At 51.3% G+C, this 138,608-nt stretch overlaps 7 protein-coding genes, 4 long non-coding RNA genes, 4 other non-coding genes and 1 pseudogene across 21 annotated transcripts; 5 read left to right on the forward strand and 11 right to left on the reverse strand.

Moving 5' to 3' along the window:
• Positions 1–6,920: 6,920 nt before the first annotated feature.
• On the forward strand, positions 6,921–7,861 carry GPR32 (G protein-coupled receptor 32). Its single transcript, XM_027080382.1, is given in 4 exon segments — positions 6,921–7,288; positions 7,290–7,423; positions 7,426–7,823; positions 7,826–7,861. Coding segments are annotated over 4 exon segments (936 nt in total).
• A 12,612-nt stretch (positions 7,862–20,473) lies between these two features.
• LOC113605682 (uncharacterized) lies at positions 20,474–22,044 on the reverse strand. Its single transcript, XR_003427301.1, has 3 exons — positions 21,980–22,044; positions 21,337–21,883; positions 20,474–20,824 (listed from the first exon to the last, which is right to left on the reverse strand). It is a non-coding gene; the product is annotated as an uncharacterized LOC113605682 (long non-coding RNA).
• A 4,717-nt stretch (positions 22,045–26,761) lies between these two features.
• Positions 26,762–31,340, forward strand: ACP4 (acid phosphatase 4). The gene is made up of 11 exons (XM_027080383.1): positions 26,762–26,863; positions 26,936–27,040; positions 27,114–27,200; positions 28,348–28,494; positions 28,799–28,897; positions 29,086–29,181; positions 29,876–30,008; positions 30,097–30,179; positions 30,608–30,732; positions 30,967–31,145; positions 31,225–31,340. The coding sequence occupies exons 1-11, from the start codon at positions 26,762–26,764 to the stop codon at positions 31,338–31,340; spliced, it is 1,272 nt and encodes a 423-aa protein (XP_026936184.1).
• A 1,894-nt stretch (positions 31,341–33,234) lies between these two features.
• Positions 33,235–39,238, reverse strand: LOC113605646 (uncharacterized; annotated as a pseudogene). The gene is made up of 3 exons (XR_003427288.1): positions 36,689–39,238; positions 35,895–35,924; positions 33,235–34,505 (listed from the first exon to the last, which is right to left on the reverse strand). The product of XR_003427288.1 is annotated as an uncharacterized LOC113605646 (transcript).
• On the reverse strand, positions 34,577–34,668 carry LOC113606305 (small nucleolar RNA SNORD88). The gene has a single exon (XR_003427492.1). It is a non-coding gene; the product is annotated as a small nucleolar RNA SNORD88 (small nucleolar RNA).
• On the reverse strand, positions 36,008–36,103 carry LOC113606306 (small nucleolar RNA SNORD88). Its single transcript, XR_003427493.1, has one exon. It is a non-coding gene; the product is annotated as a small nucleolar RNA SNORD88 (small nucleolar RNA).
• On the reverse strand, positions 37,461–37,551 carry LOC113606304 (small nucleolar RNA SNORD88). The gene has a single exon (XR_003427491.1). It is a non-coding gene; the product is annotated as a small nucleolar RNA SNORD88 (small nucleolar RNA).
• A 597-nt stretch (positions 39,239–39,835) lies between the features above and the next one.
• On the forward strand, positions 39,836–55,399 carry LOC113605681 (uncharacterized). The gene is made up of 3 exons (XR_003427300.1): positions 39,836–40,004; positions 40,166–40,221; positions 53,637–55,399. It is a non-coding gene; the product is annotated as an uncharacterized LOC113605681 (long non-coding RNA).
• Positions 49,342–53,144, reverse strand: LOC113605678 (uncharacterized). Its single transcript, XR_003427298.1, has 3 exons — positions 51,509–53,144; positions 50,100–50,478; positions 49,342–49,576 (listed from the first exon to the last, which is right to left on the reverse strand). It is a non-coding gene; the product is annotated as an uncharacterized LOC113605678 (long non-coding RNA).
• A 107-nt stretch (positions 55,400–55,506) lies between the features above and the next one.
• On the reverse strand, positions 55,507–60,143 carry KLK1 (kallikrein 1). The gene is made up of 5 exons (XM_027079175.1): positions 60,060–60,143; positions 58,128–58,287; positions 56,573–56,859; positions 56,290–56,426; positions 55,507–55,710 (listed from the first exon to the last, which is right to left on the reverse strand). The coding sequence occupies exons 1-5, from the start codon at positions 60,103–60,105 to the stop codon at positions 55,555–55,557; spliced, it is 786 nt and encodes a 261-aa protein (XP_026934976.1). The 5' UTR covers positions 60,106–60,143; the 3' UTR covers positions 55,507–55,554.
• Positions 60,144–72,117: 11,974 nt separating this feature from the next.
• LOC113605660 (kallikrein-4-like) lies at positions 72,118–75,978 on the reverse strand. Its single transcript, XM_027079179.1, has 5 exons — positions 75,918–75,978; positions 74,420–74,582; positions 73,747–73,997; positions 73,523–73,659; positions 72,118–72,908 (listed from the first exon to the last, which is right to left on the reverse strand). Exons 1-5 carry the CDS (start codon positions 75,976–75,978, stop codon positions 72,756–72,758), a joined length of 765 nt encoding a protein of 254 aa, XP_026934980.1. The 3' UTR covers positions 72,118–72,755.
• A 25,426-nt stretch (positions 75,979–101,404) lies between these two features.
• KLK5 (kallikrein related peptidase 5) lies at positions 101,405–110,559 on the reverse strand. Its single transcript, XM_027079133.1, is given in 5 exon segments — positions 101,405–101,888; positions 105,121–105,428; positions 105,431–105,609; positions 106,539–106,803; positions 110,409–110,559. Coding segments are annotated over 5 exon segments (957 nt in total). The 5' UTR covers positions 110,458–110,559; the 3' UTR covers positions 101,405–101,732.
• A 1,134-nt stretch (positions 110,560–111,693) lies between these two features.
• TRNAG-CCC (transfer RNA glycine (anticodon CCC)) lies at positions 111,694–111,766 on the forward strand. The gene has a single exon. It is a non-coding gene; the product is annotated as a tRNA-Gly (tRNA).
• A 2,258-nt stretch (positions 111,767–114,024) lies between these two features.
• Positions 114,025–122,051, reverse strand: LOC113605661 (kallikrein-6-like). Of its 6 annotated transcripts, none has more exons than XM_027079183.1 (6): positions 122,006–122,051; positions 120,500–120,547; positions 119,721–119,877; positions 116,679–116,926; positions 115,466–115,602; positions 114,025–114,674 (listed from the first exon to the last, which is right to left on the reverse strand). In XM_027079183.1, the coding sequence occupies exons 2-6, from the start codon at positions 120,543–120,545 to the stop codon at positions 114,522–114,524; spliced, it is 741 nt and encodes a 246-aa protein (XP_026934984.1). In that variant the 5' UTR covers positions 120,546–120,547; positions 122,006–122,051; the 3' UTR covers positions 114,025–114,521. The 6 variants fall into 6 exon arrangements, with proteins under 6 accessions (XP_026934984.1, XP_026934982.1, XP_026934983.1 ...); XM_027079181.1 differs by lacking the exon at positions 122,006–122,051 and adding an exon at positions 120,973–121,231; XM_027079182.1 differs by lacking the exon at positions 122,006–122,051 and adding an exon at positions 120,805–120,862.
• A 5,174-nt stretch (positions 122,052–127,225) lies between these two features.
• Positions 127,226–131,921, reverse strand: LOC113605659 (kallikrein-7-like). Its single transcript, XM_027079177.1, has 6 exons — positions 131,802–131,921; positions 131,373–131,499; positions 130,747–130,903; positions 130,285–130,526; positions 129,923–130,059; positions 127,226–128,049 (listed from the first exon to the last, which is right to left on the reverse strand). The coding sequence occupies exons 2-6, from the start codon at positions 131,443–131,445 to the stop codon at positions 127,894–127,896; spliced, it is 765 nt and encodes a 254-aa protein (XP_026934978.1). The 5' UTR covers positions 131,446–131,499; positions 131,802–131,921; the 3' UTR covers positions 127,226–127,893.
• A 4,975-nt stretch (positions 131,922–136,896) lies between these two features.
• LOC113605676 (uncharacterized) lies at positions 136,897–137,718 on the forward strand. Its single transcript, XR_003427296.1, has 2 exons — positions 136,897–137,277; positions 137,401–137,718. It is a non-coding gene; the product is annotated as an uncharacterized LOC113605676 (long non-coding RNA).
• Positions 137,719–138,608: the final 890 nt, after the last annotated feature.

Consider the following 138,608-nt stretch of genomic DNA (forward strand, 5'->3'; position numbering starts at 1 on the left):
CTACATAATGATCAAGGGATCAATCCAAGAAGCAGATATAACAATTATAAATATATATGCACCCAACATAGGAGCACCTCAATACATAAGGCAAATGCTAACAGCTATAAAAGAGGAAATCAACAGTAACACAATAATAGTGGGGGACTTTAACACCTCACTTACACCAATGGACAGATCATCCAAAATGAAAATAAATAAGGAAACAGAAGCTTTAAATGACACAATAGACCAGATAGATTTAACTAATATTTATAGGACATTCCATCCAAAACCAGCATGTTACACTTTCTTCTCAAGTGCGCACGGAACCTTCTCCAGGATAGATCACATCTTGGGTCACAAATCAAGCCTCAGTAAATTTAAATCATATCAAGCATCTTTTCTGACCATAACACTATGAGATTAGAAATGAATTACAGGGGAAAAAACACAAACACATGGAGGCTAAACAATACGTTACTAAATACCCAAGAGATCACTGAAGAAATCAAAGAGGAAATTAAAAAAATACCTAGAGACAAATGACAATGAAAACACGACGATCCAAAACCTATGGGATGCAGCAAAAGCAGTTCTAAGAGGGAAGTTTATAGCTATACAAGCCTACCTCAAGAAACAAGAAAAATCTCAAATAAACAACCTAACCTTACACCTAAAGGAACTAGAGAAAGAACAAACAAAACCCAAAGTTAGCAGAAGGAAAGAAACCATAAAGATCAGAGCAGAAATAAATGAAATAGAAACAAAGAAAACAATAGAAAAGATCAATAAAACTAAAGATATAAGCATTGCCAGATAAAATACAAGATGTCCAGCTAAATTTGAATTTCAAATAAACAACATTTTTTAAGCATAAGTATGTCCCATGAAGTCTTTTTTTTTTTTTTTAATATTTATTTATTTGGCTGTGCCAGGTCTTAGTTGCAGCATAAGGGATCTAGATCCCTGACCAGGGATTGAACCCGGGCTCCCTGCATTGGGAGCACAGAGTCTTAACCACTGGACCACCAGGGAAGTCCCCCATGAAATCGTTAAATAAATTATTTTTGTTTACCTGAAATTCAAATGTAACTAGACACCCTGTATTTTCATTTGCTAAATCTGGAAACCCTAAAAGGAGTACATATTGTCTGATTTCATTTACATGAAACCTAGAAAAAGGGAAACTAATCTATGATATCAGAAAACAGATTAGTGGCCACTTGGGGCCAGAGAGAACTTTGGGGAATAAAATTGCTCTGGACCTTAATTATAGTGCTGGTCCATGGATGTATACATTTAGAAGAAACCAAATGGATGTATGCTGAGAATGGGAAATTTTATTATATGTAAATTTAACCTCAACGCAATTGATTTTTTAGACTATTGGACCTTCCCAAAGCTGGCTTCTTGACTTCTGCATAGATGAAAACATCTCATGCTTCGTATTCTATTTGCTGGGAATCCCTTTCATATATTTCTTTCCCATATTGGTGTTTTGAGCCTTATAGGTCTGCTGTTTTATCTTACTTTCAAATGAGGCAATTTTGGTGCTTGGTTTAGGAAATTTCAGCTGTCCCAAACTGCTGGTAAAAGAAATCTCAGCAAGGTAAGAAGGAGAAAAAGCTGTGTCATCTCTGACAGCGATAGAAAAGTGGGTATGATCACCAGGGCCTTTGCAGATGCCATTTCCACTCTCTGGAACGTTGCTCCCTCCCTCTTTGCCTATTGAAAACACCTGTCAGACTTCAGATCTCATCCTGAGTGTCACTTCCTCAGCAAACCTCCAGCCATGACACCATTTCCTTTGTTGCAATACTCAGCAAGTGTTTCTTCAGAACACTTAGCCCCATTTTTAAATAAACACATTTATTGTCAGTGTATTTGTTTCATGTCTGTCTCTCTCAGTACTCAGTGTTTCCTGGAGGCAGGGACCGAGTTCATGTGTGTTTACCCTGTTCTCCCGAACATGCAGCCCAGTGTCTGGCACACAGCAGGTGTTTGACACATAGTCGGTGAAGGCTGAACCAAAGAGGCTGTTTCCCCTGTGTATCAGTCAGCTATTGCCACCAAACAAACCACCCCAAAACTTAGAGGCTTAAAACAACAACCATGTCTTCTGTCATGATTCTATGCGCAGTTCTGAAGGTTGGGCTGGGCTTTGCTACAACCCCTACTGACCCTGGGCATCTGGGGAACTACTCACACCTTAGAGCTTGGGTTTCTATGGGCCACCAACCCCACACACATACACACATGCATTGGGAGAATTAGTGGCGAGGACACATATTTTTTATGTTGGCTTATAAAAAGGAAAAACCTTACTCACTATTACATCCACCATCAGTTCCTAAGAAAAGGACAGTTGGAGCTCCCTAACGTAGGGAGGAGTAGGCTGAGTTCTCTTCCTGAGGTGGGGCAGGGGGCTGGGATACTAGAAAGGACAGATGAGGGGAATTGGAACGGTACAGCAAAATGATATCTCTGGAGCCCCTCTCTTCCTTAGCCCCCCCCCAAGCTCCCAGCCCCCAGGGTCTATCAGAACCCACATCTAATAACCCTTCATGGGCTCTGATATTGATCTCTGGGGCCACCACGGCTCTTGCTCAAGACTCCTTCCTTGACCTTATCTGCTCCAAACTCATTGGCCATATTCTGGCCATACGCCCCCTGACTCTAACATGGGCTCAAGGCTGGTGACTTCCCAGGACAGACAGAGGAGACAGACAGAGCTCTCTCAGCCTGACCCCTGCCCTCGGACACAGCAAACGGTGACACGGGACTGGGATTTGGAGGGAAGGGCCTCAGGGAGCGCAGAGGATGGGGGTTTGAGAGCAAGGACAGTTGACATGCAGCAGGGGTGTATGAAGAGGAGGAGGGGCAAAAGAGGTTAAGGTTCTGGAACACTTCCTCCGGGTGAAGAACTTTCTCATGCCTCTCATGTCTGTTCCACCAAGGAAGAGATAGTTGACTATTTTCATCACGGCTGCACCCCCAGGGCTTAGAGTGTGTGACATACACTATGGGCTCAATGCATATTAGCCAATCATTTGTCAGTTATTTATTGAGTGCTTGCTATGTGCTAGGGGCTTGATTCAACTCTATGGAGCTCAGAGTCTAGTGGAGGAGACAGATGAGAATCAGATAATCCAACAAACTCGGGTCTAATTGCTACTGATCGCTCTCTCTTAATAGATGAGAAGCTTCTGCAAGAGAGTCTGCTTCAGTCAAAGTGGTCAGGGAAGGCTTTGGGGGAGGGAGGGAAATTTTTGCTGAGAGCTAAAGAACGAGTAAACTTTTAAAAAGTAGAGGGAAAGGAAGGATGTTCCAGACAGAAGGAACAGTATGTACAAAGGCTTGGAGGTGGAAGGGAACACGGTGAGTTTCAGTAAGGGAAACAAGAGCAGGGAAGCTGCAATGTAGTGAGTGAGAGAGAATTCTGGAGGGGGTGGCAGGGGCCCCACCATGCATGCCTCAGAAGCTGTGTCAAAGACACTGGTCTTTATCCCAAGAGCGATGAGGACCCACGACAGTTTTTCAGTTGGACTTTTGAAGGATCATTCTGGCTTCAGTGTGACAAACGTCTTGTGGGAGTGAAAGTATAGGAGCAGGAAGATGAGTAGTAGGTGGGAGATGCTGGGCGCTTGGACGGAGGGGCTGGGGAGACAGGAAGAAGTGCACAAACACAAGAGGCTTTTTGGAGGCAAAATCAACTAGGCTTTGTGATGAATTGGAGGTGGGGGAAGAGAGAGAGGTGTTCAAGGATTCTATACCCCTATCTCAGGTGAGCAAACTGAGGCTCAGAGAAGGAAATTTCTTTGCCCAAGATCACACAGCCAGCATCTCAACTAGAATTTCAACCTGTGACTGTCCCATGTCTAAGCTCACATGCTTTCTCCAACACTAGATGTCTCTTCTCTCTTTACACTAACCCTTGGTGCTCACACTCAGGCTCAAGGCTGTAAATAACATTTAAATTCTAACGATGCCCACGTGTCTCTAGCTGGAAAATCTCTCCAGTAATCTCACTGCCAATATCTAACTGCCTATTTAGATGTCTAACAGGCAAACTCAAACTCAACGTGTCCAACACTCAACTCCTGGTCTTACCCCAAACCTGTCCTCCCCGCCACTGTCTTCCCCATCAGTTGATGGAGCTCCAACTTCCAGCTGTTCAACCATCTGTGGTCACCCCTTACTCTGCTATTCCTCTCACTCTGCACATCCAGCCCGTTAGCAAATCTGGTCAGCTCTGCCTTCAAGATGCATCCAGGATCTGTTTCTTACTACCTCCTCTGATATCTATTACCATGATCCCAGTCACCATCATTGTTCACCTGGATTTTTGCAGAAGCCTCCTCAACTGGCCTCCTGCTTCCATCCCAGCCCCCTTCAGCCTAGTTTCAACCCAGAAGCTGCTGTGATTGTTAAAATCTAAGTGAGAACCTGTCCCTCCTCTTGTCAAGAGTCTCTTATGGCTCTTACCTCATTCAGAGTAAAATCTGGGGGAATCCTCACTGTGGCCCACAAGATGCTGCATGAATGGACCCCACGCCCTGTCTCATCTCACCTCCAACCCCTCTCCCCATTGCTCACTGACCTTCTCACTGTTCCTTGGACATAGTAGGCATGGGCCTACCTTAGGGTCTTTGCACAGCTATTACTGCTATCTGCAATACTCTTCCTCCAGATATTCATATGACTTTCTCCTTCACCTCCTTCAAATCTTTGCTCAAATGTCACAGCATTGTTCTTCTGCATGTAATGTGTCATATTTCTCTGGCTGCTTTCAAGGCTGTCTGTTTTTGGATTTCAACAGTTTGATTATGGTGTGCCTGGGAGTGATTTTCTTTTATTTATTTTGCTTGGAGTTTATTGAAATTCTTGGATCTGTAAGTTAATGTCTTCCAGCAAATTTAGTAAATTGTCAGCCATCATTTCTGCAAATATGTTTCTGTCCCATTCTCTTTTGTTCTCCTTCTGAAACTCCACTTATTTGTAGGGCAGACTGACTGATACTATTTTACAGGTGTCTGAGGTTCTATTTACTTTTCTTTAATATTTTTTCTCTCTGTTCTTCAGGTTGGATAATTTCTATCAATCTATCTTCTAGTTCACTGATGTCATTTCCAATTTTTTTTTCTTTTTTTGGCCACACCATGTGGCATGCTGGATCTTAGTTCCCAGACCAGGATTGAACCCCTTGCATTGAGACCGCAGAGTCTTAACCACTGGACCACCAGGCAAGTCCTGTCATTTCCAATCTTTTGTGAAGTCCAGTCAGTAAAATTTTCATTTCAATTGTTATAGTTTTCAGTTCTAGAATTTCCATTTGACTCTTTTTTTTTTTTCCAGTTTCTCTTTCCTACTGTTTCCCCAACTGGTTATTAATTATGCATATCTTTTCCTTTAAGTCTTTGAATATTTGTATTAGGTGCTTTAATGTCTTTGCATATTGCAATATCCATGTTATCTCAGATTTGTTTTCTTTCTTTCCTTCTTTTTCTTTCTTTTCTTTCTTTCTTCCTTCCTTCCTTCCTTCCCTCCTTTCTTTCTTTTTTGCCATGCTGCATGGCTTGTGGGATCTCAGTTCCCTGACCAGAGATTGAACCCAGGTTATGGCAGTGAAAGCCTGGAACTCTAACCACTAGGCCACCAAGGAACTCTGTCAGATTTGTTTTCTATTGACTCCTTTCTTTATTGAATATGGCTCATGCTTTCCTGTTACTTCACACGTGTAGTGGTTTTTAATATTTATTTATTTATTTATTTGGCTGCTTTGGGTCTTCATTGTGGCTTCTCTCTAGTTGTGGTGCACAGGCTCCAGAGTGCGTGGGCTCAGTAGTTGCAGGACGCAGGCTTAGTTGTCCTGCAGGATGTGTGATCTTAGTCCCCCGACCAGGGATCGAATCTGCATCCCCTGCATTGGAAGGTGGATTTTTAACCATTGGACCACCAGGTGGTCCCTGTAGTTGTGTTTAATTGGATACTGGCATTATGCATGATATATCGTAGAGACTTTGCATTGTGTTTTGTTCCTCCGAAGAGTGATTCTTGTCCCAGCAGGCAATTAAGTTGGCTGGACTCAAACTCCAAACTCTAATCTCTGTGGTGGGCGACAACTGAAATCTTTGCTTAGTTCTTTCAACTTCCAGCTGTTGCTTTTTCACCAGGCATCCTGGGATCTCCCCTGAATATAAATAATTTAGTCAGTCAAGGATGTGGACAGATTTCATATGCAGATTTTGGAGCCCCTTCCCTGGGGCTCCCTTCCTTCCACAATTCCCTCCCTTCTCACTATTTTTCTGGCTGATGTACCAGCTCATAGCTCTCTCCTCTCACACCTGAAACCAATGAGGATGCAGCAGTTGCAAAATGCTCACACCCAAAAGATGCAAACCCACAACTATGACCTCATGCAGTTACCCTATCAAGGGTAGACTCTCCTCCAGTTTATGCTTGATTTTGATCACTCTCCAACGTCTTCAAACAGTGGATGATTTTTAAAGTTTCGTACAGATTTTATAACTTTTTTAATCTGCCAGACTGTCTCACAAAGCTACTCTGACATAATCGAAAGTCACTCTCTTTTATTTTGTATTACTTTTCTCCCACAGCACTTGTAATCTTCTAAAGTTGTACATCATGGATTTATTTATTATATGCACTGTGTTTCCCATCTGACATCCCCCATTAGGGTGCAAGTCCTATGAGGGCCTGTTTTGTTACATGACTCAGTTCCAGTACCTAGAGCAGTATCAGAGTGACATAATAAGCATTCAGTAAAAATATATTGAATGGAAAAATGAATGAAGGGGTCTCAGAGGGGGCCATGGGCTCTGAATAGCAGTGAAAGGTAACTTGTAGCTCTGATATGTGGTCCTTCCTCTTCTAGAAAGATGAATTCTACCTCTGCTCCCAAATGCCATCCTCAGGGGATGGAGTGCCTCCACCAGCTGACCACAGTTATCATGTCTGTGTCCTTTGTGGTTGGAGTAGTGGTGAATGGGCTGGCGCTCTGGATGACTGTTCTCCGAATGCCACGAACTTTTACTACCATCTGGTTCTTCAACCTGGCCCTTGCTGACTTCACTGTCTTACTGTCCCTGCTTATCACCATATAGAGTGTAGCAATTGGCCAGTGGCTCCTCAACAATGTGGCCTGCAAGCTTTACATGGTCTTCTTGGCCCTCAGCTTCTTTACCAGCATCTGCCTCTTGGTCCTCATCTCTCTGGACCATTGCCTCTCTTTCCTCTACCCCGTCTGGTCCTGAAACCACTGCACTGTGCAGCAAGCACGCTGGCTGGCTGGCTGCTGTCACTTGCTCTCCATACGTGATTTTCCAGACCACTGAAGAACAGAAAGGATGTGTCTACTGCTGCTTCAATATTGACATAGAGAATAAGGGGAAGGAGAATCCAGCTCCCAGGATAGGAAGTGAGTGGTTTTGAAGAGGAAAATGACTGTGACCATCATTCACTTCCTGCTGGGTTTCTTGGTGCCCTTGGTGATCATCAGTACCTGTGCCCACCTCACCTGCACCAGGTTCCAGCAGAAGGGCTGGGTCCATGCCAGCCAGCCAAAGAAGTTGCTGTTGGTGTTGGTGAGCGCCTTTTTCATTTCCTGGTTCCTGTTTAACATGGAGCTCTTGGTCCAATTGTAGCAACCGCAGAACGAACCTGACCCTAAGACACTGCTCATCCTCTGGTCTACCTTCTCCCTGGGCTGTTTCAACAACTGCCTCAACCCTTTCCTCTTCATTGGCAGAGATTGCCAAGAAAAGTTTTTCCAGTCTTTGCCTTTTGCCTTGGCCAGAGCATTTGGTGAGGAGGGGTTTTTCAGTCAGCCTGTCCCCGAGGTGAAGCCCCCAGGGTATGATGGAAACCTTCACGTACAAGCTGGAAATCCTCCTGCTTAGTTTGCAGCCCCTTCCCTAGGCTGACTTCCAAGACTCTGTCAAATCCTGCCTCTTCTTTCAGGAAGTCTTCCTGGCAATCTCTTATCTAAATCTTTTCATTATAAACATCTAGTTTTCCCCCAGTATCCATCCTATCCTTCCTTTATAGTAAGACCCCTACTTGTTTTAAACTATTTACGTGGTTAGCCAAGGGAAAAAGACTACATTTCCCAGTGTCCCTTGCAACTAGATATGGCCATGTGACTACTTTCTGGCCAGTAGTATGTGAGTGACAGTAATCAGTGTAATTTCCTTGAAGTGCCCTTAATGGAAGATGCCTGCTCTCCATTCCTTCATTTCCCCCTTTCCATTGTCTAGAATGCAGATGTATCAGTTAGCTTTGCAGTGTAACAAACGTCTCCAAACTTAGAGGCTTAAAATAATAACCTTTTATGATTTCTTTGGGTCATCAACTTGGGCTGGGCTCAGCTGAGCAGTTTTCTGTTTTGCCTGGGCTTCCTCAGGCATTTGTGGTCAGTTATGGGTCAGCTAAGTGACTCTGTTTCTGGGAGGGGTTGTTGACCTCAGCTAGGTTGTTGACCTCAGCTAACCTTCAGCTAGGATGATGGGATTGATCAAGCCATGTAGTTCCCATCGTCCTGCAGGCTGACTGGGGCTTTTTCACATGGTGGCTGGGGAGCGTTCCAAGGGCAACAGGGGAAGCATAAGACCTACACTTGACACTTTGCACAACGTGACTATTTTCAAGGGGTGGGGAAATAGATTCCACCTCTCAAAGGGAAAATTTGCAAAGTGACATTGCAAAGGAGCATAGATACAGGAAAGTGTGCAGAACTGGGGCCATTTTTGCAACCTGCCACAGCATTTGTGGTGGTGAACTATGTGGAAAGTGACTGTGTCCCCATACTAGGGCTGGAATACTTACATCCACGCTGTGAAGAGAGAGATTTCAATTTCTAGCTCATTGAAGCAACTGTTGTTTTTTTGTGTCTCTGTTATGGCAGCTGAATTAATACCTTAACTATTATGCTGCCAACCTCCGGAACTTGTGTGAGCAACATAATAAATATCCTTATTGTTGAAGCCATTTGGAGTCAGGTTTTCTGTTACTTGAAACCAACAGCAGACCTACTGATGCATATCATAAATACTCCTTTCTGGGAACAGAAATCCTGGTGGTCCTTGGTCACAGTGGAACATTCCCTTGGTTCTGGGTAGAGGCAAACATTTGTTTCATCCTAATCAAAAGCTCTCATCCAACTTGTACATAATCAGAAGAAGGCGCTCTGGTCCTACTCTGATTAGCCCTGAGAACTTCCCACCTGGAGCCTCAGTTCTCCCGACTCTGTAAAATAAGACCAAATGCCTTCATCTTTCATGGATAAGGAGAGGACAAAATGATACAATGACTGAGTTAGGAAATTAGTTTATCAAAAAATAAAACTTTAAGATAATGTGGGCACAGAGTAAAAAAGAAAATGATTCTGCCCTTCCTTCCAGCTCCTCCGTTCCAACTTTTTTTCACTAGAGACTGTTGTCAATTTCTTGTGTATCCTTCCAGATATCCTAGGTATGCATGCATAAGCATTTTCAAACAGAACATGTGTATACATTATCTAACATTGTGTGTGTGCATGTGTTTTATTAAAATTATGTCTTGGAGATGGTTGCATATAAATACATGAGGTCTGACATTATTTTTCAGTGCTGGTGGTCAAGTACTTCCTGGTCTGGATGTACAGTGCCCAAAGTTATTTCATCAACCCTCTACTGATGAGCATTTAGATTTCTTTGAATATGCTTCAGTGCTATTTTTGAAACTTAAAGTTATCCCATATAACCCACATTTTGAACAATACAAAAACAGAAGTGGAGGAATTGATTTATCATGAAGCGAATATCCATGCAAGTTTGCAGGTCATGGAATAGAGCACTGTCAGCCACCCTAGCACTCCTCTCCCTCCCCCTCCCAATGACTCCTCCATCTCCTTCAGAGATAACCTCTATCCTAACTTTTCTTGTAAATCTTTTTTTTTTTTTTGCCTTGCCTTGCCTTTTTCCTCTAAAATTTTTCATTGGAAACATCTCAAACCTACAGTTACCAGAATAATAAAATACACCTTTCAACTAAATTTATCAAATGTTAATATTTTCCCATTCCCATATATTCTCTTGCTCTCGCTCTCTCTCTCTCTTTCTCTACTTATCTGTGTACCTCTCTCTTTTTCTGTTTAAATATACACCTATCTATCTATCTATTCTCTCCATACACACACATACATACCATGGTACATCCACCATGATGAACAGACCCATAGGGAGATGTGAGTTCTGGGAGGCTGAAGGAAGGAGCCCTCAGCACAGTCGCTGTCCCTTGATGGACCCAGTGGTCAGAAGCACCTCTAGAAATTTTTGAACCTTTTGAAAATAGGTGAAGACCTCATGCTACTTCATCTGTAAATTCTTTAATCTGTGTCTCCTGAGAACAAGGCCATTTCTGTGCCACAACCATAATATCATTACCACCCTCAAGAACTTTAACATTGATATTATCTAATAAACAATCCAAATTCAAAATTTCCTAGTTGTGCCAATAATGAACTTTATAGCATTAAAAAAAAAATCAGAGTCCTGCAATGATATTCTCCCCACTTCCCAAGAATAGACTATGGGTCAGAAACACAGCACAGGTTGATTGCCAAAAGCAGAAATAATGCAGGCCAATTCAAAATTAGAAATTAATAACGAAGAATAACCACAGACACTCAGTTTGTTTTGCACATTTCAAAACACTCTCTAAGTAACTCTTGGGTTAAATGGAAGAATAAAACTGGAGTGCCATTCATTTAGAAATGAGCACACTACACAACAAAACTTGTGAGGTGGGGCCAAAGCTATACTCTGAGGAAGAGCTGTAGCTTCAGATGCTAATTCGGAAAAATGCTCACATGAAAGGAGATGAGCAAAACAATTCAAGAGTCTAGAAAAAGAACAATAATGTAAGTGCACTAAAATTTGAAAGAAAGCATGGATAGATTTTTTTTTAAAGGAAAGTACTTTTACTTTTTAAAAATTTATTTATTTTTGGCTGCATTGGGTATTCGTTGCTGAGCATAGATTTTCTTTAGCTGCGGCAAGCGGGAGGTACCCTTTGCCTTGCGATGCACAGGCTTCTCATGCAATGGCTTCTCTTGTTGTGGAGCACAGGCTCTAGGCACATGGGCTTCCATAGTTGTGGCATGCAGGCTCAGTAGTTGTGGCGCACAGGCTTAGTTACTCCACGGCATGTGGGATCTTCCCGGACCAGGGATCGAACCCCCGTCCCCTGCATTGGCAGGCAGATTCTAAACCACTGCACCACCAGGGAAGTCCGCATGGACAGATTTTAATGAGGAATTTAACAACAACAAAAAAAGTGGATAGTATAAAAAGCTGTTCTCTCTGCCTCTCCAACAATAGTATCCTTTTACATTTGTACCTGTGTACTTTGGTGAACACTCCAAGAAGGCAGAATGGCATGACAGCTGCTTATAGCTGGGTGACACCTGTCAAGTTGCTTTCACTCTCTATGCCTCAGTTTCCACCTAAGTGAAATGAGATATAACAGCACCTCCCTCAAAGAGTCACTGGGATGATTACGTGTATTGATGTGGATAAAGTGTTTAGTTCATACCTGGCACCTCGGAGGTGTGACGTATTTGCTATTATCAGTCTTGTCATCTGTTAGAATAGATCTTTCCTCGGGGACTGGCAGGGTCAGAGGGTGTGTTAGATGTTGCTAGACTCCTCCACAGGGAGCTCCGAAAGGCGGTTTCCCAGAGCTTCGCCAACGCAACGCAACCGCGATGTCAGACTCTTTGATCTCCGCCTTCTCAGAGGTGACTAGTGGGATCCCGGTGAGGTTTTTAATTTGCATTGATTTTCTAATGAATTTGGTTAAGCAGTCTTTTAAGGAGACTCTGTGGTTTTCACAGCCGCTTCAGGATTCTCCTGGGGAGATCCTAGTCTTTGATTGGGGAGAGTCTCGCATGGTTGGTGAGGTGGGTTTTGAGACCCAGAGAGACAGCAGCCTCTCCGCGTGGCCCAGCGCGGGAATCAGCATTTCCTCGATCAGCCTCTGTGAAGGGGATGGGGGGCGGGAGGTGGACGATGCCCTAAACCTCGGATTCTTACTCTACCAACTAGGGACTGAAAATCCTTCTCTAATAAGACTTCTATGAGAATCTAAGAAGGCGATTCACCCCTTCATTCATCCCATAAGGACAGCTCACAAGTATTGATCGTGTCCTGGGCACCAGGTCCTGTCCAGAGCTTTATAAACGTGTGAACTCCACATCTCGACCCTGTGAGGGCGGTAGTACGATTATGCCCACTGATGAGGAAACTTGAAGCTCAGAGAGGTAAAGTCACTTACCAAAGGTCACACAGCGAGTGAGTGGTAGTCAAGACTTGAGCGGTCTGACTGCACTAATCCATCGTTTATTGAGTGCCTGTCAGGTGAAGGGCGTGGTTCTAGTCGCTAAAGATAAAAGGTGAAGGAGACAAAGACCCACCACCTTGGAGGCACAGAAATTCCTTGGGCGGGGCCGACATTCCAGAGGACGGGGCCAACATTACGGGGGGAGGGGCTGACGTTCTCTAGCCTTCAGGGTCCACAGCCTCCACCTCCACGTCGTACTCTGTCCCTACATAGTACTGACGGAGCACATAGTAGGGATTCAAGCGTTCCTGACAAGAACACAGCCTCTGCCCTCACGCAGCTCACAGCCTAGGAAAGACAGTCCTGAACGGTAGGACCCTACAGAAAGGTATTTACCTCCCAGGCAGGAGGGAGGCAATTACGCGCTCTTAATCACTACCTCTGTTTGTCTCAGCAAGGAGAGAGGAAAGGCGGCGCCCCGAACCTGGCCTGGTTTGAGATGCTCCCAGCCGCGGGGGACAGACAGACTGTCATCAAATGTCGGAAAATAGCTGTCATGAGACGCCTCACCCCCTGACACCTGAAACCCTCCCCCTGCGACTGCAAAGTCATAGGTTCTACTCCGGTTGACTGAGCACCCGCACGCTTTCAAATTCTCACGCAGCCTTACTGGGGTAGAGACTTACTTACCCGGAGTCCCAGCCGGGGTCAAGGTGTCAGGATCCGGATTCAAACTCAGCACCTTGGATGTCACGGTGAGCTGTGCTTGGATCTCCCGGTCCCCATCCTTGTTTGTGTGGAATAAAATGAAGGGAAGGCAACGTGACAGCCTTACACCCTTGTCTGTGTCATTGTTTCTGGGTCCTCCATGCCTGGGACATGGACTGTAATGAATGATGTGCTGCCCTACACCCCTCAGACTCACGCTGACCAAGACCTGGGTTTCTAGAGTGTTAAATAATTCACTCGAAAGTGGGGACCCCCCACCACGTGCCTCCCCTGTGGTGGGTGATGCCGGGGACCCCGGAGGAGTAAGACCAGAACCCTGATCTCAAAGACGCTGCAGACTGGTGGCAGAGACGGACACAGACAGTGAGAACCAAGGTGGTCATGGCTGCGACAGAGCAGGGACCAGGTGTGTGGCGCCCAGAGCTTTAGGGTGAAGCCGTGGGAGGTGAAATAGAGAGAGGGCTCTGATGGGTGACCGTGGAACGCCAGGCTGAGGGGCTGGGTCTTAGTCCGGGGGCACTGGGGAGCCATGGGAGGTGTGTGAGCAGGGGAGGGATAGGGTTAACCCTGGGTGTAGAAAGAATCCTCTGGGGCTCCCGTGGGGGTGGACAGAGACCAGAAGAAGGCTGGGAGGGGGGAGGGGTCCAGGGAAAGAGGAGGAGGCCTGAGTAGGGACCAGGCGGTGGGTATGGAGAAGAGAGTGGGACAGACAGGGCTGGAGGGAGTGGAGGGAGGGAGAGGCTGGTGGTGGGCTCTAATGTGGGATCCCCTGCTACTCCTTCCGCCTCCCAGTCGTGGGTACTTTGAAGCCCACAGGAGCCACAAGATAAGCCTGGCAGAGCGGAGCACTCGCATCCCCTCTTTCCCCACAGCCAGCCCCATCCCTCCCACCACAGCCTGACTCCTCCCTCCATGCCTCTCCTTTGGCCATTCTGGGTCCAGATGCTCCTCTCTCTGAGACCTGTCCCCAACTTCCTACCGCCTCTTACTGAGGGGGCAAACTCAGCAATTGGGTGCCTGGCCTCAGAGAGCCTCCAAATGGCTGGTCTATAAAATGGGTGTATTATTTTCCTATGGTTGGCGTAACAAATTCCCACAAACTTAGTGTCTTCAAACAACACACATCTAGCTCATGATTCTGGAGGTCAGAGGTCCTAGATGGGTGTCACTAGGCTCTAGAGGAGAATCCTTTTCCTTTTCTTTCCCAGCTCCTAGAGGCTGTCCCCGCTTCACGGCTCATGGCTTTTGCCTCCATCTTCAAATCCCAAAGGTAGCATCTTCATTTATATATTTATTATTACGTTCCGGCCATGCCACGCGGCTTGCAGGATCTTAATTCCCTGACCAGAGATTGAACCCGGGCCATGGCAGTGAAAGCAAGGAGTCCTAACCACTGGACTGCCAGGGAATTGCCCTGCAGGTAGCATCTTCAAATCTCTCTCTGCCTCCCTTTTCCACGTATCAGAATCCCTATATTGTGACTATACTGGGCCCATCTGGAGAATCCAGGCTCCCCTCCCTATTTTAGAGTCATCTGACTAGAAGCCTTAACTCCATCTGAGACATTCATTCCCCTTTGCCATGTAAGGTAACATACCCACGGGTTCCGGAATGAGGACGTGGACATCTTTGGGGCCATTCATCTGCCTACTACAGTGAGCATGGGGTTCCCTACTCACATTTATTCATTCTTTTATTCAACAATATTTATTGAGCACCTACTATGTGCCAGGCACTGTTTTAGGATGAAAATCCCTACTCTTATGGAATTCCTTTGTTACAGCATTGGGGTGGGGTGCGGGGAGGGGTGCAGACAGACAATTAAACCATTACAATTTTAAAAACCAATGCATGACCATCAGTGCTATGGAGAGGAAAGCAGGAGGATTAAGGGGAGAGGGAGTGTTGAGGGGTTTAGACACTTGAAAGAGGCAACCGTTAGCAGAGACCTGAGTGATGTGAGGAAGAGGTGTGGGGAAGGGCGCTCCAGGCAAGGGGCACAGCGGGTGCAAAGGCCTAGAGGTGGGAGGAATGGGGGGTGGGGAGGGTGATGGGGAGCCCTTGGGAGGATCCAATATGGCAGTCTGCGATGTGCTCATTATTCACTACCCAATTTGTCCATGGACCCTTGTTCTCCAGCTGAGAAAACTGGAGCTCAGACATGAGGGATCTGGTCATACGAGGAGGTGGGTTGTCTCTGGACTCCTGGTATAGTGCTCACTCAGTCTGCTCTAGGTCCTGAAGCTCCAGCCATGTCTTTTCTGGAGGACCACCCTGAGGTTTTGCATGTCTTCCTCATCGTTGGGTTTTAGCCTCTTCTTCCTCCTGATCTGTCACCAGACCATGAGCTGTGCATGCAAATACGTCCTGAGGTCTCATGTGACCTGGTCCTGAGCTGGGAGATGTTGGGGACACAGATATGAATCAGCCCTCCAGGGGCTCCCAGGCTGGTATAGGAGATAAACAGGGCACAGACAGTTCCAGTCTGGAGGGGATCCGAGGGAGGAAGAGGGACTGTAGAAGGACTAGGCCTGGAAAAGTCAGGGAGGGCTTCCTGGAGGAGGGGGCATTTGCATTGGGAATTAATGTATGAGTAAAGTTTGCCAGGTAAAGATGGGAATACATTCATTCATTTTACAAACATGTCCTGAGGCATTGTGTGGGTTGGTTGTTCAAGGATGATTCATGCATTTATTCATTCAATACGTCTTTGTTGGGACTTCCTTGGCAGTCCAGTGGTTAAGATTTCACCTTCCAATGCAGGGGGTGCAGGTTCAATCCCTGGTCGGGGAGCTAAGATCCCACATGCCTCAGGGCCAAAAAACCAAAACATAAAGCAGAAGCAATATTGTAACAAATTCAATAAAAATGGTCCACATCAAAAAAAAAATTTTGTTTAGGCAAAATAATACAATGGTTAAGACTTCAGATTCTGGAGTCGGTCAACCTGGATTCTTTTCTGAGTTGTTTCATTTACTGAATGGCTCATTTATTTAAGTTTGCCTCAGCTTTCCCCCTTGATAAAATGAGGACAGCAATAGTATTGTCCTCACAGGGTTCTTGGAAGAATAAATTTAAATGATGCATGTGAAGGTCATAGCACGTTGCCCCATACGTAGTTGACATTTCATTCCTGCCCTTAGCTTAGCATGAACCTCTCAGAGACCCTACATGCAATGAAGGTGATACCTGACTTAGTCTGTCATAGTCAGAGAAGGGTTTCTGGGGAGGGTGGCACTCAGTCGGGTTCTGAAGCTTGAGTAGGAGTTTGTTGGCTGGAACAATAGGGTCAAGTCCAGAAAGAGGAAATGGCAAGGACAAAGGCTGGGTGTGTGCATGTGTGCATGAAACCATGTGGCTTGTTCTAGGAGCTCCAGAGCAGAAGGAAGGGAAGTGATGAGCTAGGCAACTGGTGATGTGGGTGGAGCCCCAAAAGCTAGGGCTGCAAATGTCAGGCTGAGGAGCTCAGACCTCATCCTGGGGGCAACGGGAAGACAGCGCCCAAGCAAACAAGCTGATCCTTCGGTTCACAGATGGGGAAACTGAGGCCCATGCTCAGACCCTGTGTGGTGGTCCCTCTGATTTCCAGCTCTCTGATTTCTAGCCACTTGTGAGCCTCCCCATCCTGGGTCCTCCAGGGGAGACCAGGCCTCCCGCTCCTGCTCAGACGCCCTGGAAGACGCCTGCCTCCCACCTGCTGGTGGGCTCAGGATAACGAGGAAACGGAGTGGGGAAACTGAGGCCCGCAAACAGATCAGGACCCCCGAGTTAACATCCCGGCCTCTGAGGTCACAGATACAGGTGCAAATCCAGGCTTGGTCTCTCTTTTGTCTGCTTTGATTTTGAGCAAGTGAGTCTCCTCCTCTGAGCCTCAGTTTCCCCATCTGAAAAGTGGAGCTGTGAGAGTAGCCACCTCGGGACTTCCCTGGCGGTCCAGTGGTTAAGACTCCACGCTCCCGATGCAGGGGGCATGGGTTCGATCCCTGGTCAGGGAACTAAGATCCTGCATGCCGCAAAGCACGGCCAAAAAATAATAATAATAAATAATAATAATAATTAAAAAAAATAAGAGTAGTCACTTCGTGGGGCTTGGCACAGCCAGGATCCTGCAGTCCTTGAAAGATACGGGCTTCCTGAGAGGTTGGAGAATACCAGGGGTGAAGTGCACAAGGCTGGAGCAAGCCTCTAGTTCTGGGAGTGGTTTGATGCGATGATGCATTAAGGACAGGAAAAGGGGTGCAGAGGAGGGGGGCTCAGACCTCCCAGGGTCTCCACTCTAGGCTGAGGGGCCGGGACTTTGGCCAGGGGTACTGGGGAGCCATGGGAGGCCTGTGAGCAGGGGAGGGGTAGGTCTGCTCTGCACTGGATGGGATAACTGGAGGCAGGGAGGGCTGGGAGGAGGCTGGGCTGAGGGTCCAGCCAGGTGAGATGAAGGCCTGCACGGGGCCAGGGCGACGGGGACGGGGCAGAGAGGATCAGAGCGAGACTGTGAGAGGTGAGGGGAAGCAAGGGAGAGAGGACAGCGCCCCGGGTCTGGGTGGATGGGGGGGCCGTCCCTGAGATGGAGGACACGGGGAAGTTGGTGGGGGGCGGGGTGTGGGACTTGCTAACGTGGAGGCCTGTGGTTCCCAAAAGCATCATCAAGCCCTTGGAGGACCCTCTGGAGACTTGGCAGCCGTCACCCGCTGGAGCCCTGTGCCCACCGGGGACGACCCTCTTCCTCCTCTACTCCCTGGCCGTCCTCATCTCCTACCTCCTGGTGATCCAAGGGGCAGGGCCCCCCTGCCTCCCCCTTTGTCCGCAGACTGGTTTGGCCACCAGGCCATGGCCGATGCCGCCTTCACTGTTCTCCTGCCCCTGCCCCTCACCTGGACGCTCCCCGGCTGGCCCCTGGGTGGCATCTTCTACCACCTGGACCCCGGCCTCGTCTTCCTGACATTCTACGCCAGTGGCGGCCCGCTGACCCATGCGGCCGCCGACCGCTGCACCTCTGCGCTCCAGCCCACCTGGGCACAGAACCATCGCACAGCCTGGAGGGCAGTTTTCTGGGCCGGGGGTTTTGGGCTCCTTCTTCTGGTCCTGGGCACATCAGCCCTGTGAACCCTGAGGGGCCAGGTGAACCGGGCCGACGCTTTTAACAAGACGCCTGTCGGGGAGCCTGCCCAGCCATCTTCATCCTCCAGCCCTGCACTGAGTCAGCGGGCGTTCAGCTTTGGGGTGCACTGGCGGTGCTGAGTGCCTTCCACAGCCTCCTGAAGGCCAGGCTGCAGCTGGCGAGGCTCACAGGGCGGCCCCGGCTGCTGGGGGTGCCACAGCCACGGGGGCCGTGCTGTTTCTCTGCTGGTTTCCCTTCCCCCTGCTGCTTCTGTTGATGCTGGTGGGGATGTGAGAGGACCAGGCGTTCAGGCAGCTCCTGTGCTGGGCGGGTCCTCTGGTGCCGCCAAGTGGGGTAGTCTGAGGGGGGACGGGTGGGGTCTGGCACTGGGGAGGGAGGCCCAGGTGTCCCGCGGGGACCGGGAGGGAAATTCCTGGGGGGCGGGGTTGGGGACATTTAGGGAGAGTGTAGGGGGGGGGTCTCCCACCTTATCAAACTCCAGAGAATGTGAGATGCTGAGAGAGACTGAAATTTAGAGATGGGGACAGGGACCCGGGGTGGGGCGCAGGGGCCCAGAGAATGGGGAAAAAGGATGCAAAGAGAAAGCAGGCCAAGTGAAGGAAGAGATGCAGAGAGGGAGAAACGGGCACCGACGCAGACGTGACAGCATCACACAGACGCGGTGGCAGACGGAGGCCAAGGCAGGGAAGGGACGCGAGAGACAGGTCAGGCTGCCGGGAGGGACCAAGTGGGAGACAAGACAGGAAAAGATACAGAGACAAAGACCCAGGAGGAGGTGGAAAGGAACTAGACTCTGACTGAAGGAGAGGAGAATGAGTGGGGAGAGAGACAGATGGACAGGGAGAGACAGACAGACATACAGACAGACATGGGCCTGGATCTAAAGACACGATTATAGACATGGGCTAGGAACCTGCAGCCAACCGTCCTGGTTATGCCGGGACTTAGCAATACAATATCTGGGCTATGGGGCTTTCGGAGCTAAAACCAGGAAAGTCTCATGCACGCTGGGATGCCGTGGTCCCTGCAGGTGGAACCGAGTAACACAGGACAGCCACCGGATGTTCTGGGTCTCCAGGACACTGGCTATCATTCGTCTTGTCTTGCTGCCTTTTGAAATACGCACGTGCCTCCTAACCATGCCCCCGCCCCTGGAAAAGGATGTTGTTGGTCATCTTTGGTTTTCAAACTCCCAAATGTTTCCCAACTAAAGGTTAATTTTTGCTCCACGTTCTGAGTTGTTTGATGTATCCGTGGCGCTACCTCAGACATGCACTAAGCTCCAAGGGGGAAAATCTATCTCTTCGGTCTTTGGAAAATGCATTATAGCAGATGCCTCTTGACCCTGTCTGCACATCAGGATCTCCGGAGGAGCTTTTAAACTCCAAATCAGTGCCCAGGGCCCATCCCCAGGTGTTGTGGTTTAAGTGGCCTAGGGTAGAGCTGGGCTCTGGGAGTTTCCAAAGCTTGCCAGGAAGTCCCACGGGCAGCGGGCTGAGCCCCACCCATCTCCAAGTGCCTGTGGCTCTGCAAATGCAACCTTGGTAGCTCCCAGGGGGTTGAGAAACCCAGCACTCAAGGGCTGAAAACCCTGGAGGTGGGAGTGGGGAGGAGGGACGCAAAGATCGATTTCTTTGTCAATATTTGTTTGTTTTCCAAACGTTGATAGCCAAGACCCAAGCTGGGGGTCCAGCAGAAGTCAGATTTATTCTGTGCACCCCCTGCCTTAGGCTCCCAGTCACAGCCAAGAAGGGTGGGGAGGAAGTGGCGGGGAGGCGAAGAGAGGCAGGGAGGCTGACTCTGATTGGGAGAGGTTTTTAGGAAGCCTTCCAGGTGGAGCTGACACACAATTGAGGAGGGAAAGGGCACTCCGGGCAGGGAGTACAGCATGTGCAAAGACCCTGGGGTGCGGCTTTTTTTCCTTTAAACCATCTGTGAGTTACATACGTTAAGATATACTACAGAGGGGGCGTAAGAGGTGGGTGCGATTAAAAAAAGAAAAAGACGGGAGGGCGTCAGGTCAAACACAGCTTCCAGGACTTCTCTGGTGGCACAGTTGTTAAGAATCCGCCTGCCAGTGCAGGGGACATGGGTTCGAGCCCCAGTCCGGGAAGATCCCACATGCTGCGGAGCAACTAAGCCTGTGTGCCACAATTACTGAGCCTGCGCTCTAGAGCCCGGGAGCCACAACTACTGAGCCCACGTGCCACAACTACTGAAGCCCGCGCGCCTGGAGCCCGTGCTCTGCAACAAGAGAAGCCACCGCAGTAAGAAGCCCGTGCACCACAATGAAGAGGAACCCCCCGCTTCCAGCAACTAGAGAAAGCCCACAGCCCACGTGCAGCAAAGAAGACACATCGCGGCCAAAAACAAACAAACAAACCCCAAAACACAGCTTCCTATGCCAGGCTGAGGGGCTGGGACTCTTGTCCCAGGGGTGCCGGGGAGCCAAGGGAAGGATAGGTCACCTCTGCTTGTAGAATGACCCCTGAGAAGACTGAAGGAGAGAGATAGGGGGCGCGGCTATGGTCCAGGGAGAGAGGAAGGCCCCTGGGAGAGGGGACTAAGCCTCAAGGACCGCTTACCCGGCTCAGGTCTCGGAATTCTTGTTTTGCGGAAATCGACTTCCCTGCTAGAGCGGGGCTGACCAACTTCTGGCTGGGAACATAGTACAACACCGCCCCTGTGTGGTTATTCTTAGCATTGTAACCAAGGTCTCCTATAAGTAAGACTGTCTTCTAAATCAGGACGCTTAGAAGAGTTAAAGAGGACACTATTACAAATTAAAATTACAGTGAAACTATAAATTCGTTTCTAATTGGAATTTTCTAGGCCTTTCCCAGGAAACCCAGGATGTTCAGTCACCCTACTCAGAAGCTGCCTTTTCAGATCTTGAGGTGAAATGAAATTGTTTGTCTGATGAGAAAAATGGATGAAACTTGACCAAAGGCTGGGGTGTCACCCATGGCATTCCACCTACTGGGGATGGAGACAGGGAGTGGGAAGGAGGCGGCTAGTGAGGGAGCTGGTAACTGACTGTATATCTGGAGGTCTGGACACTTTTATAAGTAAGGGGCATTTACAGTAGGTATTGAAGGCTGAATAGGAGTTTGCTAAGAAAAGAGAAAGATGTGTTGATACAATATAGCAATGAAGACATCACTACAGACCTTTGCAACTTGCAAATTCCATTCGCATCTTTGATCTCAGGCTGTCCTTGCCACGGCCTTCTGGGGCCCACTGGTCCAAGATTTTCACCTTTGTCTGACTGAGAAGAAAACCAAGACTCAGAGAGAAGGAATAAATCTGAAGTACACAGCAGTTTGTGTTGGTACCAGGTGGTGAGTCATCCCTGCTTCTTCTCCTATCTGTGTTTTTGCACTCAAAGTTGGAATGTCCTTCCCCCTCTCTAAACGCTCCTGACAGACTACTCCCCCTCAAAACACAGCTCAGTCTCTGGGCACCTAGCCTCAAACCTGATAGTCTATCCCCCTAGTCTTCACCTTCCCCAGACCCAGGAGTGCGGGCCTCCTGTCTCTGACCCAGAAGCCTGGCCCTCAGACAGAGTTGGCCCGAGGCTGTGTGCCTGCCGGGGTGGTGGGATAGAGCAGGGTGTGCTGATTCAGTCACATTTATTTGGTCTCAGAGGCCACAGTCACGGTCAGGGCAGAGGCAGGGCTCTTGGACTAGGGGTCCTGTGTCTTCTCATTGCTGAGCCTAAGAGAGGAAAAGAGACAGAGAGATACACGGAAACGTGGGACAGGAAGAGAGGCCCGAGATCTAGCCTGCTACCCCCGCCCTCTTCCCGCTCACCTTGTTGAAGAAGTAGATGGAGGTGAGGATGGTGAATACGGCTATGGCCAGGGTCGCATTCTGGGTGGAGGGGTCAGAGGTCAGGACCCATCCCTTCCCTTCCCTCTCCCCACCACTACCCCGGGCCTCCCTCCCCCTGCCGGACCCCTCCTCACTTCCTGAAAATTCATGGCCAGAGGTCTCAGCCGCAGGGTTGCTTGGCCTCTCTCTCCCTTTCCCGGGCCTGTAAGCCAGAGAGGGAGGTGGGCCAGCAGAGCCTGACAGAGGGTCATCTGGGAGACCAGAATGGTGGCCATGGTGACAAGAGAAGGGCATTCTGGGTAAGGGGACCTTGTGGCAGAGGCTTGGGGGAGAGGGGCATTTGGGTACAGAATGTCACATGGAGTATGTGAACTTGGAAGGGGGACATCTGAGATGGGAGAGTCCAGACCTGCAACCCTGGGCGCCAGAAGTATCTTGGAGAAAAAAAAAACAAAATGAAAAAAGAAGAAAAAAAAAAGAAGTATCTTGGAACAGGAAGAGACTGGAAGCCAGAGAGCAGATGAGGTGGCCCAGGCAAAGTTTCCTCCAATGGTATCTGTCAGTTGCAAGATTTAGAGACACAGCAGGGGGAGGACTGAGCCTCCCAGAGCCTGGTCACCAGTTTGGGGGCGGAAGCAGCAGTTATAATGGTAGGACTCGTGGCAGAGGCAGCAGCTTTCCCATCTCTGGGCCACGGGGACAGTGATGTGCCCGAGACTCCCGTGGCCCTCTGGCGTTCCTTGGCTTTTACTCCGCCAGCCCTCCCGGGAGTTTGTAGACCTAAATCTCTTTGGGTCCACCACACCTTTAGAACTAACTTTGGGGTCACCAGAAACACAGAGGACACCAGTGCAGTCAGCCCTCATTATCCGCGATTCCATCTCTGCCCCGAGTGGCTACAGGTTTGAGTCTGAGGACACGCACGTTCCTTTGTTGATCAAGGGGACAATCCTCTGCTCTCTTGTGTCAGCTCAAACAGAGAGCTGCCCAGAGGCCAGAGACAGGAGGGGGCAGTGCTGGGGAGGAGCTCCTGCTCTGGGGCCAGACGGATGGGTTTGGATCCCAGCTCTGGCACCTGTGAGTGGGGTGGCCTGGGGCAAATTTTCTAGTTTGTAAAAAACAAAAAGAAAAAAAGAAAAAGATCTACCAGGATGAGTAGTTTTTTGGATTTAAGATTATAATCTACGTGACACACACACACACATTTTCCCTAGAAGCAATGATTCAGTATTTGCTAATCCCGCGTTCCCGGTGACTTTATGCAACATAAATGCTGGAAATGACATGAATCAGCTGTGAAATGATACCTGAGCGCACCAGCCAGAAAACTCCAGAAGGCAAGACACTGAACAGGGCAACTGGCATGGTCTCTCCAAGTCCGTGTCCCCAAAAAAACCAAGGCAAATGGACTTGCTCTATTTAAACAAATCCATAAGGCAAATGGACTTGCTCTATTTAAACAAATCCATAAGAGACATAAGACCAGATTTGATGGGTGATCCTGAACTGGATTCTGGTTTAGATAACTCAGCTGTAAAGGATATTGGGGGAGATATTGGGGACCTCTGAAAGGAGAGTGGGTATTAGATGAGATGAAAGTGTTATTGACATGGAAAGGAGGAGATTGTTCCAAAATTGCATGTGCGATATGATCTCATTTTGGTAAAAAGTACGTATATTTTTTAAACGTGGGGATTTCCCTGGCGGTCCAGTGGTTAAGACTCTGCGCTTCCACTGCAGGGTGCACGGGTTCGATCCCTCGTTGAGGAACTAAGATCCCAGGTGCCACGTGGTGCGGCAGGGAAAAAAAAAAAGAACGTGTGTGTTGAAAAATCTGGAAGTATGCGCTGTCTCAGTGTTGCAGCAGAAAGCGGCAGGCGCAGCTCAAAAAGGTTTAATTGGAAGGAGTTTAATACAGGGCCCATGTTCAGAGTTGGCAGGACAGCGCAGCACTGGGCTTAGGAAACTTGGGGAGCTGCTGCCACCCAGCTGGGTCTGGATTGAGTCCCACCAAAGATCAAGTCCTCACCCCCGGTACCTGTGAATGTGACTTCATTTGGAAATAGGGTTTTTGCAGATGTAAATCAAGTTAAGATCAGGTCATAACTGGTGTCCTTATAAGAAGAGGAGAGACTCAGAGACAGACACACACACAGGCCACATGATGAGAGTCTGGAGTGACGCTTCTATAAGCCAGGGATTGTCAACAACACCGGAAACTGGGGAGAAGCAGGGAGCAGATCCTTCTTCACAGCTCTCAGAAGGGACCGACCCTGCTGGAACCTTGATTTTGGACTTCTGGCCTCCAGAACTGGGAGACGATACATTTCTGACGTCTAAACCAGCCAGTTTGTTACAGCAGCTCTAGCAAACCAATACACACCTCTAGGCATCAAGGGGTGAGACCCATGTCATCAGAACCTCAAGGGACAGGGGGTTCCCCGAAGGAAGCTATACTGCAGCCAGTACCTCTCATCCTAGGAGTTCCTGCTCCCCTCCCTGGCTGGCCCCAATGGGGATCCAGAGGGCACGGGGGCCAGGATGGAGATGAAGACAGAGGCTTCCTCAAGGGCACAGAGCTGGACAGAGAATGGTGGAAAGTGGATCAGAGGAGTGGGGTGGGCCACCCCTGTATTTACGTGTGTGGCGGGCTGAGTAATAGACCCAAACTGGCCACACCCCAACCCCCAAAACCTGTGAGTATTTCCCTCACCTGGCTTAAGGGACTTTGCAGAGGTGATTACATTAAGGATCTTGAGACGGGACTTGTCTTGGTCTGTTTGAGCTACTGTAATAGAACACCATAGACGGGGTGGCTAACAAATAACACAACTATATTTCTCACAGCTCTGGAGGCTGGAAGTCCAAGATCAAGGTGCTGGCAGATTTGGTGTCTGGTAAGAGCCTGCTTTCTTGTTCATAGATGGCCAATTACTCGATGTGTCCTCATGTGGTGGAAGAGACCAGGGAGCTCTCTGGGGTCTCTTTTAAAAGGGCACTAATCCCATTCATGAGGGCTCCACCCTCATGACCTAATCACCCCAAAGGCCCCACCTCCTCATACCATCACCTTGGAGGTTCGGGTTAAAACATATGAATTTCGGGGTGGGGGACTCAGGAAGTGGGCTGACAAGACATCTTTATTGAAAGTACATTACCATGGGGACTTCCTTGGTGGTCCAGTGGTTAAGACTCTATGCTTCTAATGCAGGGGGTGTGGGTTTGATCCCTGGTCAGGGAACTAAGATCCCACGTGCCACGCAGCCAAAAATAAAATAAAATAAAGAACATTGCCATGGGGCCAGCCTCCAGCATAGCCCCCAGTGAGTCTCACCTCCTGGAGTTCATATCCCATGTAGTCTCCTCCCTCATGGAATAGGGTCAACCTGTGTAAATAGTGGAATATGGTGGAAATGGCAGAGGGTGACTTCTGAGGCTGGGCTATAAAAGACACTGCTATGCCTTGGGTTAGTCACTCTGGGGGAAGCTGGTGGCCATGCTGTGAAGATGCTCAAGCAGCCCTATGGGAGGCCCGTGTGGTGAGGGGGCTGAGGCCTCCTGCCAACAGCCACATCAGTAAGCTTGGAAGTGGCTCTTCCAGTGCCAGTCGAGTCTTCACGTGACTGCAGCCCTGGTGGATATTTGACTACAATCTCATGAGAGACCCTGAGCCAGAATCACCCAGCTAAGCCACTCCCAAATTCCTGGCCCACAAAAGCGGTGAGAGATAATAAATGGCTACTGTCCTACCCCGTTAAGTTTTTTTTTTTTTTTTTTTGCGGTACGCGGGCCTCTCACTGTTGTGGCCTCTCCCGTTGCGGAGCACAGGCTACAGACGCGCAGGCTCAGCGGCCATGGCTCACGGGCCCAGCTGCTCCGCGGCATGTGGGATCTTCCCAGACCGGGACACGAACCCACGTCCCCTGCATCGGCAGGCGGACTCTCAACCACTGCGCCACCAGGGAAGCCCCCATTAAGTTTTAGAGTGATTTGTTACACAGCAGTACATAACCAACACTATTTAGTACTTACCCTGAGAAATGCTGTTCTAAGTGCTGAATATATTTGAACTCATTAATCCTGAAAGCAACTCTCCAAGGAACAGACTATGCTTGTCCCCATTGTATGAATGAGGAAACAGAGAGATGCAGTAACTTGCCCAAAGTCACACAGCTTATATATGGCAAAGCTGGGGTTTGAACCCAGCCTGTCCAAACTCCAGGGTGTGGGTGTTCAACCTCTGGGCCATGCTGGCTTTGGCCAGCTGTGGGTGGCACTGGAAGAAGTCACCAAGAAGTCCAAGAGAGCCTCAAAGAGCCCCAACATTTAAGGGGTGAGAAAAAGAACAGACGTGGCTGGTGGAGTGGGGAAGGAGGGGAGGGCAGAGTCTAGAATGTGGGGCGGGGCAGGGTTCTCCCTCCATCTGTGCCCACTTTAAGGGCTCCTAGGTTCAAATCCCAACTTTGTCACTTACTAGCTGTGTTCCCTCAGGCAGATTACTTACCCTTGCTGTGCCTCAGTTTCCCCGTCTGCACCGTGGAGATGATGATAATCAGATCAACACTTCCTGGGGTTGTGGTGAAGATTAAATGGGTCAGTCCACGGTGAATCCAAGGCTGACAAAGGCCCTGGGGGATCGGGCTCTGCGGGGAGGCGTGCTGGGACCTGCTCTTCGGGGGGGGCGTTGCTGAGGCGGGGGTAATGAGCAGGTGGGGCTGCGGCACAGACAGTGGGCTGAGCTCAGCGTCTGGCTGTGTGGAAATGGCCGGGCCAGGGTTTCGGGGCCACACTGCTGGACTTCTCCTGCTGCTGCTGCTGCTACCCCAGGCCCTGACAGAGGGACCCCTGGTCTTTGTGGCTGTGGTGAGGTGCCCCACCCCCGCTGCCCGGCCCCTCATGTCCCCCAGGCCAGCCCTGACCTGGTCCCCTCCCCAGGTGTTCCGCCATGGCGACCGGGCCCCGCTGGCCTCCTATCCCACTGACCCGCACAAGGAGGCTGTATCTACCCTGTGGCCACGTGGCCTGGGCCAGCTGACTGGGGTGAGAAGCTGGGGATGGGAGCAAGGGGTGGGGCAGTGTGGAGAGGGGTCCGCTGAGCCTGCTCTGTCCCCAGGAAGGGGTCCGCCAGCAGCTGGAGCTGGGCCGCTTCCTGAGAAGTCGCTACGAGGATTTTCTGAGCCCCGAGTACCGGCGGGAGGAGGTACTGCCTTACTGACCTCCATCTTACCTCCTGACCTTCCACCTCTGACTTCCACTGACTCTAGTGTTTCCCTTGGCCTCCACCTCTGGCCTTTGACCCCCATCAACCTGACCTGCACCTTATGTCTGATCTCTGACCCCTGAACCATCAACTAAACCAAGTTGACCTCTGACTCTATCTCAACCTGAGTCACATCTTGACCTCTGACCTCCATCATCTCTGGCTTTATTTTCTGTCCTCCACCTCTGTGTTCTGACTCCCCCTGACTCCAACCAGACCCTCTGACCTCTGACTCCGAAACTTGATTGATTCTGTCTTTGACCCTCATTGATTCTACTTGCCCTTCTGACTCCAAACTTTGACCTCTACCCTTCCTCAAATCTGACTTTCCTATACCTTCCTCTGTCTCCTGACAGATTCCCAGTTAGGATCATTCCTCCTGACCCCTGACCTCTGATCCCTGATACACATGTACTGAACTCTGACCCCATGACCTCCAATCTGCCCTCCTCATCTTGACTTCTAACTTCCAGCCTCCAGCGATTCTTATATTCCTTTACTTTTTAAAAATTTATTTATTTACTTTTGGCTATGTTGGGTCTTTGTTGCTGCGCACGGGCTTTCTCTAGTTGCGGCGAGCACGGGCTTCTCACTGCGGTGGCTTCTCTTGTTGTGGAGCACGGGCTCTAGGCGCGGACTTCAGTAGTTGTGCCTCGCAGGCTCAGTAGTTGTGGCTTGTAGGCTCAGTAGTTGTGGCGCACGGGGCTAGTTGCTCCACAGCATGTGGGATCTTCCCGGACCAGGGCTCAAACCCGTGTCCCCTGCATTGGCAGGCGGATTCTTAACCACTGCGCCACCAGGGAAGCCCCTGATATTCCTTTCTGACTTTCATTGACTCAAATGACCCCCTTAATCCTCAATGTCCACCCAATTTCTGACCCCCAACCCAACTGCTCCTGACATTGACCTCTGGCCCTTGATCCCAGCTTCCAAAATTGAAGGCCAGCCCCTGAACCCGCCCTGAGTTTTGACCCCCAACACCTGAACTTCGACTCTGAACTTAATCTGAAGCTTTTGGTTTGCTGCTATAGCTGACCTCTGACCCTGACCATGGTACCCTGGCCTGGCCTCTCCCCACCGCACCCAGGTGTACATTCGCAGCACAGACTTTGACCGGACCCTGGAGAGCGCTCAGGCCAACCTAGCGGGGCTTTTCCCTGAGGCCGCCCCAGGGCGCTCCGAGGCCACCTGGAGGCCGATCCCTGTGCACACGGTGCCCGTCACTGAGGACAAGGTCAGGAGGCTGGACAGGGCCTGGAGGTGGGAGGGATGGAGGGAGACAGGGACCCCAGAGACAGAGAGGGCCAGCAGCTGAGAGAGGAGGCTCGGGGCCTGGATGGGTGGTTCCCGGGAGCCAGAACACCCAGACCTTCCCTGGGGCTGAGCTGTCCTGATGGGGTGAGCCGCCTACCCGACACTGTGCAGCCGGATCTGGGAGAGACGCTGGACCGGAGACAGGGCCCCACAGCCCGACTCCCCCCGCCTGCAGTCGGGCCCCAGTCACGCTGCTGTCCCCGCTGAGCCTCCGTTTTCTCCAGCTGCTGAGGTTCCCTACACGAAGCTGTCCTCGATACCAGGAGCTGCTGAGGGAGGCCACGGAGGCCGCCGAGTACCAGACGGCCCTAGAGGGTTGGACGGTGAGCAGGGCCTGTGTGGTGTGGCAGGATGGGGCGGGGCCGGCGGGGCGGGGTGGGGCTGGCGGGATAGGGCGGGACCTGCAGTGCAGGGCGGGGCCAGTGGAGCGGGGCGGGGCCGGCAGGACCTCGTGGGACCCTCCGGGCTCGGAGGTCTGTCAGGCTCACCCAGCCCAGTCCGGTGCCTCCAGGACTTCTTGACTCACCTGGAGAACTTCACGGGGCTGTCGCTGGTCGGGGAGCCGCTCCGGAGGGCGTGGAAAGTTCTGGACACTCTTATTTGCCAGGTGGGTCCCTGCCTCACCCACCCAGCCAAGTCGTTTATGGCACCTGGGTTCAAATCCCAGCTTTGCCGCTCACTACCTGTGTTCCCGCAGGCAAGTCACTTAACCTTTAGTGCCTCAGTTTCCCCATCTACACAATGGGGATGGCGACACACGTATCAACACCCCCTGGGTTGCTGTTTAGATCAAAACGGGTTAATTCACGTGATGCCTTAGAACAGCGCCTGGCACACAGCGAGGCCTTTCAGTCTGTGCGCTTGCAACTCCAATCCCCCAGTTCCATAAGCGGAAAAGCGCCGGTAACTACGGCTTCGGCGGCAGGAGCTGACCTGAAGCTGCATGACGCTGGTAGTCTTTTCTTACCCCCACTTTACGGGAATGTATGTCTAAGGGGGCTGCCCCAGACCCCACTGGATGTGTTATGAGGTATAAGGTATCCTCACCACTGTACCTTTCTAAAATTCCAAACGTCTGATTCTAGAACAGCTCTGGACCCAAGGATTTTGGAGAAGGTCTTCTGGAATGATGGTCATTCCTATGCTTAATTAATAATCGCTATCGCCCACCCCACCAGACCTAGCCCATGAGGGTCGGGAGAGAGGATTGCAGCTGATGGGGGCAACACAGGAGGGCCTAAGGGGGGCACGAAGAGCTAAGGACGTTGCGGTCACTTTGTCCCCTCCCTCTCTCTCCCCAGCAAGCCCACGGTCTCCCCCTCCCATCCTGGGCCTCCCCGGATGTCCTGCAGACACTAGCTCAGATCTCGGCTTTGGATATTGGGGCACACGTGGGCCCACCCGGGGCAGCAGAGAAGGCCCAGCTGTCTGGGGGTGAGGTGTGGAGCTGGGAGGCTGGGAGGCTGGGAGGCTGAGGCGCCTTCCTCTGGGAAGTTCTTAGCACTCTGTCTCGCCCTGTCAGGAATCCTGCTGGATGCCATTCTTGTCAATTTCTCTCGGGTGCAGCAGTTAGGGCTGCCCCTCAAGATGGTCATGTATTCGGCTGTGAGTCTTTGGGAAGGGAGGCAGTGCCACGTGGGCACAGGGATGGGAGGGGCACAGGGATGGGAGGGGCACAGGGATGGAACCTCAGCCTGATGCCTTGAGTAACTCTTATCTCCAAACCATATTCTTGGACCATATCACTAGAGGCATGGAATCTGGAAGGAGGGAGGTGATGGTGTTATGGGAAAGAATTCAGTTTTTCTTCAAGGACTGGCTTTTTAACTGAGCTGTCATCATACTTCGTGTCTAGTTAACCAATCTTTATTACGTGACCACCTGTAACTGGTGGGGCTGCCTCCAGGGTGAGCAGGTTTGGGGGGACTGGTTCTAAGGGGTCTGAGGGACATCTGGGAGGTAGCTGGATGCACAAGCTCAGGAGAGAGGAGACATCTGGAGGAGCCCCGAGTCAGCCCTGGATCCGCCTGCAGCACGACAGCACTCTCCTGGCTCTCCAGGCGGCCCTGGGCCTCTATGATGGGCACACACCGCCTTATGCCGCCTGCCTCGGCTTTGAGTTCCGGAGGCGCCTTGGGGACCCGGATGACGACGCAGGGTGAGGAGGGGGTGGTACCCGGGAATGGGCAGGCCAGAACTCTCAGGAGGAGCGATGCGGTGCCAGGTAGAGGGCATGGCCCAGGCACAGGCTCCGAGGGGAATTTGCTGGGGACGGTATCGGGAAGGAGTCAGGAGCCCAGTTCTCCACCCAGCTGCTCTCCTCCAGATATCAGGTCAGCAGTAGGGAAGGCAGGGAGGGGCCTGGGTACCACCACCTCCTCTCTCCCTCCAGGAATGTCACCGTCTCCCTCTTCTACCGCAACGACTCTGCTGGCTTACCCTTGACCCTCAGCCTCCCCGGGTGCCCGGCGGCCTGCCCCTTAGGCCGCTTCCGCCAGCTGACGGCCCCCGCCCGGCCTCCGGCTCACGGGGTCCCCTGCCGTGGCTTCTACGAGCCCGCCGCCCCCGCAGGTGACGGCCCTCGGTGCTGGGGTGGGAGGGGGGCGGCTCAGGTCTGGACACTCACCCCCACCCCACGTTCTCCCCGCAGCCACCGCGGTGCCTCTGCTGGCTGGTGCCGTGGCTGTGCTGGCAGCCCTCAGCACGGGGCTGGGCCTGCTGGCCTGCAGAGCCGGCTGCCTGCGGGCCTGGGGGTGCCCCGTGTGAGCCACGGAACCGGCACCGTTTCCCCCGCAGCTGACACTGGATCCCAACACAGCTGCTCACCTGCTGCTCTGGCTTCTGTGACTTACTGTGCGCGCCGGGGGACGCAGGGAGGGCTCCCAGGCCAAGTCACAAGCTGTCCTATGTATGTGTGGGCTTAAGCGTGCATGTGTTAACACACGTGCACACACGTGTGGATGTCTATTCACGCATATGCTCCTGCACGGATCTGTGTACACACATATTCGACGTACACACACATGCTTACGTGCTCCTTTGCATGTGTGGGTGATACGTGCACCAGTGTCTATGTGCAGGTTTCTATACACGCCTGGGAACGCGTGGTGTACGTGCGGGAACCTCTATTTGTAGGTGCAGCACACATGATGTGTGCGAGCCTGCAGGGTGACCTCCTCCCCACCACGGGTCATGCACTGTCGGGGTCCAGCTCACTCAGCCCTGTTTTGGTGCCCGCCTGGTAGTGGGAGAGCTAAGGTCAGGGTTCAGAGCCTGGCCGCACAGCCAGCCTGCTGGGACCAACCTGGAGGCTGACTCCGGGCTAAGCATTCATCTCTGCAGCGCCATCTCCCCTGGCACACACGACTCCTCCATCAGGTTAACTAGCCTCCAAGAAGCCAGTGGCGGGAGGGGGGCAGTGGCATCCCCTCTGGGCTACCTAGCATAGCATTTGCTATACTTACGATTTGCAGGGGGCGGGATCCCGGGATCCCACCCAAGTACTGTCCAGTATGGTTGCCACCGGCTGCCACGTGGCTGTTTGAATTCACATTGTGTAAGTAAATAAAATGTGAAATTCAGGTCCCAGTCGTACTAGCCAGTCCCAGCACTCATTAGCCACACGTGGCAGGTGGCTGCCCTAACGGGCGGCGCAGGCAGGGAGCTTCCACAGGACAGCCCTGAACGTAAGGAAAGGTAACGCTACCGCACAGCAGGTTCACATGGTGCTGCTCACAGACCAGGCCGTCCCAGGCCTGTACTTGCGCTGCTGCATTTAGCCCTGCAACCCAGGAGGCGGCTCTGCCCTCTCCACACGCCAAACACCAGGCAACAGTCTGGGGCGCCAATGATCCTGTCTGCATCATCAGGCAAACGTGTCAACACCCCACTAGGCTGTCGGTGAGCAGCCTGGTGTGCAGTGGGTGCTCTGTAACCGCCACTGGGTGCCTGTCAGATGGGGGAGGCTTGGAGAATCAGAGGTGGGGCTGGGCAGCCAGACACGAGAACCACTCCCAGCTGCCAGAACACCATGGGCATGGGAGGGAAAGGGCAGGGGTCAGCAGCCCCATCCTCACACGTGTGGACAAGCCCGGCTCCACCCACCTCCCTGCCCCACCTGCCCTGGGCCCCAAGGGAGCCTCTTGTCATGAGCACGCGGCCCACCACTGCCCCTGCTGGTACTGGACTGTCACAGGGCCTCAGGGAAGGCCTAGGAATGCCCTCTGCACTTCACTTCTTGGTCCTGCTTGGGGGGCGGGGCTGGAATTGCAGTGGTGCGGCCTCTTGCTTCCAGATGCATGTTAGACGCAAAGCTCCAGCCGCCCCCGCAGCTGTGAGCCTAGACCCCTCCTCAGCAGACTGCGGGGAGGGTCATGGAGGTGGCGGGGCCTCACTAGGGCTGCCATGCAACTCCCTCCATCCTCATCCGGGGAGGGTTCTGGCTCCAGCTCCACACCTGGACCCAGTCAGACGCCGCAGCTCACACGCAGTGACGTGCAGGCTACTTAATGGGTGCCTGGTACTGCCTGCCAGGACTGTCCATCCTCACAGCTGGGATTCTTGGCCCCAGCATCCCTTGCCCAAAGGTACCAGCCATACACACAGCTACAGAAACTGGAAGGGACTGGCCACCCCCTTCGCAGGCAAGCAAAGCGCAAAATTCAAGTTTAAAAGAGAAAGGCATTGCAAAACAAACTTAATAGAAAAACCTTGGCAAAAGGGGAAACGAGCAACCATAAAACCCAAGTGCTGTATGAAGTTAACAAGTAAAAATATTGCATTAAAAAAAGGCTTAAGAGAAAGGGTACAAGCTTCAAGGTGCTTTCATGGCGTGGGCTGCGGGGTCTCCCGCTTGGCCTGTAGTGCTTCAGAAGCCCATGTGACACAGCGGCGGGGGCCCACCCACCATGCCCATCAGGCCAAAGTGTAACAGACTGAAACGTAACACACTGTCTGGCATCCAGCAACAGCAGCTGTCAGCCAGCTGCCTGTTCTCCACCAGCTCCGGCTGGTGACGCCCACGGGGTGGGCTGGGGGCAAGGACACCCCTCTTTGGGGCTCCTTGAACACCGGCTGGAGCCAACCAAGGCTTTGCGTCTCCCCTACGATGTCCTGCTCCTTGCCTCCTTGCCCCGGGAGGCCTAGTCGTGGCGCACGGGTGGCTCCGCCCCACAGGCTTGGTCCGAACGGAGGGCACGCGTCGCGGGTGTGGCTGCGCCTGGCCTCTTGGATGTACAGCTCCAGGACCTTGGTGGGCTGCCTGTCCACCCGCTCCTTGGGCATGCCGTGGCTCAGCAGCCAGCCCATGAGGTCGTTGCGCGTCGGGTTGGGCCCCAGCATGAGCCTGGCGCGGCCCGGCTGGCTCTGGTGCCAGAGCAGGCCCACGTCGGCAACGGTCTGCCATCACAGCCTCCAGCACCGTCACGCCCTTGACCAGCAGGCCGACCAGTGCAGCTCGGAGGGTGCGGCCGCCCACAGGCGCCGCTGCAGGCCCTGCGTGAAGGGCACGTCCTTGGGCACCAGCCGCTTGGGCTTGGGGAGCGGCGGCAGCGGCTCGCGGTAGATCCAGTCGAGCATGCCCAGCTCTCGCACCAGCTGGATGCCCTCCTCCATGGTGGTCCAGGGTCGGAAGGGCAGCTCGGTGCCCTCCAAGTGCAGGAAGGACTCCCAGCGCTGGCGCCAGGCCAGCAGCGTCTTGCCTTCACCCCGCAGGGCCTTGCAGCAGTAGCTGAAGACGGGCATTGCCGGTCAGGTCGCCCAGCATCACCAACTCCCTGGAATCCAGGGCCAGGGCCAGGCCGCCCTGGTCATACACCCGCAGGATCCAGGTGCTCATGAGCTCGTTGGGGTTCTGCCGGAAGCGCCGGGCGATGGCCAGGAGCCCGGCGTGTGTGTAGTAGCGGTCGCCCTGCCCCGCCATGGCCACGGGAGCTGCAGGAAGGGCACAGAGGGGCATTGGGCGGGGAAACAGTCACAAGCCCCTAGCCTCTCCCCACAGTGGGGAGCCCCTCAGACCCCCAGGTGTCAAAGGTCCTGGGGGGGCACTGTGTCCTCACAGGAGATCAGAGCCCAGTGCTGGACATCATGGGGACCCCAAGCGTGGCCCCTTCAGGAGCCCTCAAACTGGATGTCTCCCCGCAAACCCCACCCCAAGCCACTCCTGTACCAGCTTCCCCTTACACCACCCACTGCGCTCCCATCACGGGGTTACTGTGAAGATTAAAGGAATTTAGTGCTTAGGACTGTGCCTGGTTTAAAGTTAAGTGTTCAGCCTTTGCCTGGACATATACCATTACCATAATCTCTCCACTTTGTGACTGTAAATTTAATATAATTATGGTATTAATAAGAACTTGTTCTCACCGAGAGGCCTGGTGGAACTGCTGGCCTCCTGGAGGAACTGCCTGCAGACAGGGAGGGGGGAAGAGCAGGCTGGTGGGGTGCAGGGCAACCACGATCCCCATCCATCTGTCCCCAGAGCCAGGGACCCTTCCCACCCCCGGGGGTCAAAGGTCCCCTGTGCTGGACATCACAGGGGTCACCAAGCACAGCCCCTTCAGGCACCAACTGAGCACATCTCACTGCAAACCATGCCCCCCCCACCGCGGGCTGGCCTGTTTCTCATCCCCGCCCCTCCCGCAGCCACCTCCTCTAACACGCCCCACCCCCATCTCTGCAGCGGATGCCACAGAGCTCAAGGCAGCACTCGGGGGCGGGCGGGGTGGGGTGGGGGCGCAAGGCTGGCGCTCAGTGATCCCGGTGATCCCCAGCAGTACCAGCTGAGGCATCTCTACAAGCCCAGGAGGGGCTGGGCCCTTGCTGGGGGGGGTGGCCCACAGCACACACACCAGGGCGCCCACCCCTCAGCCCGATCCGCGCAGACAAATCACGCCCTAAGGTCAAAAGTGGCAGCACCGGGGATCAAAACCAACCTCGCTGGTCCTGTATCAACTGTAGGGAAGAAGGGGGGGTACAGAGAAAGCCCCCATCACCCTGCTGTACCCGAACATGGATGGAGGCTGCAGAAATAAGCCCCCTCCCCACCACAAGGAGACGAGTGTGGGCAAACCACAACCTCTATGTGCCTCCACCTCACCTGTGAAACACGGACAAAACTGCACCCATTTCAAGGAATGGGGTTATTGTGATGATTAACTGACTCTAGTGCTTAGGAATGCGGCCTGGCTCAGACTAAGTGCTCAGCACCTGTCCTTATGTTAATATTACCATACTCTATAAATTGTATTAACAATAAATTTATAATATAATAAGTTTAATATGATTATTACAGCATTAATAGTAAGGGGAGTCTGTTCTTACCGAGGGCTGCTGAACTCCTGGGGGAACCACCTGCAGACAGGAAGGGATGGGGGGATGGAGAGGTTATAGGGTGCAGGGCAACTATGGCCCCCATCCGTCCCTCCCCAGAAACGGGACCCCCCCACTCAGACCCCCGGGTGTCAAAGGTCCCGGGGGGCACTGTGTCCTCAACAGAGATCAGAGCCCAGTGCTGGACATCATGGGGGTCCCAGTGTCCTCAAACCCCACACCCCAACTCCGCTGCCCCCGAACTGGGCAATGCAGAATAGAACATTTCCACCTTGCCAGTTCTGCTGGCCAGCAGTGCCTCAGACATCGACAGATGTTACACATCCCTTAGGGCTTCCCTGTCCTGCTGTCAGCGCTCCCTCTTCTCACCCCTCACGTATCGCTGCCCAAGTGACACTCTCTCTACTCCACATTATCCCAGAAGTTCCCTCAGCCCACAGCAAACCTTCAGAGCTCTGCAGAGGACACCTCAGATGAAGAGAACAGCCCCCCAGAAAGATGCTCAGATGGTCTGCATTCTGAGCTAACCCTTCACAGGACGCAGCTCCACGCCCAAGGTACCTGTTGGCCAGAATCTAAACCTCTAAGAACCCCACGGGCTACACTTTCAGTTCTCCACATTATGTATTTAGAAAGTAATCTAAATACAGGGGAAGACATACCTGTATCAGTATCAAGTCATCCTTATTAATGGGAATATAGATTTAGGCTGAGACCTCACTGAACAGAGGAAAAAACCCTCCTAGAGCTGGGAACACCTGTTCCTTCTTGGGTAACACACGTCCCCATGCCCATTTGATGGTTTACTTAGCTCTCGGAAACATCTGTGAAACATTCTCCAATGTGAAACATTTAGGAAACATTCTCCAGATATACCATGTTCTCTGACAACAAGTATTGTATAAATTGAGAGTAACCTTAACAACTCTATCAGTTTACATATACATGATGCATGGGAAGCTGCCTAATCTTTGCTGAAAGGTACACTGTATTTAGTCTACAAACCACCCCCACTGCCCTGCAGTGAGTGATAATGCTTCGAGCCCTTCTGTTTCTTTTCTTCTGCCGAGTTTGAAAATTAGATTTCTGATTAGTCCTTTTCCCGGAAACCCCCAAACATACATTGGGCCCTCCATATCCACGGGGCCCTGGAACCACTCCCGACGGACACCAAAAAGTGACTAAATATTTCCCTCTTCTACAGCCCATATATCCCATCATATTCAACCCTCACCTTTGATGTGCTGTGCCCACTCTACAGACACAGAAACTGAGGCTCAGGAGACCAAGCACTTGAGTAACATCCCTAAGCCCAAGAACAGCAGAGCTGGGATCTGCATGATTGCTGGCATATAAAATTAGGTCCCAGAGATATCTGATGTGAAGTCACCCCAAGTGAGGGTGAGATATTTTAGACCTGGGTGGGTGAGGGACTGGGAGCAAGGGTTCTTACCAAGGTGGGTGGGCCCTCAGCTTGAAGACACACCTGTAACACAGGAAGGATCTGGTGAGGGTAGGGGAAGAAACAGTCTGGGGGTCCAAAGAACATCAAAACCAGGGCCCCTCAGACCCCCAGGTGTCAAAGGTCCTGGAGGGCACTGTGTCCTCAGGGGTGATCGGAGCCCAGTGCTAGACATCATGGGAGCTCCAGTCCCTCTGCAACCAGGTCCCAAGGCCACTCACCTTCAGGGACAGAGGCCAAGCAAGCTAACAGTGCTTAGAGACTGGAAAACACAAAATCCATCGGACGTACAAATGCCCACAGCCTTCCCTGTGGTGACATCAAAATGCCCTCACCTCCCCAGTGTCACTCCCCAGTCCCCACAAGGGACTGTCCTCAAACCCATTACATGGAGAGAACCTGCTAACCCCCTTGCCTAGTTTTGCAGATTTCCAGCATTGGCTATACCTGCTACTGACCCTAAACAATTAAAGCTAAGATGCAAATCCCTTGAAACTGTTGGGGTAAATGAAGAGGAAAAGAGAAACCTAAAATACAAGCAGCGTAAGCAATGACCAGAGACCCTTAAACACGACCATTTTTGAACAAATCAACCGTGGAAGACATTTTGGAGATGACTCGGGAACTATGGACACAGAGCAGATAGGAGATGGCCTCATTAAGGAATTATCTCACTGAGGACGACAACAGCAGTGTCATTAAGTAGAAAAATGTTACTTTAGAGACACAGTGTTAACTGTTTTGGATGAACCAAGAAATTTACTTTCAAACCGTGAAGGACACAAAAGTAAACATGGGGAAATGTTCTGTCAAACATGTCTGTTTCCCTGCATGTTTGAGGATTTTAACAATTAAAAGTAAAAAAAAAAAAAAAAAAAAGCGCGAAAAAGGAATACACGGGACAATGGCAAAAGGGGGCGCGCTCCAATGATGAATGGATGAATATCCTTCCACTTGTGATATGGCAACTATTAGGATAAAGTCAACGGTTTTCTAGATGGTTGACTGAACGGTGAAACTCAGCTAGAGGATTCTTGCTGGGCTGTGGTGGGGAGAGAAACTCAGCTAGCTGCTCCTGGGCTGGATCTCCTTAGCAGGGGCGTAGTATTCCTCGGGAGTCAGGGAAACGATGTCCAAAAAAGTCCGGTTAGCCCAGAACTAACGTTTAACACAAAACTCTGATGTTCTGAGTGATCACGAAACTGATATTTAAGTGACCGTGTCAGAATGATTCCTGAAAGTGAACAAAGGCCCCATTTGCTTTCTCCTAAAACTACTCCTATCTGGTTCTCAAACACAACCCAGTAATTCACTTAGAGACCCCACTCGCACTTCTTCCTCAGGAACCCTTGAGATTCTGTCTCTACCTGCCCCATAGTCTCTGTTCTACGTTGCACAAAAACGCCAGCCACGTGAAATAGGAATACACAAGAACGATTTCCCAAGGAAAGTACGTGTAGCTAGCACAGGTGTGGAAAACCTCAGAAAGAAAAGCTCAAGGTCACAAGCCACCCCCACCCCGAAATGGACAAAATGGCGGAGCCCTGCGACGTGGGCAACAGAAATGGCGCAGGTGCAGACAAAGGAGGACTACTTCTGGTGTCCCCAGTTCGCTTCGGCGGGAGTATTCCTCTCCCACCCCCCGAGAACCCCCAAAGAGCCACCACCCTCTCCGGTCGCCACTGCCCGCCCCGCAGAGAGCACTCAGGCTCGCCTCGGAGCGCGGGTGCCAGACCCTTACAAAGGCCCTGACCCCGTCCACGCCACAGCGTGGCCGTCCCCGCAGCAGCCCCGGGCACACACGACACGCGCGACCCAGGTCCCAACGCACGCCCTCCCGCGAAAAAAAAAAAGGAGCCAAAATGCAAAGAACTCTCACCCAACCCTCACTTTCTCCACCGCGTGTGCGAGCTGCTACACCTTCCGCTTTATTGCGCGCGCCGCTCGCGCGTCCCGCCCCCCGGCCCCAGGTCGGGCTCCGCCCCGAGGCATCCAGCATATTCACCGGTGTCGGAAACCCCACTTTGGTGCTTGGGGAAGGAAATACTGCCTGTTTCCTCCAGAATACTTCCGAACAGGCGATGATACATTGTCCCTGGAGGCGGAGGAAAAGAGAGCAAGGAAATATTGGGGCCCTTTTTCCTATCATGAGAGTCAGGCAATTCTGTGAACAGCACAAGAGGCGGGCGGTGAAGGGGAAGGACCCCAAGTGTGGGAGGGGCCAGAAGGAATTGCCAGCGCGGCAGTGGCGTGAGCCATGGCTGCAGGGGCGGGGTCGACTCAGACTCAGTCCCAGGCGCAGGGTGGGAGGCGGGGTCAGTGAGGAGATTGACAAGGGGGCGTTCCGGGAAAGGGTCTGCGTGGCGCAGAGTTAGAGGCCGAGCCTGCGCAGTGAGAGGCGGGGCCAGAGGCTGGACTCTGGGGCTGGAGGGCCCGACTCCTGGGTCGAGGGAGGAGGGTATTGGAGGCCCGGACTCGCCTGGAGATCTGAGGAGTGTCTTTCAACTGACATGATTGTAAAAGTTATTTTCAAAGATATTAAATGAAACTTTTCTACTTCAAACCCACTGTCCAGAGTCGCCATTGTCAACAAGTTGGTGTGGACTTTTTACTTTATGATATACACACAGACGTTGTGGGTAAAGATGCTTGTTTATTTTTTAACTCCAGTAGTCTCATAAGTAGTCTCTCCCCATCGTACACAGAGTGACCTCATTCCTTAAGCAATTCCCTTGTGTGACTAGAACACGCTTTGTTTAGCTGGTTCCCCGGGTCACTGGGGTTGTTTTCTTCCTTCTAGTGAGGAGACTCCTCCATGAAGCCTGTGGTCTGAAGTAAGAGACCTAAACTCTGCACGTAAGTGACACATTTCCTTCACTGATTCCTGCTTCCCTCAGAGGAATGCAAAGTCCTCACTGTGGCCCACAAGGCCCAGAGTGACCTGGTCCCTGTTCCCTTTCTCCCCTCATTTCCTTCCTCTCTCTCCCTTGCTCAGGGCTACACTAGCACATTGGCCTCCCTGGTCTTCCTGGAAGCTGCCAAGGACATGTCTACCCCAGGACCTTCGCATTTGCTGATTCCTCTGCCTGGAACTCTTTCCCCCGATCAATCCCCATAACTCTCTTCCTCTCTTCAGTCCTGTTTCTGCTCAGATGTCACCTTAGCATAGAGCCCTCACCCGTCTGCTCTATACAACAGACCTCTCCTTTCCAGACTGGTCTCCCTTACCCTCTGTTATTTTTCTTCATAGCTCTTATCTCCTAACATATCTATTTGTGGGCATGTTTTTTTTCTTTTTGGCTCCCTGCTGAATTGTCAATTCCTTAAAGACTAGGATTTGTGTCCAGTTGGGTCAGTCCTGTAGACCCCATGTCTGGCACATAGTTGCAGCTCACTTTTTGTTAAAAATGAACACGTTGGAGAGTCTTTTGTGGGAGACAAGAGGAAGAGTTACTGTAACAACACTTAATGAGCACATACCGTGGACTAAACTCTAACTAGATTAAGGTACAATTGGCTTTCTGTATCCACAGTTTCCACATACACGATTTCAACCAACCACGGATCGAAAAAATTGGGGTAAAAAATAGCTCCAGAAAGTTCCCAAAACCGAAACTTGAATTTGCTGTGTGTCCCAGCAACTATTTGCATAGCATTTACATTATATTTATAACTATTTACATAGCAATTACATTGTATTACATATTATAAGTAATCTAGAGATGATTTAAAATGTACAGGAGGATGAGCATAGGTTACATGAAAATACCCTGCAATTTTATGTAGGGGACTTGAGCATTCCCGGATTGCGTTATCCAAGGGGGGGTCCTGGAACCAATTCCCTCCGGATACCGAGGAACAACTGTACTGTCATTATCCTCCAAACCATATGCAAAAATTGGCTACATATAACAGCCTTTAAAATAAATAAATAGAGGGCTTCCCTGGTGGCGCAGTGGTTGAGAGTCCGCCTGCCGATGCAGGGGACCCGGGTTCGTGCCCCGGGCCGGGAAGATCCCACATGCCGCGGAGCGGCTGGGCCCGTGAGCCATGGCCGCTGAGCCTGCGCGTTCGGAGCCTGTGCTCCGCAACGGGAGAGGCCACAACAGTGAGAGGCCCGCGTACCGCAAATAAATAAATAAATAAATAGAGAGGGAATGGGATACTATAGAAAAATAAATGAAGTTAAAAAAAGGAATAGAGCTGAATTGGGCTGGGGAGGAGGAAGGGAGTGGTGGCAGGAGGTGGTGGCAAAGGCAAGAGGTGAAGTGTGGGTGCAAGGAGAATTAACCTCAGGAGGGGCAAATTATCGGGCGTCACAAAAGTGAAGGATGAAGCCCAAAGAGCTTGGAGAGAATCAGCTATTCAACACACATTGATTGAGCACCATCTGTATGCCAGGAACCAGGAGCCAGCCTGTTTGCTGACACCTCCTGTCTCTTTCCCTCCCGAGTCTCTCCCTCCCCTATCCCTGTACCCCAGAGGGCTCAAGGGATGGCCCCAGAGAGGCGTGGCATTTCCAGGGAACACTTATAAGGCACTGAACTTAAAAGAATGTTCTGGGTGAAAAACGCAGATTATTTGAAAATACAGATTATTAATCTGAGTTGGGGGGGTGTTTCAGAGGGGACTGAGGGGGCTGGAGAGCAGGGTTGTCAGGTGCTTGGCAGGGAGCCGTGGGAGCAGGCCTGAGGTGGGGACATTCTCATGTCTTAAGTCCAGATGGCCTGGATCGCCAGGAGAGACCAGAAATTCATGTAGTTCAGATAGGAAAAGAAACCTGGGGGAAGGAAGAGAGCAAAGGGGGTGAGGCGCAGAGTTCACCAGCCCCAGCCTGACCCCAGTCCTTTCTCCAAGCCCAGCTACACCTCCTATCATGTCCCCAAATGCATGTCTAAACCCAAACTCAGCCCCAGCCCCTACACTGTCCCCAAACCCAGCACCACTCTCTACACTGTCCCCAACCCATTCCCAAATTCAAACCCGACCCCGCCCCTACATCCAGCCCTAGGCCTATCCCCAGTCCCATCTCCCTACTCAACCCAGTCCTCCCAGTCCACAGTCCCCTTCCCATCCCAAACCCTATCCCACCCTGCCCCCATCTGCATCCTCGAACGCATGCCCAAACCCCAAACCCAACCCCACCCCAGCGCAGACCAGTTATCAGGAAGAGGAAGACGCCAATCCACGCCAGGTAGAAGCTGCAGCCCAGCTTGTAGGTCATGCCTTCCTGCAGGAACTCATGGGCCTGCATCAGGTAGAAGAGGATACCCAATATCATGCTGGTTCCTGTGTGAGTACAGGTGTTAGGAGGCCGGCCATCAGGTGCGTGAGGACCCCTGCCCACAGTTGTGTGGCTGCCAGGGTCTTGTTCCTTACTTTCCCACTTGCTTTTACCTCCATGAGCCTCTGCTCACAGGCAGGAAAACAGGCTCCTGACAATGTCTTGGTGGAGGACATTGGGAGGGCAAGACTTGGTGTTTAACCAGGCAATGTTGATGTCTAAAACCACAGGCTTTTGGGCTTCCCTGGTGGCGCAGTGGTTGAGAGTCCGCCTGCCGATGAGGGGACACGGGTTCGTGCCCCGGTCCGGGAAGATCCCACATGCCGCGGAGCGCCTGGGCCCGTGAGCCATGGCCGCTGAGCCTGCGCGTCCGGAGCCTGTGCTCCGCAACGGGAGAGGCCACAACAGAGGCCCACATACCGCAAAAAAAATAAATAAATAAAATAAAACCACAGGCTTTGGAGCTAACAGACTGGAACTCTTGTCCCGTTTCTGTATCCCACCTTAGGGCAGCCTCTTTATCCCACCTTAGGGCAGTCACTCCATCTCTCTGAGCCTCATTCCCCTCATCTGTAAAGTGGGCATAATCGTAGGACCCATCTCCTTGGGCTGTCTTGAGGAGTTATTGAGATTGGCACATTCCCTGGCACACAGTGTGTCCTCAAGAATTGAGATTATTGGGAATTCCCTGCTGGTCCAGTGGTTAGGGCTCCACGCTTCCACTGCAGGGGGCACAGGTTCAATCCCTGGTCGGGGAACTAAGATCGTGCCTGCCGTGCAGTGCAGCCAAAAAAAAAAAAAAAAAAAAAAAAAAGAATTGAGATCATCATCACTATATTGGGTCTTTAATTCTGGGCTTCTGAAGCAGTGGCAAGAAACTTAGTCATTCTGGATATTTTAATTTTATCTTGAAATAACATGAATTAAAGATAATTTGTGAAAAGGAAAAGACTCGTTTTTTCCTCTCTCAGATAATGGAGTACTGGGTAATTTTTTCTTTGTTATTGAAAAATAATATAGGAGGTGTTTTCCATTTCATTAAAAGGGGGAATGGGCAGAAATGTTTCTTTTTTTTTTGGCCATGCCACGCGGCATGCGGGATCTTAGTTCCTCGACCAGGGATCGAACCCGTGCCCCCTGCCCTGGAAGCATGGAGTCTTAACCACTGGACTGCCGCGGAAGTCCCAGAAATGATTTTCTTATAGAAAAAATGTCCTATTTTAAATGACATATAACAGGGGTGTTTTCTACACTTTGTACCTTATGTTTAAACAATTGGGAAGATTTACTAGACAAACTGGATAAATACCATTTACTAACAAGAAAACAGGAAGTTGAGTGTTCTCTCTTCTTGGACTTACTATCACTCTCCAAGAATGTTCTTTTTTTTTTTTTTTTTTTTTTGGTTTGCGGGCCTCTGTTGTGGCCTCTCCCGTTGCGGAGCACAGGCTCCGGACACGCAGGCTCAGCGGCCATGGCTCACGGGCCCAGCCGCTCCGCGGCATGTGGGATCTTCCCGGACCGGGGCACGAACCCGTGTCCCCTCATCGGCAGGCGGACTCTCAACCACTGCGCCACCAGGGAAGCCCAAGAATGTTCTTCTGATGCAACTGAAAGTTGTGAACAATTATTACAAGAGACAGGAACACAATATCCTGCATTTCCAAATTAAATTGCCCCCCTTTTTCTAAAAAGTGTAATTTGGCATGCAAATGAAAAACTAAACTGTTCTAATCAGGCTATCGTTTTTGAGTTATTTGGAAGGGAGTGGGAGTACTATCAAGGTAAGGATGTGTGCAGAGTTAAATAGCTACCATCACGTACTGACATTTTCTAATTCAATCCTCACTACCTCTCACGTGGTAGGAAATTTTATTTTCCCCATCCTACAGATGAGAAAACTGTGGCTCAGAAACATTAAGTAGCTTGAACAAAATCACAGAGCTGGTGCTGGGGGTGAGATAGGATGTGGGATGGGGTTAGAACTGAGCATGGGGTTGAGTATTGGGTAGTTGGAGTCTGAGTGATGGACATTGAGGTTGAGGCATGAGTTTGGGGGATGGGCATGAGTCGTGGTTGGGTATGAGGATGGATTGGAGATGGGTAAGAAGATGGGGTAGGGAATGCGCTGGGTTGAGTGTGAGAGTGAGATCCGCAGGGGATAAGGGTGTGGTTGCAGTTGAGGTTGGGGATTAAGAAGAAGATGGGATCAGAGATGGATTGGGGTTGAGTCTGAGGTTAGATTCATAGTCGATAGGGGTGGGTTGCATTTGGAATGAGCCTCGAGGAGGCTCAGGCGTGGAGTTGGGTGTTGAGGTCTGTAAAGGGGTTGGAGCTGGTGATGGGGATGGTTTGGAGATCGGAAAGAAGATAAAATTGGAATGGGGGTGGGGATGGAGAGGGACGTCACAGAAGGGAACGTGAATGAGTTTGAGATCTGTTGATGATGGAGATGGGAGGTGAAGTGGAGGCTGGTATTGGGGCTGGATTGGAAGTTGATCTTTTTTACTGGGATGGGTTGGAGACTTGGAGGGAGCTAGGCTTGGGCTTGGGGATGAAGGTCAGGATGGGGATGGGATTGAGGTACTCCTTGACTTGGGTCCTCAGGGAGGGATCTCAGTGCCATGCCTGTGAAGAGACTGATGATGACATTGGAGAAGTCCAGCATGGGCATGTTGGAACTGGTGAAGAAGACGATGTTTATGAGGATGATGCAGAGGACGAAGCTGGCAATGCTGGCGATGAGGAGGAAGGCCCAGGCAAGGTCCAACAAATCTGGGGAAGGAAGAGAATCAGGAACGCCAAGATGGGCCCTCAGGCCCCGAGCACGGGGGAGAGGGTCTCCGGGGAGTCTGGGAGTATCCTTAAGCCCTCTCCCTTGAACATTCTTCATCCCCCTTTTAAGAAAATTGAAACTGGGCTCTAGAGAAGGGATCTTGAGGCAGATGCCTTTGGCATTGAGGGTACATCCCCCAGGTCAGTAAGGACAGGTTGTTGGGGTGGGCAGTGACAAGTGGGGTGGGCATTGAGAAACCAACTTGATGTGATGAGGACAGATTCCTTGGGGTGAAAAAGCCTCAGGATAGTGAATAAGATGCTAAGGTTGTGAGGATGGCTAGCACGTGGGTGAGAATGAGCACAGGGCAGTGAGGCTGGTTCTGAGGCGGCGAGGACCCTTCCGGGGAGAAGGGAGGACCAACCCAGGGGAGGCAGAAAGGGGTCTCTGGACCAAAGAGGAAAGAGGAGTCCCAGGAATGGTGAGTATAAGGCAGGCCTTACAAGCATTCTGGTCGTACTCAGGCAGGCAGGAGATGTCAGAGCACCGCACAAAGAAGATGGTATCGATGGGGATGGTCTGGGAGCCAGCAGGGTCCCCAGGGGGAGCCAGCGGCACCTGGAAGTGGATCCAGGGCTGGCCCAGACAGACGAGGCCGATGATTACCAAGCCGGCCAGGCTCAGCGCCAGGCTCAGCCGTCGACTGACCTTCTTGGCCTCATGCAGCAGCCGCCAGCCCCTGGGCAGCTGGGAATGGCTGAGTCTACACGTCTCCAGAAACCTGCAGCAGATTGCCCACCACCAGTGTCAGCACCGAGTCCAGCCAGCCAGCCCAGGTCCAACCGTCAGAGTCCCACCCAGTCTAACTTTCAGACTCTATCTTCCCTATGTCCATTCTCCATTCCCTGTATCCGCCAGGTCCTACCTCTAGGACACGCTCACCCAGATACAGCCTCTAGGCTCCCTGGCCTCCAGGTCTAGCTTCCAGGCCCTGCCACCCCCAGATGCAGTCTCTGGGTTGAATCATAGGTCCAGCCTCTATGCCGAGCCCCACCCAGGGCCAGCCTTCAGGTCCAGCTTTCAAGCCCTGCCACACCTACGTCCAACCTCTAGCCTCATATACTGACCATGCTTCTGGTACCCGACTTTTGCCTGATACCCCTCCCCCAGGACTCTGGCCCCAAATCTGGCCCACCCCGTGGACTCCTGCCTCTCACCTGCCAGGACTGCTCTCAATGGAGCTGCCTGATGGTAAGCTGTGAATGCTGCTTTCTGGAGGATGTTGGTTGGTTTGGGAGCCGTCCGAAGTGTCTTTGATACTCTCCTGGGAGGTCCAGATAATTGATTCGACGCTTTTGACACTGGCCTCGGGGCTGCGAGTAATTGACGGGGGGACATCGACTCTGGCCCGGTTTGGTGACTTGGAGCTTTGAAGACTTGAGTGGAAACTCTGGGTCGTTGGCTGGATACTAATTTGACTATTGTAGGTAACTGATTTTACCTTGGTCAGGGGGGTGCGAGCAGCTAATGAAGGGTTTTGGTTACTGAAGCGGCGAGTTTGGAAAACTGGTGGGACACCTCGGGTATGGAAACAGCGACTGTAGGTGATGGATGGTGTGTCTTGGATACTGACCCGGTGACCCTGAACATTGGGCAGCAGGTCTTGGATACTGACCCGGTGACCCTGAACATTGGGCTGAGAGTCTTGGGGACTGATCCAGGGCCTGAAGGTAGTTGACGAAGGGTCTTGGGCCTCGCCTTGGGTGTTGCTGGGAGCTACTGGAAGGGACTCTGGCTGAGAGCTCTGCTGGCCAGATTGGGACTTCTGGGCCATGTGGAGATGAGGGACAAGGCCAGTCCCCAGATGCACTCAACAACCTTCCAACTGCCTCATCCCCTCTTTCCAGGCATTTCCATGGCCACCTGGAAGTCCACTGGTCTTTCCGGGGTCAGGCTCTGTCCCTTGGGGTTTGAATCTCTCGGTCCCCTCTTCTATGTTCCTTGGTCTCTCCTGCTGTCCTAAGGCAGGCCTCAGGGCTTCAGTCTGGCCTGGCCTGGGGGCAGGGGGCAGGTTCCATGACAGTTGGAGGGGTTCCAGGAGGTTGGGACGTTGGCCATGGACTCATGTTCTACTCTAGCCCCGTGTGAGAGATATGGGGGCTTGGGCTGGGTCAGGGTGGGCTCAGTGTAGGGTCTTGGTGGGGTCAGGACTGGGTCAAGAAGGGGTCATGGCTGGGTCAGAGAGGTAGAGGGAGAAGCATGAATCAGAGCATGAACTCAGGGTGTAGAGGCCCCAAGGTAGTCTGTTGGTGTGTGGGAGGGACCCTGTGAAGTCCAGCGTAGCTGGAGGTGAGTGAGCAGTGCGGGGTCAGGGTCCCTGCCAGCTGGAAGGTTGGCAGATCACAGCCCTTGGTGAATGTCGGGGGCAGCACCCGTGTTCACCCTTTCGGCACCATGGGTCTCGGCCTCGTGAACACACTTTGGAACCTGTGTCATAGCTGTCTGTGTCCTGGGTTGGGATATGTGACAGGGATGGAGATAAGGGGATGATGTTGAGAGTGGAGATGGAGCTGGGCTTTGCGGAATAGGGAGCAGAGGATGAGGTTGGAGACAAAACAAGTTGGTTTGGGTTTAGGCTGGGTAGTGGGTGGGAGAGGAGACGTGCGTTAGCGTTAGAGATGGGAATGGGGCTGTGTTCAGGGCTTAGGACAGGGAGAATAGTGGGGGTGGCACGGGGCTGTGGGTGGTGCTGGGATGGGACAGGAAACAGAGATGGGGATGAAACTGGGATTGCGGTTTGGGTGGGGATGGGAAGATGGCTGTGGGTGGAAGCGGATTGAGAATGGGGTAAAAGGCAAGGTTAGGGTAGGGGTGGGGACGTGGCTGTGTTCGAACATGGAGACTAGGATGCAACAGAGTGATGCGGGCAGAGCCAGGCGTCCAGAACTCTATTCTTTCCCAGCGGATCAAGCCTCTTCCTGGGAGGAGGACCGCAAGTTTGTCCTGCGGGGCTGGTGTCTTGTCTTCAACATCCTGGCGACCCTGATGCTGCTCAGCGTGTTGGATGGGCGTATGGCCTACCTGCAGGGCTCCTACACTGGCTACCTGGGCCTCTGGACCAGCTGCGGGAAGCACAAGTGCGCCAGCCTGGGCCAAGTCACCGGTCAGTAGGAGCCTGGGGTGCTCTGGGGGCGGGGTGGTCTCTGGAGATGATCAGGGGAGAGAATCTCTGGGGGAGTCTCTTCGGGTGTTCTTGGTTGGGGGGGGCGGGGATCTTTAGAATTCTTGAGAGCGTCTCTGGAGATTCTCTGAAGGCCTTAGGAGGGAGCTTCCTGGAGTTATATGTGGGCTTATGAGGAAACAGGACTGTCATTGCTCATGGGAAGATGGGCGTTACACTTGGCCAAAACCCAACCTGCCTCGTGACTAGGTGACTAGACACCATCATTCTCTCTCTCACTCTTTTGAAAATGGTGGTTTCATTTTTTTAAGATAACAAGAGCCTTCCAGCTCCTCCAGAAACATTTTGCCTCCTTGTAGGTCTCCGTGTTTCCAGCGCTTTTGAGCATTGCCACAGAGGCAGCCCAGGTCCTGGAGCCAGAGCTCCGGGTTTGAATCCTGGCTCAGACACGTGGTAGCGGGGTGACCCTGGGCATATTCCTTCACCGCTGTGTGCCTCAGTCTCCTCATTTCTATAATGTCAGTGATAGTGGTACCAATGCATGGGCTGTTTGAGGAATACGTGAGTTAAAACACGTAAAGGAATTAGAAGAGTGCCTGGCACATAGTAAGGGCTACACCCAGATTTCTTCTTATTATTATAAGGATCCGCCACCCCACCAGCCCGTGTACCTACCTTCATTTCAGATCTCACATAAGTGCTCATAAAACTTCCAGAATATTGTGTGGTATTAATCTTATTTATTTATTCTGAGTATCTCTTTCTCTCATGCCTCTCAAACTCAAGCTGGTTTCGAGTTTTGGAAAAGTCTGCAGGCATAAATTGTCCCTGCTTCGGGATGCAGGTGCTCAAAAGGTACCTGTCTCTTGCCATCTCTCCTTGAAGGATTCCTTTGTGTTGGGCCCTCAGGCAAGCTGTGCTCACACAGTGGCAGTGGGGCTCTCAGCAGCTCCCGGGTCCCATTTTTTTCCTGTAAGCAACGATGAAGAAAAGAGAATACGTTTTCTTCTGTGGCCCTCACACAGAGGTCTCAGCATTAGCTCCGATGGGCTCAGATTAACTGCCCTGGGATTTCTCACTCCTCCCTGAATCATTTGCTATGGTCAGGAGGACGTCATGCTGTGTTTGCCTGGGTCTGAATCACATGCTTTTCTTAAAGAGTCAACGGAGGGGGTCATTTCTGTCAGAATCCCAAGGACAGAGGGTGGGCAGAGAGTTCCTCCGGACAATATCAGGTTGCTCTTGCCAGAAGAACGGGACTGGATGCTGGGTGGGCAAAGGCAACTGGGCACAATTTCTCCCTCTGTTTACAGTACTTTCTTTGAGCATGATTCCTCTTGGGGGATATATTCCCAAGAGCAGAATAGCAGTGCTTCCAAAGGGCTGATGAAATCTTGTAAGGCTTTGATATACGCTCCCCATATGGAAGTCAGGATTCTCATGACAAGCAGCAGAAGCCAATTCAAGCTGGTTTAAGCAGAAAATAGATTTACCCAGGATACTGCGGCGCTTATAGACTCTCTGTGAGGCCAGGGAACTGGGCTCCAGGGACTGAGTGATCAGGACTGGCTGACTGGTCACACACACTGGAGCTTGACGTGTGGAACCCAGTCTCTCCAGGCCTGGACTCCCCTGGGGAACCTCTTTCTCTGCTGCCCCAGGACCCTGGAGGTAGTTGCAGCCACCCCGACTAGAACAGATTTCACGGCTATTTCTCCCGGCTGCTGACTCCAAGTTTAGCGTGGCTGTATTTCATTGGTGGAACCTGGTCGCATGCTGAGGTCCTAGCAGTAAGAGGCTGGTTTCCTTGCCGGGAAGTGTGGATACAAACATTGGGAAATTCCCCAAACGTAGGACTGGTGTTCAAAGGTGCTGGGAAGACAAAAAAGAATGGTGAATATTCAGTACATTCCTCATTTGTTCTAAAATGTTAACTCTGTGTGATTTTATTCGATTTTACTTTACTTTATTTTATTTTATTTTACTTTTTGTCTGCACCATGCAGCTTTTGGGATCTTAGTTCCCCCACCAGGGATTGAACCCTGGGCCCTTGGCGGTGAAAGCGCAGAGTCCTAAGCACTGGACCGCCAGGGAATCCCTCTGTGTGATTTAAAATTTTTTCCTTATTTTAAAATTTAAATGACTTTTATTTTATTTGAACAGGTAATATATTTACGTGGTTCAACATTTTAAAAAATGCAAACGTCTCCCTCTCATTTTTGTCCCCCGTCCCTCCCAGTTGCCCTTCCTGGGGGCAACCGATGTCACTAAGCCATTTTAAGCCCTTGTGTGTTCTGCTGGTCATATTCTCTGCATATATGAGAAAATGGCTATGGTTATATACACATCAGAATATATATACATACACACACATATGTAGGTATGTATTTATTTATATATCATTTAAAAAGCACACATGGCAGTATCACAGTTCTCTTTTAAAGATAAATCACCATTATTGAATGCTAAGAATATACAAAGCTTTGTGGTTGGCATAAGAAATAACAAATAGGTTGTGAAGGTTTTAATTATTTTTTAGGTGCAGAAATTTAGGATTTTTATGTAGTCTAAATTCTCCACCTTTGCCGAACATTCAATTACGGTTTTGTGTGTGTGTGTGTGTGTGTGTTTTAGGGTTTGACTGTGATGTTGGTGGGTGGTATTCAGGCAGTACTGAATCCTGTGCTCCTTGCCAGGAGCCTACAGAAGGGACCTGAATTAGTCATAAGTCTTTGGATCACAGGCGGTAGAAACTCTAACTTGAACTAGCTTGAGTGAAGGAATTTACAGGCTCACCTAAGTGAAAAAGTATGGGGGTAGAAACGCTTTCAGACATGGCTGCGTTCAGCGGTCCAAGTGACCGCATCAGACATTGCTGTCTGTCTGTTTCTTGGTTACTTACTCGAGTGGGCTTCATTCTCAAGGCTCCATGTAGTGGCAAGGCAGGATCCAGTCAGGAAAAAACAATCATTCTAGGGGCTTCAGAGGGAAGTAAATATAGGGAATTGGTTTCATGGGTAACAGAAGAGCTGAGAAGCCGAGTAGGAATGGTGAGGCAAATCAGGGATTAGCAACTCAGCAAGCTGCCAGGCCCCTACGCCAGAAGAACAAAGGGAAGAAGTAGTATTACTGGAGCCTGGAAGTTGGAGCCATCTGGAAGGCACAGACTCATGCTGAGATTTGCTTAGAGGTGGCTACAATCACCCAAGAAATGCATCGATGGCTGAAGACACCAACTGAGGCAGAGAGAGAGGAGGATAACTACCCTGGCTTGTCCCATCCCCCTAGAGCCAGTCTTTTGCCAGTGCCTCCCATGAGCCAAACAGAGATAAGTCAGTGAGCAAAGGAGGCTGGGAAATGTAGTCCTTGTAATGTAGAACAGAGAAGGGTGGGGAATGAACCTGAAAGCAGACAGAAGAATGACTGGCAGAACTGCTAACAACTCAGACCTCAGGTCTGGCAGGAAAAATAGTGCAGAAATTTCCTGCAAAAGTCCTGTGTGACTGGCTCACAAGGTACCTACCCCCAAACCAAGCATGGTGACTAGAGCAATGCAACGTACTGACTGTCTTATAACTGGGACTCCAAGTGAGGAACGGCAGGAAGGCGAAATGCATGGTGCGGAGGTAAGCTGCAAACGGCCGTCCCTTCTGACCAAACTACGGAGTGGGCTTGTCTCTGGGATGACAAGAGCCAGGGACTTGAGTGTCATCTCAACTCTCTTTCTCTCCTCCTCTTGTCTGCTTTTTCTTCTTAGTTTTACTCTCAGTTCTCCTGTCACCTAGGAGCTTGGGTCCAAGGCTCAGGCAGCTCCAAGCTCATAATCCTTTTGATCAGAGAAGAAAGAGCTGGTCCCTGACAGCTTCAGTTAGAAAAAGTCCCCGGGAAGAGCTTGATTGGTTGGCTTTGGTCATGTGCCCATGTTTGAGCCAATCACCACTGTCTGGGTCATGGGGCACTGTGATTGGCTCAGCCAGAGTCACATGACTACCTCTGTGGCCCTAGAGGGCAGGGTATGTCATGAAAAACTCTCAACCAGGATTATGTGATTGATCCTGAGAGCACTATTGCTATTTTGTAATATGTGCAGTTTGCCAGAAACAAAGCAAATGGAGTCTTAGCTCATTTGGCTGAAATAGTCTTGCACTGCTCAAAAGTAGGCAAAGTAGGAAAGGGCTGAAAGGGAGAAGCGTAATTCTCAGAAGGAGCCGAAACTCTTGTCATACTGAAATGCAAATTGGATAAATATCAATTTTAAACCGAGTGTGATTACGTCTTTTAGGTACTTTGGTTTTAGAGTATTTGGAAATTTTCTTGTGTGTACATCTGTGTGTGTGCTCTGGGGGATGTCAGGAGGGTGATGTGGAGAATGTCTGTGAGGGGCTCTAGGGTGTGAATGGGGGTGACATTGAGATACCTGGGGAGGTCTGGGGGTGTGAGTGGGGTCATTAGGGAAACTTGGGGTAAGAGTGGGAGAGAAGTAGTGTGACTTGAGAGGTGATTAAAGTGACTAAGAGTACTATTGGGAGTGCCTGGGATTGGAAATAATAGAGATGATTCTGTGGGGTGAACTTGAGGATGTGAGTGGGGGTGACTCAAGGGCCATCTGTGGGGTGACGTTGGAGGTATGTGTGGAGTTGATCATGAGAGTGTCTAGGACTGACTTTGGGGTAAGAGAGGGTGATTTGGCACCACTTTGAGGGTGCAAGTGGGGATGACTTTTTTAAGAATTGAGGTAGTTGACTTATAGTATTATATAAGTGTCAGGTGTACAACACAGTGATTCACAATTTTTAAAGCAAGTGGGTTTTTAAAGACTTTGGGTTAACTTTATGGGTACGCGGGGTGGACTTTGTGAGAGTGGGAGTCATTTTGGGGTTTCAAGGAGGTGACTTTGGCGAGGGCAGTGGGGGTGATTTCGAGGATGTCTGTAGCTAAAGTTTGGGGGTGTCTGTTGGGGATGTTGCTCAGGGCTGTGAGTGGGGATGAGTTGGGAGGATGACCCTGGGCACTTCCCCCTCTCCTTCCAGTTCTCATCCACATGAGCACGGGCTTCATGATCCTGGCCCTGACCCTGTGTCTGGTCCTCCTCCCGGCCATGGGCTTCTCCTTCCGGCCAGTGTTCCGCCGCCTTAACAAGGCGGACCTGATCTTCAGTTCCCTCAGCTTTTGCATCGGTAAGTGTTTCCCTGGGGCAAGGGGTGCCCCTCCCTACCTCAGCATCTCTCCCCTCTCCTCTTTCTGGCTCTGTGTGTCTCAGAGTTTCTGTCCTGCTGGGTGTCTGTCTTTGAATGCCTCTTGGGCTCTCCGTCCCACCCTCCCTGTGTGTTTCTCAGTTCTATATCCTTCTCAGTCGGGGTGAGTGTGCTGGGCCTCTCACTCTCTTCCTGGTTCCCACTCTTTCTTTCCGCCCCCTCCTGGTATCTTTCTGTCTGTCTTGTGTGTGCGTTTGCGCGCGCGCGCCCTTGTCACGGAGGGTGGGAGAGGATGTGTCTCTTTTCTCTTTCTGGGGGCCTCGGGGTCCCTGTCCAGCCTCGTGTCCGTCTCTGGCCCCACCCCCAGTGCAGGGCTCCTGGTTGTCCTCAGCCTGACACTCTTTGTAGCCAACTGCGAGACGCTCCAACCGAGGCCACAGGTATCCTACCTGGTGACCACCTACCTGTGCTGGGGCGCCGGCGCCGTGACGCTGGGGGCCGGTGAGGGCAGGGCCTCGGGAGGGAGGGGCGGGGTCTCGGCAGGGCAGGGGGCGGAACCCGGGGAGAATACCAGGCAGGGCTTCTGGCCAGATTGGGGCGGACCCCCGGGGAGGTCAGCCTCGAGGGACAGGGCGGGGCCTAGGGCGGGGTTCGGAGTCCACCAGCCCATCTGGCCCCCACCCCCAGGAACCCTGAGCTACTTAAACTACGTGGGCATGTGGGGCAAAAGGGGGCCCTCCATGGAGCAGCGGCTGAACCACCGGCGGTGCGTCTCGCAGCAGAGCACCCTGAAGTTCATGTCCGAACAGCAGCGGTCAGACCCAGACTCGAAGAGCACCGAGGAAGAGCCCAGTTCACTTCCTCCCCAAGAACCCCCGTCTAAGCCTCTCTAAGCAATTGCACCCGAGCTTCTCAGGACACTGACGCCTCACCGCCGCCAGGTGCCGGGCCCACCCATTTCATCCTGGCCACGCGCCCGAGACTAGACTTCCCTGGAGGTCCCACTCCCTAAGAACCCCCCGAGAACAGGTGACAAAGCCCCACCCCTCGAGCCAGGGCCCTCCGTTGGCGGCTCGGTTCCCGCTCAGTCCTCACCCTGCCCCCACCCCGGAAGTCCGACACCGCCCCCTCCAGTTCTGCACTCCGTCTGTGCTGTGTGGCCTGTTGGTGTGGCCCCGCCCCCGAGCCTAGCTAGGCCCCGCCCCCAGGTGTCCAGCCCTCGCTGGCCGCGGCCCGAAGCCGCACTTCATCATAGGAATTCCTACCTCTCCGAGGGCCAGCACCGCCCCAGGATGTCCAGTCTTGACCCGGGCCGACACGACACTGCCTAACCTTTGATGTAGCCACGCTCCTCGGCGGAACAGACCCCTCCCCAGGGAGGTGTGGCTTGCAATTATACCCCCCGCCCCTTCCTGGCTTCCCTGCCACAATAAAACGTGGGCCCTATCTCTCAGAGTCCGAGCCTCCGTTTCGTGCTCTCCCCCAGGGCAGAGTGGGGCTCAGAGTTCTTGCCTTGTCCTTTGGGGTCTGAGCCTTTCTCTGCCTCTTTGTCCACACCTGCCTCTGATCCTTCCTTTCCCCTCTGATCATAACTGCACATCTCCCGCCGAGAGAGACCGGGAGGGCTGGGGAGGCCTTAGTCTGGGCCGGATGGGTCCCGAGTTCCCAGGTGTCTAGCGTCTGGAAGGCCAAATGACACCAGGAGTTGATGCATGTTCGATTTTACTGGGGGTAAGGGACAGGGCGGGGGCATTCAGGGGTTGTCAGCCATGGTCTTCTTGATCCAATCCACATACAAAATCACTTTGGTGTAGATGGAGGGCTTATTGGGGGCACCGCACGGGATGTGGCCCCATGACGTGATTCCCTGAAACATACCCTCGCAGATCAGCGGGCCCCCTGAGTCACCCTACAGCACAAGGGGGAGGGGGAGAGTGTGAGAGAGGTTAGCTGGGCCTGGGGGGCTCCAGCACTTGGACCTGGGTGCACAGATCCAGACAGCGACTCCCCATCTCTGGGGAAAGAGACCATTGTCTCCAGAGTCCACTCCCAGAACATCAGCGGGGATTCCAACAGAGGAGACAGTGGCTCGAGTCCTGCCAGTGGGGATGGGACCTCAGGGTCCAGTTTCTTCCCCGGGGTTGGGGGGGGGGGTGGATCCAGGAGGAGGATGGTCCCTGCAGACAGATCGGTGGGGAGGACCCATCTATAGGACACTCCCACCCTCAGGGGTCCTGTCAGATGTCACCTCTCCGGAGAAGCTTTCTCTGACTGGACAGTAAGCTTGTGTTAGAGGAGAGGTGAACTATTAATTATGTGCAGGAGGGAGATACGCAGGATACCGGGATGGGGATACAGGAAGGAAAGGGGGCAGAGAGCTACAGCTGGGAAGCTATGGAGACAGATGCCTGCTTAGCTCTGAGCCCCAGTCCAGAATCTGAGTCCCCTCCCCCAGCACTTCAAGACTCCGGGGGACAGGCTGGCTCACCACGCAGGTGTCCTTGCCGCCCTCCAGGTGTCCAGCACACAGCATGAACTCTGTCACCTTCTCGGAGTGGGCACTGGCACACACCTCATTGGGCAGGACAGTAAGGTCCACACACTGGAGATCATCTGGGTAAATGACTACAGGCCAGGGAGAAACACGGCTGTGGCCAGACCCCACCCCCTAAGCCCTCCTTCCCCAGACTCCGGAGTCCAGGTCCCCAGCCCCCTCCTCCCTTACACCCAGGTGCCTGGGCTCCAGGCTGCACGGTGTGGCCCTGGCATACACTTAGCTGGTTCGATGCTGCCCCAGCCAGAGGCGTAGCAGGTGCTCTCCAGTTGGGGTTCCTTGGTGGGCAGCTCCAGGACCTGCACATCCTCTGTGATCTGGACGGGCCCCTCCAGGCGGAGCAGCATGAGGTCATGGCTGTAGTCCTCCCCTGTGGGGAGGGTGTCGTTCTTCAGGAGGCTCAGGTCGAAATCGGGGTGTGGAAAGTCCTTACTGACATGGGCAAACTGGGCTGTGTCTTCGTCCTCAAACAGGTTGTGGCGACCCAGCCAGAGCTGGTAATTGCTGGTGAAGGAGAGGGTGGAGACGATGAGAATGAGAGAGGAGGCAGAAAGGGAGGGCATGAGGAAGGGTCCAAAATGAGAAAGAGAAACAGGAAGGGGGGGAGAGAGGGAGAGAGAGAGAGAGACCGAGGGAAGATACAGAGTCACAGAAAACAAAGAGACTGCGAGTAAATAGATGAAAGAATGTGACAATGTCACAGACAGAGACAGACTAAAATGGAGTAAAAGAAGAGCTTAGAACAGTAGAGAGGGTGGGAAAGATGGAGGGGAGACAGTGAGATAGAGGGAGCACATAGGAGACAGGAGGAGGAAGAGACAGAGACCGTGAAGAACAGACTAAACAGAGGAAGGGAGGGAAAAGACAGAACGAGGCAGGAGAGTGAGAAACGGACCAAGTGAGGAAGAGAGGAGAAAGGAAGGAGAGAGAATGAGAAATAGAGGCAGAGGAGGCAAAGGGGTGAGAGAGAGAGAGAAAAAACGGAGAAGCACAGGAGGGGGATGGGGATGGGGCGGGGAGGGGGATGGGGAGGGGCGGGGCGGGGCGGGGCGACCAGCTCAGCCGCAGCTGGGGCTGCGAGGCTGGTTCCCCAGCAGGCGGGTGGCCTGGCCCCCAGCCCAAGGTCGGCGTCCCCTTTCTGCCCCAGCTCCCTCTCTCCTCTTCTCCTTCCTCCTCCTTCTTCCTTCCCTCCACTGCCCCCACCCAGTTCCAGCTGACACTAGACCTTCTCTGTGTCCCCTTGGAGTGGATGACTGGCCTGGAGGGAGGGGCTGCCCAGGGATGGATCATCTCTTCCATTTCTCTGGGGTGGAGGTGTGCTCAGTAGTGATGGGAGAGGGAGTGAGGCAGAGACCCAGAGAGACAGAGAGACAGGGCAGAGAGATGGAGGATGAGACATAGGTGACAGAGATAGCGGCAGAGACTTGAGATGGACAGAGAGGGAGAGACACAGAGAAATGGAGACAGAAGAGAGAGGGAGAGAGACACCAATCATAGTCACACAGAGAGACCCACAGCAGAGCCAGTTACCGAGACACACACAGAGATAGGACAGAGGCGGACATAGAAAGAGAGACAACAGGACAGACCCAAGAGACCCAGGCAACCGTGGAGATGGCTTCCCTGGGGTCATCGAGTCCCAGCCCTGTCCCTCTCCTTGTGACCCTGGACCACAACCTCCCCTCTCTGCCTCAGGTCCCCCAGCCTCCCCTGAGGTTATCCGAGGGTTATCCTCTGTGTGCCCCCCCTCCAGACCCCCTGCCCCTACTCACTCGCTCCTGCAGTGAGCAGCTGTGAGCACCCACTGGGGGGCCACCAGGACACCTCCACACTGGAAGCTGCTGAAGCGGTACAGAGCCACCTGCCAGGGCTGGGAATGCTTCCTACACTCATGGCCTCCTATGATCCGGGACTGGATAAGGGGCACAGCGCCTGTGGACGGGGGTGCTGGGTCAGGTCGGGTGGAGTCGGCAATGGGGCTCAGAGACTGGGCTGGTGGAGGGAGCTGAGCTGCGTGATTGGAGGTCCGTGGGGGTAGAGGACCAGAGCTGGGGGTCTGAACGTGGGCCGGGGGTGTTGGGAAGGGCCTGGGATTCCGGAGCCACCCCTGGGCTTGCGGGTCGGTGGCTGGTCCCGGGTGTGGAGGCTATGCTGAGTGCAGAGCTGACCCCCGGGATGAGGGTAGGGAACAGCAAGACAGCATCTGGAGCAGGCATCTGGTGAGGGGGTCGGGAGACTTGGGTTCTCGGACTGTGGGACAGGAGGCTGTGGGTTCTGAGAGGGGAAACCGAGGATAGAGGCCCCAAGAGACGAGGTCAGAGGCTGCAGGGGGAAGGATTTGGGGGATTAAGGGGCTCTGGGGCTGATGAAATGGTTAGGGCTTGGGCTGAGCTTTTGGGGCTTCTGGAAAGAATGCAGATCTGGGCAATTAGGTTAGAGGGGCCAAGAAGAGCATCTGGGGAATTTGGGGGCTCCTGGATTGGGGCTGGGAGATTTGGGAGAATTGGGGGTTCCGGATCAAAGAATGAATGAAAGGATTAGGCTGGGAAAGGGGTCCTGGGGTCTAGGAATGGCATTCTAACAAGAGTGAGGGCCCCGGGACCAGGCTGGGGTCAGACTGCGAGGGAGCTCAGGAGAAGAGAGAGTGGAATATCAGTTATTCTGGGATCGGGTGATTCTCATGGGGTTGGGGTTCATGGTCTGAGGCTACTGGAGGCATCTGGGGTTTTCTTGGGAGCAGTGCCAGGACAGGAATGGATGAGGAGGCATATCAGGGGCCAAACAGCTGTGGGAACACAGAGAGAACTCACTTGATGCGGGGTTTTAGAATCAGATGTTGGGGTACCTAGGGCAGGACAGCTGGGCTGGGAAGGTACGTGTTGGGATCCTGGTGGACGGGTTCCCAGAAGACCAGAGCTGCGCAGGAGGGATTCTGGTTGGTAAAGGGCTGGAGCCTGGGGAAGGATGGAAATTCTCCAAGGAAAGGAGCATGTGATTGTGGGTTCGGGATAATTTTCCTGGGGGGAAAAGGCTGGGGCTGTGGGATGCGGGTTCTGGAGCAAAGAGGTGAGGAAGTGACATTTGCAGAACCCACCCCTGGTACCAGATGGGAGGCCTACCTAGTCACAGACCAGAAAGTCTGTTTTTGAAGAAGCATAGGTGTCTAGTGAAATTTGGGGTCCTGGGGGGATGGCGGGGGACCAGATGTCAGGACTGAAGGAGCTAGTTGAGAGCTGACAGCTGGAGGGGGAAAATCACCAGGGTGTGGTAGGATTTGGGGCCTCAAGGGCCGGACCGCTGGGCCATAGAGAACTAGGGATAGGAGGGAGTGATGAGGGTCCCAGAATCTGATGGGTTTGGGGGGGCTCCTTGGAAGAGAGAGACAGAGATGGCCCAGGATCTGCCCCCTTTAGTAAAGTGGATGGGGGCAGGGATCTGAGCGGGGAAGAGGAGAAACGTCTGATTATTCCCGAGGGAGCAGGGACCTAGTGCGAGCAAGGTGACACTGAGGAGGGGTCAGTTTGGATTTTAGGGTGGGGCTGGGAGAGATAAGAGAGAGCCTGGTGTCCTGGTCTGGGCTAGACTGGGTCGCAGGGGTGCAGGCTGCGGTACCATGTGGGAGGGCAAGGAGTCATGGAGCGGGGCCGGGGGGCAGCATGGGAATCGGGGCCCAACCGCCCTCCCACATCTTCCCACTGTCTCACCAGTCCCTGCCAGGGACAGGGCAAGGCACAGAACCGGGAAGCACATGATGACAGAGGTGTCCAGGGGCAGGCAGGCGGTGAGCTTGGAGCCGGGGAGCCTCCCCGAGGAACCTTTTAAAGCCCTCATTCCCCCGGGGCCCCACCCCTGCCCTGCTGGCACCCAGATATGGCCAAGGCCCTGCCCCTGCTTCCTGGGGGCCGGACAACTCTCTCCCACACCCAGAGCTTGTGGAAGGGGCGGGAGAGCGAACAGCTGCTGCTCTGCAGGCCCTCAGTCGCACTGGAAGCATTCCTGGGGCCTGAGGCCAGACAGGGCAGGGCCTGGCGTTCCTGAGACCTTGCTCTTGGAGACAGAGCTGGTGAGGGGAGGTGGAGGTGGGGCAGGTGGGAGCAGAAACGGCAAAGGTGGAAGAACCATTGACCTCCAGCACAAAACCCCATCTACCTTAACCCCAAGTGAGGCTATGTACCCCCAAGACCCATTAGACCCTCAAACACCAGCAGTGGGGCTCTGTTTCCTTTCTCCCTGCACCCCTTGTAGGCAAAGATACCAGCTTCTCAGCTTCTCGAACCCCCTGAAATGTAAGCCTTTGCTTTCAGAATGCCCTGACTCTTGCACTCCTAGATTTGGGGTCCAGGCCCCTAAATCTACTCTTCCTTTCATAATAAAATCTTAGGCGCCCGTCACCCAATCCTAGCGTCCCCAGATGCAGGAATATGAAGTTTCAGCGGTTCCCAGTGTAAATTTCCCAGCATTTCAAAATCTAATGCCCCCCCAAACAACGTTGGGCCGCAATACCCACCTCCTCCTTGTTCCCCAAATCCGGATGCTCAAGGTCATGTCCTCCAAAGTCCCAAAGAGGGTCACGAGATCGTCTCTGCAAATTCCAATCCACCCTCCCCTCCGTAAACTATTTAGGTCTCAAGAGCCAGGTTCCTGCGCCTTGACGTTCAGTGACCTTGAAAAATCACATTTTGGGGGTCAGGAGCTAGATTCCTGCAGCCTCAACGATAAGTCCATCCATTTCTAAGCTTTCCAACCCATTCTCCTGGCTCTTCAGTAAAATCAAAGCAGCTCACGGGGGCCCAACCTCTGCTGTAGGTCAGGAACCTGCCTAAGGAAAGGAGAGTTTTTGCCTTTTCGCCATGGCGACCAGGAAGCCTAGATCTTGAAGAAAATGAAGTCATTCTTGAGCATCTAGTGTGTGCTGCGTTCTTTCACTGGGGTCCAGAAACACAGAGTATTTTCTCAGTGCCAGGCATTATTCAAATCAGTTCCTAGGAATCACCTCATTTAATCCTCACAGCAACCCTCTGAGGAAAGCAATATGAGATGGGGGAAACCCAGGCTGACTGAGGTTGGGTCTTTCGCTCAAGATGAAATAGCCGGTCCTAGATGCTGAATGAACGTCAGGGCAGTGGGTGAAAAGGAACAGTATATAGTGGCCGTGAGTTCCCCACCCAGTCTGTGGCCCCCGTTTCCCTTCATCCCCAGAAGTAAGTTGCAGAAACTTCCACAGAGAAACTTGCATCAGTGTTTTCTGTTATTCTGGTATCAAACAAGTGACCTGAAGCACCAGCTCTGGTCTCAGAGGGGCAAGTCCTTGGCTAACCTCTGGGTCTTGGACGGGGCCTTGGGGGATGGCCCAGTTCTGTTCCAGGTCAAGATGGGGCTGCTGGCCAGCCATGGGGGCTTCTGTGTAGTCAGGGACACAGGTGGTAGCCCAGAATAGTCAGTTCCTCTTCATGGTTTCCTTGATCTACTCCAAGTGGCTGCAGACTTTGGTACAGACACTGGGCTTGGTGGTTGTGTCGCAGGGGACATCACCCCAGGACACAATGCCCTGCAGGACATCCCCACAGACCAGGGGTCCCCTGAAGTCACTGCGCCATCGCGCTGGCGCAGGTTGTGCTCGCCTAAGCGCACTCTCGTGGAGCTGTGCGGGTGAGCGGTTAGCCGCAAATGGAGTGAGGAGTGGGCAGAAAGATCAGAGAGTGGGCAACTTTGGGTCCCCTGACCCTCTGGGAATCTGGAGATCCCATCAGCCTTTCCACAAGGCCCCGAAGCCAATAGTTTCAGCCTCTGCCTCTTAGAGACCAAGGTGCCAAAGTCATGCACACACCTGGAACTCAGTCCCCAGGCTCCAGCTCTTTTCCTCAGAATCCATGATTGTGAGATCCCTAGACCCTCCCGCCACGGCCCGTCAGGACCCTAAGCCTTCATAGCGCGTTTGGCAGTGGGCTGCAGAGAGCACCCAGTGCGGGGAGATGAGGGGACCACCGCAGTTAAGGCGTCTATGCTCGAAGAGGGCCACCTGCCATGTCTGGGAGTGGGGCGCACACTCATCACCTTGTCACTGTCATCCTGGGCCACTGAGAGAGGAGACAGAGGAAGAGCCCCGAGGACAGAGTCCTCTCCCTTGCCCCCTACACCTTCCTTGTACCCTGACCTCACTACACATTTTCCACCTGTTGCCTTTCCCCAACTTCTTAAGATGTCCCTCCTGTGGAATTTTAAGCACCGCCTTCTCTCTAGCTTTTAGAACTGCTGCTTGTTTTCCCCAGAACTGTCCCTCTGCCCTCAGCCCCCACTCGTTTGCTATAGGACTCCGGGAGAGAGAGGACAGGGAGAGGACCAGAGGGCAGGCAGTCCTCTGGGATTGGGAGTAGAGACAAGGACAATGGATATAGGTCCAGACAGATGGTCACTTGAAACCAGCCATTCAAGTTCACCAAGCTGTCACAGACACCAGAAGGGTGTGGCCACTCAGTCTGTGGGACACACATTCTTGGCCCCAGAGTCTGGATATCTCAGCCAAACGCAGTATCTTACAAGGACACAGATGTAGCCATACAAGGTCATGGGCAAACATACAGGCACAGCCAGTCTTCCAAACTCAGGAACCGATATGGACAGCACTTTCAGCTGAAATTCATTTGCGTGGACATGGGTTGCAGCTTCAAGAATCACAGCACAGAACTTCGTATGTGTATGTGAACAGGATAGTTAAGGCACGAGCCTGTGTGCGTATATGTCCGCACACACACACGTTCACGGGCACAGGTTTGGACATAGAAGCTCAGACCTAAATTTACAGACTCCAGCGTGGATCTGCATACACTAGGCCACAGATGTGCACACTTGCACACGGGGTCTGAACAACAGGGTGAGGTCCTGAATGAGGGTACACAGGGAGAGACACCGATACACACTCAGGTCCCAGAAGACTTGTCACCAACATGGGTCTATAGTATAGTGGTTAAATCTGAAGTGATAGAGTAAAAAATCCTGGATCCAAACATATTATCTGTGAGACTTTGAGCAAACGGACTTTTCTGTGCCTCTATTTCCTCATCTGTATAATGGGATTGTTGTAAGAATTAAATGGGAAAGAGAGCGAGAGAGAGAGAGAGAGTGAGAGAGTGTGTGTTTGATGCCTGGCATATTGTAACTGCTTTAAAAATATTAGTTATTTTAAACAAAGGACATATAGATTTATTTATGTAGACGTATGTGTGGATGTTCAGGTTGTGGACACAAATTTAGCCAAAGTAAGCCAGACATATGTGCAGACCCGGGTAAAGATCGTCAAGGTCAAAACCGTTATTCATTCCCAAGTCACTTTGTGGGGATTCAAAGATATAAAACCAACCCAAAGGGCCAGAGCTCAGATATGGACCCACTAGATCAGACCCAGGGAAACATGGGACACAAAGGTGGCATTCAAGGTCAAAGGCACATTGCTCAAGACACAGGCAGCCAGGTCACGACATACTTATCCATCTCTAGATCAGCCCCCACGTCACTCACTGGGTGTTCAGGGTCACTAATTGAGTTTCACAGTTGGGGACCTGGCTCAGACATGTGGGCGGGATGTAGACACGAAGGACTCTGCACACACACGCTCCCGTTGCCCACACTGCACCATGCACGAGGACATGCACGGGGATGCGTCAAGGTCATAGGACCATGACCCCCTACACTGGGCAACGTGGATATGTCCCCTCAGGGTCACAGCCAGGCACACAGACACCCACAATGGGGCAAGATGTGCACAGCCACACCAAATGCCCACACTCTACCTGCCAAGGTCAGGAACTGGGCCAAGGGCCCTGGCAAGGCCGGGGGAACGCGGATGTGGTGGACAAGGGGCTTAACAAGGGAAGGGTGGGGTCGTCCTACAGAGAAGGACAGAGGGTGCGGGTTGAACAGCTGGGCACTGAGGCCGTCCCTGGCCAGTCCAAGCCGGAGGAGGGCGGAGGCCCTAGCTGGGTGCAGCGGGCAGGGGGTGGGGGCAGGGAGGAAAGAGCACAGAGAGAGCCTGAGGGGAGGCTGGCAGCAGCCGGGAGGTCTGAGGGGCCCCCAGAAGTGAGGGTCATGTGGGGGGGGGGTTAATAAAAGTCCACCTTCAACTTCTCCAGGGTAGAGGCATCAGGTTACAGTTAATTTCTCCACCGGTGGTGGCTGAACGCAGTCTGGAGCTCTCCTGCCGCCTGGGGTCACCTTGACCCAGCGGCTGCCCCTCTCTGAGCCACAGGGGACCAGATGAGTGCTGAGCACTGTGTCTGGAATATACCAAGTGCCCAGCAACGCTAACACACCTTTACAGGGCGGTACCCGGGGCCGGGACCGCGTTTAATCCTCACAACAACCCTATGAGAGAGCATCTGTTGTTATCTCCACGGTACAGTTAGGGAACCTGAGTCACAGAGACGTTAAGTAACTAGAAAGTGGCAGAGGCAGGATTTGAACCCGGAGTCTGTGTTCTTGAGCTTCCCAACATGTATTTAATGCTCAGTATAAGCTTTACCTACATCGTGCTATTGAGCCCTTACCATCATTCTTGCAGGTAGGTGCTGTCTTCTAAAGAAGGCACTGAAGGACCAGAAAGGGGAAGCAATTTCCTCAAGGTCACACAGCAAGGAAGGGGCGGCCCCAGAACTCGAACTCGGGTCTGTGTCACCCAAGGGCCATGTTCATTGTCATGGGGACTCCAGAGCAGCGCCAGGCCCCTGACAGCTCTTGGGGTAGGGCAAGGACCCGGGGATGTCGGCATGTGGCTGAGGTGGGTGTGGGGGAAGGATCAGCAGATGGTCCCCGAGTGAGGGAGGCGCTGCTGGCAGATTGCAGGACCCGGATAGGCTGGGGAATTAGGTGGCACTACACTCCCACTGACCCGGACCTGACCTGGGCCCACCTCACCTGCAGATGTCAGCAGGAAGGAGAAGGTGAGGAGAAGCCACATTGCGAAGGAGGGACCAGGGCTCTGCCGATGTCTGGGGAGGGGAGAGAGCGAGCGGGTGTGAGGGTGGACCCTCCTGCCCCCACCTGGATCCCTCCAGACACAAACTCATCCCACCTGCTCTTAAGAAACCCCTTTTCACCATCCTTGTGCCCCACCCCAAACTGCTCTCCCTCCCGGGCTCTCCATCTCCCAAGGGTCTGCTGTTTCTCCAGGCACCGGGACAGACTCCCAGGTACACCCACAGCCTGGCAGAGCCCAACACCATCCACTGACCCCAAAGCTTTAGCTCAGGATATATTCTTTCCCCAAATCCCACACCAGCCTCTTATCTGGCCTCTTGGGTCCTTACCAAGCCTGTCCCTCCACTCAAGTCCCACACTCCTCACAGCCTGTACCCCTACCTGGCTCCACAGGACACCCCTACACCCGGAGCTGACCCCCGGCACCCCCAGGATAAAGTCCCAGTCCCCCAGCCTCACTTGCGAGGCCATGAGTGGCTTCTCCCCTTCTAGCCCCTCTGGCCGGGTCTCTCGTGACCTTGCGCGTCTAGGCTATTTCTTCCCATTTTCCTTCTTGCAATTTCATGCCTCCACATTTTTGTTCAGGCCGTTCCTCCTTCCAGGTATGCCAGTCCCTTCAAGGTCCACATCCTCCTGGAGGCCTTTTCTGACCTCCCTGAGTCAGCGGTGTCTGCCTCCCCTCCCAGACCGAGAGCTCCCTGAGGGCGAGCCCAGCCTGACTGCACTCTGGTTCCCCAGCACTGCCCAGAGCTAGGCAAGCTTTGGGCTTGAAGTAAAGCCCTTTCCCCCCCGCATCTTCCAAATTCCTATTTGTCCTCTGAGGCTCAGCCCTCGCCTCTTCTGGGAGACCCCGATACCTAACAGGTATCTCTTCTGGGTCCTATAGTGCCTGTTCTGGTTCCATCCCCAGGTGTGCTCAGCTCAGGTCCTCTCTGTGTCCCCAGCACTGCCCAGCCAGGGGCCGGGCACACAGGAGGCCTCAGGGAGATTGTGCTGAGCTGACCTGCACGCATGATAACTCCTGACCTTGTTCCTGGCTCTGGTACAAGTGCTTTAGAAGACGTCCTCCTGATGTACTCCGTGCCCTCCCCCACCTCACCGCTGCAGCTCCCTCTTGCATCTCCAGGACGTTTTCTTGGTTCAGGCTCGACTCGGTGCCTCAGCAAACGACACATGGACCTACCCAGGTGCCCTTGACATGCAAGTCCCTCAGGGAAGTCCATGTCTGCTCCCTGGAACGAGGACATCCCATGTCTCCCCTAGACCAGGGAAGACCTGTGTCTCTCCTCACTCCAAACCCCCTGCCCCATCTCAAAGATCTCACCCCCCTCCAGATCCTCCAGCAGCATCTGGGGTAGCTTGGAAGCCAGAAGAAAGCGAGCAGGCACATGAATGCCTGAATTTATAAGCTCCCGGCCCCACCCGGGTCTTGGGGGAGGGGGATAGGGTGAGGTGGGAAGTGGCTGAGAGCCAGGTTTACAGGCAGGGATGCCTGAGTGGCTAGTGGGGTGGGGGACAGGACCTACGGAGCATTTATTAGGCTGAAGCTTTTGTCTGAGTCTCTGAGGAGGAATTTCCCTACCAAGGGCAGTTTGTCGAGGGGGAGGAGACAGTAGGGCAAGAGCAGAAAATTGGAGGAGATCAAAATATAGAACCAGGAGTCTGGAGCACGTAACCTGGAATCTGGGGTCTGGATTCTAGAGTCGTACTTCTGGTGCCTGGACTAGGGGTCTGGATCTTGGGTTCTGGAGCTGGACCAGGATCCCCCCCTTCTGGATCCCTGATTCTGGATTCGGAACCCGCTCTTCTGGATTCTGGATCTTGGATCTCTGATTCTGGACAGTGGATCCTGGGTCTGGCTATCCAATTCTGGACCTTGGGTTCTGGATATATATCCCCAATTCTGGATCTTGGAGTCTGAACCTCCCAACTTTGGGTTCTGGATCTTTCTGGATCTTCAGCTTTGATTCTGGATCTCCAATTCTGGATTCTGAGTTTGGGGCCTAGAACCGGCCACTCATGACTTGAAGTCGGGAGTGGATTTTGGAATGCGATTTCTGGAGTTTGGGTCTGGAATCTGGACCCTGGACTCTGGCCTTTGAGTGACAGGTCTCAGTCTTGGATTCTAGATCCAGGGCCTCTGACTCTAGAGTCCAGACTAAGAATCTGGAGTCTGATGTTTGGACTCTAGGACTTGAGGTTTTGGGGCCTGGACTATGAATGATAGATTTTGGATTTTGAGTTATGGGACCTGGATTCTAGAGTCTGGGTCTAGACTCTGAGGGTTCATGGATTGACTTTGGAATGTGAAGTACGGAGTTTCAAATCTGCATTGAGGGGACTTCCCTCGTGGTCCAGTGGGTAAGACTCTGCACTCCCAATGCAGGGGGCCTGGGTTCGATCCCTGGTCAGGGAACTAGGTCCTGCATGCATGCCTCAAGTAAGAGTTCGCTTGCTGCAACTAAGACATTGTGCAGCCAAAAAAACTAAAACAAACACCCCCCCAAAAAACCCAAAAAACTGCATTGCGTATTTAAGCGACTGGACAAGGAGACAGGGGCCTGGCTTCCAGGATTCTGAGGTTCCTAGACTCTTGACTCTAGAGCATGACTTTAGAGACTGGGAGACTAGAGTCTTCATTCTGGATCTTGCAGTCTTCCTTCTGCATCCTGAGGCTCGAAATCTGGATTCTGTTTTCTGGAGACTGGAGAGCATCGTTAAGATGACCCAAAGCTTGGGGAATTTAAGTTTGTTTACCAGTGTCTCAGGACCATAGAGGGCCCTGGGGAATTGTCTAGAGTCTACCGTGGCTTGTCTAAATAACGAAGAGGCGCAGTAGAAGGAAATACTGACCTCAGATCACCCAGTGAAAGATGGGAGCTATTATAAGCATAGTTTCTTCCTGTTTCTGGAAATCCGTCACATATATAGGCAGGGGCTGCATGATCGGGGCTGACTGTTAAGGACATCAGTGGCCAATGCCTAGGGGTCCCTGGCACTTGACTTCCTCACAGATAATAGGGGAAAATGATGGTGTCTAAGCCCCCAGATGTCTTTCGGACATTTCAGAACCATAGACCCTTAGTTATTCCAGAATCCTAGGGTCTCTGTCACTCTAGAACCCCAGACCTTCAACAGCTCTAGAATACCAGACCTTCAGATTCTAGAATAGAAGGGCCTGAGATATTCTGGAAATCTAGGTCCTCAGATGCTCTAGAACCCAAGTGACTCCCCGTCACCCCTGGACAAATGCCTTCGGCCTGGTGTTTGAGCCCCTTTGGATCCCCCGAGGGAACAAACAAATAGTCTAAAGCCACAGATCTCTAGACATTCTAGAACCCTGTCATCTTCAGATGTTCTGGGACCCCCAGATAATTTGGCTCCCAGGCTAGAAGCTACTCTAGAACTACTTTGTCCCTTCATTTTGCCGCAAATTTGTGCTCAAGGTCTTTGGACTCACAGCGGACGGCAGCTTCAATTGAGCAGCCTCTGTTTATGGAGTGTCGGCCTTGCATTATCTCATTCATCCTTCTGACAGCCCCGTGAGGTGTTTATTATGGACGGCTTCCTCCTTTTTTTTTTTTTTTGACTGTGCCGGCACGTGGGATCTTAGTTCCCTGACCAGGGATCGAACCTGTGCCCCCTGCGTTGGAAGCATGGAGTCTTAACCACAGGACCGCCAGGGAAGTCCTTCCTCCTTAATATAGAGGAGACTGAGACCCAGAGAGGGGCATCACGGCAAAGGTCACGACAGAGGGCGGGAAGAATCCAGTGTCTGTCTTTGGGAACACCTAGCTGGTCTGTTCATCTCCACCCCTGGAGACACCTCCCTCTGTTGGAGCCGGGTGGTGGTGAGGGGTGATCATAACGAGGGCTTCCCGGGTGCCAGGCTAAGCGCTTTCCATCAAGATCACACACGCTCCTCCCACCAGCCCACACAGGCAGGTATTGTAACCGTCTCCGTGACACGGATGGGACTCTGAAATCATGCCAGAGCGCAGCCCAGGCTCTTACCTGACCTGTGCGCAGGCTCCTCGGGAGGGCGCCGCGCCTCGCCTTGTCCCCGACACGGCGATGTCAACGCCCCTCCCCCGCACCGCCCGCCCACTCTGGCCGAGTTAGACTAGGGTGACCAACGTCCTCCGGGGCATCTCCCCAGACGTCCTTCCCCTCCACTACGGCCCGAGTCCTGCCCTATTCCTCCTCCTGGGAACACTCCCTAGAGTCCTTCTTTCATCACCTCCATGGTTCAACCACCAACCAAGCAGTTCTCCTCCATCTGACCCTGAATTCCAGCCTTGGGCAGCCATCTGCTCCCGGGAGACACCCACCCCTGCCCGGGGTCTCCAGATCTCTCTCACTCACTGTGACCTAACACATTTCTCTCTTTCCCCAAACTCTCCTCCCCCTTCCTCTCATGTTTCCCATCCCAGGGACAGCCCCCACTGTCCACTCAGTCACGTGGCCAGATCCCCGAGGGTGCTGTCTCCACCCCTTCCCTCCCCTCATCCCCTACAGTCCAGCGGTACCCAGCCCTGTCCCTCTTCTCTGTCCCCTCGGTCTGGCTCAGGTGTTCCCCTCTATTCTTGGACCCTCACCCCAGCCTCCACCGCGGCCTCCCACCCTCCAGTCTGTCCCCTCCTGTCCACCACTAGTTGGCTTCAGAGGGTCTCTATACACTCAGAGCTGACCCTGCCCCTTCCCTGCTCACAACCCTTCCGTGGAGACTCCCTGTCACCCCTGGACAAATGCCTTCGGCCTGGTGTTTGAGCCCCTTTGGATCGCCCTGAGGGAACAAACCTCATCTGGAACCCTTGCCCCAGGGAGACAGTCACTGCATCCTGCCCACCCTGGGAGGGGGACTGGACTCTCGATGCCCCAGGGAACTCCTCACGTAGTGTCGGCCCTCCTCTAATTCCATCTCACCACAACCCCCCCTCCCCCTTCATTACGGAGCCAGTCAAAAGTGGAGTTTCAGGGTCCTGGGCTCAGACCCCTGCTCCACTACTTGATGTTTTGGAAATTCTGGTAAGTGCTTTCAGTTTCTCATCCTTAAAATCAGATAATTTTATTCAATGATAATCAGATAAAACCACAGAGTTTTGCAAGGAGTAAGAGTTAGTGCGTGTAAGGAGCTAAGAGCACACAGTAAACAATTCCACACACATGAGCAGACGGTGGCGAGGACAGAGCCCCCCCCCACCCATGCTCAAGGTCATCCAGGCTGCAGAAGTCTGGGGGGAGGGACAAGAGGATGGTCCAGGAAGTCCTGTGCTTCCTTGAGTGTGAAACATCACCTCTCTGGTTATCAGTGCTCACCCGTGATGGGGTCTTAGAGTGGGGGAGGAGTGGAAGTGGGTGGGGTTGGACGAGGTAATATGCACAGAGCAGGTGTGTAAATCGGAATTAGGCTGGTGCGTGAAAGACGGGTTAACCCAGGACATGATTCAGACGTGGACTCTGGCTCCAGGCAACCAGGATCGAATCCTGCCTCCAACACATAATGCTGTGTGTCTTTAGGCAAGCCACTCGGCCTTCCTGGGCCTCCGTTTCCTCCTCTGTAAGCTGAGAATAATCATTGTTTCTGCCTCGTGGGAGTGTTTTGAGGCGTCAGTGCCTGAAATTCGTGCCTGACACTTAATCAGTGCGGAGTAATCCCAGGCCGTTATCAGGCCTGTTTTCCCAGAATGCTGGGGAGCGGCGGTTGTGGGGTCTTTCTCAGAGGACACAGTCAGGCAGCAGTAGATAAGGACTTGCTGAAGCGGGGGCTTTCCATCTCTCAGTTGTGGCATCTCTCTTTGAAACCCCTTTATCAAGACCCCCGTTCTACAAATGGGGAAACTGAGACCCAGGGAGAGAAAACAGGTGTGTGAGGCCCCAGCTTGAGAGTGTGACATGGAGCAGGGGGGACGCCCCAAGTACAGCTTACTTTACTCTGAGACTTTTTTTTTTTTTTTTTTTTTTTGGTGGTACGCGGGCCTGTCACTGTTACAGCCTCTCCCGTTGCGGAGCACAGGCTCCGGACGCGCAGGCTCAGCGGCCATGGCTCACGGGCCCAGCCGCTCCGCGGCATGTGGGATCTTCCCGGACCGGGGCACGAACCCGTGTCCCCTGCATCGGCAGGCGGACTCTCAACCGCTGCACCACCAGGGAAGCCCGCTGTCCGTCTTTTTAATCTTAGCCATTCTGGTAGGTATTGTGTTTTGACAAGATTGTATGTTCTTCAGATATTGGGTGCAACGTTCTATATGTGACCATTAAGTAAAGTTTGTTAATCACATTGTTCAAATCATCGATGTCCTTATCCATTTTTATCTTGTTCGTTCGATTATTTTTTTGAGTCACCTTAAAATCCTCTTTTTAACATTTTTTAATTAAAAACAAAATTTTGGCCACGCCTCGCCACTTGCGGGATCTTAGTTCTCCAACCAGGCATCAAGCTTGCTCCCTTGGCAGTGGAAGCACCAAGTCCTAACCACTAGACCGTCAGGGAATCCCCAAATCCTCTTTTATGAGTGGGGATTTGTCTATCTTACTTTTAGTTACTTCACTCTTTATATATTTGAGGATACATTAAGAGGTACATAAAAATTTAAATATTTCCTTAAGAATAGATTCACAGTATATTTATGAATATACGTATGCATATAAATTCTCATCAGTATATTCTATTTAGTATAATAACAATTATTATGGTATAATACCAATTCCTTATATTCTTGGGTCCCCAGTCTCCCCTCTCTCTGTCCTCAGACCCCCCCCTTCCCCGCCGCCCCCCACATTCTTCCCACCAGTCTCCAGCTACAGCAGGAGGGTCCTGAGGCAGCTACAAATCGAGAATTCTTAAAATTCTTAGAATTCTTAAAATTCTTAAGAAGACCAAACCAAAAGCAGTCAGTGAAAGCTACATAAACCGAATAAGTAAATCCCATTAATTTGCCGTTTGCTGATGTGACTTTTCAGAAATTGGACAACATCCACAGAATCAGTTCTCTTAACCTTCCAGCTATGTCTCGTTCCTTGGGGAATCCTGTGGCTCTCCTGGTCAAGGCTCCCATTTCCCAGATGGGGAAACTGAGGCACAAGGAGGGAAAGCTATTTGCTGGAATCCCTTGGATGGGAAGGGAAGTAAGGAGGAGAGTCTGAGCCGAGCCCGTGCTTCTCTTCGACTTTATTTCTGGGCTTAGAGGAAGGGACAAATGACGGTGAAAACCCAACTTTCTCTACCAATGGTAAGGCGGGGTCAACATTGTGCCACTAGGGGGCACTGTGTACAGGAAGATATTCTTAGCAGGACTGGACGACTGGGGATGGGGGAGGGGGTCTAGACTCCTGGGTCTGAAGGAGGAAGGCACTGGGAACCCAGATTCCTGAATTCCTTCAGCAGCTTATATTTGGGGGTTCAATTCCATGGGTCCCAGTCCCTGGAGTTAACTGGCCTGGATGGTTTTCTGTAGCCAGTCTGTGAACTTGCAGAGGTTGGTGTAGACGCCTGGCACGTTGGGCTGGCCACAGGGGGATTGTCCAAAGGACACAAGGCCCTGCAGGGACCCGTTGCAGACCAGGGGGCCCCCAGAGTCACCCTGTTGTGGAGAGACAGAGAATGAGAATCCAAAACACAGAGAGATGGAGATAGATGTGAGATCAGAAAGGAACCAAATGAGAAGCAATGGCAGGAGAGGGGGGAAAAAAAAGATAGCAACATATTCCTTAAACGTTCATTCTAGAGCCCTGACCGCACCAATTCTGCTCCCCTACATCCTAACAGCTGGTAGATTCTCTTGGGTTTGTTACTGTTCTGTCTCTGTTTGTGTCCCTCCTCCTTTTTCTCCCCTTGTAGCTTATTTCTCTGTCTCAACGACCCCTGGAGTCTCTGTGCCTCTCTGCATCTCTTTGTATATTCTATTTTTGTTTTTTTTCCTATTTCACTTGGCATTTCATCTCTACGCGTCTGTGTGTCTGTTTCTCTGTGGGTGTGCGTGTGTGCATGTGTGTTTCTGCCTTACTGAATCTGTCTTTCTCTATTTCTGTCTTTCTTTGCTTCTCCTTATTCCTGTGTCGACTTCTCTCTTTCAGTCTCTCTCCCCATTTGTCACACTATCTTCCCATATCTCTGTTTCTCACCACGGTTCCCTGTCCCCTCCCTTCTCCATCTCTCCCTGGATCTTCTCCCCTCTTCCCTTCTCCCATCTCTCACATGGCAGGAGTCCTTTTGGTCCTGGCCTCCGCCAGCGCAGAACATGCTGGGGTGGTACACAGGGGCATAGAGTTCACTGCAGATCTCCTCCGACACCACTGAGATATTCACGCATTGGAGCACTTTGGGCAGTCTGCCTGGGACGCAGAGCATCGGATTAGCCTCTCTGGCTGGGCAGAGAACCCCCTCAGAGAGGCCGGACACACCCACACTCCCGAGCTCACCATTCTTTAGCCGACCCCAGCCGGAAACGAGGCAAGAATCCCCAGCGGTCGGGCACTGTGAGGCGACGCCGATGTTTTGGATGGTGTCGGACTGGGGCACCAATTCTTCCAACTTGATGAGCATGAGGTCGTTGGCAAAAGATTGTCTGTTGTACTCTGGGTGCTGGATGGAGAGGTGAGCCTCCATCATCTGACCGCCTGGTTCATGGTCGTCCTCAAGACTGTGCAGACCCAGCCTGATGGTATAGGAACTGAGGGCCACAGGGTGGGGGTGGGGTGGGGACAGAATAGCTTTGTGGCTACTGCACCATTATCTCCATTCTTGCCTTCAACCACAGCCTCATCTCCAGCCCCTTACCCTAGCCCCATCTTCCTTGCTAAGCACTGCGCTAAGAGCTACCCAACCTAAGGCACAATCATAATCCAGGGACAAGAACTTGCCTTAAGTCACTAGTAACTCAGCAGCTGAGCTGGGATTTCAACCCAGGACTCTTGAGTCCTTCCAAAGCAACACATAGCTCCCGCCTCCCTCGCAGAGCCTTCCTTCACACTGGTTTTCACTTTTAGTACCCAGAGATTGAACCTATTAAGCGCTTCCCCTCAGCTCACCATACCTCCGGGTCCTCCCTAGGACCCAGGCCCCGCCCCCGTCCCCGCCCCGCCCTGCACTCACTTCTGGAAACAGTGTGCGGCTGACAGCACCCATTGAGGATGCACCAGGACGCCCCCGCAGAAAAATTCCTTTTCCAAGAACAGTGCCGCCTGCCAAGGCTGCGAGTGCGGGTGGCAGTCCTCGCCGTTTATGATGTCGCCGCCTCCACCCCAGGCGAGGGATCCTGAGGGCGGATTCAGGGCTGGGGGACGGGCTCAGAGGGGAACGGGGGCTTCTGGGGGCGGGGCTCGGTGCTGGGGCGTGGTCAGGCCTGGGGAAAAGGCCCAGAAGGCTGGACACTTATTCATGGAGGCGTGGTCACGGCTTTCGGGGGGCGTGGCCACAGAGCAGGGGCGTGGCCACGGTGCAGGGGCTAGATCAGGGCTTCCGAGGTCAGGGGGATGGGCTCAGGGTGGAACCAGGGCTTGTGAGAGCTTGGTGGGGGGTGGGGGGGAAATCTCGGTCCAGGGGGGCGTGGTCAGGGCTGGGGGACAGACTCAGGAGGCAGGACTAGGCCACTTGGGGGCGGGGTCACAGTGCAGGCGGTGTGGTCAGGACCGCTGGGATGGAGCCAGGGATCCTGAGGGCAGTCAGGCTCTTAGGGGCGGAATCAAGAATGAGTGAGAAGGGGGCGGGATCACAGTGCAGGCCTGTTACTCCACGGATCAGATTCAAGAGGCGGAGATCAGGGTATAGGAAGTGGGGTCACTTGTCAAGAGGAGACTTTCAGCTGTGTGTCACATAGATCTCTGGGACCCACATGTCACCTCTCTCGCTCTCTCTCTCACACACACACACACACACACACACACACACACACGCGCGCGCGCGCGCGCCTCGACAGTGCACTACTGGGGCTATGAGCCTCCCAGCACAAGTAGACCCCCTCACACAAGGTGGCAGAGGCAAGGGCGACACAGCCAGACACTCGAGGCAGTGCCACACTCTATGGCCCTCCAAGTCCCTCCTTCCCTGGCTCAGCCTCCCCCATAGCAGCAAAAAGCCGGCTCACACAGAAACCCTATCACACCGTCCCGTGATGTGGCTGTCTGGGGGCGCAAGGATCGGAGACCCAGGAAGCAGGCACAGATCGCCAGCGATGGGTGACTCCCCCAGAAGCACCATCTCCCTTTCAGCGGCACCCCAGGCTCCCCAGGTCCTCACAGCATTGCCACTCTGCAGGATATTCAGAGGCACAGACTGTCAGAGTTGTTCACCCAATCACGCACCGACTCTCACGGGCATGACCACACACCCTGTCATACTATGTCACACACAGAGGCATGCAAAGCCACACACGCCCAGTACGCAGGCAGCACACATGCAAACTCCCTGTGATACAAGGAATCACAAGTGTGCATCTGGAGAGCAATGGTCACACAGTACTGTCACCCACGCAGCTTCAGGCACATCCAGGAGGATACTGAGTCATGCCTGTAACAAACACTGCCTCAGGCACAGACACACACACAGACACACACACACACACACACGCGCACACACACACACACACAGATACCTGTGACACTGAGGAGGAGATGGCCCAGGAACCAGCCCCAGGGGTTTCCTGCCATGGACATCCTTCAGCACCTGCGTGAGGGTCAGTCTCAGGTGAGTCCGGGGGCCCTGCATCTGTCTCTTTCTTTCTCCATTCCTGCCCTCCCAGGATATTATTGGGCAAACAAGGACCTATACCACCCCTCCCCCGACACACACATGCCATAGGGTCTGAGATCATGGCCCAGAGACCCACAGCCTGGAGAGATTTAGAGGCTGAGAGAGAAAAAGAGAGAGGGAGAGTGAAGTGGAAAGAGAGAGAGAGAGAACTCGGTGGAGAGGAAGGGATGGAGAAAGCGTCTCTCCGTTTATAAACTGGGCGAGGTAGGAGGATGGAGACTGGACTCTCAAGGATGGAGGGAAGATGGAATACTTAAGAGAGATCGTCGGAGACAGACTGAGAGGCAGAGGCAGGGAGAGAGAGATTCAGGGAAATAGAGAGACCAGGGGAGACAGAGAGAGAACTGGAGAGACACTCCTAACTAGAGCCCTGTTTGGAGAAGAGACCTGGAGACACAAGGTCCGGATGCTGAGAGTCACAGGGACACGGAGCTGTAGGGACAGTGGGTCACAAAGACTGCGTGCTCTTAGGGCGCGGTGAGTGGGGACCTGGGGGCCACTCACCTGGCTGTCTCTGGGCTCCCGGATCCTGCTTTGGGCTGAGTTCCTGCCTGCTACGTCCAACAGGGGCCCCGGTGGGGCTTATAAGCATCCCCAGCTGGGCCGGCCTGCCCCCCAGGGACACATTCCTGGGGTCAGGTGCTCCCAGCTTCCAGCTCAGCGCTCTCAGGCTGCCTTGTGCCCGGCTGCGGCCAGGGGGCCAGAGGGGCTGGGAGACCCTGGCCCCACTCTCCCCTTCTTTCTTGGTTCTCTGTCAGGTTTCTTCTCTCTCTCTCTCTCTCTCTCTCTCTCTCTCTCTCTCTCTCTCACACACACACACACACACACACACACACACACACACATTCTATCTCCCATTTTCTTTTTTCTTATTCTCTCTCTCATTAAATCTCTCTCATCCTCCCTCCCTTCCTCTCTCTCCCGGCTGTGCTTCCCCAGCAAAACTTCCCGGATTCAAATTCCCAGCATCACGTTCTACCTTTGGAGCCTTGGGCCGGTGACTGCACCCCTGTGAGCCTCCGTTTTCCCATCTGTAAAATCGGGGTAACCATTCTTCCTCCCTCCCAAAATGCATCCAAAGAGATAATGCAGGGAAAACGCCCGGACAAAGTGCCAGGAGTGTCCTAGGCGCCCAGTTAGCGGGAGCAGGCTTTGCTCAACAAAGGGCACCTGTCACGCTCTGAGCTCTGCCGTCTGCACTCGAGATGCGGGAAGGGACAAGCAACTTCCGGCGCTCCTGGGGCTCACGTCCCAGCAGGGGAGAATGACAAACAGAAAAACTACAGGGACAAGCAAATATCTGGTAGTAATGTGTGTGCAGAGACCACGGGTGATACTAGAGAGTGACCCGGATTGGGTGGGGTGACTGCAGATGAGGGGGTGGTCGGGGAGTCTCAGAGGAGTCGACTTTGAGGCTGAGAGGCAGTGAGCTTTGCAGGAAAAAGAGAGAAGTTGGAGGAATTCCCTGGAGGTCCAGTGGTTAGGACATGGTGCTTTCACTGAGGTGGACCGGGTTCAGTCCCTGAGGGAAATAAGATCCCGGAAGCCTAGGGAAAAAGAGAGAGAGAGAGAGAGAGAGAGAAAGTTGGTGTATACGAGACAGAGTAAGGCGAGGAACGGGGCAGACTGTGCAGGGATTTGCATGCCAGGGGAAACAGTTTGGGTTTATTTTCAGTGCAATGGATTTTAAGCACGAGGTAGGAGGGGCACGATCTTATTTATGTTTCAAAAACATCCCGCGTGGAGAATGATTGTAGAGGGTGAGATGGAAGCAGAGAGACCAGCGTGGAGGTGGGAGGTGGCAACAGCCTGGGTGGGAGATGCTGTGGTCCAAGGAGAAGAGAAACACATATGCCCAGGGCTCGTGTGGGGGAGGGGCGGGAAAGTCAAGTACCAGCCGGTGGGTGGAAGGTGGGGAGGGAGGAAAAAGGAGGTAAGGATGGTGTCTCGGAGGCTGGGTCTGTTGGCGGCTCCATTTTTGGCGCCATTGGTGCGGAGGAGCGAAGAGGTGTGGGGAGAAGGGCTGAGCTGGAGGCGCCTATAGGAGCCAAGTGGTTGAATGTGTGAGCACCATGGGGCAGACAGAGGTCAGGGCTGCTGAGAAACGGTGGGGAGTCATCCTAGGAGACGTCGTGTCTAGAGCCATGGGGTTGGATGAGGTCACCTAAGGAGGAGGTGTGGACGGCGTTGATGAGGGGTTGTGGGGACAGATGACGGTGCTGCTGAGGGATGAATGTCTGTGCCTCTCTGTCTCTCTCTGGCCCTGTTTCTCTCTGATTTCTCTGTCTCTAGCCCTTTCTTAGTGTCCGTCTGGTTCTCTGGCTCGACCTCCATCTATCTGCCTGCATTCAGTCACCTGGGGGCACAGAGACCCTTGACCTTGCCCTACTCCTGGGACCTGCAGCCCTGACCATGAAGATGGAGGGGTAGGGGTGGGGTGTAGCGTGGGCTCAGGCCTCAGAGCCGCCCAGACGTGACTTAGGTCTGGACACTGGGAGGAGGCAGGTTGGGGCCAGAGTGAGGGACAGGGCTGGGGCAGCTGGAATGAGGGAGAAGGGCGTGGATGTGGCATTCCTCCACCCTGTTCTGTGGCCTCACCTAGGTCTTATCCTGCTCGAGGTTAGGCAGACGTGTCCCAGTTATTTGGGGATGAATCCAAGACAGAGTGTGTGCGTGTGTGTCACGCCATGGAGGTGCTTCCAGCCTGGCAGGAATGACCCCAGGAGTGGGAATTCTAGGGTAAGAACCCAGGCTGGGGTGGGGGATGGAGAGAGGCAGAGACCAAGAGATACAGAGATGGGCAAAGAGATTGGGACCAGAGACAGAAATAAAACCACAGAAGGATATAGATAGAGACACAGAGAGAACAGGGAAAAGAGACGAAGACAGAGAGATAAGAGACAAAGAGAGACACAGAGAGACAAGAGACCGAGACAGAGAGAGAGAGACAGAGAGACAAGAGACAAAGAGAGACAGAGACACAGAGAGATGGAGACGGAGACACACAGAGACAAAGAACAGAGACATGGAGGTTGACAGGAAGAAAAGACAGAGAGAGACAGAGACCAAGGGACAACAGGCCTAGAGACCCAAATTGAGGCAGAGACAGACAGACTGGGACACAGAGGGAGACAGGGAGACAGAGACACAGAATAGAGGACAGAGAGATGGGCACAGACAGAGGCAAAGACAAAATGACACACAGAGAGATTATTTAACATTCTGGAAGTCATTTAAAATTTTTTATTTATTTTTAATTTTTTTTTGTTTTTTGGCTGCATTGGGTCCTTGTTGCTTCACACAGGCTTTCTCTAGTTGCGGCGAGTGGGGGCTACTCTTCGTTGCAGTGCACAGGCTTCTCATTGCCGTGGCTTCTCTTGTTGCAGAGCATGGGCTCTAGGCGTGTGGGCTTCAGTAGTTGTGGCACACGGACTCAGTAGTTGTGGCTCGTGGGCTCTAGAGCACAGGCTCAGTAGTTGTGGCGCATGGGCTTAGTTGCTCTGTGGCATGTGGGATCTTCCTGGACCAGGGCTCGAACCCATGTCCCCTGCATTGGCAGGCGCATTCTTAACCACTACGCCACGAGGGAAGCCCTGGAAGTCATTTTTAAAATAGAGACAAAAGATAGATTTAATTTTCCCCAACTTGACCCAACCCTACCCCCCCAATAAGTGTCCCCCCCCCATTCACAGGTCCCTTTTGATTCTTTTCTTGATTACTCTAGCCTGTCTGCAGGTCAGGCACCCGCACCTGTCGTCCTTTGGACGACACCTCCAAAAAGTAAGTCAGACCTAGCCAGGTCTCCCCACCTTGACTCCCCCTCTCCTGGCCCAGCCCCCTTTCTGGGCTCTCTGCTTCCACTCTTATCCACCCCAGTCTGTTTCCCAGAGGGATGTGGCTCCTGTGAACAGCTCCGGGCAACTTCTCAGCTTCCCTCATCCTCTAGGCCACCCTGTGGTCTGTTCCATGTGCCTCCAACACTCTTCCCTTCACTCCCTCCCTTGACCACTCCCACTCCTCATTTTATCTTTTTTGCTTTTTTTTAAACATCTTTATTGGAGTGTAATTGCTTTACAATGGTGTGTCAGTTTCTGCTGTTCTCCATCGAATCTGAATGAGATCCTTGCTGGGTAGAGTAATCTTGGTTGTAGGTTTTTCCCTTTCATCACTTTAAATATGTCCTGCCACTCCCTTCTGGCTTGTAGAGTTTCTGCTGAAAGATCAGCTCTTAACCTTATGGGGATTCTTTTGTGTGTTATTTGTTGTTTTTCCCTTGCTGCTTTTAATATTTTTCCTTTGTTTTTAATTTTTAACAGTTTGATTAATATGTGTCTTGGCGTGTTTCTCCTTGGGTTTATCCTGTATGGGACTCTCTGCACTTCCTGGACTTGATTGACTATTTCCTTTCCCATACTGGGGAAGTTTTCAACTATAATCTCTTCAAATATTTTCTCAGTCCCTTTCTTTTTCTCTTCTTCTTCTGGGACCCCTAAAATTTGAATGTTGGTGTGTTTAATGTTGTCCCAGAGGTCTCTGATACTGTCCTCAATTGTTTTCATTATTTTTCTTTATTCTGCTCTGTGGTAGTTATTTCCTCTATTTTATCTTCCAGGTCACTTATCCATTCTTCTGCCTCAGTTATTCTGCTCCTGCTTCCTTCTAGAGAATTTTTAATTTCATTTATTGTGTTGTTCATCATTGTTTGTTTGCCCTTTAGTTCTTCTAGGTCCTTGTTAAATGTTTCTTGTATTTTCTCCATTCTATTTCCAAGATTTTGGATCATCTTTACTGTCATTACTCTGAATTCTTTTTCAGGTAGACTGCCTATTTCCTCTTCATTTGTTAGGTCTGGTGGGTTTTTATCTTGCTCCTTCATCTGCTGTGTGTTTTTCTGTCTTCTCATTTTGCTTAACTTACTGTGTTTGGGGTCTCCGTTTCGCAGGCTGCAGGTTCTTAGTTCCCATTGTTTTTGGTGTCTGCCCCCAGTGGTTAAGGTTGGTTCAGTGGGTTGTGTAGGCTTCCTGGTGGAGGGGACTGGTGCCTGTGTTCTGGTGGATGAGGCTGGATCTTGTCTTTCCGGTGGGCAGGACTACATCAGGTGGTGCGTTTTGGGGTGTCTGTGGACTTATTATGATTTTAGGCAGCCTCTCTGCTAATGGGTGGGGTTGTGTTCCTGTCTTGCTAGTTGTGTGGCATAGGGTGTCCAGCACTGGAGCTTGCTGGTCGTTGAGTGGAGCTGGGTCTTAGCGTTGAGATGGAGATCTCTGGGAGAGCTCTCACCGTTTGATATTACGTGGAGCCTGGAGGTCTCTGGTGGTCCAGTGTCCTGAACTTGGCTCTCCCACCTCAGAGAGGTGGCCTGACAGAGGCTCAGGCCTGACACCTGGCCGGAGCACCAAGACCCTTTCGGGAGGTCTGAGGTCTTCTGCCAGCGTTCAGTAGGTGTTCCGTAGGAGTTGTTCCACATGTAGATGTGGTTTTGATGTATTTGTGGGGAGGAAGGTGATCTCCACCTCTTACTCCTCCGCCATCTCAAAGGCGCCCCTTCTCCTCATTTTATCTTATCTCAAACATCACTTCTTCCCAGAGGCCTCGCCTGACCCCATTCCCAATCTAATCCAAGGCCCCTGCTCTCCTGGGGAGAGCATCCTACACGCTTCTTGGTACAATTTACACACGTGTTACTGTTTGTGTGTTTATTTTTCTAACATCTGCCTCTCTCATTAGCCTGGGAGCTCCCTGGGGACAGGGCCTTTGCCTGTTCTGTTCACCACGGAAAACTCAATGCTTCTCATGGGGTAGGCGGGCATTCAGTATGTACGATATAGGCTGAATAGATGGGTAAAGAGAGAGAAAGACAGTTACTGAGAAAGATATGCAGGGATGGACAGACAGAAAGAGGAAAGAGCAGGACACAAAGACTGATGGAAAGAGAAAATAACAATAACAAACAATAATAATAGCTTACAGTTAATAATAGCTCTTTGCACTGGGACAGGAATAGGGAACTTAATTAATTCATTAATGTTGAATTAATTGAAATTATGGTGAGAGCTTACTATGGCCCTATTTTAAGTGGTTAATGTGTAATAACTTTTTCATCACAACACCATATGCAGTTCATACTGTTATTAACTTTATACAGATGGGGAAACTGAGGCACAGAAAGGTTAGGTCGTTTCCGCAAAGTCATAGGAAGCCTGAGGCTGGAAGAGAGAGGTGGACAAATGGGCAGACATGGACAGATATAGAGCAGGAGAGAGTTGGAAACATAGTGAAAGGTAGACGCTGAGAGACACACATCTCAGGAGCTAGGGATAATAATGATTAAAAAATAAAAAGACAAAAGGTCTAACAGTGATATATCACCCACTTTTTTTCTAGGTGCCTTCTTAACAGCTTTATACAGGTTGATTAGTTTTCATCTTCATAATAACCCCATGAGGTACCTATTATGCCTAATTTTATGAAAGTGTAAAGGGAGGCACAGAGAGGTCAATCAACTTATCCAAAGTCACACAGCAAAGTGGCAGTGAATCCAGGCATCTGGTTCCAGAGCCCACATCTTGAGGTCTTTGCTATGCAGCCTCCTTCATGCATATTAGGAAACAGAAGCAGAAACTGAAGGACAGGTGAACCGTCTCCGCAGGGTTACAAGTCATGAGGGTCCAAGATGCATCTGGGTCCACTTCCTCTCACCTGAGCCATCTGCCCTCATTCCTATCTGTAGGTGAGGTGAGGTGCAGCTTTGGCCAGAGAAGACACAGAACATTGCTGGGGAGGGGATGAGGTGAAGCCACCTTCAGCCCCCAGCACCTACTCTTACCACATAACTGGAAGAGCAAGGCCTTCCTCCCTCCCACGGACTGACTGAGCCAAAAAGAGGGTCTTAAATCTCCTGGACACGGTGGAGGGTGGCCGCCCGCTTAGGAATGTCATCTGCCCTAAGGCCCAAGGTGGCCCTGACCATGTTTCCAGGGGTGTCTGACCCAACCCTTAGGGAACTGACCCCTGAGATCTACCTGGTAAACTCAGGAAATGCCTTCAGGCTGAGTTTGAACAAACTTGAGTCTGGGGGGAGTGGCTGCCCCTATATCACTCAATAACTAAAGCTACTTTGGGATAGATTATATTACCCAAAGAGAAGCGTTTTCTTTCCTTATTAAGGACCATGGGGATTCAGTAGGATAATTGCCTACTGAAGGCATGTCCCCTTCCTGCTCCTATCCCAGGAGATAGAGAGGCCAGCACCAGGGGGTCCGCCCAGAAGCAGGGACAATGGAGAGAAGGACTTGGGGAGGGGTTTTTACTGGAGAGAGAGAGTTGGAGCTTACTCCAGCCTGGTGAACTACAGGGCACACAGCCTGACCACTTGCGAGCTGGGAAAATGGCTGTGGGCTGTGGGGACCACTACGGGGGCATCTTCTAGCCACTTAACAGGGTCTGGGGCCTCAGCAAATATCAAATGAGCAGAAGTTAAGGTAGTAGGCCCCATGGACCAAAGCCCTGGACATTCCCTCTTTTTTTTTTTTTTTTTTTTTTAGCACCAAGCTGAGTTATGTCATCACCCTGCAGAAGAAGATGGGACCCTCTAAGTGGCAGACATTTCCTGCCAGACTGGGGATGGGGTGGGATGGGGTGAGGGGAGGACCAGTGGACTTGGTGCTGATTAAAATCCACTTAGATTTGGGCTTCCCTGGTGGCGCAGTGGTTGAGAGTCCGCCTGCCGATGCAGGGGACATGGGTTCGTGCCCCGGTCCGGGAAGATCCCACGTGCCGCGGAGCGGCTGGGCCCGTGAGCCGTGGCCGCTGAGCCTGCACGTCCGGAGCCTGTGCTCCGCAACGGGAGAGGCCACAACAGTGAGAGGCCCGTGTAACGCAAAAAAAAAAAAAAAAAAAAAAAGCCTGAGTAAGGACTGAGACAGGTAGCTATCTGGGCATAGAGCATTCTGGGTAGAAGCAGCAGCAAGTGCAAAGGTCCTGAGGTGGGAATGTGCATCACATCTAAGAAACATCCAGGAGGCAGGTGTGACTGGAGTAATCACCAGGGAGAGGGTGGGAGATGAGGTCAAAGCAGGAACAAAGGGAGACAGATTGTGCAGTGAGCCTTTGGGTCATGGTGAGGATTCTAATTTCTACTCTGAAGGTGATCAGAAGTCTTTCGGATCAGGTTTACAGGTTTATAGATCTCTCCTACAGCTGAAGGCTATTTGCAGATCAGCCCAGACAAAAGATCTGCTATTTCTAGAGCTTTTTTTCAAGATCAGCGACACTTCTGTGTGCCGAGAGAAGCAGGGGGAAAAAATGTACCCTCCCTGATCCCCGGCCACACCAGTTTACAAAGACCTTGGGTGAGGGGCTGAGTGTTTCTAGCCTCAGACCTCAGCCACTGTTATCTCCAATTATTGCTACTAATATAATGATTTACTAAGTCCGAGAGGTCACAACCACTGCGCCACCAGGGAAGCCCTCAGGCTTTTTCTTAAACATTCCCTCCTCAGATGAGCCTTCCCTGACTCCTCGTAGCCCCCACCCTCAGTTCCCAGCTCCCCATCCTCCCATCTACAGTGGCAGGGCACAACCTTTAAAAGAATGACTCAGTCCTTGGTTAGAACCAACTAGGTCCAAGATGGCAGAAGGTTCAACTTCCAGTGGACCTTGACCCTCGTTATATTATGCTCCTTGTAATACATTAGCAAATGCTAAAGGGCACACCCCCAGGTGCCATGACAGGTCAGAGGTCGACCGTAACAGGCCAAAAAGTGTGCAATGGCCCCATTCCTGGAAATCTCCGCCCCTTCTCCAAAATAGTTGGAATAATCCTCCCACGCTATAGCCCATGAAATTACCCAGCCCATGAAAACTAACCACCCCATACTTTGGGGCCTCTTGCCTTCTGAGATGGCCCACACTGTCTGTGGAGTGTGTTTCTCCCGGGGCCGCTCTTGCCTTTTGAGAAGGACCGCATTCTGTCTATGGAATGTGTATCTCTCTAAATAAATGTACTTCTTACCTATCACTTTGTCTCTCACTAAATTCTTTCTGTACTGAGACATAAAGATCCTGAGCTTCTCTAGGTCGTGAGACCAGGTGTGTGATTTTAATGAAAAGGTAGTGGGTTCAAGTCCCAATATGGGTTGTGCGGTTTCAGCTCCATTACTTCATCCTTATTATCAGTATACATCCTCTGATTATATATACCCTTATATATTTACTACATATATATGATATATAACCTGATTATCAGTATATACGCTCTGATTATCAGTGAAAAGCTTATTATCAGTATATAAATCTGCATTCCTTTCCATTGCTGCTGTAAGAAATTACCGCAAATTTATTGGCTTAAAACAACACAGATTTATTCTACTACAGTTCTGGAGGTCAAAGTCCAAAGTCAGTCTCACTGGGCTGATTCCTTCTGGAGGCTCTTGGGAAGAGTCCGTTCCCTTGCCTTTTCAGCTTCTAGAGGCGGCCCGTATTCTTTGGCTCCTTTAAAAGAAATGGCCGCCAGGATTGAAAGATCAGGAGATCTCTTGAAAAGGCCATGACATCACTCAGCAATGCATCTGCATTCTTGCATGGCCATAATCCATCCTCGGCGGGCTCTGAGTGGCCACAGCCCTGGGGGCATCCTGTGGTTTTCCTTGGCCCACAGCTAGTTGACTTCCCTCATTACCTGCCTGGCCCCAGGAAGCAGAAGACTTTGTGACCCCAAAGCAGAAGAAGAGTGGAGACACGGATGCGGAAAGATGTGGACACAAACAGATCAGAGAAAAAGCAAGTCACAAATAACAATACTATTCATACACCATCATCACTGTCACGAAGAGTACTTCCGTATAGACTTACTTGTAGACTACACAGAGAGCACTTATTTTGTTCCAGATACTATTCTAGGTTCTCCACGAATGTTAATCGCCTCAACATCCTATGAAATAGGAAGTATTGTCACCCCGACTTTACAGATGAAAAAATGAGGCACACAGAAGCTAAGGGTCATTTACATTGACCAAGCTGGTAATCCTTAGAGATGGGGTTTGGACACCACCACTCCCAACTCCAACGCTGCCTCTGTGCGCCTAACTACTGTGCAACACTGCCCCCTTGTGGATCCAGAGAAACACACAGGGAGAGAGTTAGAGGTGAAGGGTGAGGGACAAAGGAGGGGCCCCAGGTTCTCTTGGGTCAGTCACCCTGGAGGCCTCGGCACCCAGCTCTGGACCCAGATGTGGGAACAGAGGAGGCAGGTGCAACCCTGGCTGGTGACGGGAGCCGGGGTCGCCACCTGAGCTTTGCACTTGGTGAGCTCTGAGCCTTGCACCTGGTGAGCTCAGGTCTAGATCCTGACCTTGGATCTCTCAGACACTAAAAGGAAGGGCTGAGCATGGGACCTCTGGAGTCAGACCCATTCCAGTGAGACCTTGGGTGAGGGGCTGTTTCTAGCCTCAGAACTCAGCCACAGTTATCTCCAATTATTGCTACTAATATAATGATTTACTAAGTCCGAGAGGTCACAATCATCTCTGTTTATTCTTTTTGTTTTGTTTTTTGGCCACGCCATGCATTTTTGGGGATCTTAGTTCCCTGACCAGGGATTGAACCTGGGCCCATGGCAGTGAAAGCACCGAGTCCTAACCACTGGACCGCCAGGGAAGTCCCATCTCTGTTTATCCTTGGATCATGGTGACCCTGGGGGTGTCTTCCAGAACCATCTCCTCTGTGCAACCAGTTACCCCCCAAATGATCATGCTGTTAATAATGATGAAAATAACTCACTCACATGCATTCATTGGTTATGGTCATCGTTTCACTTGTGCTATTGTTCTTAATCTCAGGGAATAAAATTATGAGCCTGTCTCTTAAAAAAGCAGAGATAGATTCAGAAATGTGACTTTCCCCATTATAAAAGGAAATCAGTTTTCCTCAGTAAAATCCTCGCTGGCTATATTTGTTAGGGTGGCGGGGGAGGTGAAAAGAAAGCCCTTTTTTGTTTTGACTTACTCATGGGGAGAATGTTACCACTAATGGCTAACATATGCTGAGTGCATGCTCTGTAAAATTGTTTTAACGGCTTTACACAGATTAACTTGCTAATATTCCCATTAACCTTAAGAAGTTGATACTATTACTATCGCCACTATAAGCAGGGGGAAACGAAGGCAAAGAGAGATTAAAGTCATTTTCCAAGGCTACACAGGAAGAAATAGCTGGGTTTGAACCCAGCGAGAATTGCATGAGAATCTCTGTTTGTGTCTGTGTGTGTAACATCATTTCTACTTTATTTTTCGAGTACATATTATTTCCACGTGGTACAAAAACAAAGTATGTTTATAAAAAGTGTACAGAGTGATAGATCTCCATCATGACCTTGTCCCCCTTCTGTCCTGTCCTCGCCCCGTCTTCTGAGCAACTAGAATATATTTCTTGGGTCATCTTCAAGGGTTTTGCTGCACGTGAACAAGCAAAGCAAAGATGTGTTCTTAGTTTTCTCTTGCCTTTAGCCACCAGGCTGGGCTTCTTGAGAGGTAAGGTGTCTCCTGGTGTTCAAAACATTTGGTGAATTCTTTCTCCTGTTATAAGCATCAAAGAACCTGTAATGGCTAGTTAGTTTCAAGGTTTGTGAAACACTGTTTAGATAATGACAAAAGTTATAAAACAATGGCTGGTATGAAAATTACAGATGGTCCATAATTATATCTATGAATATAAAGCCCTCTGCTGGGAAGGTTTCCAGTCTGGGAGAACTCACTGGGAGGCATCTCCCCCCAACCCACACACAAAGGGACCTTGTTATCATTTTGTGGTGATTAGACCTGGCCAGAAAAAGAACATTGAAAATAGAGCAAATAAGGTTGAGTGGAAAAGGCACAAAGGTATATCTAGGACAGTGATAACTGTACACTTCCAGTGTAGAAATATCAAATCACTACGTTGTACACCAGGAACTAACATAGCATTGTAGGTCAATTATACTTCAAAAACAAGCAAACAGAAGAAGAACTCATAGAAAAAGAGATCAGCTGCAACTAAGACCTGGGGCAGTGAAAATAAATATAAATAAATAAATAAAAATAAATCTTAAGGACTTCCCTGGTGGCGCAGTGGTTAAGCATCCGCCTGCCAATGCAGGGGACACGGGTTCGAGCCCTGGTCCGGGAAGATCCCACATGCGGTGGGGCAACTAAGCCCGTGTGCCACAACTACAGAGCCTGTGCTCTAGAGCCCATGTGCCACAACTACTGAAGCCCGCGCGCCTAGAGCCCGAGCTCCACAACAAGAGAAGCCACAGCAATGAGAAGCCCGCGCACCGCAACGAAGAGTAGCCCCCGCTCTCCGCAACTAGAGAAAGCCCGCGCACAGCAACGAAGACGCAACACTGCCAAAAAATAATAACAATAATAAATAAAATTTAAAAAATAAAATAAATCTTAGAAAGAAAAAGAGATCAGTTTTGTGGTTACCAGAGGCGAGGGTGGGGGCGGTGGGGGAGGGGGGATTGGATGAAGACAGTCGAAAGGTACAAACTTCCCGTTACAAGATAAATAAGTGCTAGGGGTGTAATATATAACGTGATTAGTCCAATTAGCATTGCTGTCATATATGACAGTTAAGAGAGTAAATCCCAAGGGTTCTCATCACAAGGAAAAAAAATTTTTCTTTTTCTGTTCTTTTGTGTCTCTATGAGATGATGAATGTTCACTACTTATTGTCATCATTTCATGATGTATGTAAGTCAAATCCTTATGCAGTACACCTTACACTTATACAGCGCGATGCAGTAAGTCCCCTACATACGAACGCGTTCCATTCCGAGAGTGTGTTCGTAAGTCCAATTTGTTCATTTAAGTCCAACAAAGTTAGCCTAGGTACCCAACTAACACAGTCAGCTGTATAGTACCGTACTGTAATAGGTTTATAATACTCTTCACATAAATAAAACATAAAAAACAAACACAAAAAATAAAGAAAACATTTTTAATCTTACAGTACAGTACCTTGAAAAGTACACTAGTACCTGCTACTTCACCGCTGCTTTCACACTTGCTTCCAGACATCCTGGGCTTGAAAAGCTACTACACTGTACTCTATACAGTAGTGTACAGTAAAGTGCACAAAAGCACAACCACTTGCAGAGGATGCATGCACGGGACAATGTACGCCAGACCCGTGAACTAACTTGTGTGACTGGACATGTGAACACACGTTCACATCTTTGAAAGCTCGCAACTTGAATGTTCTTATGTAGGGGACTTGCGTAGGTCAATTATATCTCGATAAAGTCAGAAGGGAAAAAAAGAACCAAAATGGATGGATGAATGGATAAATAAAATGCGGTATATCCATAAAATGGAATATCATTCAGCTTTGAAAAGGAAGGATAGTCTGACACATACTACAACATGGATGAAGCTTGAGGACATTATGTGAAGTGAAATAAACCAGTCACAAAGAGATGAATACTGTTTGATACTATTTAAATGCGGTATCTAAAAGAGTCAAATTCATAGAGACAAAATAGAAGGGTGGTTGCCAGGGACTTGGGGGAAGGAATGGAGAGTTAATGTATAATGAGTACAGAGTTTCGGTTTTGCAAGAAGTCAAAGTTCTGGAGATCTGTTGGACAACAGTGTGAATGTACTTAGCACTACTGAACTGTACACTTAAAAGTGGATAAGACGGTAAATTTTACGTTATGTGTTTTTACCACAAAAATAAAATGTTAAGAAAGACCTCCTGTTGCTTGAGTTGGTTACAAAGTTTGTGACATGTCATTTAGTTAGTTGCATAAGTTATTCTCTTTTATATTTATGGACTATTTATTTTTTGCTGTGTTGGGTCTTCGTTGCTGCGCGCGGGCTTTCTCTAGTTGTGGCGAGTGGGGATTACTCTTCGTTGTGGTCCAGGGGCTTCTCATTGTGGTGGTTTCCCTTGTTGAAGAGCATGGGATCTAGGCACGCAGGCTTCAGCAGTTGTGGCTCATGGGCTCTAGAGTGCAGGCTCAGTAGTTGTGGCGCACGGGCTTAGTTGCTCTGTGGCATGTGGCATCTTCCCGGATCAGGGCTCGAACCTGTGTCCCCTGCATTGGCAGGCGGATTCGTAACCACTGCACCACCAGGGAAGCCCTCCACTAGTAAATGTAGAGAGTGGGGAGAGGTCAGCTACATGATAAACAGGAAGCCACTGTCCAGGCTGGAATTTAGTCTCTGACCATGGTGTTGAAGCTGGATCTTCCGGAACACACGCTCACACACTCACACACAGATGCACAGTCATGCACGGGTACACACCACTCACACAGCATGCACTCTCACAGCTCACCCAGACACACACAGACTCACACGCATTCTCACGCTTGCTCTTGCAAATCTCACATTCATACACAGACCCACACACAAAGTCACAGACCTGCATAAAACACACACTCACACACACTCATACTCTCACACAGTGTCTCACAGACACACTTTCATCCTCACACACACTCCTGCATACACTCACTCCCACAGTCCCACACGTCCATGTGCATTCACTTACCCACACTCACCTGTATTCACACACCGACACACACTCATTTACACATGCACACTCTCAAACTCATACATACATTCACACTAACACACACTATCTTCTGCATTCATACTCACTCCCACGCTCACTCGAATTCACACTGACATGCACATTTTTAAAAAGATTTTTGATGTGGACCATTTTTTAAAAGTCTTTATTGAATTTGTGACAATATCGCTTCTGTTTTATGTTTTGGTGTTTTGGCCGCAAGGCATGTGGGATCTTAGCTCCCCGACCAGGGATCGAACCTGCACTCCCTGCATTGGAAGGCGAAGTCTTAACCACTGAACCGCCAGGGAAGTCCCTGACAAGCACACTTATACACATGCACACATTCACACGTACTCTCTCATGCTCACTCACACATTAATGTTAACACACTCTCATGCGCACAAAATCACTCCCACACATTCATACACACCCATGCCCTCTTTCACACTCACACACACACACACACACGAAGACCCACAGCTTTCAGAACCAAGATCAGCTTTGAATTCAAGAGTAGAATCAACCCACCTCTTCCTTCTGTCCTATTTCCAGAGGTCTCCAGGATTTCGCCTGGGCTGAATGTTCTATTTCCTTTTGCCCCCAAGGAAATAGAACACTATAAGCTTCAAATTGCACTTGAAGCTTCAGCCTAAATTGCGATGAAAGAGAACCTCAGGCCACATGGTATCTTGGGACCTAACGAGAACATTTAGGAAGAAAAAGATGACACAGGTGCCTCTGAGGATACAGAGCTCTGATGTGGGCGTCCTCCTTTGTGGGAAAGATACGGTAGACAGTTAAAAAATATATTGCAATCAGTTATCAAGGTTTGAAGGAAAACCACAACGGCCACACAATACTAATTTTGCCCAGTGGGACAAAGTCCCCGGTTGAGCCAAGTGCATTCATCTCCAGTGACTTAACTCCTGGATAGCTATCTGCTTGAACCTCTGCAGGTTCCCTGTTATCACCTATAGAATGTGAACCTTTAGCGAAGATGATGATTACGCAGACTCTGTTCACATGTTTGTTCTGGATGACTACAGCTCTCAGAGTGATCACTTTAGAATATTTCATGTCTCGCGAAAGTTAAAAGCTACATTTTTAGCTAGCAAGCAGGTGGAGAAAGGCTCAAAATCATGAGCGATTTGAGAAGCGCGAGCTTAACGTGGCAGGATGTTATTTGACACCCATTCGATCGCCACGGAAAGCTGAGTAATGCTGAGCAGCGACAACGTGAACGGCAGGAATCCTCAGGTTTTGCTGCTGGGCTGAGGGGAGTGCAGCCGCTCCGGAGAGTGACCTGCCTCTACTTGGTCAAATTAACCATAACCCGCATTATCATCCGGCAGGTCCATCCCCATCACCAGACTCCACGGCAAGCTCAACTCAGCCTAACATCCGTGCTGCTGATCTGCAGAAAAAAAAAAGCACCTCCTTCCCTGCAAAGCACCTCTGTTTGCCGTGACGAAGGGCAGAACAGGGCACAAGCAAACGCAGAGACCGGTGCAGGGAAGCAGAGAGGTGTTCACAACAGTCCAGCGCGTCTGTGTCTGCGTCAGCCACGCATTCCGGAGCCTTCTCTATCCTCTCTGTGACTCCCTCCCTCACCGTTTCTGGTCTGTGATCTGAGTTACCTCTCTTGTACAGCTGATGGAAAGTAAACCCCCCTCTCAATTACTCTCTGTCCTCTCACGCCGCCTTATTCACCTTCATAGCATTTAATGTCCTCACTGAAACAGTACATATTTCTACACGTTTGTCGTCTTTCTCCTCCTCTAGGGGAAAAAAAAAAAAGCTACACCAAACAGACTTTCTCTGACTTGTTCAATGCTATGGTCTGGGAACCTAGAACAGTGCTTGGCGCATCATAGGTGCTCAGTAAGGATTTGTTGAATGAATGAATGAATGAATGCTTAGGAAAGAGTGGTTAGCGACTTTGGCTAAGGTGGCGGCACTAAAGATGGTGAAGAACTCAGCCATTGCAACTGACACATGTCCTACTTTCCCCCTAATGCTTTTATTATGAACATTCTCAAACATACAGCAAAGTTAAAAGAAATTCATAGCAAACACCCATGTACCTGCTACCTAGATTCCACCATTCACAATTCACCAAACCTGCTTTATCACGTGTTGACCTTCCACCCATCCATCCGTCCACCTGTCTTGTTATTGAGGCGTTTCATGGTAAGTCACAGACATCTGTACACTTCATCCTAAACTCTCAAATACATATGTAGGTCATTTACTATAAGTTAAACTCTGTTTATGTTTCTTTTCTAAGGGAAAATTCATATACAAGGAAATGTACAAAACTTAAGCTGTACTTTTCAGGGAGCTTTGACAAATGCACACACCTGTGTGACTCAAACCCCTATCAGTATATAGAACATTTATCATCACCTCATGCCAGTTCCCAGACAATCCCTGCCTCCACCCAAGAGGCAAGCAGCATTCTGATTTCTTTCTACCATAGGTTAGTTTTGCTTGTTCATCATATAAATGGAGATGTAGGTATGTACTGTATGTGTAAGGGATTCACTTGAGATTCACTTAGGTAGCAGTAATTTGTTCTTTTTAATGACTGAGGCATATCCAGTTTGTTTATCCTTTCTCCTGTTGCTGGACACCTGGGCTGCTTCCAGTCTGGGACTGCTACAGATAAAGCTGCTATGAACGTCTGTCTGATGGTGGTTTTAAGTTGCACTTCTCTCATGATTAAAGATGTTGAGATCTTTTCATGTTCTTATTGGCCATTTGTGTATCTTCTGTTGTAAAGTAGACCTACCTTTGATTTCTTCCTCTCAAGAAAAGGGATCTTGATATATTTTCTAATGCCCTTATCTAACTTCCCTAGACCATCAACCTTCCCATGTGTATTCATTTTCTAGGGCTGCTGTAATAAAGCACCACAAACTCCGTGGCTTAAAATAAGAGAAATCAGTTCTGAAGGCCAGAAGTCCGAAGTCGAGGTGTCTGCAAGGCTGTTCTCCCTCTGAGACTCTGGGTAGAATCTTCCCTTGCTTCTTCCAGCTTCTGCCGGTGGCCGGCGATCTTTGGCACTCCCCGGCTTGCAGCTGCATCACTCCAACATCTGCCTCCGTCTTCACATGGCATCCTCCTCTGTGTGTCTGTCTTCACACCATCTTCACAGTTATATTGGGTTAGGGTCCACCCTACATCACTTTGAACTCATCTTAACTAATTACATCTGCAATGACCCTATTTCCAAATACGGTCACATTCTGACGTACTGGGGATTAGGACCTCGACCTATCTTTTGGGGGGGACACAATTTAACCCTAATACTATGGATTCGGTGGCCTGCCTCCTAAATTATGTCTAGGCTCTGTCTTGGAAACAGGGATGCATCCTCCAAGTGGTAGAACGCTTTTATCTGCACCAACTCTGGGGCAGGCAGTGTGCAAGAGGTGGAACTGTCATCTCGGTGTTACACGTAAGAAGTTTGATCCATCCACGGCTCAGACAGGTCGGGTAACTTGCTCAAAGTTAGCCCAGGAACTGGCACCCAGGGTGGTGGGACGCCAACTGTCCTGCCACGTTCACGGCTTTCCCAAGTCAGTTCTTCAATGGGCCTGAAGGTGGCGCCGTGGAGCAAATGGTGGATTCTAATACCTCGGGTTTAAAATTCCTTCTTCCTGGAAGCTTGGTGGCGCCTCTCAGACTTGATCACCACGTGAATCACCAGGCGATGTTGCTAACTTGCAACTCCTGATTCGGTTGGTCTGAGGAGGGGCCCGGATGGACTTGAGGACACGGGGAAGGGGAAGGGTAAGCTGGGACAAAGTGAGAGAGTGGCACGGACATATACACACTACCAAATGTAAAACCGATAGCTAGTGGGAAGCAGCCGCATAGCACAGGGAGATCAGCTCGGTGCTTTGTGACCGCCTAGAGGGGTGGGAGGGAGACGCAAGAAAGAGGAAATATAGGAATTTATGTATATGTATAGCTGATTCACTCTGTTATAAAGCAGAAACGAACACACCATTGTAAAGCAATTATACTCCAATAAAGATGTTATAAAAAAAATTTACTCTTAGAACAGCACCCAGGGTATGCTGATAGGCATGGCTTAAGTATCAATGACTGTCTTCGCAATTGTGCGGGCAGCTTAGGGAACTCCAGGACAACAGTAATAATGTTTATAATCATTACAGAAACGACTGTTTTTACAAGCTCCTTCTGTGCCAGGCTCTTTGCACTTGTCTTTACGTGCATTCTCTCCTTTAATGCTCATGGTAGCCCTATGAGATTTTCCCACGGGTACAGAACAGGAAGCAGATGCAGATCTGCAGCGTCCGTCACCTCTTTCCGACGGGACGGACACTACCCATGGGGTACTCAGCCCAGGGCCTGGGGGAAAAGAGGTGGGGGCTCTGGAGGTCTGGCGGCAAGGCCACAGGGTTCGGGGGGCACTTAGGCATCTGGAAGTGCAGGGAGAGCTAGATCAGGGTCGGCAAAGGAAATCCGGGGTCCAGGATTGCCCCCATCCTTAAAACTCTCACTGTAGGAATACATCCTTTCTCTGTCTCTGTCTCTTTGTGTCTGTCTCTGTCTCTTTCCTCTAACTAACCATCATCTGTCTGTCAATCTACTGTCTATCTATCCACTATCTATCTATCTATCTATCTATCTCTATCTTACTGAGACCGTCTCTCCATCTCCCTAAGTCCTTCTTCAGGACTTTTCTCTGTAGTTCTGTTTTAGTCTCTATTTAAGGTTCCCCAAAGGGCTGGCTTCTCTCTCTCTCTCCTCTTTACTCTGTGTATATCTGTCTTTAAATCTCTTCTAGCCTCTCTTTCTTTAAAGCTCTCAGTCTCTCCCACCTCCTCTCTTTCTCTCCCCCGCCTCCAGTTTCCTCCCTCCCCCCTGCCATCATCACACTTCTCCCTTGCTTTGGCCCTATGTCCCTCTGCTTTTGTTGGCTCAAACGCATTGAGGTTTCAGGCATCATCTTAGGACTCTTACTCCCTTGATTCACATCCTGGCTCTGCCAGGTACCAGCTGCAGAAATTGAGCCAAATTCATCCAACCTCACCGCCCCTCAGCCTCCTGACTTGCTGAGAGCCTCCCTCCTGAGAGGCTGCCGTCAGAACCGGATGGACAAGGCATGCAGTGAATGCAGTGAGGTATCTAGTGCTCAATAAATGGTAGCTGTCATCCTCATCATTATCACTATTATTACTGATAAAAGGTAACCCACTGCCAGCCTCTCTGTCGCCAACAGTTAGATGCTTATCTGGTGTGTGGAATCCTCCCACCACCAAAATTGGGGCCACTCCCTGACCTCGGTTTCTAGCCAAGATCAAACACCTCAAGAGTCAGGACACCGGGTGGAGGACGCACCAGCTTTCTGAGACACACCCAATGACACTTGTCGCCCTTAGTCTCGGCCTCTCCGATATCCTGAGCCCATTCTGTGCATTCGGCGCGTGTGTTGGGTGGGTGGGGGGGTCGATCAAGCAGGAATCAGCCATGCCTTAGATAAGGAATCTGATATAACAAGTTAGGGACATACAATAATATCAGAAGGCGGCCACGGGGAGTAGAAACACACAACACACACACAGCTTCCCTAGCCTTGCAGAAGGGGCTCTGCCCCGGACAGTGTTCATGCAAGATGTAGATTGACGATTTGACAAGGTTATTGTTTACTCCCTGGAGACCTTAGGTCAGAGGTTGAATATCATCTATGCGTCATTACCAACATGATCATCACCGGTTTGTACAGAGTCCCTCTTTTATCCTTCCTTCTTCCCTTCCTTCCTTCCTTCTCATCCCCCCTTCCTTCTTCCCACGCCCCCCCCTCAGTCTTACAAAATATAGAGTGTGGTTTTTATGTGTGTGTAATTTTAATGTATGTCATCGGCCCTGGATGACACGTCTCATTCTCTTCCAAGTTGCTTTTCAAACAAGCACCGTGTTTTTAAGACCCATCCATGCTGTTTGCGTTCATACATCTGCCCCGCTGCAGGAACTCCATGGAGGGTGTCCACACATTCACCCAACAACCTCCCTCGGGATGGACGCTCTGCGGCTACCAACTCCCAGACACCGCAAAGAACACTGCAAGTCATATCCTTGTATGTGTCCACTTGTGGGTATAAGAATCTCTTTGGGATGTATAACCAAGAGAGAGATGGCTGACGCATCGGGTGTGTGTATACTTAATTTGATGAAGTAGTGCCCGACCCTTCCTCAGAATTGAAAGCGCCATCCTTACCCAAGTAGCACCTGAACATTCTTATATGTGTACATCCCTAACAACACTTGACTCTATCCATTCTTCTAATTTTCTCCACCCTAATGGGTGTAGAGTAGTTCTCCTTGTTTCAATGTACATTTCTCGGATAACTAATGAGTTTTGAACATCCCCCTCATATGCATAGCTTTTCTACAAATTGCCTATTCATATCCTTTACCCATTTTCCCCAAAGGGTGTCCATCTTTTTTCTTATCATTTCACAGGTTCTTCTTGCCTATTACAGGTATTGGTCCCTTGTCCATTTTTGATATTACAAATAATTTCTCCCATTCTGACAATGCCTATTAATGGTCTGTCTTACCTTCCTTTAAACCTAAATTCTTAGTTTTGACATAATGAACCTAATCAATGTTTTGTCCTATGACCTGTGCTTTTGAAGTCTTAAGAAGTCGTTCCCTGTCACAGAGATTCAAAGATATTCTCCTTGATTCTTTTTTCTATTGACCTTATAAGTGTATCTTTCCCATATTGGTCTTTAATACTTCTAGAGTCCACTTTCATGTGTGGTGTCAGATAGGAACCTGCATTTAGTTTTCCCCTCACAGTGAGCCAGTTTTCTTTCTTTCTTTCCTTCTTTCTTCCTTTTGCAGCTCACCAGCTCCTTAGTTGCGGCACGTGGGCTCCTTCATTGTGGCTCAAGAGCTCCTTAGTTGTGGCTCACTGGCTCCTTAGTTGTGGCATGTGAACTCTTACTTGCGGCATGCATGTGGGAGCTAGTTCCCCGGCCAGGGATCGAACCCTGACCCCTGCCTTGGGAGCTCAGAGTCTTAACACTGCACCACCAGGGAAGTCCCGTGAGCCAGTTTTCTCAACACCATTTATTAAGTGTACCTTCTTCCCCCATTAATCTGAGTTGCTACTTTAACATATTTTATAGAGAGAGTATCTAAAATTACGCTGAGTTCCCATGGGCCTCTTTCTGAGCTCTTGCTGTGCGTCACTGATTCATTTGTCTGTTCTTGCACTAATACCTCACTTTAAAAAATAATTTTGTTTTGTGGTATGTCTTAATGTCTAGTAGGGCAAGAAGCTTATTTCTGGCACCACCACAGCCCTATTCTCACCGCTTACATCACCATGCAGGAAACACACTGATCCTCTCCACCCTTAATGGAAACTAGTTACTGACATCTGTCTCATCCTGGTTCTGGAGCCAGTCTCCTCATTGGAAATGACACACCCTCAGCCAGGAAGAGAACGTCAAACCTGCCGAGGAAAATGTGCACAGTGTCTTAGCTCAGCATTTAGTTCCTAGAAACTTTATTTTCCCCACCATTTCCTCTGTATCAGCATACTGAAAACCAGCTCCAGTAGCCCAGACCCTTTAGGTTTTATTCTCTCTGTTTTGAGCCCGGATATCGGAAGTCCATGCCTGGAGCGGGTACTTAAGTTTAAGTCGTCAACAATGCAGGCTTCCTCTTGCTTCTTGCGATCGAATCTTTTTTTAAAAATAAGTTTATTTATTTATTTTTGGCTGCATTGGGTCTTTGGTGCTGTGAGTGGGTTTCTCTAGTTGCAGCGAGCAGGGGCTACTCTTTCTTGCAGTGCGCGGGCTTCTCATTGCAGTGGCTTCTCTTGTTGTGGAGCACGGGCTCTAGGTGCACGGGCTTCAGTAGTTGTGGCATGTGGGCTCAGTAGTTTTGGCTCACTGGCTCTAGAGCGCAGGCTCAGTAGTTGTGGCACACGGGCTTAGTTGCTACGTGGCATGTGGCATCTTCCCAGACCAGGGCTCGAACCCGTGTCCCCTGCATTGGCAGGCGGATTCTTAACCACTCCGCTGCCAGGGAAATCCCACAATCGAATCTTTATTTGTGGCTTTTATCCTCAAAGTGGCTGGTCTACCTCGGGCACCTACGTGCCAAATGAGAAGAGAGGGAAGGACCAAACATAATGCTCTCCCTTTCATCGGCAAAACAAAAGCCTCCCAGGAAAACCCAGCTACTAGGTTTCAGCTTACGTCTTCTTTTTTTTTAAACACTGATCCATGCATGACCCTCTTTTAGTTTACTTAGTTATTCATGCATTCATTTCCACAAATAATAAATATCTGTGAACCCAACATCCAGGCCCAGAACTAGAACACTGACTTGTTTACATGTATCTTGACATTCCTTCCCAGTCTGTCCTCCTGTCTGCAGCTCCAACCCAAGTTATCTATCATACTTCAGCTTCTGTCTTACTGCTGAGAACTGGATCACGTGGCCACCTGGTGGACATTTTTATTTAGGTCACGTGCCACCCCGAGCAACAGATGGTCTCAGGTGGCATGCAGTGCGGAGAATGATGACGATGTCTCCATTTTGCCCGGCTTGCTCTGTGCTGAGTCAGACAAGGTCACAATCCACAATGTCTGCCTCCTGGCCCACGCACTTCCCTTCTGATGTCCTGCTCACCCTTGAGCCTCAACCCGATCCAGGAGGCTTCTGGGTTCTGTCATCAGGAGTGAGAAGCATGGGAATGCGGTGGTCGGAGCATCTAAGTACGCTGCTTCTCCTAAACTGTTTTCACCATAGTTTTAGCAAACGTTACGTTAGGAAAAAGTCAAATGGTTTAAAACTGTGGAAGAAACTAGAAACTATTCAAATGCTTATTCACTGTTAAAATGGGTAAACCAACGGAAGTACAGTTACAAAATAATAGACTTGGCAACAGTGAGAAGGAAATGTTTGCAACTATAGATGAAAATCTGGGCGAACCAGACAAATAAAATATTGACATCTGGATCCTGAAGACTGAAACTCGTGCCTCCGGACGCGTCCTTTTCCTTGACTGCGCGCTGCTGCTGCTGGAAGGGTGACTGGAAGCTCCACCTGCAGTAGGCGGCCCCACCTCCTCGGCCATAGCTGACTGGACCCAGAGTCAGCACCTCCCGTGAGCATCCAATCAGGTTTTTCCTCTCTCTCGACTGGGAACTAAGACAAGCCAATCACTGGAGCCAGTTATCAGGGGGATGATGGAAAATAGAGGATGCCCCTTGCAGGAAATGAGAAGAGAGAGACCGTGAAAGCAAGGCCACGTGGAGGAAGAGTGAAGGATCCCAGAGGCAGCTGCTTCTGTCCTGACATTTTCCAACTGCAAGTCATGGATAGTCTGTTGTTAACGCACCTCCCTTTTCAACTCTGGCCAATGAGCAGCTCCATTTTGTTCTCCATCAACAGCCAGAATGATCTTCTTAGCTCACGTCATCATCTGGCTTTAAAACCTCTGGTGGCTTCCCAACCTTTTAGGAAAACAAACCAACCAGCTTCCGGGTATGTTGGTCTTCTTTGCGTCCGGAGAAATGCCCAGCCTGTCCCCATCTCAGAGCCTTTGCACTTTTGTCCTCCTATCTGGGACACCATTCACGGGGCTAGTCCCTTTTCATCCCAGACGTCTCAGCTCAAATGACACCTCCTCTGACAGGCCCTTCATGTTAGTCTCCTGTTGCTGCTGTAACACATTATCACAAATGTAGTGGCTTACAACACAAATTTACTGTCGTATTGTTCTGGAGATCAGACGTCCAAAATGTTGTCTCACTGGGTGAAAAGCAAGGCATTGACGGGCAGGGCTGAATTCCCTCTGGGGGCTCTAGGGGAGAATCCACTTCTGTGCCCTTTTCATTACCTAGAGGCCACCTACATGCCTGGGCTCGTGGCCCCTTCCTTCATCTTCAAAGTCATCAGTATAGCATCATCCAATTTCTCTCTCATTTTGACCCCCTATCCTGCCTCCTTCTTATAAGGACCCTTTGGATTCTACTGGTCTCTCCCTCTCAAGATCCTTAATGTAATCACAGCTGCAAAGTCCCTTTGCCATATAAAGTCACATATTCACAGGTTCCAGGGATTAGGATGTGGTCATCTTGGGGTGAGGGTGGGGGTCGGAGTAGCTGCTCGCCCGCACCCTTCGGACCTTCCAGGGTAAATATACAACCCCCCAACGTTCCTCCTCTTTCCTCATGCCCTGTTCTCCTTTTATTCATATCACATACTTATTATAGTATATAATGTATTTGTCTTTTTTTTTTTTTTTTTCGGTATGCGGGCCTCTCACTGCTGTGGCCTCTGCCGTTGCGGAGCACAGGCTCCGGACGCGCAGGCTCAGCGGCCATGGCTCACGGGCCCAGCCGCTCCGCGGCATGTGGGATCTTCCCGGACCAGGGCACGAACCCGCGTCCCCTGCATCAGCAGGCGGACTCTCAACCACTGCGCCACCAGGGAGGCCCTGTCTATTTTTTTATTGTCTGTCTTCCCCTACTACAGGGGGAGCTTCACGCAGCAGGAATTTTCCTCTGTTTTGCCCGTTTCAATATCCCCGGCATCTGGACACATTCCTGGCAGTCAACCAATATTTATGAATAAAATGAAAAGCAGATCGAGTGAATCTGTTTGCTGCAAGTGAAATAACCTAATAGAGTGAACGCAGCGGTGCCGAGGGGTGAGGGACTTGTCCCTGGCTGCCCGGCCGTTCAAGGAAGAGACCACACACGGAGCCCACTTCTCAGACGTTTTATTTCTGGGACCAGATTTGGGTCACAGCTGAAGAGAAGGTGGACTCTGGACCTGAGGAAGGAAGCACTGGGGAGACAGAGGTGCAGTGCAACTCTCGCCCCGGTCATTATGGGAACTCTCTTCAGGATCTGACCAGAAGGACCTGTCCATCCACTGTCCAGGAAGGGGGACCTCGATTCCAGGAGACTGGGGGCGGGGCACTGGAGAGATGAACCACCTCAACATTTTGGGGAAGGAGGTGGTGTCTGGAAGGAGTGTCGGGGTCCCTGCAGGGGGCGAGGGAGGCCAGAAAGCCGGGTCCTAGGACGACTCATGCATTAGACCGGATAGTGTCGTGGATCCACTTGGAGAACCGGCAGAGGTTGGTGCAGACGCCGGGTCTGCTGGGCTGGGCGCAGGGAAAGTCTCCCCAGGACACAAGGACCTGGAGGGAACCACTGCAGACCACGGGGCCTCCGGAATCACCCTGTGGAGGAGAGAGAGGGGCACAGAGAGGCGGCGATGTGGGGAGGTGAGGGAGGGAGTCATAGAGATGAAGAAGGACCAGGGCAGCAAGAATAGAGACACAGACAATGACAGCGAGGGAGACACATGTAAAAAGAGACACAGAGAGAGAATATTAATATCTCACCCCACGTTCACCCTTTGGAAACCCCCTCTGTCCCTGTCTACCCAGCCCCCAACCTCTTTTCCGTCTGTCTTCCTCATTGTGTGTCTCTGTGCTTCCTTCTCTCTCTCACTCTCCCCTCCAACCTTTGAATATTGTGTTTCTCCTACTGGACACCCCTTCCTTTCCCTTCCTCACTCTTCACCCGTCCTTGACACCAATCCGCCTTGCACGTATACCTCACTTTTGCAGAGAGGCAGTTCTCAGCCCCTGGGTGAGGGGTTCTCAACCTGGGCGCCGCCGGCGTTGGGACCAGATGATTCTTTGCTGTGGGAGGGTGTCCTGTGCTTTGTAAGGCATTCAGCAGCATCCCCCTACCCACTCCAGGCTAGGAAACCCCTCCCTCCCCACCAGACAGCGGTCACGATGACGAAAAACATCTCCAGGCATTGCCATGCATGCCCTGGGGGGTCAGAATTACCCTGGGGTTGAGAATCACTCCCTTGGACTAATTTAGGTTGCCTGTGCTTAATTCCCCATAGCTCCCTGTAATTACCCTTCTGTAATAATATTCAGCACTCTTTACTGTCATTTCTTATTTATGTTTACGCAAAATACCTACAACCTGGCTTCTTTCCCCATTATAATGCAGACACTCTTCCCCAGGCAAAAAAAGCTTAGCTGCCCCGATCGCTAAATTTCAACCTTTCTCTCATCATGTTTTGTTCGCCCTCGTTCCACATCCCTGCAGTTTCTTTTGCTCGGAAGGTAGTTAACTGCTCTGAGCCTTGGCTACTCGTCTGTAAAATAGCGTTAATAATAAAGGTTAAATGAGTAAATCGAGCTGATGCATCGGAAACACTTAAAAGAGTGTCTGGGGGCTTCCCTGGTGGTGCAGTGGTTGAGAATCCGCCTGCCGATGCAGGGGGCACGGGTTCGAGCCCCGGTCTGGGAAGATCCCACATGCTGCGGAGCAACGGGGCCCGTGAGCCACAGCTACCGAGCCTGCACCTCTGGAGCCTGTGCTCCACAACAAGAGAGCCCGCGATAGTGAGAGGCCCGCGCACCGCGGTGAAGAGTGGCCCCCGCTTGCCGCAACTAGAGAAAGCCCTTGCACAGAAACGAAGACCCAACACAACCAAAAATTAAAAAAAAATTTTTTTAAATAAATAAAATTTTAAAAAAAAGAGTGGCAATTAGCTAACTGCTATTGGTGTTATAGTATTAGTATTATTGTTATTATTTCTTGCTCTTAGCGGCCACACCCAGACCACACTCTGGTATGAAAAAGCCACTGGAGGTCTAGGGAAAGAAAAGCAAGGTGCTACCCTTGGCTACAGAAAGGCTAGTGGTTTAAAATGCTGACATCCAAATCAGATTTGCCTTCTTCCGATAAAAACCCCTCCACCCATCCCTCTCTCCGGATGTGGGTGCTTCCAATGTTAAGTGGGGACACAGATTAAATTGGGAGATCTGGGGAGTTGCTGCAACTGTCACATTTGTGAGATTTGCGGGGGTGAGTGGGGTGGGTGGGGAGATTTTCCCAGCCATCAGAATGGGACTGGAGTGCTGTCTGAGCCCACAGCTTACTAAACACCAAGATTACTGAAACATACATCCTGCCAGCAGAGAGCTTGTTAATTTACATTCCTCTAGACCCTTCCGGGACCTGAATACAGGGAAGCGTCCTGAGCTGTAACAGTTTAATTTCTGTCATCCTCAACAAATAAAGCTCCCGTGAGAATACAAAGAAGGTCTGTACTGGGGATGAAGAAATATTTGCTGGACATTGGGTCCCACTCATCTCTCCAGCCTCGACCCCTGTCCCCCAAACACGCTGGCTCTTTTTTTATTCTTTGAATCAGCCGAACTCCTCCCTGCCTCAGGGCCTTTGCACATGCTTTTCTTGCCCTTAACCTTTGCAAGGCTGCTCCTTTGTGTCATTCAATCTCTGCTCCGATGCCACCTCTTTGAGGCCTTCCCAATCACCCTTCCAAATACTGCCCCATCACTTGCTTTCATAAAACTATGTTTTATTTCCTGCACAGCCCTTACCACTCTCTGAAATTACCCTGTTTATGCAGTTTCCTGACCATAGGATTTTTTTTAACCTTTTTGCTATTCCAACACCTTTGTGATCCATCCTCTCTATTAAATATTTTCGTTTAAAAATACTGACCATGGGTTTCTGTTTTCCTTCCTTAAGACATTTTACTAGCATTTGTCAGAAAGCTTTCACACCACAGATTTTATGGGAATGAGACACTTCAGACTGCATCTGCCTGAAATGTGCCCAAATAACTAAGACAAAACTGCGATGTATATTGTATGAAGGGTGGCCCTTAGATGTGATATCTCTATTCAGGGCACATCCTGCCCTTCTATACAACACAGCCTTGATCTCTCCCTTGAGACCTGTGCTGTCCAATGCAGTGGCCATTAGCTACGTGGGGCCCTTGAGCACTGAAACATGGCTAGTCCAGGTTGAGATATGCTGTCAGTGTAAAAATAGTCATTGGCACGAACAAACCAAAAACAAACAAACAAGGAAAAAATAGAAAAAAAAGAAAAAACAAACAAAAAAATACACACTGGCTTTCAAAGACTTACTATGAGAATAAAAGAATGTAAAACACTCCATTCATAATTCTTTTATATTGATTACCTTTTGAAGTGATGGTACTTGGGATACATGGGATTAAATAGGGTATATTATTACAATAGTCAATTTCAGCTGTTTTTTACTTTTTTTACATGTAGCTACTGGAATGTTTAAAATTACATGTAAGGACTTCCCTGGCGGTCCAGTGGTTAGGACTCCGTGCTTCCACAGCAGGGGGCACAAGTTCGATCCCTGGTCATGGAACTAAGATCCCACATGCCCCACAGTGGGGGGGGGGGACCCACAAAAAACAAATAAAATTACTCGTAAGGCTCACATTATATTTTTACTGGACAGCACTGCTCCAGAATGAGCTCTGTGAGCACCGATCTGATCATCGCAGGGTCCCCAGCACATAGCAAGGCTCCAGGTGACATGGCTGGTCTCAGTGTGTGTCTGCTGAATGAATGGAGAAGTCTCTAGCCTTACCTTGCAGGAGTCTCTGCCGGCCTGGTCACCAGCACAGAACATGGTGTCATCTGTCTGATTTGGATAGGCCGTCTTGCACCTGTCCTCACTTAGCACGGTGATGTCCAAGCACTGGAGGACTTTGGGGAAGGGCCACAGTGAGTGGTGGAGGACGATGGGAAGGGGCAGAGTGCTCAGAGACAGAGAGGAGGAGAAGGCAGACACAGGTGGGCAGCGGAAGAGACCTGGACACTCCCCCTGGGGACTGCTGGTCGTTTCCCAGCCAGACGCCAAGCAGCTGGTCCCAGCGGATGGACAATGGGAGGCGTTGATGGCCTGACGTGTTGAGCCTCACAGATTCTTTTGTTCAGTTTGACGAGCGTCAGGTCATTGGAGTGGCCGGGGTGGGAAGAGCCAGGGTGGGGGATGGATTTGATCCCCTGAAACAGCTGCTGCCTGGATTCATAGACGGGTGACAGGGAATGGTGGCCAAGACGGATTCTGAAAACTCTGAGGAAGATGGTGCCAATCTCGACCGACTCTGGTCCTTACCCCCATATCCAATGTCAACCCCAATGCCAAACCTGCTCGCAACCCCAATCTCACCCCTATCCACAAATCCATCCCCGGCACCATCTTTATCTTCAACCCCATGTCTATCCCCATCCCAGTCACAACTCCAAACCCATCTCCATCCAGTCCCCAGCGCTAACCCTAATCCTTTCCCCACACAGAAACCACCCACATATGCAGTCTCAACCCCAGCTCTATCTAACCATGCCCAACCTCAAAGCCAACCATCTCCAACCCCACCCATAACTCTAATCCAAACCCCATCTTCAATCCTACATCTATTCCGAAGCCCCACCCTATCCCCATTCCATTTTTATCTCTGCTCCATCCACCTCTAATTCTAGAGCCAAACCTAATTCTATCTTCATCCCAAACCATCAGCATATGACCAAACCCAAATGCAACTCATGCTCGACCCCCAAACCCCACCCTAACCCCAGCCCCAATCTTTTACCCACCTCCAAATCATCAACATATGCATCCCCAACTTCAAATTCAGCCCTCTCCAATCCCATTCCTGTCTCTAATCCAGTACCATCCTCATCCTGTCCCATCCCACCTCCAATTCCAAAGCCAAACCAAATCACATCTCTATTCCTAACCATCCAGCATTTGCAATCCTAGCCCCGAATCCAGTTCACCCCTAACTCCCAGCCAGTACCACAACCTCCTCCCCAATCTAACCCCATCCCCACCCCAGCTCTCCTCCCCAGCTCTACCTCCCCCTGCTTCCTCATCCCCGTCCCATCCCCCCCCACCGCCATGCCCCATCCCCCCCCACCGCCATGCCCCATCCCCCCCACCGCCATGCCCCATCACCCATCCAACCTTCCCCCCTTAGCCCTCCTCTCGGAGCCCCCACTCACTGCTTTCGGCAGTGGGCAGCCGTGAGCAGACACTGCGAGTCCACCAACACGGCCCCGCAGTACAGCTTGTTGGGTCCCAGCAACAGCGCACCCTGCCACGGCTGGCTGGGCCTCTCGCAGTCGGTCCCATTCACGAGGCGGCTGCTGGTGCCGTCAGACGCCCGGGTGTTCTCCCCGGCCCCAGGTCCGAGGTCCTGGGTGCTCCCAGAGGGCCCGACGGCAGAGGAGTTGTCGCAGGAAGCAACATCATTTGCGAGAACAGGCTCTGGGGGCAGAAAACAGGGGTGGGGGGTTGCCGGAAATAGAGCTCGGGAGCGGGGCTTGGACTCGGGGGCGGGGCTTATAATCAAGAGGCGAGACCAGCCCGAGGAATTCTGACCCCCGAGGGGCGCTTTTGTTGCGGGGCGGGGCGGGGGCGGGGGCGGGCGGGCAGGGCTGTAGGGGCGGGACCTGGTTTTAAGAAGTGAGGGTGGGGGGCGTCAAGCCTTAGCGAATGGGGTCTGGGCTGGAGTCGGCAGAGCCTGAGATGTGGGAGGGGCTCGAAATCGACTTGGGCCAAGGCCAGCGTCCTGCGGAGGAGCCGATCCTATAAAGAGCCCTGGCTTTGTGAGAAGAGGCAGGGGCTGGGTTCTAGGAGCTGTTGTCAGGACAGGAGGTGGATCCTGGCCCAAAGGAGGAGAGCCAAAGAGGCTGGGCCTTTCTTGGGGGAGGGGCACAGCTCAAGGATCCCTGACTGTAGATAGAGTCTGGACTTGGGGTATGGATGGGGAAAAGCGGCAGAGTCAGAGCTTGTGGGCTGGGCCAGAGTTGGAGGAGCAGAACCAGGGAAAGTGCTGAGACGGGGGTGGGGCTCCCGTGGGGTGGGGGGTGGAGAGCAGAGCTACTTTACGAATTCTCGAACACAAATGTGCCTCCTGAATTATCCTGCCCTTCTCCCTCACACAAACCTGCAGATAGGGGCGTAGATACCCTACCCCATCACCGGTTCCCCCATCGTCTGTTCACGCGGTCACTTGTTTATATCCTTGCTGAGGACCCAGACAAGTGAAACCCTTGCTGCTGTCTTCATTCATGCACACAGCCCGAGAAACAGGCACACAACGGCTGTCACAGACGTGCACACGCACAGTTACACAGGGAGGCGTGCGTCGTCTCCATAGGGACAGTTACACACACAGCTCTGCCTCGCGGTACACACGCTTCCCAGGTACACACATTCGGGGGCAGCCTTACGTGATCTCACTCGCTCACACACAGTGTTTTAGTGACCTGTGTATATATGCCTCGTGTGCAGACGGGTAGAGACTGCCACTCACTTCTGCACACAGCGTGGTGGCATGTGACAAGGTTAGACGCAGTGGACCAAGCATGACACAGGGCAAGTGGCCTAGCGTCATCCACCTTCACACAGCCACTGTCTCGTGGTGACAGCCTCTTCTGCACGCTCAGTCTGTCACAGGAGGGATGGGCGCTCCACACACACACACAGCGCTGCACCATCGCACGTACAGCCCCTACAGCCACACAGTCACACACAGTCACCCGTACATAGACCCTCAAGCAGCCACGTGTTTGCAGAGAGCCACACAAAATCCTGCACCCAGCCACGATCACACAGTCACAAACGGCTACCCGAGGGCACCCAGCCACACATGTTCACGGTGCCAAGCACTTTTGTCACACACAGTCCTGTCACACAGGGACAGAAACCAGCAGGCACACACACACAAAGCCACACACGGCAACACTCACAGTGACACACACACCATCCTAAATGCACAAACACCCGGTCACACAATCGCATCTACAGCCTCAAAGGGTAGTCACACCTGTCACCGACGGTCACTCAGTATGGGAAAAGGCACGACACACACACACACACACACACACACGGTAGCAGTCATACAGCCACACACAATCACAAGTAAAGACAGACTCACATTCACCCAGCCTTGGAGCCATCACCAGTCACATGTGTTCCCCCAGTGCCACATAGAGAGTCACCGACAGCCCCACGACGCACAGTTACCCTGCGTGCACGCACTGGGATTCTGGGTACCTGTCACCCCCGGAATCAGTGCTGTGATCAGTGCACCGACCATCCGCGCCCAGGGGTCCAGCTGTAGCCAAGGTCATTGCACCTGGCGGGGGTGGGGCGGGGAGGAAAAGAGAGTGGGGAGGCCCAGGTGATTCTGGGAACTCTTACCCACCCCCACCTTCTTCCCTTCCCTGTTTCTCAGAGCAGAGACGGACCACGAGGACATGGCCCACCCAGAGCGCTGAGATGAGTTGAGACTCAGGGCTTATAGACTTCAAAAGAATCAACATCCAGCATCCTCCAGTCTCCGAGAGAGGATGGAAAGAGGATGGGGGATGCATCCCAGACCAGAGCCAACGCAAAGACATCTCTCCCTTCCTATGCCCCGCCTCCCCAGCCCTCACCTGCCACGTCCCCCAGGTAGCGGGTGGGGGAACCCGCTCCCGCGCCGCCGCCGCTGTCCTGCAGCCGCCTACGCCTCCGCTCCCGGCACCCGGCCTGGGTTATAACGACCCACTGATCCCTGGGGCGTGAGGCGCCCTGCCGGGCCTTAGCAACCACTCCTCCGGCCTCCCCCCATCTCCACCCCCAGAGCACCCCCTACCCAGTCCCGAAGGCCACTCCCTACCTCCCTGGCCCCGGGATGGGGAGGGGTCTCCGGAGGTCTGGCGTCTCACCAGCTCCGGAGCGCCCTTGGCGCAAGTGTTTTCCTGTCTTCCCCGTGCCTTCACTCATTCTACCTCCCTCCGCCCCCCTTCTCATCTTTCCTTCTCTCTGTGTTCCGCTTCCCTCGCAATCTTTCTGAGTCTCTCTCCGTATAAGGCGCCCACCCAGTGTCTCTTTCTGCTGTATTTTTTTTTTTACAGCTTTATTGTGGTAAAAGTGAGGCACGATGAATCTACCATATTTAATGTGTACAGTGTGATGAGTTTTGACCCACACACTTCCAACCATCACCCCAGTCAAGAAAATGAGTTATCACCCCAAAAGTTTCCTCAGGCCCCTTTATGTGTTGCTGTGATTCTCAATTCATCTCTTTCTCCACACCCCTGGGTCTCTCTCTGTATCTTTTCTTTTTTCTTTCTTTTTTTTTTTTTGCGGTACGCGGGCCTCTCGCTGCTGTGGCCTCTCCCGTTGCGGAGCACAGGCTCCGGACACACATGCTCAGCGGCCATGGCTCACGGGTCCAGCCGCTCCGCGGCACGTGGGATCCTCCCGGACCGGGGCACGAACCCATGTCCCCTGCATCGGCAGGCGGACTCTCAACCCCTGCGCCACCAGGGAAGCCCCTGTATCTTTTCTGTTATCTCTCTTTTCTCTGTGACACTACCCTTCTCTGTCTCCCTATTCTCTGTTTCTATCCCTGCATCATCTTCTTCTCTTTCCTCTTCTCCTTCTTCTTTCTTCTTCTTCTCCTCCCGCCCCCCCCTCCCCGCCCTTTGTCACTGGCTCTGAGTAGGTGTATCTTTGCGTCTTTCTGTTCCTCTATCTCCCTCACCCTCCGTTTGGGCCAGGAAGACTCTGGCCACTTTGCTGATGGACACCCCCTCAACCCCTTCTCTGCCCCTCACCCTGTGACCAGGGCCACCGGGCAGAAAGGGGCGGGGATCCAGTCTAGGCCCCCCGGCAGGTGCCTTACACAGCCTGTCTGACACAGCCAGGCGTGGGTGAGATTTGGGCAGGGCCACCTGTCAATGGGGAAAGAGACCAAGAGGCCAGGCTAGGGGGTGGGTGGCTCCCGGCCTCTTGGGAAATGGGGCACTGGGTAGGGAACCCAAAAGGTGTCTCCTCCCTCCCCGGTTCCTGGGCCACCCAGGACTGCCTCTTCTGACCTCTTATGCATTCCAGCTCTTCTTTCTGTCTGCCCCCAGCTCTACGCATCCATCTCTGTGTCTCCAAGTCTCTGTCTCCGCTAGGATGTAAGAGCCAAAGACTCCTTTGACACCTATTTACTGAGCATCTACTGTGTGCCAGACTCAGACCTGTCTGTGAAGAGAAATAGACAAACATGCCTGGAGATGCGCCTTTGCAGAGCTCACATTCCTTGAGGGCAAAAGCAAAGCTGTCTTGTTCACTTCTGTAATCCGGCGCCTGTTGAATGGGAGGTTTTAGAGCCCTGAGACTCGTTTCAGTGTATAGGGAAAAAAACTTAAAAACATAAAATTCTGGGGTTTGTTTTGGCGATTGCAATGAATATTTCATGCATGAAGGTGACAAATCCAGCAGCCTACTTCTTTTAAGCCTACAGTCTTTTAAGTTTAGCTTACAAACCTTTTTATTCCAAATATGTGTTTTGATTACAGGAAGGATTTTGTTGTTGGTTTTTGTTTTCGTTTTGCATTTTAATTTTTTTAATTGAAGTATAGTTGATTTACAAAGTTGTGTTAATTTCTGCTGTACAGCAAATCGTACCAGTGTTTTCTTTTTTTCTTTTTATAAGGATATGGCTGAGTCTTTTGTAATTTATTTATTTTCTTTATTATTTATTTTTGGCTGCACTGAGTCTTCGTTGCTGCGCGCAGGCATTCTCTGGTTTCGGCGAGCGGAGGCTACTCTTCATTGCGGTACGCGGGCTTCTCATTGCGGTGGCTTCTCTTGCTGCAGAGCATGGGCTCTAGGCACGCGGGTTTCAGTAGTTGTGGCACGCGGGCTCAGTAGTTGTGGCTTGCGGGCTCCAGAGCACAGGCTCAGTAGTTGTGTCACATGGGCTTAGTTGCTCCGCTGCATGTGGGATCTTCCCAGACCAGGCCTCAAACCCGTATCCCCTGCACTGGCAGGCGGATTCTTAGCCACTGAGCCACCGGGGAAGCCCCCAATGTTTTCTTAGTTCAGTTTCCCAAGGCAAGAGAAATAAAAACAAAAATAAACAAATGGGACCTAATCAAACTTAAAAACTTTTGCACAGCAAATGAGGTAAGTCTTTATAATAATGTTGGGTCCCATTTACAAACTAAGTTAATTAAATATCTTCAAGCATTTAAAAACTACATTTCTAAAAAAACCAACACACTCCATCTCTTCTGGAAGTCCTTCAGTTTTTAGGCAAACCTTCCAGAGCATGTAAATAAATTTATACATCTATGTATATCTTACTTATAAGTATGATCAACTGGGACTTCGCTGGTGGTCCAGTGGTTAAGACTCTGCACTCCCAATGCAGGGGACCCAGGTTCGATCCCTGGTCAGTGAACTAGATCCCACATGCTGCAATCAAAAGCCTGCATGCTGTAACGAAGATCCCGCATGCCGCAACTAAGATCCTGAGTGCCGTAACTAAGATCCTGCGTGCTGCAACTAAGACCTGGCACAGCCAAATAAATAAGTGTATATAAATATTTTTAAAATATAAATATATATATAAATATTTTAAAATATATAAATATTTTAAAAAATATGATCAACATTGCATTCTTTCAAGTATCTCAACACTGAATATAAAGTTGGGATGACCCTAACTTAAAAATCACAGGGCAATGACCCATTCCAAGTTGAAGTCAGAAGACTCTCCCCACAGTAGATAAAATTCTAGTAGACATACAAACACCTTCAACACCAAACGTGCAGAGATTCTGCTTCCAACAATATTCATGTTAAGGGTCGGGCCTTCAAACATTTCCATGCTCATTTTGAAAACATTATCAGAATTGGAAGAAGATGTTAGCAGAGCAGTTAGGACCCCAAACTCTGGCACCAGCCCCCCTGGCATTCAATTCTGACTTGACCACCTACTGTCTTCGAGACTTTGGGCAAACCATGTTACCTCTCTGTCTGTTATTATTGTTAGTATCCATTAAGGAAGATGATTTCCTCTCAGTTAACGGAAGTTGATTTGGGTCTGGACGTTCATTGATTGGCTTCTTCCTGGTGATCCCAGTGAATTTCATGCCCCTGTTTATTCTTCATAACTTCTAAAAGGGGTCGGTCAAGGTGGGCCCGGGCCATCACGTGACTTAATATTTTCATGTACTCATAAAAAGTCAATTACTCCCTCCCATCGCAAAAATTTCACCTTCGGTAAATTTCACCTTCATAAAATTTCACCTTTCTTTGGTTCTTGAGACATCTAAGTGTGCTTTTTCTCAAATCGAAAGACCTTTAGACTCGAGAGACCCTGCTCTTTTCATATACTGCCTCTGTCTTTGGACCGCGTAGCTCTTCTATCATAAAATGACACATGACTGACTTTGAATATCTCCTATGGTGTGGCCGCTCTGTGTAACGATTTCCAGCTTCGTTCTACTCCATGCTGGGCAAAAATAAGGTTGATAAATGTTTGTGAAACAAATGGACCGTTGTGTCTGGCTCTCCCTCTGTTCCTAAATATTTCTCTGCTCGAAACTTCAGCTCCCATGTTGGACCCTCTTTTCGCTTTCTCTGGGGAGCCACTTACCGTCCCATTCGTCTTCCTGGGAGGATGCCTGGCTTAGATGGCGTTTTGTCTCTCTTGGAGATGGTGCAGTGGGTCAAGAGAGGAAGGCCTCTCTGAGGACAGGGACAGACCTGGGGCTTGGGAATAGGCGTGCGTGCATAAGTGTGGGATCACGCGCGGTGCACGTGGGTGGAAGAACCCCAGAAAGCATGTAGAAGCCTGGGTCCTCACCCAGTTCTGCCTGTCTGCCCCCCCCATTTTGGGGAGGGCCTCCAGTCTCTACACCTCCCTGCCCATCCCCCTCTCCTCAAATGGACTGCAATGAGATCTTTCAAATACCCACATCTGACCCTGTCCTTCCTTTTCTCAAGGCCCTCAGGATCAAGGTCAAGTGCTTCTGCCTTGTACTCAGGGCCCAACGCCATGTTCCAGTGACCTACTTTCCCAGCCACGTCACCTATTTCTCTGGCCTCAAACCCCAGCCCCCACCAACCGGGATGATTTGCCATCTCTGGAACACAGCAGATGTTCTCACACTCCCAGACTTTTCTACCGGTCATTAGCATCTCGAGTGTGCCACCCACCCAGACTTCTCCACACGGCGAATTCATATTCAGCCTCCCTTCCAGCTGTCCCAGCCCCAGCCCCTGCTCAGCCCTCATCTTCTCTCCCTGCACCATCACTTCTACTCCCCCCTGGCCTCTGGTCTCTTCTTTCTGGTCCATCCGCACATGGCCCCAGAGCTGCTTCTGCTCTCATCCCTTCCATGGCTCCCCACTGCTCTCAGGAGAAGCCCTAGCCTCTCAACCTGCGGTCTGTGGTCTTTTGGGATGTGGACCCTGCTCTCTTTACCTCCCATCACTCTTACCCACACACAGTGGCCTCCCAGCCCTCTCATCACCCTGCTTTTGCTGCTACAGAGGGAGTTTAGTGGAGAAAGCCACCCCTCAGGGCTAGTTAGGTGGAGGAGACAAGGATGTCTTGCCAAGGAGGAGAAAAAGCAAGTTGGGCTGTAAAAGGGAACTAAGGGTATCTGGGCTTCAGAGAGGCAGAGGTGGGATAAAAGCAGAAAGTGCCACTAATAATAAAATTCACCCTTTATTGTTCACACGGGTGTGCCAGGCACTGCGGTATGTGTTTCACATGTTTACTGCCTTGAATCTCCCCAACAACGTAGCCACCGCCTTATGAGGGATATACGATTATTATCCTTATTTTAGAGATGAGAAAATCTATGCACTGAAGGAAGGCACTCCCGCGGTTGCACGGCTAAGCAAGTGGGGGAGCTGGGAGCCCAGCTCAGGTTCGGCCAGACTGGGGACCACTTCTCTGTAGGAAGAAGTCGAGCCCGTGGAATAACTGGGGAGGGAGAGGTGCTTGGAAGGGATTTTCCTGTATCTCTTCGTGGCAGGGTTGAGACCTTAGCTGGTGTTCCCATCGCTCCTAGTGATGCAAGGATGGGACTGGAGCAAAATCAGGGAGGACTTGTGCTGTGGTGTCATCGCTTTTATTAAGCATTAAGGGTCGGGTCTGGGCAGGTGGGGGAAGGTCAAGAAGTGCAGGTCACCTCTCAGGATCAGTTGGCCTGAATGGTTTTTCGGATCCAGTGGCCATATCTGCAGACGTCGGTGTAGACGCCTGGCTTCTCCTTGGATCCGCAGGGGACGTTACCCCATGACACAAGGCCTCGGAGACGGTCGCCACACACCAACGGACCCCCAGAATCACCCTGTGGTTAAAGAGGGACAGAGTCAGATACAGGCTCGCAGAGAAGGAAAGCCGGACAGGAGACACAGAGACGTGTAGAGAGGGGGAAAGACACTCAGAGATGGAGAGAAAGACACACATACAGAGAGAGACAGACAGACAGACACAAAGTCACAGATAGGGAAATAGAAGAGACTGAGGGAGACTCAGAAACACAGAGATCTCTAAGAGAGGACAGATGGTCTCAGAAACGGGGCTCATCTGCCGCCCTTTCTTTGCATCCAACTCACTGTGTACCACTTTCCTCTCTCTTTGTCTCTTTCTCCCACTTGGCTGGTCTCTGCAGATCCTTCAACGCACAGGGCTCAGTTTTGGCCTCAAAAGGAGAAATCCAATGGACGATGGTGGCAGAAACCCGAGTTCCAAGCATTTGGGAGTCGGGATGGAGCCCCGTCTCTCCCCAGCTATGGTCCCCCTTCTGCACAGTGTGGTTATTTCCAAGCAGAAGTTGTGGGGATTCTGTTGGAGCAGGGACAGCCTCCTGGCACCATCTGCCTCCCTACTGTGTCTCTGTGGTTCCTGATCTCTTCATCTCCATCCTTGTCTCTGCATTTCCTGTCTCTGCTGACTGACTTTTTATCTCTGCCTGTCCCCGATGGTGTTTCTGTGTATCAAATTGAGTCTCTCTCCCTTATCATGCCTCTGATTTTCACCCAGCCTGTCTCTGTAAAGCTCTAGTTTGGCCTGTGTATCTGTCTCTTCCTGCCCATCTCTGTCCTTGACTATGTAACTGGTGGGTCCTGGCGTCCTCACCTGGCAGGAGTCCTTCCCGAGCTTCTCATCCCCGGCACACACCATGTTCTGGGTGATCTCGCCAGGGTAGGCACGCTCACACTCCTCACGGGGCACCAGGTGGAGGTATGCACACTGGATGATGTTAGGGAAATCACCTGCAAAGAGAGATGGGCCAGGATCACTTCACAACCCACCCTTCCCATCGATCCTCCAACACCTATAAATCCTCCCTCCCCTATTGGACCCTATTTCCCAATGGTTCCCTTTTTCCTATTTGTCGCTCACTCTCAAAACTCACTTCCATTGCCTGACTCCTGATTGGTCCCTCTTTCCATCAGTCTTCCCTCACATTGGCCTGTCTTCCTCACTAATTACCCCTTCTCTACCAGTTCTCATTTCCTATTGGTTTTTCCTTCTCTTAGTTCCTGCCTTCACTTGTCTCGTTTCCATTGGTCCCACCTTCTTCAGTAGTTCAGCTGACCTCTAGACCCTCTTCCTCTATTAGTCCCTCCTCTGTTATAGCCCATCCTCCTTCATTGGACCCTTCTTGCCCATTGGCTCATCCTGATTGGTCATCACTTGACTTTTGGTCTTTCCTAACTGGTCCCTTCTTTCCCCGTTGGTTCTCCCTTCTATTGGCCCTTCATGCAAAGGTCTACTCCCTCACTGCTTCTTTCCTAAATGGCCTCCCCCATTGGTTCTCCTTTCCTTTATGGCCCTTCCCTCACTGGCCTACCCTCACTGGTTCCTGCTGATCTATTGTTTCTCCTCTAGTCCTTCTTCTAGTGACCCCTCTTGACCACTGACTCTTCTCAATTGACCCTTCCGCCATTAGCTTTCTCTACACTGTTGGCTTTCTCAGTTCACATCTTTCAGCTGGCTCCCCTGCTTCTTCCATTAGTTCCTCCTCCATTTATCCTTTTTTCATCATCAGTGCATCCTGGTTGGTCCCTTTTGACAACTGGCCCCCTTCCTGATTAGTGTCTCCACAGTGACCCTCCCTCCTCATTGACCCTTCATCTTATGGCCCACATCCCCATACCATTCACCTGTTGGTCTACTTTCTCCATTGGCTGTTCACTCATTGGCCCAACTCCCATATTTGCCCTCCCTCCCCATTGAACTTTCACCCACTCATACACTACCCCATTGATTCTCACCGTTAACCCACCTCCCCATGACCCATCACCCATTGATGATGGGTCAACTGCATCATTCTCCCCCTACTGACCATCTGCCGTCTTGCCCCAGCCTAGGATGTGGCAGCTGGTGTGGTTGGCTGCGCAGTCACTTTCCAGGGACAGGGGCTGTATGTGTGCAGAGAATTTGGCTGGACGTGACAGGCGCAACAGCATGATGTCCTGGTCATGGATGGCGGCGTTGTAGCCAGGGTGGACCACAGTCCGGACAACAGAGCTCTCCTCCTGGAAACTCTCCCTTTGCTGAAGGTTGTGCTTCCCCAGGTAGACCTGAAGATTCCTGGGAAAGAGAAGGGCTGGGTCTCACCTGGGGCCCTTGGGCTGCAGCTGAGACTCCAGAGGGGGTTACGGTGGGAGGTGGGGTAGCCTGGTACACCATGAACCATCCGGTCTTCTCCCCTCACAGTCTTTCCAGCTCAGTAAATGACAGCTCCATCCTTCCAGAATAACCCGGAGACTATCCTTGACTCTGTATTTCTTGACTCACCTCCCAGCTGTCCAGAAATCCTTTTGTCTCTCCAAAGCATATCCAGAATCTGACCACTTCTCACCTCTCCCACTGCTGCCATCTTGGTCTGAGTCACCATAATCTCTTACCTGGACTACAGTCTCACTGGACTCCTGGCTTCTACCTTTGCTCCTCTATAGTCTGTCCTCCACAAAGCAGCCAGAGCTATTTTAACAATATAAGCCAGCTTTGTCCCTCCTGTGCTCAGAACCCTCCTGAGACTCCCATCTTGCTCAGAATAAAGGCCAAAGTTCTCACTGTGGCCTACAAGGTTCTGCACAATCCGTCCCCATCACTTGTCAGTTATCTCCCAGTCTCCCCCTTCTCCTTCTGTTCCAGCCACACCGGCTTCCCTGCCTTTCCTTGAACACAATAGTCATCCTCTCACCCCAGGGCCTTTGCACTGGCTGTTCTCTCTGCCAGCAACTCTTTCCCCCAGATATCTGCATGCCTCACTCCCTCACCTCCTTCAAATGTCACCTTCTCAGTGAGGCCTTCCCTGAAGACCCAATTAAAATGCAAGTATCCACCCCAACAGGCAAGTCCTAGCTCCCTCTCCTGGTTTCCTTTCCACCAGAGAACCTAACATCACCATCTGACACACTATATATGTATTGTTAAATATGTACTTGTTTTACTGTCTCCCTCTGCCACAGCCGTGCTATTCGATCGAAGTTTCTGTAAGGATGGAAATATTCTCTATCTGCACTGTTTGAAACAGTGACCACTGACCACAGGTGGCTACTGAGCCCTTGAAGTGTGGCTAGTGGATTTGGAAATTCGTTTCATTTTTATGAATGTGAATTTAATTGGCCATATGTCGCTAATGGCTACTGCATTAGTTGACACAGCTCTAGAATATCAAGGTGGGATTTTTGTTTTAGGCAGATACATCCTCCTCGGTGCCTAGACCAGTGTCTGGCGTAGGATAGGTGTTCAATAAATATTTGTGAGATGGATCAAAGCATTACTCCCTTGCTCAGAAACTTTCCATAGCTCCCCATTACCCTCAGAATAAAGCCCAAGTGCCTTATCCCACTCTCCTCTGACCCTCAGTGAACCAGTAACTTTCTTTTCTTAGAACTCTTCACATTGTTCCCACTTCTTTGGTCCTTGCGTTTCCTCTGCCCTGGCTGCTCTGCCCCCTTTCTCATTTTCCATGCCTCAGTTGGAATTTCATCTCATCAGAAAGTCCTTCCGGACGCCTTCTTCCATCGAAAGCAGGTACCTCTGTTCTTTTCTCTCATGGAACCATCCCTGTTTATTCGCCTTCATTGGACTTAGAGTCATTTGTAATTGTATGGTTTGTCGAGGATTCTAGAACTGTCTTCCTGCACCTTTCTGCTCCTGCGTCCCCGAGGGCAGAGGCTCTGGGTATCTCCCCGTCTGAGTCTTTGCTGAATTCCCAGTTCAAATCTGGCCCTTAGTGGGTGCTGTTGGCCAATGTGCGCTGAATGAATGAATGAGGATGGTGGGAGTGATGCCAGGTTTACCAGCGCTTGGGGGAGACCACCCTGGGGGGGGGTCCTTGTGTCCATGACCCTGCAAGGTGAGACCCCTGTTGGGGTCTCTCCCGGCTCCCACTGGGATGTGACACTCGCTCCTTCTCTGAGCTTCAGTTTCCTCAGAAGCCAAGAGTCCCTTATTGTGGGGGATTCCAGGAAAGGTATAGAAACTGCCTACCTGGGTACGTGGCCCATAGTTAGCGTGGAAAAAAATGGTGGTTCTTGTTCATCAAACTAGTGGTTATTAGTGCCCTGAGGATTAGTCCTGGGTCCTGTACAGTCCTCTATCTATGCCCACTTTTTGGATGATCTCATCCCATCCCGTAGCCTTAGATAACCACCTGTTTGTGGTATTTCAAGCCTTAATGTTTACCTCCATCTCTGACCTCTCCCCTGAGCGCCAGCAGCTAGCCTGGCATCCTTCCTGAACACCAGCCAGGTACCTGAGACTCACCTTGGCTAAAACAAAATGTCTGATGCTCCCCCACCCATATCCAAACTGCTCCTCTTTCCCTCTCCCCCGACTCAGAGAAAGACACATCCAAACAGCCGGTTGTTCTAGTCCCTTCCCCGGACAAGCCCTGCTTGTTCTCTTTCTCTCCCATTCCACACCATCAAGTCCTGCTGACGCAGCCTCAGGACCCCTCCCCGGGTTTTCAACTCCGCTCCATCCCCAGGGCCACCATCCTGGTCCATCTCAGGACAATGGCGACAGCCTCCACATGCATCCCTTCATCCCCCGCCCAGTTCACTTTCCAGCGTTTTTTTAAAAATGGAAATCAGATCATGCTGCTTCCCTGATTAAAACTCTACGTGGCTCCCCCCAGTGCTTAGAATTAACTCCATCGCTCCCTACAGGGCCCTGTAGAAGGTCAGTTCATCAAAGCAGCAGTTTTCTTCACTGCGATATCCCCGCAGTGTATTTAGTAAACAATTAAATACTGGCCAGTTGAACCTGGTTATCAGATGGCCTCACGATGGGACAGGGGGATGTGTGAAGTCCGCAAGACGCCCGCAGGGTCTAATTGCAACCCCTCCTCATTCACAGCGTGGAGACTCACGGTTTTTTGCAGTGGGCAGCGGTGAGGACCCACAGTGGGTGAATGAGGACCCCCCCACAGAGCAAGTGGCCTGAGGTGTAAAGGGCAGCTTGGTAGGGGTGAGACGTCTGCTCACAGGGTCCACCATGCAGCACCTTATTCTGTTCCTCTGTCTGGGCTGAGGGAGGGAGGGTCTGAGTCAGAGAGAAGGTCTGGAGACATCAGGTACCTCCCCCCAAGGTGAACCCCATTGCTGTCTTGATCATCAAGATCTTCTCCATCCCCTGCCCCAAACCAACCCCATCCTCAAACTCTTCCTCAAACCCACACTTCTTCATCTCAATCCCCATCCCCATCCCCATCCCCAAAGCCACCCCTAAGCGTTCTTACCTTTAACCCCACCTCCAGCCAGTTTCCCCATCTCTAACCCCATCTCCCAAACCAACCCCATCCTCAAACTCTTCCTCAAACCCACCCCTTCTTCATCTCAATCCCCATCCCCATCCCCAAAGCCATCCCTAAGCGTTCTTGTCTTTAACCCCACCTCCAGCCAGTTTCCCCATCTCTAACCCCATCTCCCAAGCCAAACTCATCCTCAAACCCTTCCCCATCTTCACGGCCACCTCCCACCCCTTCCCCATCTGCATCCTTCGTCCCTAATTTAACCCCTGTGTCTTCCTCATTTGAAACCCACCCCCCTCCATCCTCATGTGTATCCCCATCCCAGTTCCAATCTCTTCCCCATCAACAACCCCCACCCCATGCCCAAACAGCCCCCTGCCCCTCCCATTTTGGCCTACCTGCAGCGACCAGAATCAGTGTTACAATCAGCGTCTTCATGGCCATTCCTGAGAAGGGAAGCCAAGTGCTCCATGAGTCCCGGCCTCAGACTTCGCCCAGTCTCCTCCCTCTCCACCCGCCTCCTCCCTCTCCACCCGCCTCCTCTTCCCCTTCCTCCCCAGCCTGCCCTGCTCCCCTGAGCCTTGACTTCTGTCTTCCCTGTTTAGCCTCTTGATTTCTTGTCTCCCTGACCCATGTCTTCCATCTGAGGGTCCCCCGGAGGCGGGCGCCAGAGAGGACCCAGAACCTGCTGCTCACGGCGCACCTCACATTATTTTTCTATCCTCGGCTTCAGTCTGCCTGCTTAGTAACAGGAGGAGGGAGGGCCCCTGACGTTCTTCCCTCTATGGGATTTCTCCTCCTCCCTTTGGCTCAGTGCTTACCTGTTGCTCAACCCCACACCTGTAGGTTCTGGTGGGAGGTGTGATCTTACCTGCTGGGGGCCGGCTGCCTGGGGGTCGACTCTTGGGTTGGGGGCAGGGACAGTACGTGTCACAGGCAGACAGAAAGGGAGACAGACAGAGAGTCAGAAATGCAGGGAACCGCGGAGAGAGAAGTGATGCTGAAAACACAGAGGACGCCTCGAGAGTCAGAGACGGAGGGCAGAAAGCAGAGGATGTAGGGGCTGTGGCGCCCAGGGCCTGGCAGACAGACACCCTGAGCTCCCTGGCACCCCCGGAAGACACTGGTCCTGTCCTCAGATGCTCCTGGTGTGTCCTTTTAATCTCTGCCTCCCCGGGTTCCCGAGGCAGGAGGGGGACCCGCCCTTTTCCTCCTCACCCAGGCCTCCCACGCATATTCCTCCCACCCTCCCACAGCTCCCCGCCTGATGGCTCCCCGACCCCGGCTTCCAGGGAGGGCAGTGCAGGTCCCTGAGTGCACTGGGGGCCCGGGTTCCCGGGTCTGAGGGAGGAGGGGGCTGGGGGCTGAGTATTCCGGACCTTCAAGGAGAAAGGAGCTGGGAGTCTGCACACCTGGATCTAAAGGAAGGAAGGGCAGAAGCTTGTTCTCCTCAGTTCCTAGACTTCTAGGTCCTTGAGCAAGAAAGGATCTGAGGGGCTTCCGTGGTGGCGCAGTGGTTAAGAATCCGCCTGCCAATGCAGGGGACACGGATTCGATCCCTGGCCCGGGAAGATCCCACACTCCGTGGAGCAACTAAGCCCGTGCGCCACAACTACTGAGCCTGCGCGCTGCAACTACGGAAGCCCGCGTGCCTAGAGCCCGTGCTCCTCAACAGGAGAAGCCACCGCAGTCAGAAGCCCGCGCACCGCAACGAAGAGTAACCCCCGCTCGCCGCAACTAGAGAAACCCCGCAGGCAGTAACAGAGACCCAGTGCAGCCAAAACATAAATAAATAAAAATAAATTCATTAATTTAAAAAGAAAGAAAGAAAGAAAGGATCTGAGGACCCAAATGCCTGCGTCCCAGGCAAACACACAGAACCCCCTGTCCTCCTGGACTCCCACCTCTCACGTGTTCTGGGGCCTGCAGGCTGTCACTCTTGGGTTCAGCACCCTTGGGCACTGGGAACCAGGCCCCACGGGTTCAGTGGGGTTGGGGTGACTCACGCACCTGCCTGTAAGTCCCTCTGTGGGTGCTGGAGAACCTCAGTGTCCTCGCGAGACACAGCAGAACCAGCCAGCAAGAAAGCGTGTGTCACCAAGCTGGTACCCGCCCCTGCCCCAGGCTGTGGTGTGGACCCAGGCGCTGTGGGGAAAGGGCCTTCGAACAATCGGGCTTTGTCTGTCCCCAGCACCCAGTGCCATGCTCCTGTCAGCTCCATTTCTCAAGCTCTCTTCCGGGCAGGTGGACGGCCAGCTGCATCAATAGCTTCCCTTTATCTCTATCGGACAGTCCTGTTGCTGTCCTTTGAGTGTCCACCCACCTCTGCCCGGATATCAGGACTCTTGACCCTCCTGGCCCCCCTTCTCCAAGTCTCTCGGTGTCCAGCTCTCTCCCTGGCCATGGCGGAGGGTGCCTCCGTGTCTGTCTCTGTTTGTGTCTCTCCACCCCTCTGCCTCTTTCTCTATATTTTTCTCTGTATCTCTGTCTTTCCCCTTGATTTTCCAAGTCTCCGTTAACACTCTCTAAATCTCTCCTTACCTCTCCTAGGTTCCACCTGCGTTTCCAAGAGAAGCATGTGTATGCACAGAGGGGAGTTAGCTCCTGCAGAAGGGGTGGCGTGGGAGAGGGCAGCGGGGAAGCTAGCGGGACCCGGGAGGATTTCAGGACTTGTTGATGAGATTTAACGTGTACAGAGAGACACAGAAATAAACGGGAATGCAGGAAGCGTGTGATGAGAAACGGGGGTCCAGGAAGCTATGGGGGGGATCCAGGAAGATTTGAAGAGGTGTCTTTAAACTTGGGCGTTTTAGTCAGGAGGAGAGAGGTAGTTAAAGGGTCTGGTGCCTGTAGGGAAATGGCAGACTGGCATGAGCTGGAGGAATGGGTGTACGTGCGGCCGCCTGTAGGGAAATGGGTGTGATAATCACAGGGACGGGCAAGATGGAAAAGGGAAGCTTTGGGGAAAGTCATTGAGCAATAAGTGCAACTGATATGAATAACGTCGACCTCAGCACCAGCTTGGGCCTGGCACTGTGGGTAGCATTTAATTCTTTCATTAAATCTAATTGCTAACACCTTTGCTTCTCCCCTGTCACTCCTGGGATGAAAACCAATTTGGCATTTGATATATTCTCTGGGGCTGCTCCCCTCGCCCCCCAGTTTCCCCCAGGCCCTTCTCACTCATCTCCCCACTGAACCCAGCATCTTGTTCTCAGGACCCACCATCCTCCCAGGTACCAGGTTGGACCGCTCATGGCCCATTGATCCCCAAGTCCTATCCCACTGCCCCCTCTCTCCGTGTGGTCCCTTCTCTCCATCCCTATGTCCCCGGTCCCAGCTCAGACCTGCTTCTCTCCCACCTGGACCATTACCTCAAACTCTTCCCCTTCTCTGTATCCTTCACTTGACCTCTGAGGCATCTTCCTGTGTCAGAGCTGACATTGCCTCTGTCTGGCTCACAGCCCTGGCCTGGGTCCCCCAGCATCCACAGCGGTACTGGCCAAAAGAAATATAATGCCAGGTACACATGCATTTTTTTTTAAATAAATTTATTTATTTTTGGCTGCATTGCGTCTTCATTGCTGCGTGCGGGCTTTCTCTAGTTGCCGCGAGGGGGAGCTACTCTTCGTTGCGGTGCACGGGCTTCTCATTGCGGTGGCTTCTCTTGTGGAGCACGGGCTCTAGGCTCTTGGGCTTCAGTAGTTGTGGCACGCGGGCTCAGTAGTTGTGGCGCACGGGTTTTGTTGCCCCGCAGCATGTGGGATCTTCCCAGACCAGGGCTGGAACCCATGTCCCCTGCATTGGCAGGCGGATTCTTAACCACCCCGCCACCAGGGAAGTCCCCACATGCACTTTTAAATTTTCTAGTAGCCACAATTTTTTTTTTAAGTAAAAAAAAAAAACCCAAAAAACAAGAGTTCATTTTAACATCTCATTCAGCCCAATACATCCAAAACAATAGTATTCCAATGTGAAATCAAAATACAATTTTATTTTTAAAGATTTATTATTTATTTACTTAATGTCTTTTGGCTGCGTCGGGTCTTAGTTGCAGCACACGGGATCTTCACTGAGGCACGCAGGCTCTTTCGTTGCGGCCCGCGGGCTCTTCGTTGTGGTGCACGGGCTTCTCTCTAGTTGTGGCATTCGGGTTTTCTCTCTCTAGTTGTGGCGCCCGGGCTCCAGGTCGCGTAGGCTCTGTAGTTGTGGTGCGCGGGTTCCAGAGCGCGTGGGGTCTGTAGTTTGCAGCACAGGGCCTCTTGTTGAGGCGCGCGAGCTCAGTAGTTGTGGCCCATGGGCTCAGTTGCCCCGAGGCATGTGGGATACTAGCTCCCTGACCAGGGATCGAACCCACATCCCCTGTATTGCAAGGTGGACTCTTTACCACTGGACCACCAGGGAAGTCCCCAAAATACAGTTTTAAAGAGGTGGTTTGCTTTCTTATTGTTTTGCATGATAAATGCTTGGAATCCGATGTGTCTTTTACAATTACAGCACAGCTCAGTTGCAGCTGCCACAGTTCACGAGTCAGGAGCCACCAAGGCGAGTGGCTGCCACATTCTCAGTGCAGCTCTACCCACTTGTGTTCTTGTGCTCCAGCCGTGGAGATTACTTGAAGCTTTCCTGAACCATTCCATGTCTTCTAACCTCTAGGCCTTCGCCTAGGCTATTCCCGCCTCCCAGAATGCTCTTCCCAGCTTCTCCTGGTAACAACTTGTCCTTCAAGTCTTTGCTTAAACATTACCTCCTTCAGGAAGACTTCCCTGAACGCCACCCAACTTCCAACCCTCTGCAGATGGGTTAGTCACTCTCAACTAAGATCCCACAGCGGGTGCCTCCTTCATGTCACGCTGGAGGGTGACCGTCTGGATCCACACCCACCTCCCCCACTGGACCATGAGCTCCTTGAGCGTAGGCGCTGGTTCTCGCTCACCTCTACGTCCCAAGCACCAGCACAGGACTCGGGCCAGAGGAAGCCTGAGCAAATGTTGACCAAATGACTAAATGACTTCATTCCTCCCACGGCTGTTTTACACAAAAGAAAACTGAGGCTCAGAGAAAGGAATTTCATTGCTCAACCTCAAACACCCAGGAAACGGTGGAGCCGGAATCGGAACTCAGCTTCCAACATGGCAGTGGCCATGGCGCGTCTCTTGGGGCCCCGTCTGGTCCCACCTTACTATAATACGGGATGGGTGGATTTGGGAGGAGTTACTGGGAGCCCTGTGGGAAAGGAGGGAGGTGGTAGGCAGTGGGGAGTGGAAGAACCTCTAAGAGAGAGAATGAGGTCCCCAGCTCTAGGCATTTGCCAGTGGCCTTCATGGTTCTGCCATCCCCACACGCCGCGCAGGCTTATTTATGAGATGTTTTTCTCCCAAGTGACACGCTCTGCAAAAGTCTTCAATAAAGAAAATGTTTTACAAGAAAACTTTACGAAAGTGCAAGCAGGGAAGAGAGCCAGAAGCCACGAACAATAAAAACCAACACTCAGGGGCTTCCCCGGCGGTGCAGTGGTTGACTCCACGCTTCCAATGCAGGGGACGCGGGTTCGATCCCTGGTTGGGCAACTAAGATCCCACGTGCCGTGTGGTACAGCCAAAAACAAACAAAAAAAGCCCAACACTCATTGCAGGCTTATTCTGTGTCAGACAGTGTTCTAGCACTTTCTGAATAGTAAACTTATACAATCTTCATAACAGCCCTGGGAAACAGGTGCTACTTCTCTCATTTCAAGGTTGAAGGAACAAGGGTGGGGAGGTGACGTGCTCAAAGGTGAATAGCTGGCAGCTGCCAGAGCTGGGATTGGCACCCGAAGAGCGCAGTTTCTAGAGTCAGTGTCTTTAACTATTACATTTTATCAGCTACCCAAAGAAAAATGAAGTTTTTTGTTTTTTTTTTCATGTACGCGGGCCTCTCACTGCTGTGGCCTCTCCCGCTGCCGAGCACAGGCTCAGCGGCCATGGCTCACGGGCCCAGCCGCTCCACGGCATGTGGGATCCTCCCGGACGGGGGCACGAACCCGCGTCCCCTGCATCGGCAGGCGGACTCTCAACCACTGCGCCACCAGGGAAGCCCCATGTTTTGTTACTTTTTAAACTTTTAGGTTGAATGTGGATTTGGGGTGGCTTGCTGGAGAGAGGGGAAGTTGATGGAGTTTCATGAGGGCGGTGGCCAAATACTCTTGACGTTCCTTAAACTTGACACAGATCCAGAGGCGGGAGGGGCTGGGGGCCTGGACTGCTGGGTCTGAGGGAGGCGGGGGCTCAGCCTCCTGTGCACAGGAGCACCAGAGGAAGTTAAGGGATTCCACGGTGGCTCCAGGATTCCTGCAGTACGGAGACGCGTGGGAGAATAGGAGGCTAGGAGAGAGGGGAAGACGGCGGAGCTTCAACAAGAGGAGAATGTCGGCCAGGCGAGGGTTCTGGGGGAGAACCTGGAAAGACAGGTAGGAGAGGTGAGTCTTGGGCAGCGGAGAGGCTCCCTCTGTCAGCACCTTCTGAGGTATGGCTGCCCACGAGACTTGGATGGCAGGAGTAGGGGCATGGCCAGGCTGAGTCACTGCGACTCCTACCTCCACCCTTTCTGAGGCCCCTTCTCTGCCTTCTTGAGGACAGGAGACCACCTACCTGGGTTCCCAGCCCCCAGCCTCCCCTGGCATCCAGGATGCTGGGGGCTCACTTTTGGCGGGCCCCCGTGGGACCCAGGTGTCCTGTCTTCCTGCCAGCCCTATGCTTCCCCCTCACCTTCTCCCTCTCTCCTAGTCTGTCACCCGTGAAATGCCCAGAAACACTTTCACGCCCCTTTCCACCCTGAAGAAGTAGACATATTCTCTCCTCCCTCCCTTTTACCTCTCTTTACCTTCCCTTTTCCTCTTTCGCTTCTCCATTTTACCGATGAGGAAGACGGAGACCCAGAAAATGGGGAAAAAATATGCCGCTGAGCAGGGAGGCAAGGCAAGGGACCAAGAACCAGATACATTTTTCTCTCCTCTCTAAGGGTCTCCTCTCCTCCACCTTAGAACTCCAGAGCTTTTCCACTGTTGTTTTTCAGGTTATAAACGTGCATACCCGCAGAAAAGTAAATGCAAAGAAGCAGGCTACCTTCCCATGACTACCACCGTATGCAGTTTGGTACACATGATCTCAGGTTTTATTTTGTGAATATTTTCATTTTACATAGCAATGATCACATACACATATATTTCCGTATCTTCCTTTTCTCATTTAACATCACATAGCATAAACATCCTTGCATAGCACTAACAATTCTGCGTAATTATCCTTAGCAGCTGCATAATATCCTTGTCTCAAGCTAGCCTATTGTTTACTTAAACACTCCACTGATTCCGGACATATTCAGTGTTTCCACTGTTTTGCTATGATAAATAATGTTGTGATAAATTCAAACCTTGCTCCACATTTTGGATTTTTTTTTTTTTTTTTTTTAGTAGTATCTTCCTAGAACCAGAATTGCTGGGTCAAAGGTGGAGAACAAGGGTCCTGATTCACGTTGCCCAATCAACTTCCATAAAAATCGTATGAATTTACAGTTTCAGTGGCCGAAGGTGCTGGTCTCACTACTTCTTTACCAGCTCTGAGGTTTTTGTGTCTCGTGTTTTGGTTTTAAGTCCTTGCTGATTTGATTGACTTACACACATGGCATATTGTGGAGGTTTTGATATGTCTTTGAGGAAAAGTAAAGTCAAGTATGACTGTAGATCATCGACGTCCTTATTTCTGTGAATTTCCTGTTCAGGGTGTAGGGATGGAGAGATGGGAGTACGGAGAGATTAGCAATACGTGCTGATGGTGGTGTTTATCCAATCGATGTACTTGCAGACTTGGGTATAGACAGCTGGGTTGTTGGGTTGGCCGCAAGGGAAAGCTCCCCAGGACACCAGGCCTTGCAAAGTACCTTTGCACATCAGTGGTCCCCCGGAGTCACCCTGGAGGGGACAAAGCAAATTAGCTTCAGCTTCAGAGTGAAGTCCCGCCCCCACTTCTGTCTCATACACCCCCACGGTTGTCAGCCTTTGTCTTGCCAGACCCTGGACTTCCACCCCGGCCAATGGGGAGAGACTCATAGTCTCTGGGGACCAATAGTAGAGCAGGAATTAGGGCCATCATGGAGAAGACAAACCACGTTCTCTGAAGACATTGGCTTGAGCCCCGGCCAATGGGACCAATCCCAGGGAAGGGGCAGGGCTTCCGGGGGTCAGAGCCCCATTTCTTCCCCATCTTTGAGGACTCAGCGACAAGCCCATGGGAGGAGGGGCAGTATCTCCAGGGAATGGATACATGGGCATGAAAGAGGGACAGGCTGGTCTTGGAAATCGGGGTCCTAACCGGTGACACAATTCATAAGGCCCCGTGCAAAATGAAAGTGTGGGCTCCCTCGCTCAGAAAGTATTAAGAATTTCAAGACAGCAACAGGAGTGCTTTAAACCGAGGGTGGGACTCTCCTGAGTGTGGGAGCGCGTGTCACTGTACAACTTGCGCATTCGTGAAGCCGGCCCTCACTAGCGGAAGAGAAGGATGTCCCATTCTCTAGGACACACATTCCTGGCCCATCACCCCATCCCTAACACTTACCCTCCCACCACCCCTGACAGCTGAGGGTGCAGGTGAGAGCAAAAGGAGTGGAGGTACGGGGAGAGAGACAAAGAAAGGGAATCACAGAGAAGAGGAAGAGAGTTAAGCAAAGGATGGAGAAAAGAACGGTGGAGCAGTAGAGGGAGGACAGAGAAACACTTGTGTAGGGGCTGGAGAGAGCGTCAGAGAGGTAGGCAGATAAAAAGAGAGACAGGCTTCCCTGGTGGCGCAGCGGTTGGGAGTCCGCCTGCCGATGCAGGGGACACGGGTTCATGACCCGGTCTGGGAGGATCCCACAAGCCGCGGAGCGGCTGGGCCCGTGAGCCATGGCCGCTGAGCCTGCGCGTCCGGAGCCTGTGCTCCGCAACGGGAGAGGCCACAACGGTGAGAGGCCCGCGTACCACCAAAAAAAAAAAAAAAAAAAAGAGGGACAGAAGCAGACAGCCAATGGGGGCGGGGGTGGGTGGCAACACTGATGGAAAGAATGAAATGAAATTAGGTGTAAAGGGAGATGTGGGAAGATACTGTTCAGAGACAGGGAGGGGGTTACAAAGAGGAGGGGAGAGACAGTTCTTTGCCCGGGACCAGGACCCAAGTGAGGTGAGTGAGACATTAACTTCGGTAATTGCAATAAACAGTATTTTCCTGCAATACCTTAAAATTGAATTTAATATGAAAAAGTCCATGATAAACACAGTATCCCAATTTTAGATAAAGGGTCGGTACAGGGCTGTGCTGAGACTTACTGAAGCCTGAGGTAAGTGGGAAATTCAGTAAGACTGATGCCTCTTTATTGAAAATTCTGACATTTTGTTCATCGTGGACTTTTGCATAGATTTTTTAAAAAAATATTGCATAAGAATGTGATTTATCTTGATTACTGAGTTTTCTGGGCACACCCTCCCCTTTAAGGTTTGGGTTTGAAGCCAAGGCTTCACTCGCCTTCCCCTAATCCTGGCCGCATGTTGCCCATCCCCAGCCCCTCCCATTCATCTTTCTGCCTCATCCTCAGGGCCATACCAGCCCCCACTGGGCTGCCACTACTGACCTGAGCAGAGAATGGGATAGAGAAAGCTAGGAAAGCTGGGCTAGGGTGGGGCGGGGGGTGATGATGGAATGCTCAGCGCCAAGGTCAGGTGCAAAGATTCTGGATAGAGGGGGGAGATGGGGCTCTGTGCTGAGATGAAGCAGCCAGGGACCCAGGGCGGGGGAGGAAGGAGGGCTCACGTTGCAGGCATTGGTGCTGGAGTTGGGGATGCCAGCACACAGCATGGAATCTCCCAGCAAGTCCCTGTAAACCTTCCTGCAGTCTTCAGAGGAGATGATGTCGACGTCTGTGCACATGAGTTTCTCTGGAAAGGTCGCTGCAAGATGAGGGTGGGGGGGCTTGTTAGTCAGAGGCCTGGGACTGTGGACCCGTGGGTCCTGATGGGGAGAGGATGGGGGTCCAGGATCCTAGACCTTGAAGGAGGAGGGGGCTGGGGTGCTCAACATTAGGATGTTGAAAAAGGACCTGATTCCTGGTCTCCGGGGTCTGAGGGAGGAGGGGTTCAGGATCTGGGGCTCCTGGGTCACTGAGGGAGCCTCACCAATAGGGCTGGTGGTGGTGCCCCAGCCAGAAACGGTACACGTGGTCCCAGGGGGTTCACAGCGGGAAGGCAGGTTGACCTTCTTCACGGTGGATGACAGCTTGGCCGGCGTCCTTAGCTTCACCAGCATGAGGTCATTAGCCTGGCTCTGCGTGGAGTAGTCAGGGTGGCGGAATGACATTGTGGCCCTGATCTTCTGGCCTCTGCTCAGGTATTCACTGCCCATATGCACGTTGTACGAACTGGGAGAACGGAGCAACATTCATAGCGTCACTGGGAGTGAGAGAGTGGGACAGAGACCCAGAGAGAGAAAAACAGAGATCCTGGGCGGGGGTGGGGGGGAAAGACAGAGACCCAGAGAGGGGGGAGGGCAGAGACGGGGGTCGGTGGAACAGAGACTGGGGGGTGGGCAGGGACCCAGAGGGAGAGCTGGAAGTGCTCAGAGCACCCGTGCCCACGTACTTCATCAGGCAGTGGGCAGCAGTAAGCACCCAGTGCTCGTTGACCAGCACGCCTCCACAGTAGAGCTGATTGCCTCTGAGCAGGGCCACCTGCCAGGGCTGGGCGCCTGTTAGACACGGAATCCCATCAATAATCTTCTCGCCGTTCTTATCCTGGGCTGGAGAGAGACATGGAGAAAAACATGGGTAGTAAGCCTCAGAGGAAGGCTGAGTCAGCAGCGGAGGGATTTGGAGACAGAGATGGAGACAGACAGAGAGACAGGGAGAAATGCAGAGGCAGAAATGGAGAACAGTGCAGAGAAAGCAGGAGATGGAGATGGAGAGAGACAGAGGCAGCCCACTCAGAAACCCAGGAGGAGCATCTTGTCTGTCTGGGGCTGACGACAGAAGCTCATAGGAGAGACCCTGAGTGCAGAAGACAGGGCCCGGGGGACACAGAGACCCCAGGAGTCAGAAGGAAGCAGGAAGAAAAGTGGCAGAAGAGTCTTGTCTTCTGAGGGAGAAAGCTGCTGGAGCAGAGGGAGGTCCTGACTCAGGGACCCCTTGGAGAGAGGGGCCCTTGAAGAGGGTCACTGGGGATGATGGGAGGTCCAAGGGTTAGGGCAGCCCTCCCAGACCGGCCCTCACCTTCCTGTGCAGCAGATCCCAGGGCTAAGGACAGCAGTAGGGTCAGCAGGGCTGGAAGAAGGAATCCTGCCATGGTGGCTTCTCTGAGTCTCTCAGGGGCTGCCAGGTAGAGGAGGGGTCTCTTTTGCTGGGGAGAAGGACAGAGTTCAGGAAGCAGGAGTCCTGGCCCCCAGCCCCCTCCTCCTTCAGACCCAGGAGTCTTTCCCCTTGGGACCCAGGAATCTGGTCTCCCATCTCTCGCCATCCATAAGTCTGTACCCCTAGTTCCTTTTCCCCTAAGAGACCAGAAATTGCAGACCTCCAGCCCCTCATCTGTCAGAGCCGGGCGCGGGCGTCCAGGCTTCCCACTGCCCCCTCCCCTCAGGAACAGGAGTCAGCTGTCCAGCCAGCCTCATCGCCCCCCCCCCCCCAAATGAGGCCCCTTCTCACCTCCGGAGGGCCTGATCTGACGTGGGGCGCAGACTCGGTTGGGAGTCAAGTGTCTCCGGACCTGCCGAGGGCGGCAGTCTTATACCACGTCCAGCCCCCGCCCCCGCCCCCGCCCTCAGCGCCCCGGGATGCAGGTGGGAAAGGCTCTGAGACACTCTTCCTGTGCATCTGGTTATCTCGAAGCCCCGAGGCAGCTAATTCACTTGGCAGCACTCTACTTCTTCCACCCTCCCGCAGCACCCTCTGGGCCCAGCATCCCCGGTGGCCGCTACGGAGGCAGGAGCCGCAGGTGCTCTGGCTTCCGAGGGGCAGATTCAAGGAGTGGCTGAGCTCAGGAAATGCGCTGTGACTTGGGTCCTCCTTTGGGGCCACTTTCTTGCCCCAATCCCCTCTCAGGGATGACCTAGAGCCCATACCGTAATTCTGACGAGCTTGTGATAATTTGTTCAGGCTGGAACCCAGTCATGTCTTTTGAACGTAATATAGGGTATGAATGAAAAAGAAAACGCTTTCCCTAACTCCACCCTGATAAATACTTACGTTTATCAATATAGTCTCTGTTCTCCTGTGATACAGAGATTTCTATACATATTACGTATTTATAACAAAAAGGTCTGTACTAAACATTATCTAATATAACCTTTTTCTTTATAAATTACCTTGAAAAATTTTTCCTCCTAGTATATTTATCTATTTAAAAAAAATTTGGAAATATTTATTTATTTGGTTGTGCTGGGTCTTAGTTGCGGCAGGCAGGCTCCTTAGTTGTGGCATGTGAACTTTTAGTTGTGGCATGCGTGTGAGATCTAGTTCCCTGACCAGGGATCAAACCCGGGCCCCCTACATTGCAAGCTCAGAGTAGCCACCGGGGAAGTCCCTCCTCTTAGTGTGTTTAAATGGGTCTCCTTCCTTCTTAATGGTTGCATAACATCCCATACTATAGTTGTACCCTGACTTACGTAGTCTGTTTCAAGTTGGAGTATTTGGGGATAGTTTTAATTATAATAATGCTGGGTTGAGCTTCCTTGTACATTCATCCTCGCTGATTGTGTTCACGCAAGCAATATTTACTAAGCTTATCCTCTGTGCCGGCAGTTATTCTGGTTCCTGGGGACACTGTGGTCAGCAAAGTACACAAAAATTTCTTCATATAAAAAACAAAATTTCTTCATACAGCCTCTTGTTCTAGTGGGTGGAGACTGTGAATACAAAAGTAAATATATAAAATAAATAGTTTGTTAGATGTTGGTAAGTACTACAGAGAAAAATAAAAGCAGGGAAGAGGGTATTTAAATCAATGCCACCATTCAGCCATTTAACAATCATTTAATAAATATATTTTATAATTCCTATGTGCCTGCAACTTACTATTATGCATCAGAAGGTCAAAAAACATCTTTGTTATGCCACCAGACTGTATGAGAAAGCAACAGACCTGTATTTATTTCAGAGTCACCTTGCAACTAATAATGAACAGGAAGTAGAGCTCTGTTCTCAGTATATTTTCAAGGTCAACCAGGCAGTCACCCGTGATTATTTTTCACGTCTAATATTTGAGGCAGTATCGCCTTGCTTTGTTGCAGTTGGTGCTAAAACACAGAAAAAAAAAAAAAAAAAAAATACAAGACCGAGAGAAATGTACATTGAAAAGGAAAAAAGCAGAAACGTCACGTGGAGAACCTGGGAACAAGGAAGAATATCGTGGGGACTGTCTGAGTCACAGTGCACCTTCAAATAAAATAAATATTTAAAATAAATAAAATAAAATTTTAAAAATAAATAAAATTTAAATAAAAAATAAATAAAATTTATAAATAAAATTTATAAAAAGATTTAAATAAAATTTTTAAAAAGAGCAGGGAAGAGGGATAGGGAGTTATTGGTTTCCTCCACTCTCAGGGACCCCTGGGGTTATAATATTAGGAAGATTCCACATGAACATGACATTTGAACAAAATCTCAAAGGAGATGGTGGATTGATCCATGTAGCTCCTTGGAGGTAGTGAGTCCTAGGCAGAGCAAATGGGCAGGTAAGTTAGGCAACGGGCATGCGTAGAATGTTCTAGCAGGGGAGCCCTTTTGACTGGAGCTGAATGAGCAGGGGGACAAGGACAGGTCATGAGGTCGGGGAGATAATAGGACCAGGATGACAGAGGACCTCAAAGATCAGTGTAGGACTTTGGTGTTTACCTTGAGTGAGATGGGAACCATTATACCTGAAGGCAAGTTCCTAAAAGTGGAATTGACCCCAACTTCTAAATCAGACCCCCAAAATGTGATTTGTTCCTCAGCCCTGAGCCCAAATCTTACCTCAATCCTGACCCCTACCCCAACTCTATTTTTGTCCCATAGTTTGGCCCATAATAGACATTATTGCTGCCTACTCAAACATTCATTCCTTCTGTCTTTCTATCAGAGCCCCAATTTTGTTTGGATAATCTTTTATCCTCATCATGATTGTAACCTTTACTGCACCAAACAGAAAAGCCATTTCTGCCTGCCAGCGATTGGTTTAGAAATGAACATGTGATGCAGTTCTGTCCAATGAGGAATGAGGGGAAGACCACTGGGGCACTTCTCGGAAAGACGTTCTTATTTCCAAAAAGAGACGCCGGAAGAATTCTCTTTTCTTCTTCTTCAAGATGGTGCCCCTTCTGGATATTAACTCTGGAGTGGTGGAAGCCTTCCTGGGACTGGGGAGAGAAGTGGCTGGTGGACCAAGTCAAAACACCGCAGATGGTCAAGCAGAGAGATGGAGTGACATAACAAGATTTGTGTTTTCTAGCTGCTATACGAAGGGGATTTTAAGGGGATGTGGAGACATGAGGAAACTATTGTTATTGTTCAGATGAGAGATGATGACTTGGATAAAGCCATTGGGGAGGTGGAGGTGGTAATAAGTGGATGGATTCAAGATGCATTTAGGATAATCAACAGGGTTTGGTGATGGGTTGAATGGAAGTTGTGGTGAGGGAGACAGGTGTTAAGGCTTCAAGGTCTCTTGCTTGATGGATGGATAGTGAGAAGACACGGCTGGATATGACCAAGCGCCTATGAGAGAGTGAACAAGACCTCACCCTTTTTTAACAGAATGCTGAGGAGGCAGGGGCTGAAGAGAGAATCCAGGGACTTCACGCATAATTCTAACTCCAATCCTTACTTTGACACAATTCTCAACACCAATCTTTTTTTTAATAATACAATTATTTTATTATAAGCCTGAATATCACATGACACATATTCCAAAACGAAACAATGTTGTATGGGAAACAGAATAAATACGCATATTGAAAGATGGTAGTCTATCTTCTCATCCACCACTGACGTCAGTAAAGGATACAGTCAAATTATAGAAATGTAAAAAGGTATCACATAGGTTTCACTTTGAATTCTGACCAAGCTTGGTATCTGACGGTAGAAGACGCATATACTAAGGCTCAACACCGATATTGATGCAAGCATGAGTTTTAACCTGAAACCTTAAGTCGTACCCAATCCTAACCCTCAATTCTGCTATATCCTTGACCAATTCTAAACTTTTACGTCAACTTGGAATCTAGTTCCTACCAAGTTCCTGCCTCCAAATATCAACTCAGGCTAGATTCCACCCCTCAATCAACCTTAACCCTGACTCGTGACTCAAACCCTGGATCCCTAACCATAACCCAAACTCAACCTTGACCCAAACACTGAATGTCACCATAGCCTCTGTCCCAAACCTGACCACATGCACCAGTCACACCAATCCCAACACTCTGACTCCAGTCCCGGCCCTACTCTCATCTACAGCCCAATTTCTGCATGAAATCCCATCCCATTTCCATGTCAAACTCTTTCCCTCACCCCACCTTCACTTTTCCAACTCCATACCCCACCCGACTCCATACTTCCTTTCACACACTAAAATAAAGTTCACCCCTTAACACCATACAGTTGATCCCACACTGACTAAACTCAAGTGAAGTCCCCAAAACTTCTGAGACACTTACTCTCATCAAATTCCAAACCAGACCCCAGAATTCGGACCCCCGACCCCACTAATTCCACTCTGGGACCCCGGGCATGAGGTGTGTCAACCCTCTCGACTTGGGCTCCCAAATCAGGTAGGGGCAGATGCTAGGCCACTCGACCTCACAGCGCCGTGAGCCAGCAAGCTGTATCTTGCCCTCCTGGCTTCCCAAAGAGAGGAATTCTGGCGAGACTTCCAATCTGTTATCTGTCGTCCAAATCTTCGTTCCTGGATTCTCTCTTCAGCCCTCTGCTTCCTCGGCATACGGTTAAGAAGAGGAAAGCAGACACTACTCTGGAGCCCTGCTATCCACTCCTCAATCACCAGAATGTCTCTTCTGGTGTGCTTGGCATATATGTCTTTTTTTTTTTAAGATTTAATTTTTTAAAATTAATTAATTAATTTACTTATGGCTGTGTTGGGTCTTCCTTTCTGTGCGAGGGCTTTCTCTAGTTGTGGCAAGTGGGGGGCCACTCTTCATCGCGGTGCACAGGCCTCTCACTGTCGCGGCCTCTCTTGTCGCGGAGCACAAGCTCCAGACGTGCAGGCTCAGTAGGTGTGGCTCACGGGCCTAGTTGCTCCGCGGCATGTGGGATCCTCCCAGACCAGGGCTTGAACCCGTGTCCGCTGCATTGGCAGGCAGATTCTCAACCACTGCGCCACCAGGGAAGTCCTAAGATTTAATTTTTTATTTATTTTGGCTGCATTGGGTTTTTGTTGCTGTGCACAGACTTTCTCTAGTTGTGGCGAGAAGGGGCTACTCTTTATTGCGGTGCTCAGTCTTCTCGTTGCAGTGGCTTCTCTTTGTTGTGGAGCACGGACTCTAGGAGCGTGGGCTTCAGTAGTTGTGGCATGTGGGCTCAGTAGTTTTGGCGTACAGGCTTAGTTACTCCGCAGCATGTGGGATCTTCCCGGACCAGGGATAGAACCCATGTCCCCTGCGTTGGCAGGCGGATTCTTATCCACTGTGCCACCAGGGAAGTCTGGCATATCTGTCTTTCTGTTGTTGTGGGGGTTTCTTGGTCGTGTTGGGTCTTAGTTGCAGCAGCAGGCTCCATAGTTGTGCCATGCATGTGGGATCTAGTTCCCGGGCCAGGGATCAAGCCTGGGCCCCCTGCATTGGGAGTGTGGAGTCTTAACCATTGCACCACCAGGGAAGTCCCTGTCCTTCCGTGTTCTTCACTATTTAATCTGACTTTATTGCTAAACACTGGTCTTCACAAGCAGAGGAAATGTGTCTTGCATTCAAAGGTGTTTTTATAAGCACCCAGCCCAAACCAGGGAGTGTAGGAGGCACTTAAATAAATACTGGTTGGCAAAGCGCTGTCACCCACAGATCAGTCAACAGCCCAGTCATTCCTTGTTCCCTGAGCCATTCAGCCACAGGGCGTGATAGGAAGAACTTGACTTCACAAGTCAGACAAACCCAGGTTTCACCAACCCTGGGTGCCCTCCTCGTGATCTCAGGTAAGTGATTTAACTTTTCCCAGCCTCACTTTGCCCCTCTCTAAAGTGGAGGAAAGCAAAATATACTTCTCAAGGCAAGTGAACGAATGAAATAACATGGGCTGCCTCACCTCATCCTACCAGGAACGAGGCAGCTTCCATTCCTTACGCATCTACCATGTGATGTGTTGGATGCTCTGCAAACCACGTGTCTATGCGTCTCATGGGACCAAGCGAGGACTGTCTTCCCCATTTTACAGATGAAAAAAGGGAAGTTTAAAAGAAGGTAGAACCCTCGTGCAAAATCGACGGCTCAGGAGGCAGAACGGTCAGAATTCGAATGCTGAGGATTGCCCATAGTCTAACCATTGCACAAACCCACAATCTGAGAAGGACGTTTCCCTGGGACACTGTCACATATGCTCAGAATCTCTTTTGGTTAAAAATGAACTCGGAACCCCATAGCCTTGTTATTAATGATGCATGCCCCCACGTTGACGAGAGCCCCAAATCCCCAGTCCTCTCGTGCCCTTTGGGTTTGGTCCCGTTCCTAAGTCCCACCCAGACACCCAGCTTCATACTTCCTTTGCACACAGACTTATGTCCTGATCCTTTGCCAGATGACTCATCTTCCAGCTCATGATCACACCTGAGAACTGGTGTCTTGCTGTGCTGCAGCAGCTGTCCCTTACTCTAAGGGACCAATCATAAGCAAAGGGGGCGGGGCTTCCATGAAGGGGACAAATCCAAGGGGAGCCGTGAAGACTGAAGTTGCAGCCAATAGGAAAGAGAGTGTTATATCTACGGCAAATCTCAAGATGTGTCACCTTGGGGTTGGGGAGCTCACTGAGGGAGCATTGAAGTCAGTGGCGCCATTCCGTGGCCAGCTGGGAAGACAGCACTGCTCCCCAAGGAACCAATCATAGGAGAAAGCAATCATGCTAGGGAACCCAGTCAGGACTCGAAGAAAAACAGCTGACTACCTGATCATCGGTAAAGTCAGCACAGATTCCAGGCACTGACACTGAGAAATAGCGCAGGGAGCTTGCGCACCCTCTAGACGCAGACTCTTTCCTTCACGGACTTATCCTCTCACTCCCTTTAATCCCCACCTTGTCCCTGCACCCCACCCTGCAGACAAGCGTTCCCAAGAAAACAACAAGGACAATTCAATTATTCTGATTCCTGTGCTGTGTCACCTGCAGGGAGAGTGTGCCTTCTCTGAACCTGCTTCCCCCTCTGTAGAGTTAGGGGTGCTGACTCTTGGGGATCACCCCACTGCCAAGCCTCCAGTCTCTACAGGGCGAATGAGGGAAGAAGAGGGTTTCAGAAGTCACTCACCTGGCATGTAT

The sequence above is a fragment of the Aethalodelphis obliquidens genome, unplaced genomic scaffold, assembly GCF_003676395.1.
Source record: "Aethalodelphis obliquidens isolate GAN/ISIS:26980383/991018 unplaced genomic scaffold, ASM367639v1 scaffold43, whole genome shotgun sequence".
Lineage (NCBI taxonomy): Eukaryota > Metazoa > Chordata > Mammalia > Artiodactyla > Delphinidae > Aethalodelphis > Aethalodelphis obliquidens.

What these genes read in the sequence shown, in the direction of transcription:
- LOC113605660 (XM_027079179.1), bottom strand. Translation starts at nt 75,978, where the DNA reads ATGTCCATGGCAGGAAACCCCTGGGGCTGGTTCCTGGGCCATCTCCTC. An exon ending in GCCGCACACTGTTTCCAGAA is followed by an intron (nt 73,998 to 74,419) that starts GTGAGTGCAGGG and finishes TGTGGCCCTCAG; the next exon opens with TTCCTATACCATCAGGCTGG. An exon ending in ACCAAAAGGACTCCTGCCAT is followed by an intron (nt 72,909 to 73,522) that starts GTGAGAGATGGG and finishes TCTCCACAACAG; the next exon opens with GGTGACTCTGGGGGCCCCCT.
- LOC113605661 (XM_027079180.1), bottom strand. An exon ending in ACTGATTCTGGTCGCTGCAG is followed by an intron (nt 119,878 to 120,499) that starts GTAGGCCAAAAT and finishes TCCCTCCCTCAG; the next exon opens with CCCAGACAGAGGAACAGAAT. An exon ending in CTGGGGCAAGACGGCAGATG is followed by an intron (nt 115,603 to 116,678) that starts GTCAGTAGGGGG and finishes CTCTCTTTGCAG; the next exon opens with GTGATTTCCCTAACATCATC.
- ACP4 (XM_027080383.1), top strand. Translation starts at nt 26,762, where the DNA reads ATGGCCGGGCCAGGGTTTCGGGGCCACACTGCTGGACTTCTCCTGCTG. An exon ending in TGGACACTCTTATTTGCCAG is followed by an intron (nt 29,182 to 29,875) that starts GTGGGTCCCTGC and finishes CTCTCTCCCCAG; the next exon opens with CAAGCCCACGGTCTCCCCCT. An exon ending in GAAGGCCCAGCTGTCTGGGG is followed by an intron (nt 30,009 to 30,096) that starts GTGAGGTGTGGA and finishes TCGCCCTGTCAG; the next exon opens with GAATCCTGCTGGATGCCATT.
- LOC113605659 (XM_027079177.1), bottom strand. Translation starts at nt 131,445, where the DNA reads ATGGCAGGATTCCTTCTTCCAGCCCTGCTGACCCTACTGCTGTCCTTA. An exon ending in GCTGCCCACTGCCTGATGAA is followed by an intron (nt 130,527 to 130,746) that starts GTACGTGGGCAC and finishes CCGTTCTCCCAG; the next exon opens with TTCGTACAACGTGCATATGG. An exon ending in CCAGCACCAATGCCTGCAAC is followed by an intron (nt 128,050 to 129,922) that starts GTGAGCCCTCCT and finishes TGTCCCCTCCAG; the next exon opens with GGTGACTCCGGGGGACCACT.
- KLK1 (XM_027079175.1), bottom strand. Translation starts at nt 60,105, where the DNA reads ATGTGCTTCCCGGTTCTGTGCCTTGCCCTGTCCCTGGCAGGGACTG. An exon ending in CCTGTCCCTGGCAGGGACTG is followed by an intron (nt 58,288 to 60,059) that starts GTGAGACAGTGG and finishes CCCCGTCCACAG; the next exon opens with GCGCTGTGCCCCTTATCCAG. An exon ending in CAGCATCGAACCAGCTAAGT is followed by an intron (nt 56,427 to 56,572) that starts GTATGCCAGGGC and finishes CCTGGCCTGTAG; the next exon opens with TCATTTACCCAGATGATCTC.